Genomic DNA, 132,687 nt, shown 5'->3' on the forward strand with positions numbered 1-132,687 from the left:
TACTGCTAAGACTATAAGGATTATGGCAATGGGCCAATTTGCCAAAATGTTTAACTATCCCTTTAAAGAACAACCCCTCAGTCTGTCATATGTGTATTTATATAATGTTTTCCTATTAAAAGCAGAAGTAAATGGAAAAACCCATGTAAACGTCCCTCAAAACTGTAACTGAGTCAGTGAACGAAGTGACTTTTCACCAGGCTAAAGCTTGTTAAAGAGAAAAACTGTGCAGTGAATAGAGGCAGTAAATAATCCAGCCTGGCGTCAGTGTGTGACTGTGTGTGTGTGTGTGTGAGTGTGTGTGCGTTGTGAAGTGATGCGAGACGCTGGCTGTGAAAGTGAGTAAGCAGCTCCACCCCCACTGAGGCTCGGGGGGTGGGAGGGGGGTGAGGGGGGCAGAGCTCCAACAGGTGGACAAGACAACAATACAACACTGTAGGAAGCAGGGGATGACATCACAGCGGCCTAGGAGACACACACATACACACACAAACACGCGCAAAAAACACACATGTGCATCATCCGCCATCTGAGTCACAACACGCATCATTAGGGATTTCCAAACACAGCGCCACACAAGCTCGTTCCTGAAAAACACTCAGAACTACTCATTACTTCAGTGACCCAGGTTCAAAAGGGAGATAAGAGCGCCGCATGAATGCATCTCGTCTCGTGTGTGCGTGCATGTGTGTGTGTGTCTGTGTGTGTGTGTCGGAGGACAAGGCTTCTGGGAAGTTGTGTCTGGGGGTAATGTTGCAGACAGAGGATGTGGCTGCTTCTTAAATCATGAGCTCGGCAGTTTAAATGTCTTCACGCCTTTCAACATCAGATCCCCTCCTGAGCCCGAGCGAAAATTATTATCATTTTAAATCCCTGAACTATAAAATACAGATAGACAAGATTAGATATCCAGAGTTTGAATTTAAAAGTTGAATAGAGAGAGAGAGACAGAGAGAGAGAAGCTCATAACGTCCTGACTGCTGGGACGGGGTCATCAAGGTCGTTTAACTGACCTGATCTGACCTCAGACCTGGACCTGGGTACCAATATGAACATGTTAGACACCACTAACCACACAGCACTTGACTTTTAATCACTGATAGAGGAACTTGTTTTATCATAATCCAAAGGGCTAAGTCTAAAACATCTGTAAAACCTGATAGAAACTGATGAGATATCTTATCTTTTTTCCACACAACTGGATTTTCTTCCCATTTTCAAACTTGTCGTCTTCATACACAACCAAAACTGACTCAAGTCACATCACTGGAGGTGTGATGTAACTTTTTTTCACACATGCAATATTAGAGCCTTTTAAATCCTGCAACACTGTCATCCTGGGAAAAGCAGCTGCACAAGAACTTTGCTTCAATAATAATCTAAAAGCAGCAGAGTTACAATCTCACCACAGGCTCAGTTTGGTGGTTGTTCTTCTGGCGCTGTTACGCCAATTTATTATATACATATACCGGACAAGCATATTACATAACATAGAGAGAGATATTGATGATCAAGTAAGAGAAAATGGTGAGAGGCAGCGTCCAATTGAAAATCTGGCAAGAAAGATCTGGTGCTGGAAGTCGCTGCGAGCTAAAACGGCCTGATCCCGACCCCGCCTGCCAACTCAGGCCGTCCACAAATGAGACGTCTCTGAGAGCTGGTGAGCTTATTTTTAGGAGGGGGAATAAAGCTCCGCGAGCAGAGCACAGCCCCTGTTTATGTAAGGGATGGTAATGTGTTTCAGATTACAGACGGTTGTATGGAAATTCTTGTGGCGAGACTGGACTTCTCACTGTTGCATCGCCGAGGGAGAGGGAGCAGGAGCAGGGCCCACCAGGCTCCTCTCCAAGAGCCTTTCTATGAATCCGGCAGTTCAGTTTCGTGGGAGACTCTTGACTTTTTTTCTTTTTTCCCTTCATGATTAGCAAAGTAAAAAAAAAAAAAAGTTTAAAAAAAGAAAAACCTCCTGGGAGTGTGAGGCCGAGGCAGCGAAGCAGCAGCAGCATGAGCAGCTTTCATGAAGCTTTTGAACTAATGTAAAACATCAAAAGCTGCACCACACCGCGCTCAGCAACATCCTGCACCTTTAAACTCGTCCTAATTGATTTTGCACTTTGTCTTCTGCTCCCGCCGAGGGCGAGAGAGCTACCGGACAAATGAGCAGGAAGCTTAACAGTCTATCTCAGCATTCATCTATAAATATTTCCCTTCCAGTCACTGACCACCGCTTAGAGGAAAAAAAAAAACTTTAATAAGCGGGTTGGGATTAAATATTCTTAGAGACATCTGCTGCGCACTATCGGCCGTTTTTATCTGCGCTGCAGGCTATGGGACGTGTCGGCGAGGACTGTGTGTTCTGCACATGGACTTTGGTTTTATTGCTTAGGGATGAACAATGGCACGACAAAAGCAAATAAGGAGGATCAGACTGGGGTTGCTTCCTGAACCTTTTACTGAAGAAAAAAGACTTGTTTACTGGAGCGTATGACCCGACCCCCTGAACTTGGGTTTCTTTACTCTACCTGAGCCACATGTGTAACTTTGATCCCTTTGTTTACTCTATACAGTGAAACATGGAAGCCGTGCCTCTCTGCACCTCACCACGTCTCGTCTACCTGCAGCCAGAGCGCTTGCAACATGAGAGCCATTGTTCCTTTTTTAAAAAAGGCATTTGGCAAGTCATTAAATGGTAGATACAGCAGAGATAGAGTCACTGAGTTAACTTTTAAAGGGATAGTTCAACATTTTGGCAAATTGGCCCATTGCCATAATCCCTACAGTTTTAGCAGTAGGTTTGTTACCTTTAATTGTCGGTGCAAGCTATTTTTAGAACAGCAGAGCAGAGTCACGAGCTGCTCAGAGCTACGCTATGGAAGCTAATGGGATTTCTTGGTTTCCCCTCATCAAACTCATAGCTACTCAGCTCGTAGCTCTGCTCCACCGTTCTAAAAATAGCTTGCACCGACAACTAAAGGTAATGAACCTACTGCTAAAACTATAGGGATTATGGCAACGGGCCAATTTGTGAAAATGTTGAACTATCCCTTTAAAGTTGGGACTGTGAGTTATGAGCCCTTGAATCTCAAACATATATGTATATAAACATATATGTGTATGTCTCTTCCCCTGTGAGGTTTGGAAGAGCTGCTCCAGGAAACAATGAAATGTGAGCAGCAAAGGCAGAGGGGGGAAATGCCAGCTTTCCTGCTCTGCTCTCCTGCCTCATATTATTGGAGACTTCCTGTTCAAAGTTTCTTTTAAACTTTCCTCGACGATGGGGTTCAAAGGTCAAAACGCTCGGAGCGGTGGTTCATACAGTCAAACAAACACACGGGAGCTTTTTCGGAAACTCTGCACAGCAACAAAGACGTCACATTCTCTAGAATTTATAAATCCTGAAAATGATTATCCAGAAAACCGCTGTGTAAACACGAGGAATGCTCGGGCCTCTGGTTGTTTGGAGGCAGATAGTGGTGTTTGCCACAGTCTGTGTCGTGCACTGCAGCCTAGGAGGCTCAAACCGTGCACATGTTTAGGAGATGACTGTGTTTAACCATCAGATCCGAGTCCGACCCCTCACACGTCATGAGTTCCAGGGAAATTAAAACACACGGACAAACAAACAACGCCGACCTTGTCATCGTCATGTTGCTCTTCTTGACCCATTTTTCATTCATTCTGCAGAGTCAGTCGGTTTACATGGTGCGGTGGTGGTGGTGGCTTGTTAGTTTAGTGATGTGGAATATAAGACGCCCATTGGGAGGAGGAATTTTTTAAATCCTTCTGTAATTATTTGGGAAACACACGGCAGTTCTGCAGGAATGTTTTCTTTTTCCCCCTGGATTCCTAGGGACAGACAAAACAATGCTGCCTTATAAAGACATCGAGCAGCAGGAAAACTGTGCCAGGCTGGAGGGATACGTTATGTACGATAGTTTAAAGCCACAGTATGAAGAGATCCCTTATTTAGACAGGTTAACCTCCTCTGTGGCATCAATTAAACAACAATTTATAGTGGAATCAGTCTTTAAAAAGAATCTATTCTGGAGCTATAATTCCCTTCCCAGCTGTAATCCGCTGTATTTTCCCGTCATGAGTCATTTTTTTAATCACATATCAGGCGATTTTCTCATACATAAACACATGTTGGTCCAGTGGGCTGCTGCCGCGCAGTTTCTCACTGCATTGAGCCTTAGTCTTATCTGCTGAGTGGTCAATTCAGCCCAAAAAAAATTCCCAAGACCCTGCAGGAATTTGGCTCGAGCGTTTATCCTGCCAGACATCTCTTCTCCACAGAGAGAGAGGGGAGAGAGACTGCATGGGCATCTGCTTGGACTCTGCTATTTAGAGACTGGGAGGCTTCTCTGGAACAGGACACACAGTTCAACCTCAAGTCAAACAAAGTGAACGTCGACTCGAAACAACTGCATGTGGCCACACCGACGGGAAGGAGGAAGGAAGGAGCGATCTTTTTCCACACAACAGAGTGGCTGGGTGCCCTGATTACCTGCTCGCCACCACAGCAGGCGTTCAGACAGAAATCCCTTGTAATTCAGTGGGTTGTGGAGCCAAACTCGGGCACTGAGGGAATCGACTAAATGAAGGTTGGCCCGGCACCAACGCTCGGCTTCAAATGAAAAATATTTGGGGATTTTCACAAGTTCTGGAAGAGTGAACAATGTGCGTTTCTCTCAAAGAGCAGAGGGAACTTGTAAAGACTTTCAAATGAATTAATTAAGTGGCTCTAGGGCTGAGCTTTGGTGCACACACACACACAGGGAGCCTTTTAAATAATCCCAGAGAGGCTCAGGTCTCGTACACAACTACACACCGAGGAGAGGTGTGCAGATGTGCTAATACACCGGGACAACTAGATGCCTCGTGCCCTTCTGCATCATGCAGCCTCAGACCAAGGGGAAAAGGAGCAAAAACAAAAAAAAGGAAGCACTCCTGAGTCCTAGCTGGCCACACCCTTTACAAATAACAATCTGCACACGCCATCTCCGGACCGAGATGTCTAGCTGGAGGGAAAACAAACAGACAGAAAATGGGACACGGGAACGTTGGGGAACGAGGCCCCGGTGCTGTCTGGGTGCGTTCAGGTCCTCCGGCCGCGCTGCCACGGCTACTGTTCACACCACAGTTTATTTAATTGAAAAGGAATGGCTGTAAAAACACTGTTAACTACAACTGCCTTGTTCTCTCTGAGACATGTATGTCTGTGCACCTGGCTCTCTGGACTATACCCCAGACGTTTCAGCTTCACTATTACACGATTTAGAGCTGAATCTACAACTTAATTTCATTATATTTCAAATAAAATCGATTAATCGGTCTATAAAACCTCAGAAAACAGTGAATAGAGGAAGGTGAGACAATCAAATGCCTTGTTAGAAGCAGATCTTATGATGGAAATGAAATGATTGAACACGTGTCCACCGCCAAACCAAGTCACGGAGGGCTGGGTATCAAACTTGTATCCTCTGTTGCCATGGTATCACATATCAAAAATGTTCACGCAGCAGTGTCTGAACACGTCCGACCGTGTTTACATATTTGTTTATCTGATATTTTCAGGAAATTCTTGGGTGTGTCAGCTTTTGCTATCATCATGACACTGAACAACAATGTGTGTTTTATATTTGTTTAAGTAAACAGAGTCCAGTGTTAGATTTGCCTGCTGCTGCTGATCACTGTGAAACTCATGCATGAGCGAGACAATGCAAACCAACTAATTTCCATAGTAACAGTAGAAAACTGGAGTAAAGCCTGTTTAGCTGAGCAAAGAACATGAAGGATATCTTGTTCATTTTTGACTTGAGAAACAAAACAACATCATCATTAGGTTCATTTTCCACCTGTTTAAGTGACATCCCCTAATTATAATACACGTTTTCAATCAGTTTCTATTCACAGCTACAAGAACATGACAAATAAAGCTATTTATATTATATTGAACTCTTTAAAATGTCTATACAGCCAGTCCAATACCTGACTTTACACTTTAAAGCACGAAAAGTTCATGAAAGTGACTCTGTGGCGGAGGAGGCAGAGGATCAGCTGATTAGCGTCGCAGGGATTTGTTTCAAGCAGCTCTTAAAATCGCCCTTCCACTTGATTTAACAAGGGGATATAAACACAAACTGTCTTCATTTAGAGAAAGGAATCAGTCATTTCAATGTTGAGGAGGACTCTCCTTTTAAGAACTCTAAATAATCTCTAGTAGTTCTCCACGTTTGGCCATAGAAGGGAAACCACGCAGCCCCGGCAAGGAGAAGCCTCTCCACCAATCTGCATCCTTAAAATCCCCCAAATATTTATTCTACAAGTCATTACTGGCAGAGTGTTTAAAATACAGCACAGGAACTGGCTTGAAAACTTGAATTTATCAACCACTACTGCTGCAGGAGCGCCGTGCTGAGAAATCATGTTTAAAATAAATAAAAAAACAGTGACATGATTATGATGAAAGTTTACAACCACAGTAGGTCCAGCAGCAGCCTGCACATTAAATTACTACAAACCAGATCCAACGCAAATAATCTAAAAACAAAGAAAACCAGTGCACATCAATCAGGGTTTCAAACTGTCATCCCGCCAACACAACTGGACCCTTCACTTCTCTTCATATCTGCACAGCTTCCTGTAAGGGTTGTAATGTAAAAAGCTTTTAATATCAAATAACTACTTCTCTAACTTTATTATAACGTTTTTCTATGCTTCATTCCTCTACAGACTGTTTCTTGTAGAGATGTAAACTCTCAGAAGATCAATTTTATTTTATCTTCAATCAAGCATCAGTAACTTCCAACTTGTAAAAAACACAGAAGACTAGGATATTTGAGGGTTTCTTGAAGCCATTTTCAGTATTAAGCCATGAATGGCATTCAGTTTACACAAATCAAAGCTGCTAAGCTCCTCCTGTTGTTTTGAATCTGCCAACATTAATAGATCTAAGACTGGTGACAGGTGCTATTTGCTATTTCTACTTCTAGATAACATGTATTATATGGTTAAGGCAGACAAATCTGGTTTCTTTTTCTATACGTCCTTAAATTTAGATGTGAAAGGATGTTTTCAGACCATTTTCCCTCAAACTTGCTGTCATGGTTACAACATCACTGCTCTCCACTCTTATCATCATAATAATGGCATGCAGGTAAATGATTACACTGCACCTAGAGTCTCTCCTGACACCTGGACAAAAGTGTCTCCAACAACCACTGAGTCCTGCTGGCTAAAAAAAAAAAAGAATAAGAAAGTCCTAAAAGTCCCATCATCAGGGATCAGTTTGCACTTTCATCCCAGATGGCAGAGGTGAAGAGAGGAGGAGGAGGAGGAGGAAACTGATTCCAAGCCACAGCCCCAAATTTGAAACATAACGCCAACCCCCTCCACACACACACAGACACACACTCTCTCTCCTCTTCATTCACAAAGCATGCTTGACATCATTGCTTGACACCAGGCCACTGACAACACAGCTGACAGGAACCGGTCTGCAAGTCTGTGTGTGTGTATGGTTAGGAATTGGGGTGGTGTCTCTGCATATTTCACCGGGTTTCACCGGGTAACACCGACCGGTTGGATCGAAAGGAGGCACCGGTAGGAATGTGCTCCATCAACACAACAGTGTGGCTCATTGTGACAGCAGCGTTGAATACAGACGGGTTATTGTTGCACTTTAAACACACGTGGGAGCTGAAGCTGATTGAAACACACAGGTGTAGTGACAACATCCGCATCAAATATTAAAAAATACAAAACAAAACAAAACAAAATAGCAGTCTGAGTAGGCTACTACCAGTGTTAACCTGAGGGACACAATAGCTACAACACCGTAGCACCTGTTGAATGACAACCAACCACTGGCTAAAAAAAAATGAAGTCATACATTAGGTAAATGTGACCTCAGAGCCGGTGAACACACACACACACACAGACACAGCTCCCTCCTGAGCACCGGGCCTTATTAATTCCCCCCCTGTGGATTTACAAAGGTGAACGACCGCTTACCTGAGTTTAAGGTTGCCCATGAATTCCTCCATAGACACGGTGTCCAGCAGAACAAAGTCTGCTTTTCCAAACTCCAGGCTCTCGTGTTCTGCCATGTTTCCTCCCCCACCGGTCGTAGCTTTAACGTTACGTTGGAAATAATACAAAAAAGGGGGAAAAAGAAGAGAAAAGTGTCGATTCAAAAGGTCGCTTTGAAGTGCCGACAGTAGGTGACCATTGGCGGGCTTCACCGAGCACCTCCTCTCCCTCAGTGGACAGCTGTGCGCATTTCCATCCGTCCGGTTGAAAAAAGTCAAACTGTAATTTCACTCATGTTTAATTAAAGTCGAAAAACGGTCATTAAAAAAAAAGAAAAGAAAAGAAAGAAAAACAGTGGAAGTTGAAGCTCCTGAACGCAGTTTTTCCCGCTTAGAAATCCTGGTTTTCTGTTAGAAAAAAGTGAATTATCCCCAAAAAATCCTCATGTCCATACAAAGTTTGCTTCCTCGGTCCCGTTGCATCGTGCGCCAGCCAGCCAGCTCCGTCCTCCGTTTTCCTGGAGTTTCTCCCCCGGTGTACTCCACACACACACACACACACACACACCGACCGTCCGCCAATGGGATTGCACGCTGCCTCGCTAAGCCCCGCCCACACGCCCCTCAGCCCCGCCCCACCCCGCGGAGTTGAGAGGTGTTGGTCAGACTGGGCCCTGTCTGTCTGTGTGTGTGTGTAAGTTGAAAAGCATTACTGGTATTTCTGAAGACCACTGCTCCACTGTTTCTGATACATATTTCCGCGATGACGAAGCCACCTCTTAAGTTGTAAAACACTCGGAGGGGAAACCATAATGTTTTGGCCCGACTTTAATGATGCCCTCTGTTACCATAAAAGGAAAAATGAGGGCTGTCAGATTTTTAAAAAAACAGAGGGATATGAATAATAATAATAATAAAAAGTAGTTACAGTTCTGACACAAGTTGTTTTATTCTTCAATCCATCCACACCGACCTTGAACTGTTATCATGAGTAAACACATCCCCTCCTTTTGATCTGGAGGAGTCAGGGTGAGGCCTCCTGTTTGAAGGCTCCTGTTCTGCACCAGGAGCAGTTATCCCTCAGGCCTATACTGGTATCAGTGCGCCACCTAGTGGAAAACACAGGCAAATACCTTCTCCATATATAGTACATCCATCCTACATTAAAGTTACAGTAACACAAGTTTGTTTTTTTAAAGAGAAATTTATCCCCAAAAAATGTGGTTCCCTCACATTACATTTAATGATATTTTAGTTCTTAAAACATTTTTGATCTATTAATGGAAGCAAAACTTCATGTACACTTTGAAAAATGACATAATCCTGATATGATACCTGCACAAGTAGGTGAGTGGATGCCATATTGGTTTTTATGGACACACCTCATGCATCAGCACTCACTGCCTGAGCTGTGTGGGGGGCGAAAAGTTAGGACGAATCAGTATTAAATTATAATGTGCTATCTTTTCATGGGGCCCTAAATCCCTGATCAAGTTCAAGTTGACTTTATTGCCACATATAATTATAAGTAATTACAGTGAAATTCTTATGTACCTTTGGTCATTTGCATACATAAATAAAGATACAAGACAATGAAAGAAGAGAAGAAAGATATTTAAAACCAAAGAGGTTGGTAGTACATTTAAAAATATGGCAATCAATATTTAAAAAAGAGGAAGAGAAAGAAGAATGTGCAGTGCATATTTTTGTATGTATACAGGTATTTTTATACTATTAAAATCAAGTCTGATTGCAGTACCAGCATTTGATTAAAAGATAACTGTAATAATCAGTGCTATCATTGCAAGAAAATGCATTTATACAGGAAATCCAGTCACATCTTTAACCTGTGTTGGTGTCATTGTTCGGTCTGGTCCAGAAGGGGTCACTCTATCTCCCTGAGTCCTTCTGCTCATCATTTGTACCACAAGTGAGGACGTTTGTCCCTGGACAACAAGAGACATTTTACACTAGTTTACATTTAGTGACATTTTCTCCACGATTACAGAGCCCGGCCGGCATCTTGCAGCACTTTAAGAATTAGGAATGAATGAGTCATTCAGCTTTATGTAAAGAATGTTTTTTTTCTCTCTTACTGACCTACTTACATGATGTGAGCGTTCTCCTCAGAGCTCTGTGAATGAAAAAGTGACACATTCAGGAGCTGTCGCGCAGTATGGAGCTGCGTGGAGGGAGAACTATATGGAGACGACCTGAGTCAGAGCTTCCTGCTGCTGCTGCTACTGCTGCTCAAGTGTTGTTTGTTCACACCTCACACTCTCCAGCTCCAGCTCCTGCAACACACACACACACACACACACACACACAGACACACACACACAGCACAGTGAGCGTTCCTAGCCGAGACTGACATGATGTAGAAGAAATGATGCACCTTGAAATTCAGCATGCAGTACTTTATTTTGCACGTTATATTACAGATAGAGCTTAACAGCCAATTTATAGTTTATCATCAGCTCACCTGTTGATTATTATCTGTTATTTTCAAGCATTTTATTTACCAAATACCCATCACAAGTCATGATGTCATCAAATGTCACTTGTTATCTAACAAAACACAAACTTAGTACATTTCCTAATAAAGAAAAGCAAGACAGAAACCCTTATTTACCTGAGAAATGACATGTGGGGTCCAGTATCTTCCCCAAGGACGCCACCAACCCTCTCTCACACATGAAGGACTCACTGAACCACAGCCGCCTGCCCCCTCCTCCAAAAAAAAAACTGAATTCCCAAACAAAACTTGAGTTTGTCATCCAACTTTGTGAGTAATTGGTTTTAATGTGATGTAATGTCCTATTCCCTTTATATGAGTGTGACAGAAGCTCAGCACAGATCTGTCTGCACTAAACAACATCTGGGAGAAAAAAAAAATTGTCGTTGCATAATGTATGAATTTTTACGTTCCATCTGCCTCGTAGCTTTGAAAACATCAGCGAACAAAGCTCACAGTCACAGAATCTGTGTTTCCCTGGGCAGCCGACAGCACAAGACGACAACAGCCGCAGCTAAGATCCATCTGGGAACAACAACAGTTATGTAAAACGACAATTATATGGCTTCTCACTCACTCATTGTGTAATCAAACAGAATGACTTTATTAATTCAAAATCATTTATTTTCTTTGTTTTATTTAGTTTTTTGGTTGGTTTGTTTCTGGCTTCTTGTTTTGAGAGAAAGAACATTTATACCCAGGAAGTATGATTTTTTAAATGGTTCAGACATGGACGTAAATATGTCACATGCAGCAAATTCGGTTAATCTTTATCTGCACACACTTCTTACATGTAGTACATGCACTAATCCACCAGTAGGGAAGTGGATGTCTCTACCAAACTGACCACTAGAGGGTAGTGTTGTGGTCAAGACCACTTAACCTGAGAATGTGTCAACACCAAGACCAAGGGGGGATGAGACCAAGTCCAAGTCCGAGATCAAACCAATGCAAGACCATTACTGTGATCATAATAATCATGTGGCTTTGTTCCTCAGCTGAAAAGAAAAGATGATTTCATATTAAATCTATACCATATTCAATTGAAACAAATTTTGGATTTAACAGAAGAACACTGCACACAACCTGTCTCTAAACGTCTCCCACGTTTGACACTGGTGCAACCAAGTTTTGCAGATGGTTACACAAGCAGATACTTTTGTAGAACAATTTTAATTATATTAAAGGGATAGTTCAACATTTTGGCAAATTGACCCATTGCCATAATCCCTATAGTCATAGCAGTAGGTTTGTTACCTTTTATTTTTAGAACGGCAGAGCAGAGCCGCCAGCTGCTCAGAGCTACGCTACGGAGGCTAATGGGATTTCTTGGTTTCCCGCAAACTCATCAAATACACAATCCAACAACTCCAAAATGCTCTGGTGGACAAGTTGTGACCTGCACATTCACCATGCTATGAGATAATAACAGAACAGAGCAGCTTGCGGCTCTGCTGCGCCGTTCTAAAAATAGCTTGCACCGACAATTAAAGGTAACAAACCTACTGCTATGACTATAGGGATTATGGCAATGGGCCAATTTGCCAAAATGTTGAACTATCCCTTTAAAGTTGTTGAATTACATAATATAAACCAAACTGAGTGAGTGACAGAGAGACATTTGCGATCAAAAAATAGTAATAAAAAAGATGTCACTGCAGCTGTGGACTTGAGAAAAAATCCAGTCCAGCTCAACGAAATGTAGTCCATACCAAGACAAGACCAAGACCTTGAAAACGTGGTCTCAAGACTCGGCCGTTCTCATGGAAAGTGACAACGGTACCACACAGGCTTGATCACAGTTCTGCTGACGTCAAACAACCAACATGGCCGCTCCATGTTGGCAGCTCCATGGTGTTGACAGGCCGCTTTCACACACTCACACAGGCTGAGGAGATGTTTGGCAGCTGTGATGTTGTGATGCTGTGATGCTCTGTACGTGTGTGTGTGTGTGTGGTGAGGGGGGCATCAGGCCACAGGTCACTGGGAGGTTTGACGGAGCTGAGCCAGGTTGTTTGTCCTGGTACAGCAGAGTACGTGCGTTCTTTTGTTGAGCTATATCAAGTCAACAACATCATCCATCCATCCACCCATCATTACTACAATAGCTGGTGTTACAGCTGACTCACACCTCGTGTACAAATAAGTTTGAATCACTGCACACGCTTTTGCAGATATTGAACATAGTGTTTGTGTCGCCGTGCTGTCGCCTCTCCTGTTGCTATGGAGAGTTTATCAGCCTTTTGTTTGTGTGAGATAGATAGATAGAGAGAGAGAGTGTGTGTGTGTGTGTGTGCATGTGTGTGTGGGGGGGCACTGCTGGATTCTTTCCACTCCTCGATGTAGCTGTGGCGGCCGGGCGGTAAACACCCCGGCTCAGTGGCCATATTTGGATCAGCTGCTGCTGCTGTTGCCGTCGCCCTGTTTGCTCACATAAGCACAGCACTGACTGTTAGAAATGCTCCACTTGACAGCTGCCACCCGCAGGACATTACGTTCATCAATGTAAACACATCGGCATCCCGGGATAAAAAAAAACATAGAGCCAGATTACATGTACTGCATCATGTGCACTTAAAGCATATCAGCTAACAGTGCACATGACGTGGAGGAAGTTAGAGAGGAAAACATAGCAAGCTATTTTAAATACTGTAAACAAAGTTGCATTTGAACGATTTTAAACAGTTTTAGCAGTAAAAGGTGAAACAGCTCTGATCTCCTCAGGAAACTGATCCGACTAGAGGAGGATTTTCCAGTTTGTTGGAAGTGGTCTCCTGACTGTGATCAATACAGTCATCAGAAGTTGTTTTATGGCTGCTGGTTCACACAGTCCAGACTCTGAAGAGCCCCAAAAAACTGCAACCTCAGCTTCAGGTTTATTGGATTTAACCCCTCCCCACTTCAGAGGAGTGATTTCAAACCTTTGGGTTTTGAACCTTAAAGGGATAGTTCAACATTTTGGCAAAATAGCCCATTTCCATAATCCCTATAGTCATAGCAGTAGGTTTGTTACCTTTAATTGTCGGTGCAAGCTATTTTTAGAACGGCGGAGCAGAGCCGTGAGCTGCTCAGAGCTACGCTACGGAGGCTAATGGGATTTCTTGGTTTCCCTCATCAAACTCATCAAATACACAATCCAACAACTCCAAAACGCTCTGGTGGACAAGTTGTGACCTGCACATTCACCACGCTATGAGATAACAAACTTCCTCCTAAAACTCTAGGGATTATGGCAATGGGCCAATTTGCCAAAATGTTGAACTATCCCTTTAAAAGCAGCAAACACACGTTTACTTCTGACCTTCTCTCACAAGCTGCAAAAGCCATGTTCTTGTTTCACAATAATGAGCAACATTTAGATTAAAGTCAGATTTTTGCTACAGGAATGTTTTTGTGTCACCTGAGAATCATATAATCAATACAGACGGAGCGCCCCCTACTGCTTTACATCTGTCATACTACTACAGTGAAATTATAGGTAAATAGTGAAAAAAAACAATTAATACACCTAAAAAACCAACATACCAGTAACAAATACCTAACAACCAATCAAAAAACTGCTGAAAACCAACAACAACAAAATCAGAATAAATCAGAATGTGCCAAGCCGGAGCACACGTAAAACTGAACCAAAATAAGGCTCCAAACTGTCACTGTGATCTTTGACCTTTCACCTTTGGCCGCTGAAACTGGATCACTCTCATTCTTGAGCTCAAGTGAATATTTCTGACAAATTTTTCAAGAAGAAGAAATTCCCTCTCTGCCCTACAGAGACATCACACGCATGAGAATGAGATGGACGGACACACACACAACCCGCCAAAAAACATAAAAAGTCATCAAGGCATAACAAAAAAAAAACATGACACATGAAGCCAGAAGAGTTTAGAGTTTATTATTAGAGCTCCGTATGAGTCTCACATCATGCCCCTGATCTAAAAGACTGCAGGACCGTGACTGACTGGCTGCTTCCCGGTGCCGACCTCTGTCTGACTGGGCTCTGGACCAAAGTACAGCAAGTTTCTGAAGACAGTGTGATCAAGCTCGTCATTTACTGGCAGCAGCAGCAGCAGCAGAACTCTTTGTACCCACCAGTGGAGTGGAAACCCCTCCCGACATCCATCTTCCTGTGTCCAGTTACGCAGCTGTACGTGGTTTAGTCATGCCTGAGAGTGCGGCGCGGTGCTGAGTTGGCTGCAGGGTCGAGCTGCCTGAACATGATCTCATCCACCTTGACAACAGATCCTGTGACAGCGAGATGAAAACTCTCCACCTCTGACTCATATAATCCCCCCCCCCATCTGTACCCTGTTGACTGCTGGTCTCTAATCCCACACCGAGGGCATCAAATGACACACACACACACACACACACACACACACACACACACACACAATAACAACAAGGAGCGTTCTGTGATTAAATTTGTTCTTTTTTTTATTTATTTATTCATTATTATTCGTCTTGTATTTACAGTATATACAATCATTTCTGTCACAAAAGTGTCGCTATAAAAATCAACCTTTTACATACATACTGTGATGATTAAGATAAATATAATACAAAAGAAAACACGTATGGACCCAGGGCATTTTTGTCCTTATATGGCACAGCGTCATTAACGATCCCAGACTGACCTCAGACTGGTACACAACTCAAACATGACATTGAACTGCCTTCTGGGGGTTTTAATAATAACATTGGCCTCCATTGAAATCTGCAAAAAAAAAAAAAAAGGCTAGAGGTCTTCATGGGTGCACCCGAACTCTAAGGCCCTATATCTGACCCAGGGTCTGCTGCTGCACAGTTCCTGGTCAGTTCCCATTATTATTTATTACAGCTGGTCTTGGGTCTGTTTAACATGATGTGTTCTACCCAGTGATTGTGTGTATATTATTTCAACGTTGTCATAACGTTAGCATGAGAGAGCCGAGATGCTCCGTTAAATATTAGTTGAGTGATGTCATTGGCAGATAGAGATACAGTTAGATCCAGATTTCACTGGTTTGGTTCAGTTCTGGGTTTGGGTGCAAATCTATGGACCCATTAAGACCTCTACTTCTGTGAAATGTGTTATATCAGAGAGAACTTCGGCCCCACAGAGCTGCAGTTCCTACTGTATCATATAATACTCTTTATCTCTGTAATTAATGATAATTAATGCACAGAGGAGTGGATTACATTCAGCCTGGTCCAAAGGAAATGGATGTTAAGATAACACTGTATCTTATCAGACAAGAGTGAAATGTTGCACAAAAAAAAAGCCGCCGTCACCACCGCTGCTGCAAATATCCACGCAGAAAGCACAAAACTCACTCAACTTCAAAAAGTCAAACGTTTGTTCAAACCTACAGACTCCACATTATTACAGTACTTTAAATTTAACAAGGTGCAACTGGAGTATTAGTTTAAATAGTTCAAGTACTTTCAATGAAACACGCCTTTGGGTGAAGTTGCTACTGTAAGGCTCGGGTGACACGCCATCTTGGTTGATGTTGACACCCATCACCACCACCACCACCACTCCGCCCGCCCGACTGCCCGCCCCTCGGAGATGTTTGAGACAAGTGTTCTCTGTTAGTAGCTGTTTTTCTATTTGTCTACTTTCTCATGGATGACCCAGAAGGACAGGAGGGACTGGAAACAGCATGAACATGCTACTGCTAAGTCCAGACTGTACCCATCTGCCTTGGAAGATGAAGACATGGGAGCATGAAGACAGTTACTCTGGAAGCTTTGTGGGGTGAAGGCACCAGAGCCGCACGACTGCTGTTGTGTTTTTTTCTTTTCTTCTTTCACTTGGCTACCTTATAGTTGCTCAGATCCAGTGGCTCTTTACTGGGTATGCACCAGTCGTCGGCCTCCTGGCACATTTTGTAGTTCTTCAGAGCGGTTTTGTTGTAGACTGGCAGCCTCTCGACGGAGTCTGTGGACAGCGCCTGGAGGAAGGAGAAGATAAGATGTCAATGGCCCGTCTCACCTGAGGAAGCTGCACAGAGTTTGGTTCGTGTTTCACAAAGACATGTCACAAGCCAACTGTCTCTCTCTCTCTGCTATGTGCAGCGGACTTTCAAACTCTTGGCATCTTGTCACAGTTTCATGCACGGACCGCCACGTCGGGCGTACCTTCAAGTAGATGACAGCATCTGTGCCGTGGCCCTCCATGGAGTAGAGCTGCAGATCCCCCTGGAAGTACTTGGCGTAGAGACGAGAGATGGGCAGACCGTAGCCGAAGCCAGCCTGTGCGCGACGACAGACAGAGGAGATGAAGGGTTTAAGAAGGATTTGTTCTGTGTCACACTGCAAGCAGCAGCGCTTTCCATGGAACAGACAGGTCTTTTGTCAAGTTTGCTTTGTGCATTGGAGATCATTCATTTTTTGAGGGAAAGAATGATGCCAGGATTTTAAACTTTAAACAGCGGAGCTTGAATACGAGGCTAAATGAGCGTTTCGACGCCCGTGGGCTGCACAACAGTTTATCCAAATGGCAAATGGTGCAATTTACAATTTTGTTACAAAGTGCGAAATGCATTAATAAGTGAAACGTCTTCTTACCAGCGGAGGCCGTGTGTGGTCTCCTATCTGTGGAGCAGGAGCGGTGGAGTACATGTAGCTGAACAGGTTCTCGATCCTACGAAACGGGACACCGCCGCCCGTGTCGCTCACCTACAGGCAGGGACAGAAATAGAGGTGTAAGACACAGACGGAGAGAGGGTATACGTGCATGAAAAAAGGTGGAGGTGATGCCAGCAGACTAGTGCTTATCTTTCACCAACACTTGGCCTCAACTCAAGGATGGGAAACTAAGTAGCTTCGTGTTTGTTTACACCACATGATGTCAAGGTTGGGGCCTGTGTGTCAAAGGTTGCTGGTGGAAACAGTGTAGGCCCGGGAGAAAATGTAATATCTCAAGCTAAAATATCGCAATATATAATAATATCGTGGGGAACTGGGGGTTTTATTTGCAGTAAAATCAGTAAATCACAATACTCTGCATTATCAAATATCACCTCAAACATCTGATGGTACCATACCAACAGGAAAATGTTGGAAAGAGATTAAAACTGAGATAAAACATTTAACTTGTGAGCAGTAAAACCAAAACAATGAGCTGAAAGACATTAAAACTAAAGGGAACCAAGTCTAATCCTTACTAATCCACCTTTAAAAGAAAAAAACATATTACTAATTATTTACTCTTTTATAAAACTCTGTGCCGCAGCATTTTTTGTGTGTATTGTCTGGCACTTTCACTTGTTGCCAGATGTCTGGGTGACAAAACGTCTTAGTAACACACTGGCATTAAAACAAGGTTTTAAAGGCTCTATGAATCTGAAGGCGCACAGCCCATGTAGCTAATCTAATCAGAGCTTAATAGCTTAGTTTGCCAGTGGGCGATGAGTTTAATTGAGGGTGAAAAACGCATTACATAACAGATTTACAGAAAGATTTGGGTGGCGACTACAGAAGTAAAAAAAAAGTGAGACTTTTAGCTTAAAAAAATCAAAGGCACTGTTATTAGTCCACTTATGCAATAACATTATTTTTTCTAATCTTTACTGACGTCATTAAACCTGCTAAATGTGTCCTGGTTCACACTCAGCTTAAACTCATAAAGACACACCCACATTCCCATTCTCTCCTGCAGACAGTATTGAATTTCTGAACCACCTGCTTTCAGTATGTGAACATTATGGGAGGAAACTGGTGGAGGCGCCTGCACAAACACACACACCTACACAAAACAAAGTCCACACCATAAAGACTGAAGGGAGGAGCCGAACACGGACTCTGCTGCTGTTTTTCTGCGGCTCTATAGATAGGACAGTGTTGTACGCTGTGGACAGTTTGATCAGCGCTATCTTTATGTCCCAAAATAACCAGCGTACATTATTCATCTGTCTTGAGCAGCTGTAACTCACCTTGATTGACATGTCCTCTCCTCCCAGAGACACCATCACTTTAATGGGTGGGAGGTTGTTGCTGTTCTCATGAGTCTCAATTGTGGCCCTCATAGCGTTCTGCAAAAAAAGGTGAAAAGAAGAAAGGGCAATGAAATAAAACTCAATTTAAAGTTGTTGTTAGAATAATTTTATTCTTTTATTTTTATTTGAGTGTGATATCATACCTTAAAGAGCTCAAACAGCATGTGATAAAGATGAGAGGGCACGTACACAATGCTTATTGAGTGGCTCTTCTTCTTATCTGCATAAGAAAGGGGGGAAAAAAAGTCTCTTAATTTCATTCACTTCATTTAAAGGGGTTAGCTACGAGTTTAATTCCTCCCGGCCAGTGAGTGTCGCACTCACACTTGCTGGCTCTCGCTCCAACCTACTGGTTGCCAGGTAAGCCTAAAGGGAGCGGCTAGTAGCTAAAGCTAAGCTAACGCTAACCATATTTAACGAGCAGCAGCGGACTGGAAACACATCTGAATCATTTCACGCTTACTCACACACAGGTGAACCCAACAAACCCGCAGCATCACGCCTGCACTGGGAACTTAACAGTACTGATAGACTGACCGTTAGTTAGCATTAGCATTAGCATTATCATGATGCCATTTTCTCCACAGAGCTATCACGATCTGGCAACCCCTGAGCTCCGCGGCCTCCGCCTCACGTGACATCACAGTACTAATGCTGTTCGTCGACGTTGCCAACGTAACCAGATGTAAATATTTATATATTTTGGGCCCGTCAAAATTTATAAAACACTATACTTTTTTTCCAGTAAAATGAATACTTTTATTCTGCACCCCTGGATGTAACATTTTGAAAAATTAACCTGATGAAAAAGTTGTAGCTATAACCTTTAAAATGCATGCTCAATCAGTGGTAGTTATTGTGCTCTGCTGTAGCTGTACAGTTTTGTGTGGATGGAGAGAAGAAGGTCTGCCATGTGTCAATATTGTCTGATGCAGTCAGCCGGGGCCCACTGAGCCATTACTTCAGCCTCGCTGCTATAATTAGAGCCCCATCAGGTCCATCTGGCTGAATGATAATTTACATACGATGGCTTGTACTGTATGTATATACACACACACACGCAGAAGGCTTGGCTGTGTTTGCTCTTCATTTAAATCTCTTCAACAGGATTATGAGGATGCTTCACCACCCCCTGGGGTTGTGTCGGCATGACGAGTAAAAACAAAAAGTGGGTTTGTGTTTAACCTGCCAGATTAAATCAAAGTAAACTTACTGTTCATCTCCTGCAGTATCAGGTCAGGTGAGCGGAGATAGTACTGGTCACACAGCATCTTGGCGCTGTGGAAGGCATCTGAGAAAAAAGCATGAGGTAATAATGTCACACTACAGTCACAGTAAACAACACAATAACAACTAAGGGTGAGAAATTTCCCTCTAAAATTACAAAGCAAATCATTTTAACACATCAAAACTTAAAACTTAAACTGTTATTGGTGCTTCCATATTTACCCTGGACTACATCTATGACTTCACAGTGGGGGTCGATGCTGCCGATGGTGTTGGGGTGGACAGGGTTGGTTGTACCGTCGAAAATAAGAGCTGCAGAGAACAAGGAACAAAAAAAAAAACATTAAGTTAAGTATTTAAGTGTAGAAGAGTGTGTTGCTGGACTCAATGGAAACGAAAAATATCTGTTTATTATCTGTTATGCAACCTATGAGGTGTCAGTTACAATATATATACTGTATAAGCAGTGTTAGTAGCATTTTCTCACTGTATAACAATATAATTTGCTTTTAATGATTTTCCAGGGTAGATTTTCTTTCCCCTGTGTGTGTCGAGCAAAAGATTGAGCATAATAATACAGCAAGGCCTCATCGGACGATATCAATTTCATGAGGAAAAGAACAAAAACAAAACTCTAAACAAGGTTTGTTTAGTCTGAACACAATCATTTTGCACATAAACTGCAGTAAATTGATCAGAGCGTCCCTGAGGCGACTCACTGTGCTGGTTGATGAGCATGCGGATTGAGATGCGGCTCATGTAGAAGCGGTCCAGAAAATACTGGATGTTCTGGTTGGTTACTGGGTCATGGGGGAAGGCCTCTTTGTACTCGATGATGCCCTGGGCCATGGTTGGCACTACATCGTTGTGCCTGTTTCTGATGGTGACTAAGGCGTCCACGAACCTGCAGAGGACGGGACATGGAGGATCGTAAAGGATCCAATATGATCAGACAAATTACACCAAATGTGCACCACTGGGCTGCTGTGTCTCATTAATATTCGACACTTACTCATCCAGGACTCTGTGGTCATCGGGGTTTGCGTCAAGGAATTCAAGGATCTCCATTAAACTCTGGATGTACCTGGTGAAATGAGAGATAAAACACACATAAACACGTCGTCCAATGCAGAGCACAACCTCACAGGGATCTGACTGGGGAAGTATTTTTGGTCTTGGTGCATTCCTTCCTCGCATATAGGAAAGCAGCAGAAGCAGAGCATGGTGAAAACAAGGTCACGTGACTGTGTGACGTGAAACTAGGGGAGAGTTCACAGCCGAGCTCCCGCGCCCCAACCCCCCCACCTCCACACACACCCAGCCAGTTGGAAGGAGTACAACTTGGTCAAAGGCTGCTTTTGTAATCCTGAGCATGACGTTGACACACTGGGAATATACACCGTCCCAATGAACGGCAGTAAACAAGCCAGCACATACATGGATGAGACTTGGCTGGCGTCACATTTCAGGTTTTTAATGGATTATCATAGAGGGTTAGATACAAGTCTGAACTTCTCACTCCCCCCTTTTTTTCTCTAAGGAGGTTCCTGTTTCATAAGAACACCATGAGCAGAGTACAGATGTTACATAACTCGGTCCACACAACAACAACACGCAGGCCACATCTGGTTCTTTCCAGGTTGGACTCACCAGCTCTGCACCATTTGCACAGACCGGGTAGTGAGCAGTCTGTCGGGCAGGAGGTTGATCTCCTTCATAATGTTTGAAAGTCTGACAGGAAGCTCCTGTCTCAGAAACACAAACGATGTCTTCTCGCAGGCGTTGATGGAACCTGAACACAACACAGAGACAATATTGATCAGAGCTGAAGCCCTTCATTGATAAGCTGATTTGCAAGAAATTGATCGGTTACTCATTTTTCAAGTGAGATATGGCAGAGACACTGTTGACAGCTTCTTTTTTGATAGTAAATGTAATTTATTGAAGTTTTTGCACTCTTTGTTGAACTTTAACCAACAGTTCAGATTTTGAAAAACAATTTTCTGACATTTTACAGACTGAAATGATAATAAGATCATTCAAAAATGGACCAGAATGCTGATCAAGTCGTAGCAGCCTTGTATTACACTTTAGTATTTCAGGTTTTATACTGTTAAAGTTTGCAGACTTGAAAGATATTCAGAGAAACTGATGGACATTTTGTTCAAACACTGATTGGATTAACATAAACCCAAATAACATGAAACAAAAGTGTAAACAGTGATATTACTCAATTCAAGCAATGACTAATGTAAACTCTACATGAATTCCACTGCATTATCTGTATGATACGTGATTTATAAGACTTCAGTGATACTAAATAATCAATAGGAGCAGTGAGTGTATGTCAGTGTGTTTCTATCACAGGGCCCCACACGGTGCAGCCTGAGCTGTCCTCAGATCTGATGCAACTCTGGTGCTGTGTGTGAGCAGCAGCATGCACACTGCACACCCACCCATAGACTGCACACCCAGACCCAGAGCCATGAAGCAGCCACCGCCGCTGCAGCTCGGCCTGCTCACGGCAGATGTTCACGATTTTACGTTGTCACGATGTTCACACACAATCGTGCTGTTGTGCATTAGTGAATCAGACCGAAGCAGCTCCCACCGTCCACCACCACAACATAGCCAGCTGCTGCACCAGAAAACACCAGTCAATCGCTGATCAATTACTCACCGAAGTCGATGAATTGCTTCATGGAGAGCGGCGAGGGGGAGAACTTGGAGAAATGCTCGATGTGTTTGGGCACGCTGGCCAAGGCGGCGTTTTTCATTATAAAGCGAACGAACTTCATTATTGCTTGTTCAGTGGTGGAGGGTCCTCTCGGCGACCACGACGTCCAGTCTGACTCTGGCCGATCCTGTTATCATGCAGTCGAATGAAAACAAGGGAGGTATCCGCTGCAAACACAAACCCCCTCCTCCACTGAGCTCCCAGCCAATCAGAGGGCAGGATCTCTGTTATTTACCTCCCAGATTGGCCAATAGAAATCATCGGAGGGGGCGGGTCTAGTGAAGTTTTGGGTGCTCCCAGACAGGAATCTCCCTCAGGAGGTTATTTGTCCTTTTTGGTTTGGATGGTTGTGTAAAAGGTGATGTAGGGACAAACAGCCATGACCTCGTACATCCATGACCTCGTGTTTGATACAGACACTAATGTTTACAGCCATTTATTTCATTCACAGCATGTCCTTAAGTAAGTGGGTTTAAAAATGTTAATTTCATGAGAGAAAAATAACAAAATATATCTTAATTTATCTTTTAAATTTAAAAAAAAATGAATGGATTTTATTTATAACATAGACATGTTAGTAAAACTTAAACATCTACTTTGTTTTTTATTATCTAAGTCTGCAGGATGCTTTTCAAAATAAATGTTGCATCTACGTATTTGCTGATCAGACATATTATCAACTATCATAATATCAGTAATCTGGTCGACCTGTGTTTCCAGTTGCAGGTGCAGATGTGCCATCAGCAGCAGGTGTGATTTCACCTGCTCACACACACACACACACAGACAGGGGTGTGTGTATGAGTGTGTGTTGGTGTGTGGGGTGTCCCATCCACACCACAAACCACAAACCACAAACCAGCTGGGGTATATGTGTTTTTTTTGTGTGAATGTGTTGTGTCTCCAGAGGGGACACAACACATCATGTGAAAACAACCGGGCTTGTGTTTTATCGCCTAAATCTGTGTCAGAGAGATTTACAATCTTTACAGCATAAAACGGCCTTTTGTCCTCAGACCCCTTGTTAACTCTCTCTAGCTCTCTATCTGTGACCACAGGGCCGCAGGCAGCTGCCGTCGTCATAAAACCTGCTTTAATGTGGCTTATGTGGCTTATTTCACCATCGTAAAATGAGGATTTTCAGGAATTAGGCTCCTCTTTTTGCTTTTAAAGTTAAGAAACAGTACAGTATTTATGCTTTTTTAAGTTGAATGGCAACAGAAAAGTGAAAGCTAACAGCTAATTGATGAATATAGGTGAGGTCAGAGGAGGCGGTAGCCAGCAGGTAACCAGGCTACGTGCGTTATTAGATAGAACATGACCTTAACTTTTAGCCTCATTATTATATCATAATAACATGTTGTCCACCTACATCCACATCTGGGTGATAACGCCTCTGCTCCTTGTTTATGTCCTCCTGTCCTGATGGACTGAAGTTCACCCTCTGTGAATGATTCCCCCCGGAAGCTTGACACCAATGAGTTTGAATAGAAAATGCCTTTGTCAGGGAACACAGTGTCCTGGTCAAATCTCCCATTACATAACTGTCGGCTGTGTCAGTACAGTTGGGATTGTCGTTATAAAGCCGAGGCCGTGCAGCAGAGGCTTGCCTCACCATCAAAACATCAGTTTACACATTTTGTAGTTGAATGGGGGAAGCAAAAGAAAGAGAGAGAGAAAAAAACGTAGAGTATTATTGCAGCAAAATGTCAGAAATCAGCTCCGCGAAATGTCACGGCTCATTTCAGCTTCGCCAGCTCCCAGCAGATAATCAGCTGGTCCCTGCTTCACCAAATCAAAACAAGTATTAGTCATATTGTTTTCAAATGACATTTGTTTGCTCTTTTACTCCTTGTTGTACTACATCATCTTACATCCGTGCTCTAACAGGATTCAATCTTGATCCATCTGGAGCGTTAGTTTATCAGTTTTTTTTTATATATAGGCCGCCCGCCGTCCACCCAAAATGCCAGCATGTGTTTTTTTTTTTTGAATGTTTTGCTTGCAGTGTGGTCTGGACTGGTTTAAAATACTTATGAGCCCACAAAAGAACTTGTCACTTGTCACTGCAACACATTTTAAATCTGCCAGTCACGGTAAAAATATGTTGTCCTTCAGGCGGATGTGTCCTTAGCAGAAGCCAAAAATGAATCAGGAACTCCTGCTAGGAGAGAGAAAGCTTCGGTTTCTTACCCACAGAGACTCATTTATGTTTGACCACAGGAGACTGAATGCAGGCCAGGGGGAAAAAAATGTATTAAGTTATTAATTAACGGTAGAGTAGGAGATGCTGAACAAACTGTTTGAGCAGGCTACATTTTGAAAATACAAAATTCAAAAGTCTTCTTTCCAGAGCACATGAACTTTTTTCTGTCATAACGTTTCTGCAACTGTCTCATTAAATTAACTGGAACTGGTGTCGTCTTTTTCCGTATCGTTAATCGTTAAAGAATAAGCTTGTACGTGATTAGTGTGCGCACAGAAGGGGGAGGCAGGGGCAGATAGCAGTTTGACTGACGGTTCACGGTCCAATGAATTAGTTTGTGGCGTTCAAAATGATTGGATGGTGTTTTTACAGGATTGTCCATTCCACAGGTGTTTGATATTTTTCATTTTTTGTATTAAAAAAAAGAAATTTCATTCAAAGAAAAAAAGCATTTCATTATCGGAGTGTGAAGTGGATTTCAAGCATTCCAGTTTAAAAAAAAATGCTCTAGAAAAAGATCTCCTTCCCTACCTTTAATGTTTGCCTATACAGCCTGCTACCTCATGTGAAAAGTAAAGATTCGCATGTGCATGTGATGTTAAACATCCTCATACTGAGCATGAAATGCAGTGTTTTCCATTTTTAAACACATTTATGGTTCAGTTAGTCATTTTACTTCACACAGAGGTGAGTCCAGTGTGTGAAACATGGATTTTAAATGTGCAAAAAAAGAAGAGAGAAAGAGAAAGAGAGAGGAATCAGTATCGGATCAATACCCAGGATCAGTGGGTTTTGGTGCCTGAATAGACTTTGGGAGGGAAACAGTCAGATCACACATCCCTGAATAACAATTACTCTTGAGTACTTTCACTTGTGAATCACTGAGGTGCAACTGCAGGTAGTTGTTTTTGAATGAATGGCCCTGGAGACAGTGGAGGGTGCTTCACTGGTCAGTGGTGGGGTGGGGTGGGGTGCACGGGGGTTTGTGGTGGGGGCTTGCTGTTGGCTCCCCCCAGTACTTTTCCGCTCTCCACCCGGCTTACATTCCTGCCAGCAGTCAGCTCCTATTGCCCACTGTCAACAACAACGGGGGCATAACGGGCATAAATGGTCGTGCATTCACTCAGTGCCATATCAGCTGGAGAGCGAGAGCCAATGGCCAACAACAACTCCAGTGGAAATTTCCTCTGTCTGTGTCGGGGCCTGAGGGGAGGGGAGGGGGAGGAGGGGGGGGCCGCCGGGGGGAGCTGTCGAAAGGCCCAATGGGCTGATCTGGGGTCAGGTCAGCGAGAGACACAGACTCTTAAATGCCGCCGACTCACTGACACACACAAAATACGACGAAGGATGAATGTTAAAATCAAATCCACTTCTTACTGGAACTCCAAGTCTTTGTTATTACATCAAAACATCAAATAATTAATCAAACCTATTCTAAACCTGACCTGTGTAATCATTACAACATTCACAGTGTGTGAAGTTTCCCATTCATGCATGATGGTGGTGGAGTTAACGTGAATACAGATTAGAGAAGACGTTCTGCTAATCAAGCACATGAATGGAGCTTTAAATGGTCATTATAATCACTCTGAGAGGAGCTGCTGGATGAACAATGGAAAAAAAACTTACAAGAGGAGGAATAATGAGAGACAGGAAACTTAAGAGTGAACAATCTTTCAAAGGTCACGTTGAAGAAAACTCTTGTCTGCGTACACGCCAGTGATGTCTGTGGTGTTCACAAGTTCTTCTGTAACTTCGTTAAAAGGTGTTCGATACTCAAAATAAAAAGAAATCAAAGCACATGCAAGCAGATAGAAACAAGTGCATTTCATGTTTCTGCAACTTTTGTGACTTCAAGTTCGGCTCATGATACTTCCTGGATATGGACGAGCAGGTGAGTCCAAATCTCGCGTGATTTGCGCCGGCGTCAGTGCGGTTACGGCGAATCACGCGAGATTTGGACGGACCAGGAAGAGGAGCTTTGAGAAGCTTCCGCTACAAACAAGCTTAAAATATAGACTTATTTAATTTTTTTCGGGACAATTACGCAATTTGGGGCTTCAGCACAAGACGGACATTACATACGAGCAGCATGGAGGTATTTGGATGTTTTTTTGTGTGTGTTTTTTTACGAAGAGCTCTGGTGTCCCTTTACAACCGTTATATGGACATGCACTGCTACACCAAGACCCCCTGTAACTCAGAGAAGGGACGGAGGACTCTGAAACTTCTTCCAGCCCTTAGTCCACATGAGGGTGAGTAGATAATGAGCGAAATATCATTCTAGGGTGAACTATCCCTTTAAGATGAAGGTTTTGCAGTTTTGCAGCACTGATCACAGGTAAACCAATTTTATTATAACCTTTATTTAGACTTGGTAATATACTGAGGTAGCAATCTCATTTACAATATAGTCGAGACAAAGAAGTATAATTCAAAATACACAATCAACCTATCAGGTATACAGTATTAGAGGAAAGTAAAAGTAAACAGAAGATCACATAACAAATAAATTGATAGTCAGTGACATGAGTCAATTAAAAACAGGAGCAGTTGGTGGTAAAATAAGATAAGATTGGGGTTTTAAATTGCACTAATGATAAAAAGGAGGTAACTATTTATGACAGGTGTGTTACTTTGGGACCTATATTCTATCCAACCTGTTTGTTTTAAACCAAACATAAGATTACATTGTCAACCCATCAGCTGAGAAGCTGTGTTATGAATTAATAGCTGTACTATTCTCGTAATATGAATTTACTTGCTACTAATTTGCTTATTTGATATTAAAAAATGTTTTAAGAGAAAATCAAACTTTGAATTTAATCCATTTTTCATACTGATTTATGTATCCTCCTGCATGTTATTTATTTACTGAAGTATAACTGTGTGGAGAGTGGGTGATGGTTGTGCACTCTGCCCCCTGATGGAAAATCCCTATAACACCCCTGCATCAGTCACATACTGGACTCACTGGACTGACAGGTTCAGCCCAGTAACAACCGACCAAGTCTTTGGTTCAAAACACTAGAAGTTTCCAGTAAAACATGTTTTTAATACAGATAAGAGCGTCCTCAATTAAAATTCAGTGTGTGAGTCACTTCCGTTAATATGAACACACAACTATCCCCTCAGTGCTGCACACGAAACAACATGAGGCTGCCGAACACAGAGACAGTTTAACAACCACTTCATTGATTAATAGCTATAGCTGACCCCCTATATAACCTATTCCACAGGAAACACACAGACACATATAGAAACACATCCCTGCCTTTTTGCCTGCCTGCTTGTGTGCCTTCATCCACATCACTGAGCTGTCGTCTGCATGCTTTCATAAGATAAGACTTTATTGATCCCTGAGGGGAAGTTGACATGTAACAGCAGCACCGAGACAAGCCGGGGTTTAAGAAGACAGATGATTAACTCTTTGGGTAAAAAAAGAGAAAGAATTATACAAGAAACTACAGCAGTGATTTATGATACAATTAGACTTTATAAATGAATTATGCAAGAAAATGTATGCACGAAGTCCAAGTATGCAACTCCAGCGGGTTTTATGTGTGAATAATACATATATATTCTAAAAGTGCAGAGGTTTGAATAACAAATGTAATACACATCATAATATAATGAGGTTTACACACACTATAATCTGTAGTAAACTATAAAATACAAATAAATGAAAGCAAATAGAACAGCATCAAATCCACTCCTCTCCTCTCGTTTCCTTAAGCCTTGTAATAATTGTGTCATCAAATTCTCCGATGATGCAGCTGTCTTGGGCTTATTACACAGGAATAGCACCCCATTAGTGCACGGGCAGAGTTGTGAAACGGTGTGATAAGAGCCATCTCACACTGACGATGGAGGAAACTAGAGTTGGACTCCCAGGGGCCCTCTGAGTCTCTGTGGTTATAAAATCCATCATGAATCCATCACTCACACCCAGGAAGCCTGACACCGACAGTGCACCTACAGTATACTATCTGAAGATGCTGCACAGGAGCAGCTCAGCCCTGAAGTGCATCATCAGATCCAGTGTCTCAGACGAGGGTTGGCGACTTTTCCTGCGCAGCTAAACGCCTTCACGCACTCAGTCTTGGAAAGATCATAGGGGTTAAGTAACATCTTGCATGAGTAGGCTGCTTCACTGACATATACAGATAAAACCGTCTATGTTCTGCACCTCTAGAAAAACACCTCCTTCCATCAGGCTCCAGAGTCTATGCCTCCATCAGTCAGAAATGTCACATTTGATGATGCAACATGTGAAAGCGGAGCTGCTGTAGATCACTGTGCAGTTTGAAGTATAACCACATATGTGTTCCAGCTGCAGTGGACTGAATCTAATGTGTAAGACGTGATTATTTATACAGTTTTGATACAGCTTGAGGGTGAAACTCTTCAAAAAGCGCATGTGAAATATTGATGACATATGTCTTGTCCATATGTGCATATCATATGTCCAAATGCCCCCATTATATGCAAAATTATTCTGTTTTATGAAGTGTTATCACTCCACTCGTCCTGCATCTCCACAACCTCTACGGTTATATAACCCATCTGACCTTTGACCTCTCTTTACCTCCATACCTTTGCAGGAAAAAAAACACCGGTGAGTGGACTGACCCTACATCCTTTGTTTATTGATTTGAATTGCGTACATGTCATTTGAATGTTATTACACAGTATTGATTTCTGACCTTAGAGCCTGTGTGGATGCATTAATTAAGTTTAAGTTCAAGTAACCTCATTCAGTATGGCTTGTTCAATGTTGAGATGGGTAATGTTTTTTTTTTTCATTGACCATCCACTACTTAGTTCACCTCCACCGTTCATGTTCCTATCTGCAGTGTTGCAGTGTTTTAATGTGCACACCAGAGCCAGCACCCCCACCACCAAATGCAATATAGTTTTTTCATATTAAGTGTGTTCATTTTATGTGAATTTAATATTTAATCTACAGGAAAAAGTGTCTAAAGTGTGACTAAGTCATGTGTATATACTGTATATATATTATTGTTGAATGTCTTAAGTGGTTTCATGAGCTGTGTCCTTGATTATGTATGTATGCATCATATAGTATCTACAATACAGTTATGAAAAGCAGGTGCATTTCTGTTTGTGGCGTGAAGTTATGGAATGCATTACCTGAAGAACTAAAATACAGTAAGAATGTGCCAATATTTACATGATGATAGATAAATACAGACTTGCTCTTGGGTAAACAAACAATGGAGAGCATTGAGTAATACAATTATCATTACTTATGAAAAGATAGATGTATGTATGTTTGTATCTATGTATGTGAATGTATATACCTACGCATGTATGTGTGTGTATAATGTGATACATATGTTTATACATAGGTATGTATATGCGTCTTGTTTTTATTGATATGTAAGAAGAGGGGGGGCTATATGCTGAGGCTTCCGTCCCTTTGGTTGTGACAAGAGTTTATTCTGTGACCAATTCAAATTCCATTCATTCATTCATTCATTCATTCATCTATCTGTTACAATATGTACATTCTAAATAAAAAAACAAACGTTTTTCTCATAGAAATGAGCAGAAAATGATTCATGCAAGCAAACTCAACAGAGTTGCAAGTGTGCAACATGTGGACACTTTGACTAGGCTGTGTAAATAACACACCTTTGAGATTCAAACAGTGAAATTAAAAGCATGCATCATTTATTTACTGTTTAAAAGTCATTTACAGATCAACAAGAGTTTCCAGTTATGTGCAGAACACAAGTGGATCACTGAGCAGAATCATTCACATCAGGGTCAAAGATGGAGTCAGATATTGACCTGGATCCATCATGGTGTTCCCTCCTCTCTCTGACTCTGTCTCCAGTGACACAGACATCTTTCTTCACGGTCTGGAAAACAGAATGTGTGAAGAGTTTCCTCCTCCTCCTCCTCCTCTCCTCCTCTTTAGGCTGCAGCCACTGGTTGAGCCATGTGTCTTTAAATGGAAGCTGTTGAACTGTTTGCATGCATTTTGTTTGCATGCACGAGCTATAAATACGCGTCACTCTGCTTACTTGCAGCTTTCCCCCTCATTCCCTGTCCTCCTTAGAAACTCTATAATTTTGGGTCAAATGTTTCAGTGAGAAGATTTTTTTTATATTTTTTTATGCATGAATCTTTGTGTTTTTCCTCTTCAAGTCGCTATAGGAGCTGTGTTTCCTTGGCTCCCCCTCTTGAAATGAATGCAGGGTGACTCAGGCAGGAGACATAGATGTTCTCGTTTAAAAGGAGAGACTGACGCTCCTATTCCCGCGACATCATCATCCCACACTAGTGGAGCTCCACGGTGCGCGGAGTGATGCTCAGTCCTGCACAGTAGCGGCTACAGGAGGCGTGCTCGTCCGTGCATCAGGAGCTCAGGAGGAGGAGGAAGCGGCCAGCAGCCTTTCACCGGCCACAGGACACCACCGTCAACCACAGCGGCTCTCTGCCTCTCTCTGCCTCTCTCCCCCTCTCTCTCGCTCCTCTTTTTTTTTTAAACAAGCTTTTTGGGGGGTGCTGTGTGCCCCCGCCTCCCAACCCTCCCGAGCGATGGCATCCATGGATCGATCAACGGGAGCGTGTGAGTTATTATTTCTCTTTCTATCCTACGATCCGTGCAAAGGGGGGGTGCTTTCATGTGTCGGATGGCTACAACGAGCGCTGGGGGATACGGAGCAAACTGGATATCTGACAGCGTAGCGCATCACAGCCATGTTTTAATCATCGGGGCACAACCTCGTTTCGACACGGGGGCCAAACAGCACGAGGGTGTAAGATTTAACAGCAATACAAATAAAAAAAAAGAAAACACATCATCTGTTGTGTTTATTTATTGTACGGGGCTACGCGTATTTTATTTGCACAGCTGATGCAAACATCTCCTTAAAGGAGACGCGTGTGCGCGGAGGTTTGGCAACATCAGCATCACCACTCAGCATCACACACAGCTACGCACACATAGACATACATGCACACACGCACGCAGAGCGATGCCCTGGCCGCAGGCAACCTTCAACTTCAGCTCCGTGTTGCTGATGGAAAGCGGTCAGCAGCACGAGTGTATAGCCTATATCTGTCGGCTAGTTGTTCTCTGGCCTGCTTTCATCACTGCATGCTGAGTTTCCACAGAGAGAGAGAGAGAGCAAGAGCTGCCTCCTGCACACACACACACACACACACACCAAGGCTCAACTCGGAATATCAGCTGGATGGATGGAGGTTATAGGTTGTAGCAACAGTAGTAGTAGACACAAACAGGGGGAAAAAACACACTTTTCTGCACAGATGAACTTAATCTACTGGAGGAATATTGTGGAATTGTATGCAAATAGTGGCATTTGTGTGTAAATACATGTGTTATCAGTGTGAGCTCTATACCCTGGGCTGTTGGACACGCTGCACATCAGGATACTGTAGATAAATACGCAAAAGATGGGGAGGACTGCTGCCCTTTTCTGCTTAGAAGAGACAAACTTGATTGTGGACGTATCAGCGCTGAATGTGTGCTCGATGTTTGAGACTAAAATGGTAGAAGTCACAGGAAAACAGACTCACAGCTGAGCCCCCCCCCCCCCCCCCCCCCGGACATGTGAGAAGATGTTATTATGGGAGTCTGTGCGTTACGCTCAGCATGCTAAGAATAATAAATCTAAGATGATGATGTGGAATAATGAAGTGGAATAATGAAGTATTTTCATCTTCATCCTCTGAGGACCATGAACATCTGTATGAATCTGCTGAGTTTGACCTGCTGGTGGCGCTAGAACAAAGTCAGAGAGTGATGGATTGGAGGCTGCAGGATTCATCCTCTGGGGGATGGGAATATTTGGTCCACATGTATGTGTGTTATTTCTGTATGTACACCGCCGTTAGCTTGTTAGCTTGGCTAAAAACATAAACAAAGTAGAGGAATGGGCTGTTGGAACATTTTGTGGGACATCATCATCTCTGTCTGTCTTACAAATACAAACACTGCACTTTGGGCCGAGTACAGATTGCTACGAGAGCAGAAGAGGAAGAGAGCGCTTCGCCTTCTGAGAAACTTGCATGGTTTCTCGCCGTGCTGAATATTATGTTACAGATGTTTCAGATTAGAGCGGCGTACAGTTCTCTCTAGTGCTGCTGCCTTGATAACAAACACACAGGGTGTTTGTATGAAGCCAGCTGCTCTGAGGGAGTCTGTGACCGTCCTCAAAGGGAAAGTCTGAGTGGATTAGAAGGAGTGGACAGCGACGCGGTGCTGAAACGCAGCCGGGCTCATCATCATCCTCGCTGGGCTCACACAGGCAGAGGGAAATGAAAAAAGAAATGAAAAAAAAAAACTACAGTTACTCATGCTATTGGCCCTCAGATCTCTGATCCAAGTCATTACTTCACATGCTCAGACAGGCCCGATAATTAGCTCCATGCCAAAGTCCGTCAGTCACTGTCAGGGCCTCTGCAGCAGCCTATCGGGGGGGGGGTCACTGGGTTACATTAAGAGCTCCTTAGTTTTCCATTTGAAGAGGCCCCTCCGATCTTACTGGTCTGGTCTTCAGACTTGAAGCTGATTACCACCACTTCATTTAAACTCCTCAGCTCACCCCTGCCAGTCTGCTGCTCCCAGTGGGGTTTTGTCTGACGCTGCTAATTTAAGGACGTGAATCATGGCAGCGGTCTACCTGCTAATCACCAATCACACAGCCACTACACCGCTGTTCAGCCTCCCATGAGTCCGCACTTGTTTTGCTGTTTTTCTGCCCTCAATAATCTTTTTTATCCCCCCCCTCCACCCACTCAACACTTTTGAATGGACCTACTTTGAGCTCCATCATGCTTGAAGCTGTTGTGTAATGTACTGTACTGTTGATGAAAGCTGTTGATGCTGTTTCCCCCTTAAATATGAGCAGTCGGTGATTTGTCTCTCATGAGGAAATGACCTCTTGGTCTGGTTTTATTTTGAAAAAATGATTTAGATAATTAAAGCTCCATCCAAATCTAATACATGACATGTTATATCAGGTTTAGGCATCAAAACACTTTACAGCAGTGTGTGTGTGTGTGTGTCCAACAGGTCGGGTTTAGCTCGGTCATTGTGACTCATAATTAGAGACACACCCCTCGAGTGTGTTTGTTTCATTTGTGGAGTTAATTGGAGTGTTGTTTGGAGCTGCGCTGCGCCCGGCTGACCTTGCGGAGGTTGCTCTTGAGCAACTTTGGCGGAGGGTGTGTGTTTGTGTCTATGTGTGTGTGTGTGTTGGAGGTGACTGACGCAATCAGACTGAGAACACTGGCGCTTTTGAGTGAACAGAGGAAGTGCCATTTCGCTGTTAGCGCGACTTGCTACTCACCTCAATGCTATATTGACCTGGCTAATCACACCAAAACACACACACACGTCATCTTTAAAAGAACAAAACTGCACTGCTGCTGCATTATATCATATTATTACATCACTCACATTAAAATAATCAAAATCAGCTGAACAGGAAGCATTTGCAAATTGTTGCCTTGGTGCTGCAGCGTCAAGTGAAGCAGCACATTATTATTATCATTATCATTATCGTTACTAAGTCTATTACTAGCACATTTTCAACCCCAAGAATCTATTCTCCAAATTGCACATTAAAATTCTGACAGGCCTGTGAAATATAAATCAGTTTTTCAGTTTATTATCATTATCAGTGTTGAATTAAACTCCCACCGAATGCAAAGCTCAGGATTTTGTTATTTTCATTGTGGCCATTATCACATGTCATGCAGCTTTAAAACACTTCACTTTACAACCTCTGTGCAGCCGTGGGTCCAACAGGAAGCTCCAGACTCAACGACAGTATCATATATTCTGAGTCACTGCTCTTTGAAACCATTAGAAACTATTGTCAAATTAAAAAGACTGAGTCAGTGGAGTTTTATTTTAAAGTCATGTAGAGACTGTGTGGAAGCCACCAGCCCCTGACAGAGCAGAGCCGAGCTAGAGCCAGTCACACGCGGAGCCCTTGTCATTAGGAGTAAATGTACTGTGTGTATACTAATAGTAGTTTGAATGTCATTTCTGTTGTGAGCAGGAACATTGGCCCCGGTCGTGCACTCTAGTGTTTGTTCCCTCCCTGAACCTGACCGAGCGTCAGAGCTGTCGACACACAGAGAGCGACAACACGTAACAGCACGGAACAGAACACGCTGTTCTTCTTACACAAAGTACCACTGTCTTTATCTTACTTAGAAAACGAGGTCTTTGTAGATGCAGTTTTGACATGATGATGATGATGACGATGATGATGATGATAATAATAATAATAAACAAAACATTCAAGTCAGTCAACGCAACAAAAGAAAGACTGGACACAATACCAATCGAAAAAGAAGCAGAGCTGTTGGATTCTTCTCTTGGCCTTGGCTTTTCAGCTCTGAGAGTGAAGTCTTTGTGTGGTTTTTTTGTGTGTTTTTTTTTTCTTTTTCAGAGCAGCTTCTCGCAGCAGGACTGAAAAGCTGAAATATGGCAGATCCTGTGCGTTGTACTTCCTGTCTCGGTTTACTGTACATCAGCTGCACAGACAGCGAGTGCTCGTCTCACATGCCTTGATCACGATGTTTGGACCAGATGTTATTCTGGCACTGGTGGTGTTAGCGATCGCTCGCTTGCTCTCTCTCTCTCTCTCGCTCTCACCTGTGTCACGAGGAGACGAGTTTAGCATAAATGAATAATAACCTCTGATGAATCAGTATTGAATTAAGAGTCGAGTGAAATAATTACACAAAATGGATCTAAATGGGGATTTGAGGAGCTCAGAGAGTCGGACGGTGAGAGAAGAAACAGTTTATGATCAAACCGAACACTTAAAGAGTCACTGTGGTTATTTCCAATCTTAGCTTTTGCTGCCACATCAGTTGTATCTAATTAAAAAAACTGTCATTTGATCCTTTATTTATATAAAAACATGGATTAGTGCAGATTAAAACCATCCTATTCTGCACAGTCTGTTTCATATACTCTGCATCTGTTCAAAACTCATTCAGTCATAGTGGAAGAGTTCTTATCGGTGACCTTGGACGTTTTTCTCTAGCGCCACCAGGAGTTTGACATTTGCGGTTTTCAGTGAATAACTATTGGGTGCGGGGGGCGACCGCCATTCCGAAGGACCGCCATTCCGACGGTCTGCCAGTCCGAAAATTCCCGAAGGTCCGTCATTTCGAACTTCCCGAGGGGCCGCCGTTCCGAATGTGTTTTATTTTGAAAATTGACCGGATTCTCTCGTGGTTTGACTTCCTGCCCGGCTTGACACGACGCGCCGCGGGGACAGCGCCCGACCGGCCCCTCCCCCTCCCCCTCCCCCTCCAAAGTTTCACCCAGGTGCGAGTCTGATGCATTACATCCATGGTCTGATGGGGGACAGCTCTCCATTCCGACACCCCTCCACTTCGACACCCCGCTGTTCCGAAATACCCCCACTTCGAAACACCGCTACTCCGACACCCCCTCCTCCCCCCCGCAGCTGTCCAAGGTGCTGAACCGCGTGACGTTGTTTACATTCTGCTTTGTGGCTTGTCTGTGAAACGTGCGCTGCTCAGGGACTAGGCAGATCTGTCCCACTTGCTTTCTCCCCGACTCCGTTGTTGGAGATTTCCACACAGTAATAGAAATACACTTTTTTTCTTTTTCTCCCCCCCTGCTCCGCTCGAGCACGGCTGAAGCCGGCTTGAGCTCACAGGGGCGCGAGGCTGCAGCCGCCGCTCGGGCTGACAGCTGACTGAGGGAGATGCTTTGGTTGGGCTTAGGCAATGAAGAAAGGAGTTGGTTAAGTTTAGTAAAAAGACCAGGTAGAGGCTAGACAGGCTGGAAGCATAATGAACATTATGTCATTAATATTAAGTATTTGCTTGTTTTGCAGTTAATTATGCACATGATCCGTTTGACCCCAAAAAGGAAAAAAGGATCAATGCGCACTGCACAGCCTCTGGTTCCTTTCTGATTAGGTCCGTCTGTCCGTTCGGAGTGGGGGGTTTTCCCCCAATAGCCTTTTCGGAGTAGCGGGGTCTTTAGAAAAAATAGAAAACCCCGCTATTACGATGAATGGAAGTCTATTGTCGGAAAGGCGGGGCTTCGGAAAGGCGGGGTGTAACCGGTCTGATGCAGCCGCGGCACTCCTGCTGAAAATAAATGTCCTTGCTCTGTGCTTTGGTTAGGTTTAGGCAATGTAGAAAGGAGTTGGTTAAGTTTAGTAAAAAGGTTAGGTAGAGGCCAATAAAATCTCAGTTAATATGTATCTCCCCCGGGAGTCGAACCCTGATCCACCATGTCAAGTGCAGATGCTCTGACCACTACGCTACCACCGCAATTAGGCTTATTTACTCCGTGCCGTAAACCATTCAAGATTTTTTCAGGTTCGGAATGGCACCCTTTCTTTCAGGTTCGTAATGGCACCCTTTTCCCATAAATAATTAAGGGTCGGCATTCCGACAAATTAAAGTAAACGTTCGGAGTGGCGGCCCTTCGGAATGGCACCCTGGAACCATTGGGTGCACTGCCATGAAATTAAATTGTGATATTCTTCAGCTGCAGTGACCTGGGTTATAGTGTCCAGCCTCGTTCCCTGTGCTAGATATCGTTCTCTCTTTCTGTGTCTCCAGTAGTTTGTATGTCTCGCTCTGCTGTCGCCATAGTTTTGCAAACTCCTGCTAAAGATGCTAAAATAAGATGGTGGGCATGCTACATTATACAGGCTAAATATTAGTATGCTAGCAGCACCATTGTGTCTTTGTCTCTCAGTCTTTCTTAGCACATATCCCCAGGATTCAGCCTGGTGCTGTTAGCATTTAGTATCCGTTTCTCCAGCAGGCTGCTGTTTATTTTGTGGTAATACGATTTACTCTGGAAAAGGAGTTTAGGCTACTTCTGCTGTAAAAAAAAAAAAAAAAAGAAAGATAGAAAAAAGTTGGACTTCAGCATCACAACCTAACGCTTTTTACAGTAATTTCTACTGTAATTGGTGCTCCCAAGGCCCTGATGGTGATGATGATGATGATGCTGTAGTTTCCAGCGAGCACATGAGTGCAGAGCTCAGACATGAGGATATGAGGTCATTTATCTCACTCTGTAGTATCATCACCACCGGTGGGGCAGCACACATTACATCAAACACACACTCTCGTATATACACACACACACACACACACACACTAGAGAAGTGTCCTGCCTGGAAACAGCGCTAATAGCTAATAGCTAATTTATGCTAAACCTATTCCATTTCCCCTCCAATGTCTTTGCCACTTTTTCAGACTCATTCTCCATGTTTCCCGCCTCTGGGTCTGCTCTCTGTGTGAATCTACACACTTGTGCTATGATTATGTTCATATACATAAAAATGGAGGTTTATGTAAGCTACTTACGGACTGAATCACTAAATGAAGAGCGAGAGCAGAGGCTCTGTCGGCTGATGGAATATTCATAGGAGGCTTTTAAGGGGCACGAGGGGTGAAGGAAAAAAGGGGGAGACAGACAGACAGAGAGGAGAGGGAGAGAGAGAGAGAGGGAGGGAGTGATACAGCGCCGTGTGCTCCCAACTTTGAAACACATTGTTCATCACACTTTTCCATTTAGGACCTGGTTCTTGAATAAGTCAAAAGACAGCAGTGCTACATTGTGAGCGTGTGCGTGTGACATCTGTGAAATTAAAATTTAGCAAACAATCATCACTCAGTAGATAATGGCCATTTCCAAAAGATGCTAAACAGATTCAGACTGTTGACTGGTGGTAATTATTTTCAATTCCTAAATCCAATTAGCCATAATACTGTGTAGCCTATGTCCTGCAGCCTGACCGGCTCTGGAAACAGAGATGAGAGGCTCGTTTTGAACCATGGTTCATTAACATGTCTGACTGTGAAACAAAGTCGCCTATGTCCAGGCTGTGACAAACAGACAGACAGACAGACAGACAGACAGACAGACAGACAGAGAGCTCCAGCGAGCCTGGAGCTCCTGTCCAGCCATCACCAGCCAGATTTCACTTATCAGGTTTGTAGCGGGTGCAGAATGCTGCAGGGCCGTTTCCACCTGGAGGACCAGTCTGTGCCAAATCAAAGCTTTGATAATTTCAGGAGACAAAGCCTCTGAGGGCTCCTCCTCCATTACCTGCAGGAGATAACAAGGTTTGGACACACACACACACACACATACACGAAGCACATGCCACATCCTCTCCGTTGCTCCCACTATGTCCAGGACTCTTTGATGTTGCTGCCATTCAGCGTGAATCCTGCAGCTCGGGTGTAAGTTAAAGGGAAGTGTCCTACATCCTCGGCCTCTTACGTTCGCTATAGGACTCATCCAACTCTGAGTAAGAAAAGAAACAAGTACGTAAGAAAGTGCCTAGCTTTTATTTCTCAACACCGTCCCACAGGAGTAAATAAAAATTTTATGACTCGGGGAAACAGATCAAAAGTAATTGCACAGTAAAAAAAAGTTTCAATCACCCCTGTTTGGTGTCATTTAGTTTCTCAACCTGTATATTTTATTCTTTTTTTTATGTAACTGTGGCGTAATAGCTATCTGTGGGCCCATGCAGGCAGTGACCACAGCTTCTCTCTTCTCTCTGACCGAGCCTCGGTTCGGCCCACCTGCACCAAGCCTCTCGTCTCCATCAGAGGTTTTTTGGCTCTAGATGAGTCACTTATAGCCGAATACTCTTTCAGGGAAGAAAGCCTCACCTCTTTTCGAACTCTTGCTTTAACTGCTCTGAAAAGCAAAACAACAAACTCACACCTCCCACTCCCCATGTTCAAGAGCAAACCCCACTGACTGACTGCACCAAAAACACCACGGCGTCTTCTTCACACAACGGTACGGAGGCCGATCGCAATGATGAGAAATGAAATATCTTTTCTTTTTTTTTCGGTCTGTTTGCCACGGAGCCTTGAACACAGTGTGACAACCGCAGGGTGACATAACAGGGTTGTAGTTGTGTAGCTTTTGTTGTTAGAGGACACCTGGTTGCTTAGGAGACTGAAGGAATGTGATGTAACTGCAGTGTAATGTGACCACTCGCTCTCTCCGCCCAGTCAAGGCACTGTGCCGACTGTGGAGGCATAATGTAGTAGAGTAATAATATGCACCGGGTGTCTACAGTACGTCGTCGTGTGTGTGTCTGTCTGTGTGAGCAGCTAAAACGAGAGGGGCCGTAGAGAAACAACAGGGAGTTATAGTAAAAAAAAAAAGAAGAGAGAAAGGACCCCGTGAGTGACATCCTGCTTCGAGAACGAGGTAGAAAGTCCACTTCAGGCCTGCAGTCCTCCGGCTCTCTGGGGATTCACATGATTCTTTTTGTGTCTCAGAGAAACCAGGTTACCCACTTGCTTGCCACTCGTTGCTGGACTGCCTTAACTCCCTCTGCTGCGCCTAAAAATAAATACACACTCACACTGCGAGAATGCCCCGGCAGTGCTTTGTAAGAGAACGTCTCATTGTTGACACCTCGGGAAAAAAAAAAAAATAGTTTGCTGTTTTAATTCTGCTGCCGTTGCAACGCTGCCGCTCCTCTGCTGCTGATGTTACATGAAATGCATGAACGATGAATGAGAGGAGGGAACAGAGGTCGGGTGGTGGGGGTGGGAGGTGCATTGAAGGCCTAGCTGCCTCTGTCTGGAGTCAGATGCAACTAACAAACTGTCATCAGATTGACTCCTCGTATACAAAGAATAATTTGAGCTGTGAGATAATCTTTGTGTTTGCAGCTCTGTGCATAGATTTCCAATAAATATGTAGCTGAAATACAGTGAGAGATTGAGAGACAGAGAGATAGAGATAGAGAGAGAAGGTACTCAGATTTGTTTGTGTTCAATCTGCTGCATCATTTTACTTTTGCAGAGAAGATTGAAGGTGGGTTTGATGTGGGTCTCCTCCTCCTCCTCCTCCTCCTCCTCCTCCTCCTCCTCCTCCTCCTCCTCCTCCTCCTCCTCCTCCTCCTCCTCCTCCTCCTCAGTGAGTCTGTAAGAGACGAGCAGCTGCTTTGGATTAACAACTTCTTACTTTCTGACAGTGTTGTTTTTTTGGGTGGTGATGGTGGTGTTGGGGTAACCACAAAGGACATGCAAGAGCTGCTTGTTGCCAGTGGACATGCAGCTGGAAGACTGCTTGTTAGCAGGTTTATCTTTGATCCACTGTGAAGTATTTGACAGCAACGAGTGGACAAGTGTTAAGCTTGCATCTCGTTCCTTTTGGACAAAAATGAGGACGTGTGTGTGTTTGTGGTTGTGTGTGCACTGTGCATGAACATGTAGCTCATATGACAAACAGTCCAGCTGTTTGTAGTGGGCTATAATCAAATCATGTGGCGTCTGACACAAATCAACTCCACAGGACACGGAGCTGTGTGTAAATGTTTCACAAATCTACTGTGCAAATTCATGTTTCATGAAGGAGGAATAAATTCATTTGACACATTTGAAGGACAGAGTGTGTTTTCATGAGACTCTTTTAAAATTCTGGTTCATGTAGGCTACTTAACATTCGTCCTGATATTTGTAACGATGAACTGACAGAAATAAAAATGGCTGACATGCCCCTAGTGTAGCTTTAAAGTAGCATTATCGCAAATACAGCAGTAATAGCAATAAAAAAACTGAAATATACAATGAATAGGTCCAGGGGAGCTATAACTATATGTACACAAAATACAGCCAATGGTGTAGTGCCTGTGGAGCAAATGCAGAATTCCTTATGAGACAAGCCGGCCCGGCGCTTAGTCCCACCTTCTGAACAGCACGCTATGTAGAGAGAATGAGGATGAATATCTGATACGCTGCACCACTGGCCGCATCCAGTGGCCGAACAAAGAATTGGAATTTACGATAGTGCTACTTTAAAGGGGACATATTATAGAAATATCACTTTTTGAAGGCTCTTTAACATATATTTAGATGTTTGTCTCGTCTTCCGGCCCCCAAAATGTGAGAATTGACAAAAAAAATCTGTAATTTTCAGGCTCCCGAGGTTGAAATCCATGTGGTTTTATGAGCTGTTCCCTCAGTTGTCTGACAATGATGTAATTAGTTTTTGAATTTGCATAATCCCACCCCTACCTGTGAGTACCGGTATGGGTAGAAGGGGGTGGGGCAAACAGTGGTTCATTTGCATTTAAAGGGACAGGCACTGAAACCAGACGTTCTGAACAGGGCTGTTTTGAGAGGATGAAAAGAGCTGTGATGTTTGATCCTTGGGGGATTTTGACCGAAGCATGTCACAGACATATCTTTAAGACACCTGGGAACTATTTTAATTTGTGGTAAAGGGGAATAATATATCTCCTTTAAGTTAGCTTCTAATTTTATTCAGTCAACAGAGCCGAGACTGTGGTGACAGGTCTGTCTGAAATCATATAAAAACGTAGCTGTTGTTTGTTTGTGATAGATTAAAATGGTGTTAACACAAACACAAATATAAACATGCTAACATGCTAACATATTAATGTGTTGTCCTCACTTTGGATTACTAACATCCTTTGATACTGGCAGTTTTCACATGCCGTCCTCTTTATCACGTTAATGCTTCCTTCATAATCTCTCCAAGGAAAGACAGTTGAAATTTAGCCACTTCGCTAACACTGGCACATCTACAGCAATTTCATTGTTACCACTTTTCATCTGCCCTAAAAACCAGACAGACCCAGGCCTGTTAGAAGATTAAAAGTCTGACCAAGCGTCCAGGAAGATGTCATGAAAAATGTCTTTTTAAATCAACCCGATTTCAGCAGCTCGGTCCGTGCATCCACCAGGCCCAGAGATGTTTCTGTCTGGCTGCAACAACATCACATCTCTTCAGGGTCCAAGAATGTGTTTGAGCACAGCACACTGTGTTTCCTGCAGGAGAAACCTCGGCGGTGCTGTTGTGTTGTGTTGTGTGCGTGGGCTGCTGCTGTCCGTGGTGCTGAAAGCCAATATCCAGCTGAACTGTACGCCAAGGGCAGAGACAATGAATTCATGGTTCCTGCTGCGAATCAATACGATCATATCGATAATTTAAGATGATGTATCTTCAGTAACACAATGTTTTCTGGCCTTTTTTTTTTTTTTTTTGCCAGAGCCCACATCTGGCAGGGTTGAGCTGAACCCCTCTCGCCCCTCCCGTTACTGAAGGAAACAGATCCCACAGATTCACAATTCATGTTAAGAACAATGCCCCTGCTCCCGTGTATCACCTTGTTTATTAATAATGCAGACAAAGATCTTTTCTCTTTTATTTCTCGAGCCAGACGATAAAAGACAAGAGAGAGAGGGCGTTTGCGTGTGTTGCAGGAGCTTGTTTTATGGTTGGAGGCAGGCGAGTGAAGAGTGTGGCTGAATAGTGTTTCTGAGCTTAATGATCTCTATGCTCTATGTGTGAAGAGTGTGGAGACACGTGAACTGGAACGCTGGGGTTCAGCGCCCTAACAAGTGCGTTGTTGTGCTGCTGTTTGTGTGAAATAATTGGCAGTTCCCACACCTGCAGCCCAGTCTGCAAAACTGCTTCACCTGCTCCTCTTTCTTTCTTTCTTTCTTTCTTTCTTTCTTTCTTTCTTTCTTTCTTTCTTTCTTTCTTTCTTTCTTTCTTTCTTTCTGCCCCTCGTTCTTCCCTCCTCTCCTGTTCTATCTTCGCTCCTCCTGTCAGCTGTGCCGTAATCTGCTGTGGTTGTTTGCTTTATCCTCCACAAGTGTTGCATGTCCCCAACTCCCCCAGGTCACTTGGTTACAGTGCAACAGTGCATTTCCTTCTTCTGTCATTCTTCTATCTGTTTTTTTATTTTTATTTTTTATTTTTTTTATTTCTCTCCCTTCCTGTCACTCACCCACCTGAAAGTGTGGGTGCTGCTGACTGCTGGTGCATGCGTTACGAACCTCCTTCATTAACCACTGTATATGTGTGTGTGTGTGTGTGTCAAAGTGAGTGACAGAGAATGAGACGCTCCATTTGAAACCATTTCATTCATCGGGCACATACATAGATGATGATATAGACCCGGGCCCGACTGCCTAACCTGCAGGAGGGATAAAATATCTCTAATGAGGTCTTGGCTTTTAATCAGAAGGTAATTTCCTTTTAGGTTTGATGCTCATCCATACTGTCAGCGCTCTGTGGAGTGAGTTCACTGCTCAGGAAGAAAGTCTCTGAACCTCTGAGGTTCATTTTTAGCTAAAAGGAAAAAAAAAAGTTTAGCTGTCTGGCTACAGAAGAGAGAGGAAGCTTTTGCAGAGTTGAGACTTAGTTGTCTTTGTTTTTGAAAGTCCCAAGGAAGAGCCAAGTCCAAGTCTGAGTCCTTTTGTTTTGTTTTTTAACCCACTTGACTGTTCACAACAGGAAAAGGCTGAAAAGGAAACGTCATATTGACATCATGGTGAGCAGATGTTGCTGTGCATTGGGCAGAAAATTCAAATTAGCTGAACTTTGATCCAAGCTGCTCCGACCTTTGTAGCTGAGGCAGTATCTTTTAGGTGGAGATAAGGTGGAGCGTTACAGTTACCAAGCTTCACTTAAAGGGATACTTCACCCAAAAACAATAATTCACCAATCATCTACTCACCGTCATGCCAAGGAAGGGTTCAGAGAACTTTCAGAGTCATCAAAACGCTTTTGGAGTTCCGGGGGGGTCCGGCTGGCGACGGGTTTTCATATAATGGTGGCGGATAGAGTTCACTTTTGAATCGTCCAAAACACACACTATGAAACATCCAGATACCTCCATACTGCTCGTCTGTACTGACCCAAGTGTCCTGAAGCCGTCACATGAAAAAGTTGTTCAGAAAAAAATAATTTGATCTCTGTTTTTAGCCTTGTTGTAGTAGTAGCTCCCAGTGGCTCTGCGGGATTTGCTGTGAGATGTTCGTTCATCGTTGTAAACCATTGGATGTATGATGTAAACACGGAAGAACATCTCGCAGCAAATCTTGTGCAGAAAATTGGTGAATTATTGATTTTGGGTGAAGTATCCCTTTAATGAAACTTTATGCAATTAAATGCATCGTGATCCGAGGTTTGTGGTCGTGTGTGTGTGTGTGTGTGTGTGTGTGTGTGTGTGTGTGTGTGTGTGTGTGTGTGTGTGTGTGTGTGAGCTCTCACACTTTGCCAATGTGACATTCAGATTTATCCCGGGATCAGACTCCTCCCCCTCTCTCAGATGCTCCAGCACATTTCCCATGCCCCCCCCCCCCCTCCTCTACCCCCTCACTGTCTTTTGATTGCCCCTCCACACACATAAACTCACATGCACACACGCACACACACGCTCTTCCCTTCATCCCTTTAACACTCCGGTCTCTGTGTGAAGATGAGCATCACAGAGCAGCAGAGGGTGGTGGGTGTAATGTGTATGTTTGTGTGTTTGTGTGAGTGTGTGTGTATGTGTGTGTGTGTGTGTGAGAGAGAGAAAGAGAGGTCGTTATTGGCTGAGCAGTTATGTCCTTTACCAAGGACAGTGACTTTTCAATAAAGTATCGCCTTGACAAAGAGGCACATGTGCAACTGGAGCGCACACACACACACACACACACACACACACACACACACACACACATACCTCAGAGTCTACACATGTGCTCACGTGCTCTGTATTGTTTTTTAATGACACCTGGATGAGCAGAGGTGTGTATCCATTGTGTATAGATGACGTCACACATGTGCGCACATCATGAGTACACTGCTCCCATGATGCACTGCTCCCACAATGCACTGCTCCGTGTTTATCATATATTCTTTCTGATCCAGGCCGGCGCTCGCTCTTTCTCTCTCTCTCTCCCTCTCTGCTTCTCCCTCACACATCTTCTTCTCTCTGGACTGGTCCGATGAGCAGCAGCAGCAGCAGCAGCAGCAGCAGCAGCAGCAGCAGCAGCAGCAGCAGCAGCTCTATTAATTAATCAACAGCCACAGATTGTCTATCAGCAGCGAGAGCCAATTAAACACTTGGTTATATTCTCTGTCTTTAGCAGGTTCTCATAGATCTTTATTTCTTCAAATAATAATGGAGGCCAGAGTTGGAATTAACGTGGTTATTATGCAGCTCCATTTGCAGTTTGCAAGAGTTTGGGTAATTTCTATCAAGACTTGATTGGATTTGAATTAGTTATATAATTTAGATGTGGAATAAAGACTTTTTTTTCTCAATGTAATGACAGGGACTCTCTTAAAATAAGCTTTTGTGTGCATGAAACCACCGTGTTGCACTCTGCTGACGATGATGCATCTGTGTGGGTTAAAGTCTGTTACGTGCTGCTTTTGTCTCGTGCATTTTCCATGCATTTGACGTCTCTGCATCTGATGCAGCTTAGTCTCTTCATGCGCAAGAGCAGTTAATTTGACTTCAATGGGGCAGAAATTGAAATCTAAAAATAAATAAATACACAATTAATGTGTTTTTAGGGGCGCAGCCGTGTTTCGAGATGCTCGATTTGAATAATTTTTCATTTCATGCATCTTTGGTATGGCAACACTTTCCGTATTTACTTCGTTTTATTTATTTATTTATTTATTTTAAAGCATATTTGTGTGTGTGTGCTAAACCGTGCATGTGTGTGTGTCTGTGTGTCTTCTGATCAGTCTGTCTTTTAGTCAGTGCATGACAGCAGAACAGACACACTGGAGGAGGATGTGATGTTCTGTGAAGCACACAAGCCTTTAGATGCCGGGGGAACAAGACAAAAGTGAAAGCCAAGTACGAGTCAGGGCCACTGGCGCTGGAATGATTCGAGCTGCTCCAGCTGTCAAGGTCTCTGGCTGGCATTAATGTATGAATTTACCGTGAGGCGGAGGAAGCTCACTGAGAGGTGTGTGTGTGTGTGTGACTCTGTGTGTGTGTGTGATGGCATCAGAATGATACTGCTTTCCACTTCAAGGCTGTGTGGAGTCATATCACGCTGCACCGCTTTGCATCACAATGTCTCCCTCACCTCCTGATCCTCCCTTGCAGCAGGTCATGAAAACACAAAACGACAACTGCAGCAGCATGAGTAACACAATGCGACCAGAACCCGTGCCGCGCCGCGCCGCCTCCGCCACGTAACCAGTGCTTTAAGTGGGCCGGTACTCACCGGTACGGAGTACCGGCACTTCTAGATTTTAACCCCCGGCGTACCGGGACTTTTTACGGCGCACCGGGGAGTACCGGGAGTCTGGACATACTCTGTCCTGTTCTCATTCTCTCTGACCGATTTGTGATAGTGATGCCTCTTTCACCCTGAGCGCCACGGTTCTGTTGCCCTGTTCTCCGCTGCTCCTCTGTCTCTCACTGAGGGGCGGGGCTGCCGCGCTGTGCGCTCTCTCATCCATGACTCTCTCACATGCACGTACGGAGCGCACGCCGCTGCCTCGTCATAGTAGGCTATAACTCAATGTGTCCAGACGAGATGTGAATGTGGAGCGACTAAAACCTTCGTGAGTTACAGTGTAAAGCCATTTACATGACTTTCCAGTGGTAGCCTACCAATAAGTAGCCTTCCACTTACTGTATTCAACATGCTTAAATGTGAGTCATATTTCCCAAAATGCTTAACACTACTTGTTAACAAGAGCAGAGTAAAATGAAAGCTCTTACTGAGAAACACTGTGAAACTGTTGCTGTCAGCTTGTTAGAACAATGACAGCTGTCTGTGGAGGCTGTTTATTTGGCCACAAATCACAAAAACTTCTTGATTTTAGTGAAAATTTTAATTTGGCAATAATTTAGGACAGCAATTAGGGAAGGATAGAGATACTTTATGAAGTGGGTAAACTTAAAATAACAAATACTGATTCATTTGTCGTCATACATTATTCACAGATGGATTTTAACAAGAAAATACTTTTTAAAAATCTTTCTGGAAAGTTCAATTGAACGTTTTTCTTTTTTTAATCAACATCATATTTGAATGTAAAGTAGCCTGTCACTTAATGATGTGCTGGTATCGACCGCCCACCGCCTAATTTACCAGCCAACAGCTGAAAAGGGGAGTACCGGCACTTATTTTTTCCCACTTAAAGCACTGCACGTAACCATTACAAACCGTTAATAAATAAACCATAAGAGCAAGAGCCACCTCAGAGGACGGACGCTCCCGCTGAGCTGCAGCTGTCATATGAGCTGAGATGTTTCTATTGTTTCCAGATGAAGAAAAATCCATTTTCTAGTTAATAAAAATGTAAAGTTATTCACTGCAAAACATCAACGCAAAGCAAGAAAACCACCGAAACTGGAACTGGTTTGATATTTCATGCCTGATAAATGATTTAATGAGATTATATAACTTGTTAAAGACGTCATGTTCAATCACGTTCTGTCTCTGACAAAAGTTCAATTCATAAGTGAAAAATAAAAAACCCATCATGTTGTTGAGCCGAGGTCGGGTGTTATGGAAACACCACAGAGCCAGTAACGACCACGACCTCATCATTAGGAGACGGAAGCCATTTTTAATTTTAAATATTTCTTTTAGTTACCGGTAAGACTTTTTACTTTACGAATGGCCAACTACACAACAAGTCATCAGTTTGTCTTCCCTCCCACATCTTGTCATGCTGAAGATGACATCGTGATAGCCACATTTGTCGTCGCCATAGCAATAAGACCACATAACTCTACCTTCACTTGTGTGTAAACGATTCTTCTCCACTCAAGCTCCTCTTGTGTTTCAGCATCGATTTCTGCTAATCAGCAAAGGTCATACAATCTCATATTAAACGACTCATTAACAATCCAACTGTCAATCAACCGGACACTTAATTGCCTAATGAGAAAAGCCCTTTTTATTCTGGGGTGAGGATTTAAAGCTGCAGCGATAACTCTGTGTGTGCGACACCTTCCCCCATCACACTCAGTCATCTGAGCCTTTGTTATTAGAAAACGCGTTGATTAGCGCGGCTCTAAATCTTCTCTCCCTCCTTCCCTCCGACCCCCTGCACGGCCGACTGCTCGCTCTCATTCCTCCTCTCACCACCACCACATCGTGCGTCTCATCTCTCCTGAGCGGCCATGTTTCACTCCGTCCTGCTGGTGAGCCAACTGTGCACGGAGAGAGAGAGAGGAAGCATCACACTGTCTTTCTTAATGTGCTCTGTAACAGCTGAGACCAAATTACCATCTTTATTTCACTGGGAAACACACGAGTCCAACTCAGTCTCACCATGTCAGTATGTACTGTATGTGTATGTGTGTGTTTGCTGCTATGTGCAAGGCCACATGTGTCAGTGTGTGTGTGTGTAGGGATGTCATGATTACTTGTTTTCACAATTAATCGCAGTATTAAACGCCACAATTAATTAACCTTAAAGGGACAACGAGGAGTTTCTAATCGGTTATAAAAAAGTCTCACGTTAATGTGGATGAATCTCCGCTACCCACACTTGTTAATGGGCCCATTTTCGATAAATATGTCGTTTTGTCTCTATCGTTATTTTGTTACTATTAGTGGTGGCGGAGATGCTGATCGAGCCGACCAGCGTTTCTTTACTTTCAGTTTCGCAACGAGTCATGAGAATAACGTAGCTGAATCGCCGTTTATGGTCGGAACTACTACGGTAACTGAACCTCTTTGAACCTCTGACTTTAATTATTGATGAATGAAAACATGAGTCCGTCTTGCGCCGGTCAAAAGAATTTTACGGTGTGCGCGGAGGCTCATAAATGTAGTATGAAAACGCTTCGCTTTTCCAAAACTCCTCGTTGTCCCTTTAAAGATTCATAAATACCGTGACTTTCCAAAAATAATTATGTTGGAACCATATCGACAGTAAAGGTAAATGCACAGATACCGGTCCATTTACCTAACGTAACATTGAATTGGTAGGAAATTAAATGTTAGTGTGTCATTTGTAATAAAAAAAAACGATTAAAATAAAGTAAAGAATTTACTTACTTAAATTTGGTATAGATGACAATTAATGACTTGAATATTTCAAACACTTCCCCTTGGCGATTAATAATTGGTCCTATATTAAAGGTATATTGTGTAGGAATTAATTACTCCCATCTAGCGTTGCGGTTGTATATCGCAAGCAACTCAATCGTATTTTTCATGCTGCATTCACGTGAAATTGGACAGACGGCAGACGGACGACAGCCACCTCGACCTGAGCCGACAGCTCCGGTGTCTCTGGTGCGTTTCCACGGTTTCCTACCGTCACGCTGCCACTGAACGTAAAAACATGGCGACACGACATGGCAGCCAGCCCCGAGCTTACCCGCTCCATGTAGATATGAATGATATGAACGGCAAATTCAGAGCTTACCGGAAAACACTTCAGTTTGTTGATGGGGGGGTGGGGGGGGTTACTGAGTAATGAAAAACAGACTTTTGAGCGAAATAATCGATTTTCGTGAATAGATAACAGGAGAAGTTACACAATGTCCCTTTAATAGGTACTTCAATATTTTGTGTAAATATTTTTGACTAAATTTGATTTTACATATTCATTGTGTTGTGAAATTAACTGCATAATAATCGTAATACCGTGATTATTTCTCAACAATAATCGTACCAAGAAAATCTATAATCGTGACATCCCTATGTGTGTGTTGCTATGTGCAAGGCCACACGTGTCAGTGTCTGTGTGTGTGTGTGTGTGGCCGTGGATAAGTTGGTAGAACGAGGGTGGGCTTTAATTGCAACCAGAGGAGAAAAGAAAAACTAGAAAAGCAGAGAAAGTCATTCCTATCTGTCGCTCTCCATCTTCCTCTCTCTGGTCGTTGCTTCCGGCTGCAGCTTTAGCTCGACTTTGACTCCGGGAATCCACGTATTGGATTGGTCGCCGTAGTAATAATGAGGAGATTAATGTCTTTTGTGGGGGAAAGTTCTCATTCAAAGTCAAAACAGACTTTTTTGTCTCGACACTCAGGGGGGCTGTGATGAACTTTGCTGCTGAATACCAAGATGGATGGATGACAGAGCAAGAGAGAGAGAGAAGGAGAGGGAATGGGAGAGAGGGGGAGGAGGAGGAGGAGAAGAGAGAGAGCTAGGGGGAGAAAAAAAAAGAAGTGGAGGAATTGACGGTTCGCTTTGGCTGCGGGTGGAAAGAAAGAAAGATGAGGGGAGCTGTGGAGAAACAGAAAGCGGAGAGAAAAAAAATACAGCAACACAGCTCATTGTCTCCATCCTGCTCCTGCCATCAATCTCCCGAATGGCAGCTGCCTTACTCACACACATACACACACATATATACACACATATACACATGCACACACACGACACTCTGCCCGCCTGCCTACACGGCTGATTCCCCGAGTGATGAATCATGGCGCGGTATGGCACGGCACAGCACGGCATTTGTTAGAGGTGGTGTTTTTCTCTTGTACTGACAGTCTGTAGAAGTGCTTTGTGTTGTGTATGTGTTGTGTGTGTCTGTGTGTGTATGTACATATGAGTGTGGGTGTGTATATTGTGACTGTGGACAGTAGTGGCAGGTGGTGTGGGCCTGCTGCTGCTGCTGCTGTGTGTATGTGTGTGTGAGTGTGAACAGCATACATGTGTTTTAAGAGTACATAGAGCTCTGGAGCCATGTGTCTGCTAGGTAACCAAGTGTGAACGCCACACAGCAACCACGTCGTTATTACACACACACACACACACACACACACACACACACACACACACACACACACACACACACCCAGAGCAGCTGCTGTGGGTAAGAAAACAGTCGTGTGTTTCGCAGGACGAAGAAAATTACTATTGTGTTTTTGAATGATTTTAGTTGATTACATCCTGTCACCAGATGTTGGTGAAATAACACACATTTATTTGATGTAAAATCACCTTAACAAAACAAACAGGTGTCACTCCTTTAGACCAGTAAGAATCCAATAAGCATCATTAATATGAGAGTAGAGAGAGTATCAGTGCTGAGGTCATGGGTCACTTGGTTCTGGATCTGTTTGTACTGATGATACTTAAACATAGTAAAGGTCAGGTATTTATATCAGAGCCTGTGCAATACTTTACTTGAAGCCTGGGCTGTCACAACATCTGACTCTCTCCGGCCTGTGTGATAAGAATTCACGATAACAATATTATCATTATATCTATAAAGGATGAATACATATATGATAATGTAAAAGACTGATATATAAAAATCCACAAGGCCCAACATTTACCCTCACCATATTATCATGTTACTTTACTATTCTAATATAGTACCTACATTTGATTCTTATAAGATCATATCATAAGATTATCATCAATGTCTGCATTTCACAACACCACTATAGGGTATGTAAACATTATAAAACACTGTTTTTCTTTTAATTGAATGTAACCCGATGCCTCAATGCCTCTATGTAACTCTATTAAAAACTAGTAGCACCAACTTTTGTTACGTAACGAGTTGCCGCTGCAGACACAGTTTACCAGAGTTTGATTCCTGGGAATGTGAACAAGGCTTTCAAACAACATTTATTTTCGCAATGTTGGACAATTAGATCTTAATAAAACTGTAACTCTTGGTTCAAAACTCTAACTGAAATTAATCTGCACTGATTGTCAAAAAATACATCCCCATCTGTCTGTGTGGACGGAGCATTTGGAGACACAATCAGTAATCTGTATTAATCCAAACAGAGTCAACTACATCACATGTTTCACCACCACACACACACACTTGCAGCTGCCTGCTCTCCACATTGATTAAATAATGACACTCATTTGCACAAATCTAACCTGCAGGTGCTCGGGAACTAATTCAGGCATTCGGAGGAGGTTACTCCTTTCTACTTGACACATGCAGGCAGGTGAGAGCGACGATCTCTGGAGGTACCTGACTCACACAGTATTTGTTAACATGTCTTGGCTTCGGTTTGAACCAGTCTGGAGCACCAGATGGTTGGGTTTCATCGCGTCAGCCTGGAGTTAAAGTTATTAGGCCTTTTACCAAAGCTGGTAATACGGTTCACAAATCGTTTCTCTCGCACAATATCATTGACAAAAAAATGACCTGCTTCATTTGAGCTTTCTTCTCTGTGACTCTAAACACTGGTGTTAAACTGAAACGTCCTTTTACTATTTGGCACGAGCCATAACTTTGGGTTGTAGTCTCGTTCCCTTAACTCCCTTTTCCTGCAGCTCCATGTTTTTGCAACTTTGCATTTAAACGAAAACTAATTTTTGTCAACATTATTTCAGAAGCAGCCTTTGACATAATGTGTGTTTTGTGTTTTATACTGATTTTTGAGTGTTTTATACTGTTTTATTGCTGTTTTTAATCTGAATTCCACTCTGACTTTGCTCTATTTTATGATTTTTTAAATGTAAAGTGTCTTTGAGCATCTGTTAAAGTGCTTACAAATAAAATTTATTATTATTATTATTATTATTATTATTATTATTATTATTATTATTATTATATAATGGACAATACCAAACGCAGGCTGTTGCAAGTTGGAGCTAATACCAGTTGATCACTACACATGTATGTATGTATGTGATATTTTGCACATTGAAAGCAACATAACAATACGTCCATAGGTAGGATTGCACAATGCTATTGGTAAAACTAATTAGACTAAGTGGCTGATAATCAATGTGACATGCAGCCTTTGCATACCGTTGATGCACAGAGCAGCCATCTTGGATTATGAGCCCATAGGGTTATCGAAGCTCCTCTGAGTTCCTGAGTTTGAATTTTGACTGGAAACTCTGGAAAAAATCAGACTTTCGAATTGTAATTGAACGCATCGTGAGCTGGTCCACCATCCCCATCTTGTCATGAGAGGGAACATGAGGCTGAAATTAGACATCAACATCTTCCTGCATGCTGCACAGACTCAGGTCAGTTTTAATGATGTTTGTCTCAAAGCTCCAAACACTTTGTTTTTTATTAGTTGTGTCTTTGATAAATCACTGAGGCCAAGAAACTGTATTTGATGTGGATCAAACGTGTCTGGTCGACCTAGTTAATAATGGGCACGGCATCAATATGGATCCAGTACATTGGATTAGTGCATCAATAGCTACAACCTGTCTCTGTCCCACACACTCACACACACACACAGAGAAATGTTCCTGCTGTGTAGCTGCTGCTTTGTCCTTGTACTGACACACACTATCTTCGCACTGACTCATTTCCACACTAAGCCACGTGCACACACACACACACATACACACAGTGACAATCAAACCCTACCTGCCGACATGTTAATAGCTTCTCAGTGTGTTGCTGTAGCGTCCGGCTCTGGCCTTGTTCGCCATTTAAAAAGGAGACTTTTTTAGCCGAGGAAACAGGTGCAGCGGAGCGAAGCAAGGCATTATGGGAGCTATTTGGCGGATGAAGCGCGATGCAGAAAGGCACACCACCTCTCACCCGCCCTGGACTCTTCATTCACAAACATACTGTGTGAGTCAGAGGTGCCAAACGTCCCCGCCTGTGGGGATCACAGGGTGGCACTGAGAAGAGCTGGACTGGTTCATGCCAGACAGAGAGAGAGAGAGGAGGTGGAGAAAGGAGGGAGGAGAGAGAATGGGTGAAGCAGAGAGAGGGAAACATTGCCAGCTGTGAGGGAGGAAGAGGAGGAGATGTAGAAGGAAAGTGGTTGCATCTTCCTATAAGATCCGACATTAAAAATCCTGCTCTGCTGGGACTCAATCCCCCAGTTTCCCCTTTGATCCGTCTTCTGTTATCGCTGGAAAACCCAGCCTTGACCCAGCTGGCACGGCTTCTCCACCGCTCTCATATATTTACGCCCTGGGATACAAACGGAGGCACAGAAATACACAGACAGAACCTTGTATATATGCACGCATGCACAGGCTTTATGGAGCAGAAAATAATAGCTCATGTTTACATGCCGCCGTTTCATTTTCTCCAGCGGAGAAGAAAGACAGAAAAGAGTCAAGCTGCATGAACAAGAATAGACGAATGGAATTTATCATCAGCATTAACATCTGTAAGAAGAGATTTGTCCCATTATGGTCTGCTACTGCGATCCACCATTAGCTGACAGGCAGACACAAACAGATCTCCCGTTGAGAGGACAATCATCTGTTGCTTCAATCCTCACAGGATCCCCCAAAAATATGATTTGCAGTATTTACACAAGGCGGCAGCTCTGGGATTTGATGGGGTTATGAATATTTGTAAACGGATGAAGCTTGTTCTTTTTTTTTTTTAATGCATGGTAGGGAAACCCAGCTGAGACTGTAGATAAAATAACTGCAGCTCTTGTATCTCATCTCATATCAAAGATAGACAACAGCGAGTGAGTTCAATATTACACTTTAATAAGATTGCACAACACAAGTGAAGGTAAACAAATGGACGATGGAAATCAAATTCTCCTTTTTGCAAATGCAGTTTGTCATGTTGCCAATAATTCACAGTGCAGGTTCAATTGTTTTCGTAGGAGGAGAAAGTTTTTCAGGAGTTTTACTAAAGCACATGTGAATTATTGTTTTGTTTTGTTTTTTTGACTCTGCAGCTTAAGGTGGTATTTTCATGAAATATGGGACATCAACATTGTGACTGTGCCAAAACTCCTTATTTACTACCACGAGGGAAACAGAAGAAAAAAAGAAAAGAGAAGAGAGATGCAGATGAATAAAAGGAGCCGCTGCTATGAATCTAATCCTGCTGCACTCAAAGTAAATTGCCTTTAATTAATGGCTTTTTTTTCTTATTCAAGCATACAATAGGTCTGCTACTTAAATGGTTTATAATGGCTCCATCAAACAAATTGTTATGAATGGAGCTGCGATGTTAAAATGAATTATTGAATCCATGACGGGAGCTATGGTGCCATGTTGAAAAACAATGACATGGAGAAAGGAAGTCTTCACATGGGCTGCATCAGCTTGTGATTTTTTTTTAACTGATCCAGATCCTCAATAATGTTAACGGCCCTGTGTTATATCAAGGTAAATTTAGTGTGGGTGTGTATTTTTTATTATAGAGAAGCTCTAGGTACTGTGAAAGCATCAAAGACTCAGTCCACAGAGAAATGTACACAGCCTGTATTCAGAAACTGAGCCTTAAAACCAGCCGTCAGGACTTCCTGTGACTTTGTGATGTCACAACGAAGTGGTGAGGGCACCATCCAGTCTTATTGCTGCGTTCAAGACAACTCGGAAGTCGGAAAAAAACAAGCTCAGAGCTGTAAAAAATGAATTGAACGGCGTCAAACTCAGAAATTACAGGTCGAAAACTAGGGTATCATATCAGAGCTCCGACTTTCCGACTTGACGTCACAACAACATCAAAACATGGCAGCCCTCGTCTTAAACGGTTAGAATTTAACATTTTTAGTTGTTTGTTGAGGTTTGAATGCATATTTTTGTGTATTATTGCAGTAGCTTATATGAAATACGTTTATATTAAGCTGTGATTGTTGTATTGTGTGAAATTGCGGTCCTCGTATGTGACGGAAATAACGTTTAACTGTTATCAAGGCTATAACATTATATGTGCACTCATCTGCGGCGTCTCCTCTCCTCCCAAATAAACATAATTTACTGCTGCTTGTATTCAGCTATGAGCCACAATACGCCAAACTTCCTTCAGGTATCCATGTCTTTTTTCTTCCGTGTTCCTGCAGCGTGAACGCAATGATGTCGGAAGTCGGAAATTTCCGAGTTGCGAATTCCGACCTCCGAGTTGTTATGAACGCAGCATTAGTCTCAGTAACCTGTTGTTACCATCCACAGAGAGAGAAGATGCAAAACTATGCAGAGATGGTTCCTGATATCAGAACTAACTTCTCATGGATCAACACTTCAGATAAAAGCCAGGAAAAGTGCAAACTATGAGATCTTTATAAGGTGCTATTCCATCACAAAGGAAATGCTGTAGGATCATTGTTCAGATATCTCATTTAGATGAAAACCTGTGGAGTGATCTGACCTGAGGAGAAACCTCTGAAAATGTAATAAAAAAAAAAATCTGCACAGTTCAGCTTCTTCTTTGTGTGTATTGTAAGACACAACACAACACAACCCTCTGAGCAGGCCAGAAGATGATGACGCACACCAGCTCTTTGTCTCCGTGTCTTTATTCAGCCGCCTCGTGCCGTGCCGCCGCTGTAGATGCTAATGTGACAGGCATCTGATTCAGACCTGATCTGTGAGAAAATGTCAGCAGGTCGGACCTTGTCAGATCGTTGTTGTGACTTTTTACAGACCGTGGCTCTGGGAGCTTATTCAAACACGGGGCTGACGTGTAAAAAAACTGCCTCCACATGTAGGTAATGAACACGATGACATAGAGAGAGGGAGGGTGATGGTGGTGCTTTAGTCCCCAGAGAGGAGGAAAAAGGGGCAGAGGAGGAAGAGGATGAGGGTGAGGATGAGGAGAGAGGGGGTCTCAGAGGAGCGGCGGTGCCACGTGGGCCGCAGGTAATGAACGACTTGTGGAGGTAATCGCTGTAATGAAGCAGGGAGCCGGTCGTGGAGCGAAGTGGCCGCCTTCACTTCTACGGTCCTGTGGGGCCCAGAGAGCCTCGGCAAATGAGCCCTGAGGTCCGGAAGATAGAGAGGATTGTGTGGAAGAGGGGAATGAGGAGGTGGAGGAGGCGGTGGATGAGGAGGAGGAGGAGGCGGAGGCGGAGGAGGGGATTGGATGAAGCTGGATGAGGGATATTTTGGGTAGAGAGAGCAGAGAGCAAAGGAAGGGAAGCTTAGTGGGAGCTGTGTGGAGTGTGTGTGTGTGTGTATGTGTGTGATAAATGCCTCTATTCTGTGCGGCCAATGAGAAGAGCTCAGACAAAATGGATGTTCTCGTGCCCCCTGTCCTTTATTTTACCCCGTCTGAAGCCACCATCTATCAGACAGTGACCAGTGGAGCATGTGAGCTGCTGCACAGCAGAGACGTAGGTGTTTTCTATACATCACTGATGCTGCATACATATATACATACAGCACAGTCAGTGTATTTCTTGCATATTTACTGTACCACACTGACTACTGAATCATAAAATCCACTTGATGTTATCAGATTTCTGGTCTACGGATAATTGTGTCCTGAAGCCTGCATGTAGGCGGACGGTGTGAGCTGTTTCCATAGGATTTTTTTATGTAAATAAGGTCAGTGCACACACACACACACACACACACACACACACACACACACACACACACACACACACACACACACACACACACACACACACACACACACAGGGTGAATGATTACTCCTTTACATCCTTTTCTTCTTCTATAGGCTACAGTATGTACATCCCCAAAGCCACAGTGGCAGTGTTAACACACATCTTCAGCCCTCTGTTTTGGAGGTCGTTTTAAGATCACATGTGAAACCTGAACATAATTAAATGAGCTGCAGCAAGGACGCGTCGTCACCAAGCTTTAAGCCAGAGAAGGCTTTTTCAAGTCCACATCCCACCTGAGTGCCTTTTCACCTCGTCTAACAACAACAAGCCCGAGTTACAAATAACCTGAGTGGTTGTTTGGCAGTAGCTTCAAAAGTGACCAAAAAAAAATCACTGCTGGTCAAGTTTAGAGCTGCTTTTCTTTTCTTATGTGTATTTCATACAGTTTTTTTTGTTTTTTGGGGGGCGACTTAGGGCATTTTGAACATATAATCAACCTATGCTGTTAATGTGAATATGTAAATACAATTTAAAGTCGTATACTAAACTATACTAAACTATACTATACTATACTATACAACAGGCATCACCAAATGGCGGACCTCGGTCCGGACCCGGACCGAGTGATGGTTCGATCCGGACCCGAGACCAATCTCTAATAATAACATTTTTTTCCGACGGGACAGCGGGCTCAGCTATAGGTCAATACGGCAGCTTCACTCAATTGAGCCAATCAGATCGTTTGTTTACCCGGTGCGGCCAGTGCGTCTGAGAGGGAAAGAGAAAGGAGACGGAGTGATGACAGCCTTGCTCCAAAATAAAAAAAAGTTGATGCTGAAGTCAAAGGCGAGCCGCTGGGCGTTTGTGGCCGCCGCCGCCTTGGTTAAGCGTGTGTGCGCCGCGTGGGGGCCGTTCAGATGTGGGTCTCTTGCGCGCACAAGCCCATTACTTTAATGTGCGCTCACAACGCCGTAGCGGTGCGACGTGCTTGTTTCCTGCTTCTCCGCCGGTGTTGTGTTGACCCCCGGTTCTCCCTCGGTCTGTAAACCTCTTCACGCGGAGCTCTGCCCCGTTTGGAAGGAGCAGGAAGCTCGTATGCGGGAAGACGTCGCTTCAGAGGTGTAGAATGTGTGTTAGAGAAACACCTATTTCAGGACTACTGACTTGTATCACCAGAACAGAACAGACATATCCTGTGATTTTCAGCCTTCCTCCATATTTAATGGAGGAGGACAATACAATGACAGTGCAGCTATCAAGATGCTTTTGACACCTTGGCCTCAAAAAAAGAAAGGAAGAAAGAAAAAAGCACCAAACAAACAAACAAACAAACAGGGAAACCCCCTTATTTATTCGGTCTTGTTCTCTTTAATTGAAATACAGGCCTTAAAGCTTCAGTTGGTAACAATTATTCAGTCATATTTGCTGGAATTGTCACTATATTCTGATGGTCAGACATTAAATGAGTAATTTAGGACAAAATCCAACTCCTCTGGCTCCACCTACAGCCTGTAATCGTATTTGCCAAAATCCACCGTGGCTCCACCTACAGCCTGTAATCGTATTTGCCAAAATCCACCGCGCCCGACGATTCTCCACCAGTCAGGTAGAGGGAGCAGGAGGAGCAGCCAATCGCCGCTCCTACACGTCGTGCTATGGATACGGTACATCTTTTTTTTTTTTTTTTTTTTTCTCTGTGGGTGCGTTCATGGCTACTTTGTGTGTGTCTGTGTGTGTGTGGGGCGCTTGGCAGAGGTTCATAAAGGGACCTGACGGAGTATTGTCTTGAAATTTCCGACCAAGTCGCGGAGTTTACTTTCACTTTCGTCAACTTACCAACTGGAGCTTTAAATTAATTTGCCTGGGAGCTACTTTTATTCATGGTAAAAAAAAAAATTAAAAAAAAAAGCTAGTTGTTTACTATAAAAGTGCACTATGTTAAATGTTTCCTGTGTTGAAAATTGACAATAGATATGAAAATGCACTTCGTTGGGGTAGGCTATAGCTTATATATAAGACACCATTTGGACTTTATAAGGTTCGGACCTTTCACTTGGATGAAAGTTTAGTAACTGGACCTCAATGAATTTTAATTGAATACCCCTGCTATACAAAGATCGGTGTACCTACCCTCGTCACCATGGTTACTGTAACGGTCACGGCTCTCTTGTCATGGTTACGATATATAAACTCTCACCGCTCCACTGCGTCCCTGTTCCTGTAGTAGGCTATATCTATCCACCGTAGTCGATTTCATCACACTTTGCTCCTGTCATAACTACTGTGACCACTAGGTGTCGCCTAGCAACAAAATGTACTGTAACTGCTGCACAGACGGCCTATGGGCTGTTTGTTGCTGTGTAGAGTTGGTTTAATAAACAGTGGTGGTGTGCAGGCAGCTTGTGGCCGACACTGCCCACCTGACAGCGTGTGTGTGCATGTGTGTGTGTGTGTGTGCACATGTGTGTTTGTCGTCTACTTGACCAAACAGGATTTTTTCTTTTTTCTCCTTCTCTCTCTCTTTCCACACGTGTATTTTTTCCTCTTCTTCTCCGTGCGACCGTTCCTCTGTGGTGTTTTGGGCTGCATGTGCACAGACAGTGTGTGTGTGTGTGTGTGTGTGTGTGTGTGTGTGTGTGTATGTGTGCGCATGTGGGAGGGAGTGCTGTTGGATCATCCTGTTAGACCAGCGAGGAAAAGAGCCGTAGATTGGCTGAGGCTTTATTCCCCCCTCACACTCTCTCGCTCTCTCTTTCCCTTTCTCTTTCTCTCTTTCTCTCTCTCTCTATCGCTTGAAACACAAGGAAAATAGCACCGTGGAGGAAGGGAGCAGATGAAAATAGCTCAGTAGGCAATCGCTGACTCACAAGGCAACGCTGGGAGTCAGGAAGGCATCCATTCCAGTACACATCAAATCAACTGGCTGTTGTGTAACTCTCTCAGCAGCGCCCGTAAATCAAAGTGTTCTTGGTGTGCCCAGCTCCGTCTAGAGCGACTTTTGTTGCACGTCCCCTCTGTGGCTGCATATAAACAGGGCTGTGACATCACAGGTGCCATTTATCACTTCTGACAGCGCTGCCTGGAGTCTTCGGGGGGCGTGGGGTTGGGGTTGGGGTGAGGGGAGAGGAGGGGAGGGCTAAGGCCGGTTGGCTGTTATTATGCAGCCATGGTCAGCTAACCCACCCAGCTCATTCATCATGCCACTCAAGGAGCGTGGGCTTGTCAAAGCTCATGTTTTTTTAAGTAACTCTGAAAATGGAGCGAGAGCAGGAACTATAGGCTCATATGTAAACCAGGGTGTGATTAACATATCAGCTCCAGTAGGCTATATGGACCGCTGGTGGTTACTCATGCATCGCTCATCAGAAATGTCTCCGTCGGCGATGAAAAAAGGAGCAAAAAAAGGCTTTGAACTTCTTAAGGCTGAGGCGTGTATCTGCCACAGGAAATTAATGTTTACATCCTTTCCCTTGGTTTATCTTCTGGAGTTTGGAGAACGCTGGTTCTGTGTTTGCACGTGTGAACCTGCTCTCCTGGCTCCGATCCAAACTTTATCTCTGGTTTCTCTCACATGCACATGCACAGGTGCCACGCAACTTCTCTACAGAGATGAAAATAACACAATCAGCACATTTCCTTTGGTCGCTTTGTGTCTCTTTGTTGGTCCTTTTGTCTCTCTTTGTAATTACTCTGTGTCTCCTTGATGTTGCTTTACATCTCTTTGTTGCTGTTTTTGCAGCCCTCTGTATTTTGCTTCACTTTAGAGTCAACAGCCACTTTAAATAATGAGAAGGGGAAGGTCTGACACGTTGTTGCATATTACAGTATGTCTTCACTTACTGAGAATTAGCTGCAGAAGCTAAAACCATAGAGAAATGGTAAATAAAGCCGCTGTCTCCAGGGCGACCAGTTCATCATCATCATCATCACATGTTGAAGTCGCTGCACCACTGCAGATGTTCAGGAACCTGAATATTCAGACACCTGGATGATCTTGAGGTGTTTTTTTTTTTTTAGGCTCGATGCAAATTGTCACTTTGCATTAATCATGCAAATTTGACCTCTAGATCATCTGGGTGAGTGTGCTGCAAGGTTTTTTTAATTTAATTGAAACTTTTCATTATAATAGAGATTCACAACATACAAAAAAAAAGGCAGCACTTACTTTATTCTCACCAGCTGATCGTCAGGTGGAAGTGATGAAACATTTGATTCTTTAACTGAGAGCAATGTGCTGTGAGAAATGACCTGGACTGAGGACAACAAACTAAATATTCAGTAAAAACAGAGCGAGCGAGCTCCTCGAAATGTATGCATCAAGTCTGTGCCGGTGTGTGTGCGAGGAGAATGGCTGCACCGGTGTGTATGTGTGTGTGTGTGAGACAGCTTAAGCCCTTGACTGATGTCAAAACTTAACAGGTTTCCAGCTCTTTGTTTTTCTCCTCCAGGGCTTCGTCCTTTTGTTTCTCCTGCACTTTCGTGACTCAAAGTATAAAGACTCAGGTTGATGGTGGATTCTCATTTGCATCTGTCCACTGAGTTTGTTTTTTCTCTCTTTTTTTCCCCTCTAACGCCGCCTGTAAAGTCTGAACTAACCCACAGTCTCATGACACACATCAGGTTTCTCCTTGTCGACTGTAAATGTCACATCTCAAACAGCAGAAACTCACTGTGACTTAACGGGATAATTGAGTGGAGACCTGAAGTGAAGTGCTGCTGGGTCATCCTGAAGTTTCACGTGGAGTCACAGCGTCCCCCCCTCCTCCGTGTCTGTCTGTACCCACTTTGCTGTTGAATATTTTACACGGTGTGAGCCAGCAAATCTGACTGCTCTCAGTTCAAAACTGCTTTGTTCTTTTTTGTTTGTTGCGAGTTGCTCCCCGCTTGATGTTTTTTAGGACCGACGCTCAACCCCTGCCTAAATTATATAATGGTGTTATTTTCGGGAGGTACGTGTAATTGAATGGAAACAATCTGGTGATTTAATAATGAATAAGCAAATCTCTGTCTGCGTCTGTCCTCAGGTTGAGGCTCTGAGTGATGCAGTCTCTGTTCGGCGGAGGGGAGCTGGGGCTGCTGGGAGGAGGCGGCGATGCGGGAGGCCTGAAGGAGGATGGCTGTGGCAGCGTGGCGTGGCGCTCCTCACCCCTGCCCCCCGACGACGTCTACTCGGCCTCCCACTTTGCCCTCATCACGGCCTATCAGGACATCAAGACGAGGCTGGCCTGCCTGGAGCGGGAGAACACCAGCATCAAGAGGAAGCTGAAGATCTACGAGATCAAGGTGAAGGTTTCACTTCAAAGTCAAATATTAAGGCGTTCTTTTTTATATATATATAAAAAAAACTAATCATCCGAGTTGTTTTTTTGTCCTTGTTGGTATCAGACGGAAGGTCTCAGCTTCTGACAGCGATAAGGCTGCTTTTGTTTTTGATTTATTGGAAGTCTCTCCGAGGTGGAGAGAGAGAGAGAGCTGTCCGCTCACCCTTAGCACTTTCCATTTTTATTGAGGCTGTGCAATTGTACACAAAGATAAAAAGCAGAGGGAGCGTTGGTGGGCTTTGATCCTGCAGCAGCAGCAGCAGCAGCAGCAGTGGGGGAACAAAGTTGACTCCAAAAAGGGAAGGAATCATTTTTCTATATATAGAGGGGCAGAGGGCTGCTCAAGTTTTAACTCCTGTCCAAATAAATAAATAAATAATGTGGCCCATTTGTAAGAAGTGAAAGCAGCCACAGGAGCAAATACAGACGAGTAAGATATCCGCTTAACATAACAAAAGATCCTTTTTTACACCTGGTAATGAATATATATATAATATATACAGGAGGTACGTACTGTAGTTTAAGATACGTCACATAAGTAGTGTCAGTGTCGGTATTCAAGCTGCAATTTATTATTCATCTACACATCATTTTGTTCAGTTATCATTTCATTGCTTTTTCTATAGAAAGTCAGAAAATAGAGAACACGTATGTTTTCAATTTGTATTTAAATACTAAATTTGGAGATTTTTACAATTTCTGATGATTAAAATAATGAACGAGTCATTAAACCAGTGGTTGCAGCTGTGGTCGATTTAAATCGATGGCTGTGGATAATCGAAACATAATGATTTGAAATAAGCAAATGCACTCTAAAACTCACTTTGTCCCATTTTCATTGACGTGATTATTTCGGTTTAAACCAACTGACGCAGACAAATTTGGCAATACATTTTAAAGCGTGGTGGTGAAATCGACTGGGAGCCAGCTGGGAAATTACTACAGTACACAAGCGATGGCGATGTCAAAAGGCTGCAGATAAAGGTCACCAGAGGTCGTTCATAAGTGTCACCAGAGTTCAGGTGTTGGAAAAGGGCAAAACGGCATAATCGTTTCCTTCTTACTGCACATCTTCAATAAAAAAAACTATATATATAGTCGCTCAATGTGTGTGAAAGGATTTCAGAAATATTAAAAGGACCTTTAATATGAACTGTGAATATCCACTGAGCTTCTTGGCTTAAAGTCAGTGACACCTTAAATATTTCTGCACGGCCGGGCCCTGGAGCTTTAGACGGTAGAAATCAGACGAGTTTCCAGTCGGGTTGAGGGAACAGCTGAAGCAGAAATCCACCTCCCAGCAGTAGTCGGACCAGCAGACACAGGCGTGGGAGGACAGCAAGAGAGGGAAAAGAGGAAAAATGAGTAGAAAGACGGAGTTAAATGAGTGGAAGGAAGGAAGCAAGCGGAGAAGGGCGCGGAAAAAGGAAGAGAAATGAGGGAGTTAAAGGAGATAATGATGTAAAGAGCAGGGCAGAGAGAAACTGGTGAAATTAAGAACAACGGAGGATTAAAGAAAAAAATGTCACTCCTGGAAGTTCTTCTTCCTCTTTTTCTTCTTCTTATCATTAGTCTGTGCTGTTCTACTTACTCTAGGAATTATGTGGCGACGAAGCTGTAACGTACCCACTTTCCTCTCAGCTTATGTCGCCCACTTTTACAGGAGTTACATGAGGACGGTGAACGAGCTGTACTGTTTACACTGTAAGAGAATCAATAGCTTTGCACTTAAAAAAAAAAAGAGTAGAGAGAAAGAAATGTTTCAAATGACACAAAAAAGTTATTATTAGTTATTGAGATCTTCTTGTACTTGAAACTCCAGCAAGATGCAAGCTGTTGGTGCATTATGGTCCATGAGAGATAATGATGGAATGGAAACTGAAACAAACTGTGGCGATGCAGAACTCAAACTTGTCCTGTTTGATTCTCATCAAAGTAACTGGGACTTTATTAAAGCTCCATACAGTATAAAGGGAGATGTTTGTGTTAAAGCTCCATTAAGTATAAAGGGAGATGTTTGTGTTAAAGCTCCATACAGTATAAAGGGAGATGTTTGTGTTAAAGCTCCATACAGTATAAAGGGAGATGTTTGTGTTAAAGCTCCATACAGTATAAAGGGAGATGTTTGTGTTAAAGCTCCATTAAGTATAAAGGGAGATGTTTGTGTTAAAGCTCCATACAGTATAAAGGTAGATGTTTGTGTTAAAGCTCCATACAGTATAAAGGTAGATGTTTGTGTTAAAGCTCCATACAGTATAACGGTAGACGTCCATGTGTAGTGTGATTATAAAGCAGCTCTAGGTTCTATATTAACACTGTGAAAGTATCAAAGCCTCAGTCCACAGAGAAATGCACACAGCCTGTATTCAGAAACTGAGCCTTGAAACCAGCCGTCAGGACTTCCTGTCACTTTGTGATGTCACAACTAAGCAGTCACCCAAAGCCCCGCCCACCTGCATCCACCATCCAACACTTGCAGGATTTGGTTTCTTTGCTTCTTTATTTGTACTCAATCACTTGGAAAACAGCCAGCCAATCAGAAGAGAGACTCAGAGCCCCTGGTTCTTAAAACCACTAATAGATCTCCTCATGGATCAATACTACAGATAAACACAAGGGAGAACTGATGAATGACTTCCTCCCATCCCCTCGATGGAGGTGCAGTCTGACTCTGGCTCTCCTCTCCTGACCTCTCCTGTATCAGTGCAGAAACCCTGCATCCCCTGTAGTGAGCAGCTGCTGGTGAAGGCTGCAGGCTGGAGCTGCACTGTTGACTTACTCACAAGTGGCAGTTTGTTCAGGGCCCATTCCCACAGAGACAGGTGTTGATTTGTGGAAAAAATAAAAAATAAACAGGTGCAGATGTTGGCTGGTTGGAATGGGAGTTGTCACACCTGTGTCTCTGTAAATACGGCAACTCTGATTTAGATAATCGATCCAGACAATAAAGGCAGTCAAAATATTGACTCCTGAAATGTGTAAAAAATCCTCGCGTGTACAATAAATACCAATATTCTAGCACTGGCAGCCATTTTTTCTGCAGGCGTCCCTGAACGCAGCTGCTGTAGCGATGCAGCTGGAAGTGCTTCCTGCTGCTTTGAACACGGGTTGAAGTGAAGCTGCTCTCCGGCTCTGAGCTCCCAACGCTCGGCGCTGTGAGGATTTCTTGTTGTGGGCCCTCCCCCGGGGGGGTTTGTGCCCATGTTGCGAACATTTACTGTTAAACTGAGCACACAGAGTGGTGTTCTGCTAAATGGAAAAGGGTTGTTTGCTCCTCAAATAGACATTGCATCATCAGCGGCAGTGACTTCACACAGAAAATGAAAGGCTTTCCGTGCTCATGGTTGGCACTCTAAATGTAAATGTGTTCATTTAGGTTGAACCACACGCAGTTATATAACCCGACCTGACTTGCGTGTTTCTAACAGAGGGACTCTGCAAAACAAACAAACAGTTTAACACTGTAACTAGACACAAATTGCTTAGCTCGCAAGTGGAACGTGGTGGCGCACATTAATGCATCGTCCACAAAGTCAGTCAGGATTACATCATGGGCCGTATCGCCATGATGATCGCAGCTGCATGTGATGCAATTATTTCTGCATATTGTAAATGTTTTCAGGCTTGTAAATGTGCAGTAAGATGGAAATATGTCTTTATTTTCCTGTCAACAAGTGACCCGATACATCTTGTTCCTCTGAGCCGCGGAGCTCCAGTGTCCAGAAACTATTAAAAACACATCAGTGAGCCAACAAAGACGCACTGGGTGACACACTCTTTCATCTCCATGAATACACACTCTGTTTGTTTTGACTCAGACCCAACACACAACAATATCCTGCAGGCTGGAAATACTCACTGGACTAGAGAGCACCAAATGTGTATTCATCCAAGTCCCTGGAGATCTGATGCAATCTGAGGCCGATTTGATTGAGATATCGTGACTGCAGCCACCCTCGGACAATAATTTAAATTAAATTAAATTTTGTCAATAAATATGAACAGAAGGACAGAAAGTAGCTACGTGATGGACTGGCAAACAGCTGAGTCACGGTCCCTCTCCCAGATGTCATTGTGTGGGACGAAATTAGAAAGTCTGATTAAAACAACTCGGTATGTAAATTCAGTGATTAGTGCAGAAAAATAAAAAATCTAGTTCATGTGAGAGAAAAAATACATGACATTAGTGAAAACAACCTGATTCTCTGAGTGATATCTGGGCCAAACAGAAGCTGCAGTTGACGCCTGATGAATCTTTAATGATCCCAGAAGTGAAATCATCCAAAAAAAAAAAAAAAAATTGCAGAATACAGCAGGAAAATAAGGAGTAGCCGAAGCAAAAACAAACAAACAACAATTATAAACAAGCAAAAAGGGTTCACTCATCGTATCATTTACTAGATCTTGTCCTCTCTACATGTCCCTGAATATTTCATGTCCAATTTCATGATTTTTTAAAAATGTCTTTTTTTTTTTTATTCCTCGTGTCGTCTCTGCAGTTCCCGATGATCAGCGAGTTTGGCGAGGACACCAACTCCTACTGCTCCTTCGAGAGCAAGGAGACGGCGCTGCTGCACTCGGAAAATGGCAACCTGCAGCAGAGAGTCAACGTCCTGACCCATGAGGTGAGAGGAGGAGGAGGAGGAGGAGGAGTGGGGAGAAACAAGGGGGAGAGAGAGAGATAGCCTACTGTTTGAGGGAGGCGCAGTGGGATGATGGGAAAATAATCCACTCTGCTGTATAGATTCATTTTGTTCTAGAGAGCAGAGGAAACCGTTATCGCACCAGAGCCGGGGTTCTGCAGAAATCCCCTCCCTGTGTGTGAATTAATTGAATTAAAAAAGCGAATTGAGGCCAACCCTGGTGGACATATGATGAATGACGTCCAGAACTAATTAAGCGTTAAAGCTGCTGTCCAAGCAAAATTACTTAGATGGGGTGTTTTTTTTGTTTTTTTTTAAAGAAAGCGTCCGGGCTGCAGTGTGACATGGGATTTTCACACTGGCGTTCTATTTTATTTTATTTTTTAAAAACACAGCCTAATTGGGACTAAACCTGACCAAGATTTTTTTTGCTGAACGTGTAAACGCCTCAAGGAGGAAGGAAAATAAGAGACAATGTGTCTTTTCATGTGTGCATAGGAGTTATAGCACTCTGTGTCACTCCCATGTACTGTAAAGTGGAGTGAGTCTCGCCACTCCCTCCCCTCTGTTTCTGTGACTGTGGGAACGAGAGAGCATGGAGGAGAAAACAACTGACACAGGAAGGCAGCGGTGAGACTGGCGGCGGCGGCGATGGCGGCGGTGGTGAGAGAGAGAGAATGAGAGAAAGAGAGAGGAAGGAAATGGTTTATGGGAGCAGCAGAAACGATTAGCGCGGGACGCACAAGGTCACACGGCTCTGACACCGGCCATTCACAGTGATGAAATGTGCCACGGCTCACTGAGCATGCTCTACTGGGACAGGACCTCCCACCTTGCCCCTCCCCTCTGTCACACACACACACACAAACAAACAGCATGCACACGCACACTCCTCCCGTTCCTATAAAGGAGGTGACTCTCAGTTATCAAGGAGCGGAAGAGAGGAGTGACATCTTTTCTGTTATTGGTTTTCATATAAAATGCAGATGAAGTGCAGCTGCTCCTCAGGCCAGAGCCAGGCCTCCAGCCCAGTGTCATAATCTGGGTCAAATATTGTTTGGGAATATTCATAATATATAATATATAATAAATATTTTAGCAAAATGAATCCATGCACTCAACCCCAACATACAGCTAAAGTGTTGAATCCTCCACAGCAACACTCAACGTGCAGCTCCAGCTCGATGTCAGCCGACACACACACACACACACACACAATGCCATGTCCCTGAGTCAAACTCTTGTTAAATCCCCAAATTAATGTGTTTATTTAAATCATAAACAGAGCAAATCTGGGATTAAAAAGATCAGAAAATTGTAAACTGTGCAGAGGGAGCGTCAAACGCAGGGTTAACGGGGCCCGGCAGCTCCTCGGAGCCCCCGAGGGCCCCCCAGCACGTTAATCCAACAGTGACTCCTTTCTGTCTTTCAACGTTTACTTGCAATTAACTTGGTGACACAACACGCAAACAGCAAACGGCAACACTTACAGAGGCAGCTGCAGCTGTTGCCCTGGTAAACTGTGGTATAGTGCACATGAAATGTACAGTACAGAGGACAAACTGGATAATATTGATATATTAAAGGAGACTCATCATGCCCCCTTTCCACAAATTAAAATAGGTCTGTGACATGCTTTGGTCAAAATACCCCAAGGATCAAACATCACAGCTCTTTTCATCCTCTCAAAACAGCCCTGTTCAGAACGGCTGGTTTCAGTGCCTGTCCCTTTAAATGCAAATGAACCACTGCTTGCCCCGCCCCTTCTACTGGTACCAGGTAGGGGTGGTATTATGCAAATTCAAATCCTAGTTACATCACTGGAAGATAACTGAGGAAACAGCTTGTAAAAAGCTTTTTGTCAATTCTCATGTTTTGGGGTCCGGAAGGCAAGACAAGCACCAAAATATATGTTAAAGGGCCTTAAAAAAGTGACATTTCCATAATATGTCCCCTTTAAAACCCTTATTCCTGAATTATGGAGGGATCGGATCTGGGAACTAGAGGTATTCTGGTCAAATCCACTCCACAGCTCATCTGAACTGGACCTGAAGACAATTAGACCTGATCCTAATTACTGAGAGAAACATCCACATCGTCTCTCTCCATCTTCCTTTAAAAAACAATTGTTCTCCTGCAAGATTTAAAGTCCCAGCTTCACTGATCAGCTGATAGAGTCTGTCAACAGTAGAGTAAACGTAGTGACACACACAAACAAACACACATGCTTGCAGCAACAGAATGGGACTGTACCTGACCCCAGTTTGACTAAATATAATATGAACCAGTTTGAGGTTGTGAGTCAGGTTTTGTTTACTAGGAGCTGATGATGATTAATGGATAACGATGCATCTGCAGCAGCAAATTCCCCGTCTGTCGAACTGATCAAGGCTTCGTTTTATTGCTCATGAATTCAACTTTTTCATTCGATCTCTCGGTGAACTGCTATTTCTCCAATTTTTATCTTTTAAACAAACCTGCAGATTTTTGACGTTACCATTGAAATGCGTTCACACTGAGGAAACAGACACAGCGAATCAGGAGAATCAGACCCAGACATGTTTATTACCTTCACTTTTTCAATCATTTTAGGTTTGGCCAGTGCTTATTTAATTTTGTTGCTCTTTCTTTCTCTGCAATCCATTTAGCACCAGCACTTAACAGTGCAGAAAAGTGCATTCATTTGCATTTTATTTGCATATTTGCTGCAAATGTGGCTGAAATTTGCACTAGATTTGATTTGATATCTGACAGCTCAGTTGTAATAGTTCTAATAAACCAAAATTATTCTTAAAATGACACAATTTAAGTGACATTTCCCAACTTTTGCCTTGTCCCATGTGGATTTAAACCCGAGGCAGCGTTGACATTGACACAACTGGAAAAGCCACATTCAACACTGTAATCATATCAAGTGTTTTATACCTCTGCCTGTTGTAAAAGACCAATTAGACTAAAAATACCAAAGAAAAAAGAAACAGCTCTGAACCTAAAAGCCATCCGACACAATAAAGCAGCTTCTAGACTAAAGTGAAAATTTAAAAGGTGATAATGAGCCCGTCTTTAGAAATTAGGATTGTTTCTGTGTAAGTGTATGTGTATATGTGTGTGTGTGTGTGTGTGTGCGCTCTCCTCAGTCACGATGCTGCTGACGATCCGTCCTCACCCTTGCTGCCAGTTTCCTGCAGCATATGTTACGACAGACACAGTGAATAGGCCTCGGCGCTCCCACTCGCTCTGTCTGCGTCGAAGTGACCGCGCTCGTCCATTTAAGAGAATAAAAACACATCTCACCCCCAGTCCCCCCTCCCCCCTCTGCCCTCCCCACCCCCACCCCTCCCCCCTCCCCCTCCTGGCTGCATCCTCCTCATCTCCTCATGTCACTGCCCTCAGATGTGTCAGATGTGTCAGACGGTGTGTGATTATGGCGTCCAGTGAAATTCACCCTCTCATTATGTCACAGTATGAGGAGGGAAAAAAATCAGCACGACATCAAGAAAGTCTTTTTTTTCCTTCTTCTTTTTCTTCTCATTCTTGTACTTGGATTCATGATGTATCCATTTGTCAAGATGAGGGAGGCGGCGCTGCTCATGCTGACGTGTCAGGATCTCAGTGTCCTAAATTTGCTTGGTTACACAACCGGCTTCTTAAGAGACAACGTTTGATGACTCTGACAATGGGAAGTTTTTAAGTGTGCTTTTTTTTTCTTTTTTCTTCCTCTTCGTCTTCTTCTTATCTCCATCTTTGTGAGGAAGTTTGAAAACCGTCAAAGAAGGGAGGGGAGGCAAAGAAAAAGATAAGTGAATATGTGTCAAGCTGAAGCGTCTCTTTCTCTGCAGCTCCAGAAGAGAAAGGAGAGAGAGGAGCAGCTGGAGGATGTGATCCAGGCCTACGAGAAGATCCACATGGAGAAGAGCAACCTCCAGAGGGATCTGGACAAGATGGTCAGAGACATTATTCAGTTCACTGCTCTGTGCATTTGTGTCTTTTTTTCCTCCTTCTTCTTCGCCTTCTCCTTTTTTTTCAACAGGCGCTTTACGCAGGAGCCATATGGTCCATTAATTAATTCTTACAGTTTCACACTCTGATGATGATGAGGGATGAATATAAAATTAGCTGTTTATAGTTAATTCACCAAATCAGTAGACGGCCAAAAGTATGTGGACAACCCGGGTCTGTGCAGTTAAAGGGGAATATATGAGATATTCTGAAAAATAGGCACACTTAATGTCAACAGCTAAATAAAGAAACTCTTTGTTTTTGTTTTTCAGTTAAAGGTCCTAAATAGAGTTAAAAAAAATGTAGATGTCCACATACATAGTGTGATTGTAAGCAGTTCAGTCCACAGTCCTCAGAGAAAGGCACACAGCCTGTATTCAGAAACTGAGCCTTAACAAACAGCCGTAAGGACTTCCTGTGACTTTGTGATGTCACAACAAAGCAGTCTCAAAGCCCCGCCCACCTGGACCCTCCAACCTAGCTAGATTTACTTTCTCTGAAATCTGGAGAGGGTCGTCACAGAGACCAGACCTGACAATCTGTTCAGAACAAAAGCAGAAGTCAGGTGGATTAAGAAGAGAAGATAAAAACAGCTCCTACATTTCCCATAATGCAACACAATAGAATCTGTTACTTTCTCCTTTATTCAAACAAAAACTTCATTTAAAACCTTAATGTGTAAAGTTAAACTTTCTCTTTAACACACGTGGGGACAAATGAGACGTTCAGGCCTGTGGGTTTCATAGAGTTCATATTTGTCAACATCCATCACATTAATGATTCTGCGTGGCCCTCGGGTTATAGCGTGTTTCCATTACACACACACACATTTACATACACACACATTCACATCACCTGTGCCCTTGTTGGTGAAGCAGCAGTGAATGCTAATTACATCTCCACCTGTTTTTCTGACATTGTTTGTCCTCTGAAGAACAAAGTCCTCCTCTCCACAGGCCGGTCAGAGGTCGTCAAGCTGCTGGGGCTTCAGACGCACTTGAACACACGCTCAGCATTTTAAAGGGCCATTTCACTATTATTATTTTTTTTAACACACTACAGTAAGCTCAGTTTACTCGTTTTATGAGATGCACTACTCAGCCTGTAAAACACTTATATAAAGCTCCGCTACAACAGTTAATGCCATAAACCGATCAGTCTGTGCAACACAGTCTAATAACTCCAGCAGCCACTATAAATGGTGAATAAGAGTAACAGTCGTCTATAAGAGTGTAAATGTGATTTAAAACCATGTGTGTGTTGCTCTGTTGCTCCTGATGCTACTTCAACATTTATCACTCTGATAGTAAAAACAGGGAAACAGACACTGCATCACTTTGAGTGCTTGTAACTGCCTCTGAGAAAACGGCGTCCATTACTTAAAAACAGAGAAGAGCTGACATAAAGTCACACAAAGTGCAGATCTAATGTGTTTTTATGGTGTGATGTAAGTAAAACATTAACAAATTTCAATAGTTTTTGTGTAAAAACCAACTAAAATTAGCTTATAGCTGTTCTCTGTAAGTGACGTCCTCGGTTGATTTCATACTGCGAGCTTTATTATTTTGCGAACACATAACTGTAACTGGTTACAAATCAAAGTCGATCCAGCACCAGGCAGAAGCTTCCAACTGAACAGATTGGCTGGCTGGTCTTCCCCAGATCCCCTCTGTGATAATAAACCGTCTCATATGAGAGTGAAGTCCGCCGAGCGGCCTCATGCCGAGCAGCCTCAGCAGTTTTCATGTGGTCCGGGGTGATTAAGCGATCGAGGTGCGCCAGCTTTGTTGGAAGTGCCACCTGCCGAGGGACCGACCCGAGTGTCAGCGTCGCCCCAAAAGCTGTGGCTGCGATTGTTAGGATGCCTCGTCGATCTTTGACCCTGCAGCAGTTTACTCACTGATATTTTTATATACCGTATGTGATTGTGTTTGCGTGTTTGTGCATGTTCCACTGAGACTTTATACAAAAACTACTGAAATGATTTGCACCACACTTGGAGGAAGGGTGGATCATAGACTGGAGGAGATCTCATTTAATTTCTAGGAAGATCTGGATGATTTACTATAAATTACTTTCATTTTCTCTAAAGTCTGGTGTACAGTATGTTGTTGACACTGGACCTGGATGTATTTCTGTGTCCTTAACAGAAACAGAAAAAATAAATGCAAATCAAATGGACATTTAGCAGCATTCAACAATCTGGTTTTCAGCGGGCTACAAAGAAGCAAAGTTCATGTCCATCTCAGCTGTAACTGCTTCTGTGGTGCAGGCAGAAGAACAGAGACAAGTCTGTGCACAGGCAATGTTAACTGTCAGCTTCTGATGAGGTATCGAACGCCGCGTGACCATGACCATGTGTGTGCGTTTACAGACGAGCCTGGTGGAGAAACACGTGGAGCGAATCCTGAACCTGGAGTCGGTTCTGCGGCAGAGAGACAACTCCCTGCAGAAACTCAACCTGCAGCTGCACAGCAAAGACATGCAGTACCTGCAGCTGCACGCCGGCCCCGACGCACACAGTGAGTTACCTACCCAGCATGCATCAGTTTATATATAGTATCTATATATAAAGATGCATTGAACAAATGAACGACTGGATGTTAAGTAAAAGTGAAACTCAGGCAGAGACCAGTTTCAGTTACTGGGACAAAAAAAAAACCCCAAAAACATTGTATTTACCAAATTTATCCCCATCAAATCAATTACAAAGACGATACAGAATTAAAGAATTAAAGGGCTTATGTGTCAACAAGACTGAGACTTGCCCATGTTTACCTGTTCCTGTGTGGTTTGTACAGCTCCTAACAGTTCAAGGCCAAAACACATAACGGCTCCACTGCTACATTATTAACTGTTCAGACGTCTCAGTTTGCAGCAAATCTCTGGAACAAACTTTACTGCACCAGATTTTCTAATCTCCAGTCGTCCTCTATGTCACTTTTTAAATCTTACTTATTTGTCTTTTTAATCTGTTTTGTGTTTATTTTACTTGTCTCATACAGAAATACAGATTTCAGGGAGCTGCCTGACTCAGTGTTTAGGTTTGTGTAATATTTAACTGATAATCAATGTGTCAATGGTTTCATTTTGATAATTACAGCAAGATAAGACGTTTATATATCGACTGCAAGTTTGTTTAAAAAAAAAGAAGAAAAAAAGCCCAGACACCTGTTATCTCTGTTCATCACTGCTCGTCTCCTCTCTGTTACTCAACCTTTAAACACATCCAACAATCTGGCCGCAGAGCGTTTTTTAATTGAGGTCGGGTTAAACCTCGACCGGCTTGGACGCGTTGTTCCAACTCCCCCAGTCTCAGCCTCAGAAAGCGAGAGGACCTGTGATCCACGCAGGGCGCTCGTGACTGAAACTGAACCCTTCTGGCTTCAGGAGCGTTTTGAGTGGAGCGACTGGTCCTGAAGAGGATTTGAGGATTTGTCTGCATCACTCAGCCTGTTGCCTCCATCTGCACTGCTGAGTGATGTCCATTGTGACTGGTCTGTTTTACCAAATGCTTCAAAACCTGTGAGATGAATTTGACTGATTACGATTGCAAATTAATTCCTGCATGGGAAAAAAAAGAAAGTTTGATGTCGTTTCAGACACGCAGGGTCGCTCCACTGTTTTTTCATGCACTGATCAATTTTGAGATTTTGGGCTATTTTTCTTCCGTAATTGTATTCTTTCTGAAAAGTTGAAAGAAATGGTAGAAAATCCACATAAAGGTGGTTATTTTCCTAATTTTGTCTTTTATTGTCAGTAGATTTCTCCTAAATTCACCATTGTAAAGCTCTCTCTCTCCTGAACAATTATGTAGGCTCCAAAAATTGTCATTTCCTCCGTATCCACAACCAATCATAAAAGTACGATTTACATTAACAATCTATGGAATTTTACAGTACAAGTCTTTAAAGGCCATTTTCTCAAAATGAGTTTTTCCTCAGACTCTGAGCTAGAAATCTCCACTTCAGCAGCACTTACAGACACCAAACCCTCCAGTTTTATTCCTGTCTATATTCTGAAGGTTTTTACAGAGGGGATTGTTGATATATCATTCACAGCCTGATTTATACAACATTTTATTACTAAAAACAGGGTGAACTTTTTTTTTAGGGCTGGTGACAGGTATTTTCTCATTTACAGAGTAAAAACTTCAGACTATAAAATGTCAACAAATAAAACAAGTAGCTTTATCCATTGTTCAGATTTCGGTTCTGGAAATGTATGCAAATTAGCACATATTTAATTTGATATTGCCTCATTTACATATTTAAACATAAAATTTGACAAAACTTGTAATACAAAAAATATTTGTCTTAATGTAAGTGATAAACTTGGGAAGTTTGATGGTGATATCTGTTAGATAAAATCTTTACCCTATTCACCTGTGGTGTCTCCCCCCCTGAAGGCCTTTTTGGGATTTCGAAGCCAAACGCAGCAGGTTCCCTCATGTTCAGGCTGCAGCACTGACTTCAAAATAAAAAAAACAGGTGGTCCACTGCCGCTGTAGAAATATTCTGTTCAATTTCAGCTGCTCTGGAGTCGACAGATGCTAAACTTTTCCTCTCTTTCACGATGGATGTGGGTGGATGATGGAAACATGGGAGGAATGTGACTCTGCCACCTCAACAGATGCCTGAGCTGATGACTGCACAGCATCAAACTCAAAGAGAGAATAGCGTCAGAGCTTTTTCTCGCTTAAAAGGAGTTTTCAAGGTAGTAAATGTGCATTATGAACAGCCGTGTGTGTGTGCATGAATGAGGACAGTATGTGTGTGTGCAACATGAGTGTGTGCTGCTGGCGAGGAGGCAGGAGGAGCTGGATATATAAAAGATGATACTGCTGCGCTGTTACATTGTCTTCTGGCTCAAGGACTGAGTCTGTGTGAGCGGAGCTGAATCACTAACATGCCCACGCAGATCACATCACCCAGGTATACACACTGAGAGAGAGAAGCCGCCCTTGGAAGAAGTCAGCTCTCTTTTTTGCTCTTTCACACTCATGTTTGTGTGTTGTACAACAATAGACTGTATAGAATGCAGAGAGGAGAAGCAGTGAAAACGTGGCCTCGGCTTTTGTGTTTCACGTCTTCGTTCTCTCTCTATCTATCTCTCTCTCCTCCGCCCAGTGCTGGACTGTCCCGCTCTGACCCTGCAGAGCTCACGCAGCCTCGACGCGCTGTCCGACCTGAAGCTGCAGCGGCTGGAGGCGGAGCTGGAGGGGGCGCGGCACGAGGCCCAGGGGGCGTGTCAGCGGGAGGAGGAGCTGAAGACCGAGGTGGAGAGGCTGAAGGAGGAGATGAGGCAGCTGCAGAACAGCCAGAGGGAGAGGGTCAGTGTCGCTTTGTTTTCGTCGTCCGCTGGCGGTGCCAGACGGGTGGAGTTTACTTCACTCACTGCACCACAAGCCTGTCAGTGATGTCACGGTCTTAGCAACAGCAAACAACCCCAGTGTTTCCTTATGATGCATTCACTGAATTATTCAAAATCATCTTTTGACCAAATGTAAATCAGATTTATCGCCAGACAGGAAATTGATGTTGGACAATTTGCAGAAATACAACATTTAAAGGAGACATATTACGCCCCCTTTCCACAAATTAAAATAGTTCCCAGGTGTCTTAAAGACATGTCTGTGACATGCTTCGGTCAAAATACCCCAAGGATCAAACATCACAGCTCTTTTCATCCTCTCAAAACAGCCCTGTTCAGAACGGCTGGTTTCAGTGCCTGTCCCTTTAAATGCAAATTAACCACTGCTTGCCCCGCCCCCTCTACTGGTACCAGGTAGGGGTGGGGTTATGCAAATTAAAATCCTAGTTACATCACTGGAAGACAACTGAGGGAACAGCTCATAAAACCACATGGATTTCAACCTAGGGAGCCTGAAAATTACAGATTTTTTGTCAATTCTCACATTTTGGGGCCGGAAGGCAAGACAAACAACTAAATATATGTTAAAGAGAGCCTTCAAAAAAGTGATAGTTCCATAATATGTCCCCTTTAAGGTGCAACCACATCATTAGTGCCAATATACAGTGCTGCTTGAAAGTTTGTGAACCCTCCAAACATGGTGCCCATCATGTGATTGTGGCCAAATAATTTAATTTTGACGTCCACGAGGCCTCCGGTTTGTCCAAGTGGCAAAGTTTAAACAGGAAACTTTGTTCTTTATTGAGAGCAGAGGCTTCCTTCTTCTCATTTTCGAGCGGGTCCTTATTAACAACAAAATTATTAGTATTTTTATTATTTATTGACCTTTTTTGATCTTACAAAACCTTTCCTAAGGATGTCTCATTTGATTGGTCGACTTAATTAATTACTTGAGCACCAACATGTGTTTCACCTGAGTCTATTACAGTACTTGACTTTGCCAATTGCACATACTGTGATTCCATGTTTCACATAGTCAGCTGGCTACACACACAGTTCCCTCTAAACAAGTAAATGATAAACATAAACCTGACATTTCATATATAAAAACTGGCGATGATAAAATGAGAGAATCATGATAAAAAATAAACTGAAAAGTCTAAACTACTCGAGGGGGTTCACAAACTTTCAAGCAGCACCGTATCTGACCTTTCTGCTAAAAAACAAACTCACCAAGTCGTTATTATGACTTTATGTTGACATGGACACGATGTCTGAGAGATCAGGAGAGATCCTAATTAACATGAAGGCCACATAAAGGGCACCGCTTCCTGTGATGGCACTGAGTGTTGGCTTTGGACATAAATCATGGGGCGCTCAATCGTCCAACGTTTATTCCTCATCGTTTCTGGGCTGATAAAGGCATATTTACTGTGGTGGCCGTCACTGCCAGGAATCACATCCAAGAGGAAGGACAGTGTTATTCAAAGAGCTTTGCGGCTCAACAGTGGGGGCTGGGTGTCTGACAAACTGTCCAGACTCCAGGGCTGATTTTTTTTTCTCCCCACCCCCCCTTCTCCCTCCCTCCTCTTCAATGCCACATCCCAGCATCTTAAAGTGCACCGAGTCCCAGATAATCAATTCATAGATGGACCACCCCAGTCGCCTTTTCTCTGACAATGCTAACCTCAAACATGTTGTCTCGACAGGCTCTCGCCGTCAGATTTTGTCCAATATTCCTCCAGCACCTGCATGCTAATCTAATTTCATGCTCTACTTCGGCAGGAAATGACTTCTCCGTGCAAGCAGTGCGATGTGGAGTGGATAAAGAAGGTGGGAGACGAGCAGTAAGTGACCACAGACCGATCTCTGGGTGGAGGGAGGGAGGGAGGGAAGGGGAGGAGGGGGAGTAAAGGCAGGAGAGATGCAGCATCTATGGCAGCAGATCAGAGCAGACACAGGATCTGTATTTACTCTCCTGCTGTGATGTGCACAGTCTGACCTCCAGGGGCCTCATTAGGAAGTGGTTGAGCTCTCCATCGCTGGCTAACGGGGTTCAAACGCAGCTTTAATACAACAAAAAATGTTTTAAAAAGGAGTATTATTATTGTTAGGACACAAAAAACTATAAACTATAAACTGTATATGTGCATTCGACTGAGGCTTTGGCAGGAGATGAGTGTGAGCAGCAGGGGGCAGTGTAGGCACAGAGCAGGACACCCTCCTGTCCACTTCCTCCTGTCTGAGCGTTTGTTGGACACTTTTTCGCTTTTTCTTTTTCACCCCCCGTCCAAACACACACATATACACACACACACACACACACACACACACACACACACACACCAGAAAAAGCAACAGAGCAAGTGTTGAAGCGCCTTTCATTACAACAAGGGAAACGTCTGTAACTCGCTTGTGAGAGAACAACGAAAGCAGCAGCAGCAGCTTGTTTTATTTTTATTTTTACCCTGGTGAAATTGCCTCAGGCTTCTTTTTTTTCTTTTTTTTTTTGCTGCATGACTTTGCTTACAAGGTGTTGCAGGTTAACAAAAAAAAGCAGAAGAAGAAGTTTAAAAAAAAAAAATAATAATAATAATAAAAAAAACACCACAAGTTGGGCAGCCGACTCCCACACAATGAAACCCCGCAAGTGTTTCGATGGGGAGCAAACAGAAAGCAAAGAGGCAGCGCTCTGCGAGTGAGTGTGCGGTGGGGGCCGACTGTTTTTTTTCCAGACTTTGGTCACCCTTTTGGTTTTTACTCAACAATATCACTCACTCCCACTGTCGAAAAACCTATGATGCCTACAACTCTGTTTCCTGGAGCTTTTTCTTGTAATTGGGCCCATTTAGTGTAAATTGCACAGATTGATATAGGAAGGCTTGGTGTATAGGAGCTAGTAGAAGGGGGGGCACTTGAACATATCACCTTTTGCCCCCCCATATTATCAGCTGCAGTGTTCAGCTAAAGCCTCGGTGTTTATCAACAACATCTGGGCAAACTGATGAACATCTGTAAATACAAAACTGGATATAGGCATCGTTCATTTCCTTGTTTTACGTTTTCGCTGCCATGTCTAGATTTCCATCTTCTTCACTCATGGCGTGCGTAAAACAAGCCCCTCTCTCCGACCACAAGCCACAAGGCTGGCAGCCACCAGGAACTGTGCCCACCCCTCCTCACACGTACACACACACACACACACACACACACACACGTACACACACACATATACACACACACACACTTATATTCTCCTGTGCAGAGAACTGACTAATCGCTCTGCAGCTTTCAGAAAGTGCGAGCCATTTACAATAAATCACAACATGTTAATTTGAAGTTTGAGGTGAAATTCCCAGTTCTTGTTGGAAACTTAGAGAGAAAAATAACGCCACCACTGTTATTGAAAAACCAAAACACCCAACCTGCTTCAGAGCAGCTTCTATGAACATGCTTTATTGTTAATGGGCCTGTTAAAGACACAATGAAATGAGATGTGCTGCGTTCAAGTCAAGTGACGGCAGCATGACTTGTGGCTTGGACTGTTTGACACCTTTTTGTGTTCTGCAAAAAAAAAAAAAAAAAGTGTCTCATGCACAGAAGCAGAAGCAGAAGCAGGGTGTGACAGAGTGTGAAAAGCCCCCACCGTGGTCTCATGGTCGTGTAGCACATGTACTCCATGAGGCCAAACAAACGCCCCCCCCCCCCGTGCGTCATGGATGCCCTCCTCCTTCCAGAAAAGACACCCGACGATGTTTTACGAGAATACCGCAGACCGGTCTGAGTTCAGGTGCCGGTTGGCTTTTCTTTTTTTTTTCTTTTTACCCAGGAGGCCGTGTCCTTAACGTGCGTTATACGAAAAAATAAAAATAAAAAAAGGAACATTTATTATTATTATTATTATTATTTCTCTGAGCGTTGAGCTGCAAAGAGGAGCTCAGATCTCACAGGCAGCTGCAGCGACGGCTCTTTCTTTGAAACGTCCGATCAGACCAGAGGTCAGATTTCAGCCCACACTCTCTCTCCCACACACACACACACACACACACACACACTGTATATGCACACTTTTGTACCTGATCAATTCTCTCACACAACCTTTTCATCAATGTTGCACTAGCATTATCACACCCCTCCTACACACTGTAATGCACATCGTACAGTGTGTGTGAGTGCAGCTACGCATGTACAAGAGAGAGAGAGAGAGGAAGCAAATGAAAATAAATGCAAAAGAACAGACTCGCGCTGGCAAACGTTCAAAGTATTTATAGACGAACATAAAAAGACCAAAACACAACAGCTTTTTCGCAGATTTTTGTCGGAAACAGGCAGCAGCTCACGAGCCCGTGTGTGTGTGTACGTTTTGTCGGTCCCCCAGCGTGCAACTCGTGCACAGGTGGTCACACCATCAGTGTTACTACATGGGGACCACGAGAGAAGTGTTGGCAGTCCAACCCTGGGCCTCTGACACTGATTGTCAAAACACACTCAAAAGCGAGACAGTACAAGTGTGAAAAGGAAGAGCAGCGTGAATCTAAAGTGTCACATGCACCTGCTTGTTTAACACAGAGACAAAGAGAGATGTTACTGTAGCCGAGCGTCCTCACACAAGCAGCGATGCTTAGAGAAGTGGATCAATTACACTGTATAGAGGCTCCTCTGTGATAACAAATATCAAACTGCACACTCCACCCACCATGCCAGTAAGTAACCAGTCATTATTTATTTCCTACCGCTGCGCTGAATATGTCTGTTTGTGTGTAAAGGAAGAAGGTTGATTTTTTTTTTAAAGGGGGGGGCGATGCACTGATGACCCTGAATCATCTCAGTGCTGCTGGTACCAGCCACCACAGAGAGGGTAGTTGTCTGTCATGTGTCTGTGCATGGGGGTGATAGGGGGGCTCAATGCCCCACTCTGTATGAGTCATAGCGGAGGTCGGTTGGAAAACAAGGTGGGCCATCAGACGACTAACCAGGGGAAGTTATGACTTAGCTTCCACAGGATCATTTATGATATTTTGTCGGATTTAAAAGTGTGATTTTTTTTGCAAAATGTAAAAAAAAAAAAAGAAAAAAGATGGTGCATCAAAAGAAGCAAAAGAGAAACTGCTGTTATTAGCACAAGAGATGTGTAGAACTCCTCTGGTAGATACCCAAGCAGCAGGCGCACACACACACACACACACACACACACACACACACACACATACACACAGATATACACACATGACTCAATTAAGTTAGTGCGCGGGGGTGACAGGGAACATATTTCTAATTTGACACTGTTTGTTTGCTGTGTAGGCAGGATACATAAGTGTTTTTCTTTTTCTATTTTTTAATTTCTATTGTATCTTTGTATATTTGTTTGTTTGTTTTCTCTGTGCCCGTGTTGCCGTTTGTTTCTATTTTTACATATACAGCAGAAATCCCCTGGAGATGCATGAATGTGTAATTCCTGTGTCTACGCTAGTGGCTCTTTAAAAAAAACAGGGTCCTTCAGGGGCTTCCCAGCAAAATATGGACATCTTTTTTTAATTTGATTTTATAAATACGTCAATGAGTACCACAGTGAAGGTGTGTGATTCCTTTGGTCATGGGTTTCGAACACATTTGCAGGAATGTCTTGACGTAACGGATGATCAGACCGGGGATCTATGGTCAAAGGTGTCGCAGTGAGAACAATGTCTCACAGATTCTGGCGGTGGAAAAAAAAAAAGGTCAAAGGTCACCTCAGAGGTTCGCCATCAGGTTAAAGGTCTTGCAATGATCAATGATTTTTTTTTTTTTTTTTTACACAACACCAACGCTCTTTTCATCTATAGATGAAGAATTCATAAAAACAAGTCACATTTATTTTCAGTGCACGTCTTGGTAGGAGAAATTACTCAGGCTGGCAGCGTAAAACCGATTATCTAAACAGATTCCAAACTAGATTTCAAGGTGTGACATCTGTCATCCTGTAAACAGGCCTCTGATCTAAACCACCGACTCGCCTGCTATGAGTCAATTTCAGATCAAGACTGAGGAGTTTATAAAAATTGGTTAGACATTTGAGATAAGATGTCCATTATCAGATTTGAGGGCAGCTGACTTACTTCTTCCACGAACTTAAAGCAGCCTACACACACACACACACACACACACACACACACGCGCTCTGACTGAACAGCAGCGACCAAAGAGAGAACAGACTCTCACAGCTTATAGTCCCTCCGTCTCCTTGGTTCACATTAATTTATACTGTTGGATTCAGATCAGTTTCAAGCTAAAGAGTCGAGACTCAGCGAGTGCGTTGCCATGGTTAAAAAAGACACCGAGCCCTTTGCGAGCCAACCAGCTTTCTTGTTTACGGCGCCTGAAATAGATTTGCTCCGTCAGTGTGCGGCCCCTGAGAGAGTCATGACACATTTTTTTTGCACGAAATGGTGTGGTGTTTTATTCACTTCAATTACGCTCTGCGACTTTGTGACTCTAAAAATATAAAGCCCATAAGCCTCTCAATTAGCCGGCCCGGTTTGAGCTCATCCACTTTAAAGTGGCAGGGATGTGGATCAGTGGATCTGTGATGCAGGTCACTCAGCAGCAGCAGCAGCAGCAGCAGTGTGCACATCAAGGATTAAACTGAGATTACACTGTTTGTATAATCAGTTGTAATAGAATAACAACATTATAATATTCTGTAATGGTAATGATTATGATAATTACATAATTGCCTCCCCCTTCCCCCCTCCTCCTCCTCCTCTTTCAGGGTGAATCTGGCTCTGGCCTACACAGAGTTAACGGAGGAGCTGGGGCGCCTCCAAGCGCTGAGCTCCAAGCAGACGGAGATCCTGAGGAAAGCCTCACAGGAGCAGGCCAGTCCAGGTGAGCGTCCACAGACTCTCTGTGTGTGTGGGTGCAAATAATATGGGGTAAAAAAAAAACTAAAAACTGGGTCACAACCTCCCGGTCCGTCACGCTGCAGGAAGCAGCAGGTTCACTTCCTTTATTTGAGCTAATGCAGCACGTCAGTGTCAAAAAACCAACAGTGCGTAATTTAACACGTTTCTACACTTATCAACCACTTTCAGAATTTGACACTTGAAGTTACATTCATACAGGAGGTTTTCTTTTCACTCACACACACGAGCAATGAAACCTGATCAATTACAAGCCCTGCATTGCATTCATAATGCTACTTGAAGAAACTTCCATTTTAATCATTTCAGATTCTCTTGAAGGGTTTAACAGGTAGAAACTTTTCAAATAAGGATTTACCGATGTGTGAAGTAACCTCAGCTGATATTTATTTGATTTTACCAAAAGGTCCCATTGAGATTAAAGATAAATATTTCACAAGAGAGACCTGAGATGCATTGAGATATCACACACACATGACATGACATCACTTTGAACTTCACTTCACATCCTGTGCGGTGGACAGTAAATATTCAATGGGTTTTGCAGATAAATCCATATCCAATGTGCGTAATGCAGAACAAACAGTGGATTAAAAGGCCTCTGAAGTGCAGCTAAGAGAGGAAAAGGAACTATAAAGCAGCCTAAAATTGAAATACTAACTGAACCCAGTTGGAATAGGATGATTACATGAAGATCTCAATCAAATGTGATTAATGCATCACTGCAGGCCTCTGCACGTTCGCCTCCGTCGGTGTAATGACTCGAAGATAGAGCTGATGGTTGTGATTTGTTGCCACGGTTTTCTCACTCTCATCTGAAAGTGGAAAAAGTTCGGCAGCTGCTGTGACAACATGTTGTAGAGAAAGAGTCGATTGACTTTTCAAACGCACAAGTGTACAGTATAGCAACACCTTTTCTCTTCCTGCACACACACACACATAGCTAATGTCTCACAACTGTGCATCTACAACCTACCACAAACCAGAACGTACCACATGTTTATGCTCATTTTACACTCACTGTGGAAAACTTGTGCTGCGTAAACCAGTGAATAATAAGTGCTTTTTTTTTTTTTCTTTGCTGCAAACGGTGGGAAAAACTCAGAAAACCCCAAAACTCCGCCTGACTCTTCCCTGAGGTCGCGTTGTGTCATATTAATTTAGAAAATGCGACTTGAGTGGCGCTTCCTGCTTTAATTAGTTGCAGGATTGTTGAAGTGATATGATTGCCTCTCGGCTATCTTAAACAACGAAACAAATACTTTTTTTTTTTTCTCTTCGTCAATCATTGAAATAAGCAGGGAAATGGGAATTTTTGCGTGGAGCCTGTAACAGCTCTCCTGGGTGTTGTTGTGCAGAGTAAAGCGTGAACTGAATAGTCCCATTTTGAGTGTTTCCTCCTCATCTGGAGGCTCTGAGAGCTCTTCAGAGCGCAAACACCCCCTCCCTTTTAACACCTCTACCAACCGGCCAGAAATGATGTTTCCTCTTTGATATGGGAAGTGCAGCTGAAGTGGTGTCTACCGAGTTGACTGACTCATCACCATATCTTGTAATTACAGGAAACACTACAACTGTACTTGTGCAGATCTCAATCGTATTTTATGAAAACACATGAGGAACATGGTGTGCAATTCTGTTTTCAGGAAAGGGTTCTTCTCTCGCTGCAAAATGTCTCCTGATCAGCATTTTCGGCGGCAAACATCGACAGGAGAGCTGGTATACCGGAGGGAGCAGAATGTCAGATTTGAGCCGAGCATGATAATAATAATAACAAAAAAAAGAAAAAGAAAAAAAAAAGTGGTGACATTTTCCTCTGCTTGTACTGGAAATGTCGCCAGCCAGATTTACAGTGGTGGAAGTAAGCTTTCAACATGTCAATACGGCTCCAATGCAGCAATTCATATGAGTGGTTGTGACCAGACGTTGGTACGAACCCCAGAAATGTACACAGATAAATAAATCATAGCATTGCAATCCATAAATAAAGTTCTGTTCTTGAAGCAGAACGACATTCGATGCTTTCGTTTGTGACGGCAGCTTCAAAGATATTTATGAAACCCATCGATCACAGAGCTCAGGCAGGATTCTGGTCTTTAAATCCAAAAAGTTTCAGCAGGGCCTTCATGTGGATCTTGAACTTCTTCAGCTCCTTCGACACATGACTGGGGTATTTTTCTCTTCTTGTGGAGCCAGTTAAGTGATCTCAACCTCCACAGGACAGATTCATCTCAAGAACATCCTGCTACATGACTCCGTGCATCCGTCCTTCGATAATATGGTTTCTGTTTCCTTCACCTCCAGACACCAGCCACTGTTGGTTGGGTTGCTTAGGGTCACACTGTATGCTGAGTGTTAGAATAAGAGATATCTTATGAGGAGCTCGATGGTGCCTTCAAAAACATTCAGGAGTTGCAATATCTGTGGGTAAAAGGTGCATTTGTTAAGTAGTGCATCAGTCATGTGGTGTGATTGACTTTGAAACCAGTGACTTCACGATCCCTGCATTCAGAGGTTGTTTCTAAACCGTTAACCTAGATGGTTCTTAGTGTTGAAACTTTTTCCTGTTTCATTTCTCTTTATCTAATATTAAATCAACGTTATGGATTATGGTTATGTAATGTTTTCTGCATCAGTATTTCTGCAGTTTGTACCAATCTTTGCTCAAACCGTCATGTGAATTGCTGCATTGAAACTGCTTTTTACGATCTTTATCTCCCAACTGTTTCTTCATGAACTCAACTTTCTGTTCAGGGGTTATTGGAGGGTTGAAACTGGTTGATTCCCAAACTGCTGCCATGTTTATAATATAATACAATGAACAGAATCATATGCAGCATTAAAGGGATAGTAGCATTTTTTTAAAAGTGGGGTTGTATGATCTACAAATAGCCCCTAAGTACAGTTGCAGTAGAAGAAAACGCAGTTTTTATTTGGACCTAACTAACTCACGTATCCCTCCGCCCAGGGTTAGCGCCCCCCGATCAGCAGTTGGTTAGGTCCAAATAAAAACTGCATTTTCCTGCACTTTGAAGGGCTGGAAAAAATTATATTATAGCGAACAATGGAACTGTGTATTTTTTTTTCAGGTAAAACCTCTTTTAGGCCGCGAAAATAGGCCGTTTCTTTGGGTCTGTTCACAACACTGTATGTTGTAAATCTCTGGGCAGGGCTATTATGGGCTGGCGTTGCTAACGGGAGGAGTGCAGAGAGTCTTCTACTGCAATTAAAGTACTTAGGGGCTATTTGTAGATCATACAACCCCACTTTAAAAAAATGATACTATCCCTTTAAGATCAAATTTAATTTAGTTCCCGCACAAACCGTGAAGAACAGACTCAGCTCAAAGGTCAACAACATTTATCCAGAGCTGCTTTTACATGTTTGTTTCTCTTGTGTCCCCCTCAGTCCAGCTCCACTCTCCCATCCACCACCAGCGCCACTCTCCGGTATCGCAGCGCCACTCGCCCATCTCTCAGCGCCACTCCCCCGTCCCTCCTCCGCCCCACCACTCCCCGATCCAACAGAGACGCTCCCCGGTGCTGCAGCGCCTCTCGCCGGACATGCACCGCCGCTCGCCGCTGCTGGACGTCAACGACGGCCCGGCCTCTTACTCCTGCCGGCCGCCCAGCCAGCACCTGAGGGCCAGCTTCCAGGGCCGCCGCAGCTACTCCGAGGTGGCCGACCCCTCCGCTTACCAGTGCCCGCCGCGCTTCTCTCTGGACCCCGTCTCCACCCTGCCTAAGCCGCGGCCGTACGTCGAGGGCTACTCGAAACAACAGTCCCAACACGTGGGTTCTCCTCACGGCGGACTGCAGCACCGGAGCTCCCCGTCCCCGCACCAAGGCGGCGTAGGAGGAGGAGGCGACGGCGGCGGCCACGTGGGGGAGAGCTCCATGCGCCACTCCAGAGAGATGCCGTTCCCGCTGTCCGAGGTGGCCCACCTTCATTTTGAGCCCCCTCCTCCTTCCACGCCCGCCCCCCAGCCCCCGCAGTCCTCCGAGGACGAGGAGGAGTGGACCTGCCCGCACCCCATCAGCCCTCCGCGGACGCTGGGAGCGATTTCCTCGGCGGTGCCGAGCGGCGTCATGAGAGGCCCGGCGTCCTGCTCGGCCTTCCCCATCCCCCAGCGGCCCAACACGCTCAGCTGCCACCCGCAGTCAGGGTACATGTCTGCGGACCACGCCCAGTCCTGGCCTTCAATCAACGTGAGTATCAGTAAAGAATTAAAGGGATAGGTCAACATTTTGGCAAATTGGCCCATTGCCATAATCGCTGTAGTCATAGCAGTAGGTTCGTTACCTTTAATTGTCGGTGCAAGCTGTTTTTAGAACGGCGGAGCAGAGCCGCGAGCTGCTCAGAGCTACGCTACGGAGGCTCATAGGATTTCTTGGATTCCCTCATCAAACTCATCAAATACACAATCCAACAACTCCAAAACGCTGTCGTGGACAAGTTGCACATTCACCACGCTATGAGATAATAATAGAACATTACCAGACAGAGTTGTTTTAGAGGTAAATTCATGCAAAACCACTGATGCGCGTTGCCTTCAGGGACAGTTTTTCAGCAAGCAGTCTCTGCATTCACCTCTAAAACAACTGGTCACAACTGGTCACAGGTCACAACTTGTCCACCAGAGCATTTTGGAGTTTTTGGATTGTGTATTTCATTAGTTTGATGAGGGCCCAAACTGAAGAAAGAGACCTCTGCACACTGCAGATCTATGCAATCTCACTTTATTTCTATTAGTTCTTATTAGTTTGATGAGGAAAACCAAGAAATCCCATGAGCCTCCGTAGCGTAGCTCTGAGCAGCTCGCAGCTCCGCCGTTCTACTCCTAAATCTATAGCGATTATGGCAATGGGCCAATTTGCCAAAATGTTGAACTCTCCCTTTAAAAGTTATGAAGAGAATTTGACACCATGAAGCTGCAGAATCACTTTGTCACAACTGTGGTTGATGATTAGCCCTTTACGGAAAGTAACGTGCGAGTTTAACCCTAAAACTCCTTCCACTCTGTGCGTCTTTTTCACACTTGCATGTCACAATCATCTCGCAGCATCTGTCTTCACCCATGTCTCTTCCTGGTTCCAAGTTCCTTTAAAATTTTCCGTTAACTTGAGAAATTCATTTAACCTGGCCTTTTTTTTTTTCTGAGAGTGAGATAAGAAGTCTGATACTGATCTTGTGACTGTGCACTAAAAGCAAAAGGGCCAAGGTCAAGACGTGTTGAGCCTAGCTTAGCGTAAAAGGGAAACAGCTTCTCTGGCATGTGTCCACCAGATAAAAGATGCTTTAACAGCTCTGTTTTAAGCAAAATAACTGCAACACTGTACCTCAAAGCTTCATTGATTTGTCCTTTTTATTAATTGCAAGGGCGTATTGCAAGGTATTGGGGGGGTCCAAATGACAAATAAGATCCAGTGTTTCACACAGGATTTTACGAGACTGTGACTTGGCGCATTTAGCGTTTATTGGCAGCCCAGCACGACATAACACTGACAGAGATGAGAGATGGTGAAACGCAACAATAATATAGTATAATAATATTCTTTTTTTTTTTTTTCTCAGAATCTGTGGCGGACCCAAACGAGTTACTTAAAGGGGAATTGCAGTTTTTTACAATCTGGACCTTATGTCTAGCATAAAATACGATAATTTACTCACCCAGATAACTTTGGTGTCATTACAAGTCGTTCCGACAAAATTAGGTCCAGCCGAGAGCTGCGTATATCCATATAATGCAAGTTAAAGTAGAGTTAAATGGAAAATAAGAGAGTGGTGCTTTAACAGGTGGGGTTCTTAAAAGGAGAATGTATGTCACATATTTTTATATATTATTAGGGGGGACAGATTGGTGTTCCCCTAATATTGGGTGGGGGCATGTCCCCCCCCCAAAGAATGCGTGGTTACGCCCATGCTTAATTGTGAACTGCGAGAATTGTCAGTCACCACTGTTCACTGGCAGCGGGGTAAGGCTGAAGAAGGCGTTCGGGTTCATGAAGGAGGGATGGGTCGAAGGAGCACGGTGCTTTGCTTCCTTTCCTGTTTCCTACCAACTCTTGACGGTTTCGTTTCACTGTGATGATCAAAGTTCCCTTTTGAGGGGAACTCCACTGATTTTACACATCAAAGTCGTCTTTTTTTTTGTTATTTAAAAAAAAAAAAAAACAGGTGTTGTCTTCTAGCCTACTGTACATGCACACCCAAAAAAAGGACAGTGTGCGTCATATAGATCAGAAGTGCATGTACATAAAAGTTTGCTGCAGGAAAGACAAAAAAAAAAGCAATTTAATTTAAGATCAGAAAACGCTTTATTTCCAAAGACACCGACAAAGGCCGTTCTTCCAGTAAGTTCATCAGATCAGATAAACCACACATAGATATATATCTATATCAACCCACAGCTCAGCGTATCCTAGGAGATCACAGCTGCTCTTATAGCAACTCATGGAAAACATTTTATCTGTTAGTTTTACACCGCTTTAATGTGTGAGAATAGATAACACATAATAAGACTGGACATATGCTGCTGAGTATATTCTCTCTCTATAATAACTATTGTTATTATTATTATTATTATTATTATTATTAATGTATTTACAGTTGCAGCCAGGCTGATCTTCAGAAGTGCTTCGTTTCACCGAGCATCTCTGTATTCATTTATAGCCTATTATCAGTTTGTGATGACTGATTTACATTTCCTTTCTGGGTTGTTCACTCATTCAGGAACTAACTGTCTGTGTCAATGTGAAGATATGGAGAAGAAGAATAAATGGCATAAATGTGAAGTTAATTCTCTTAAAAATGAAGAAAACAAGGAGAAATCAATGTTTCTAGAGCTCCACACACCAGTCTCTTTCTCATCTCACTCAGAAATAAAGCAGATAAACTCATTTCCCAAAATAATTCCTATGTAAATGACCTCTTTGAACTGAATTGGATTAAAACGTGGACCGCAGTTTCCACCTGGATGTTTCATGGCAACGACCCGAGCGGTCCCTGTTGTGTAGGTCTGAAGTGATCAGTCAACGAGTAGTGATGTAATCGTGTTGCTGCCCACAGAGTGACTAATACAACCCAGTGGAGTGAGTAAGTCGAGCACCAACTGTGGTTCACCGTGGGGTCTGACTCTTTACTCTTTGTGTGTGTGTGTGTGTGTGTGTGTGTTGCTCTGCAGCTCTGGATGGAGACCGAGGAGAGCGACATGCGGAGCTGCCCTCTCTGCCAGCTGATATTCCCCGTTGGTTACCCTGACGATGCCCTCATCAAGCACATCGACTCCCACCTGGAGAACAGCAAGATCTGATTGCCATGGCAACCAGCCCTCACACTCACACACACACTAAAAAACACATGCACTTACAGTACACACACACATAAACACAAACACAAGACACACACATCTGCTGCGTTCTCTCCTCTTATAGATTTACGTAGGAGAACCGGCAGACGATCGGCGCGATCCGTTCAGAGCTACAGGTGGGGACGCAAAAATGGCACAGGGGCCCCCCGTTTTAATTTAGGGAGCCCCCCTTTAACCCCCCCTCTAACCCCCCTCCGACACCCCCCACATCCCGAGACTCCAGGGTCCGTCTTGGATCCGTGAGTGCAGGAGCGAGTCCCTGCCTGTATCATCACTGGCTCTGGTTTGCTGCCGTTTTGTTTTGAGTCTTGTTGTGTGGTTTCAGACAGTTTCAGGTGTCGTGCTGTTGTTCCGCTTCACAGTGTTGCACATACACACACATACACACACACACACACATGCATTGCACACACACATGCACACACACACACACACACACACACATGCACATTTGGTACACTTAAGGAAAGTACAGCTGGTGATGAGCTACGACAGGCAGTTCAGGAGTAAACGATCAGGGAGATGTGAGGCGTCCTTTATTTTTTTGTCCACAGACTATTCTTAGCTTTAAATACTCTTCACCTGCTTGGAAATTTTCTATCTCACACACAAACACACAAAAACACACAGACACACACACACACTACAGTATATTTTACAGAGGACTCTGTGCAGTAAAAGTGCCACGGACAGTTAGAAGCTGAATCTATAATTGAAGTCTCATGAAGTTTTTTTGGTTTTGGTGACACTGTGAAGGAATGGTGACCGATCAGGGGTTTGATGCCAGTTCACTTTCACTTTTCTAGAAAAAAAAACTAATCAAAAAGACGTTTGTTGTTTCCACGGTATAAAACATTCCAGTCTCGCACCTCATTAACTGATAAAAATCTGGAGAACACGAATGTGAAAGTGCAGTTTGGATCAGCCTGGAGGCGGTTTCACCCAAACGGAGTTGAGGTGATGCCCTGCAGGGCGGGGCAACTGATATTGGGGCGTCCGTCATCTCTAGGGGAAGTTTTAGTCGGAATATACCTTTATGCTTGCAGCCTGTTCAAAACAAAACAAAAAAAAAATTCTAAGTATCTTAGCACTTTAAGTTAGCATAGCCTATACAATGTATCTGTTTTCAGTCCCCATATATATTTTCCATGTATAATTTACTATTTATATTGTCAAATCTGTAAGGCAAAAAAATATGAAGATATATTTTTGCAAATGTTGATGCACCGTGTCTCATGATGACGCTGGTGACATGTTTCTCCCACACACACACACACACACACACACACACACACACACACTGCTGTACATATAAAAACGGACTTGGAAGGTCAGGATCCCACTGCATGGGACGCTTCTCTGTAAAATAAAACGATCACATGGGATTCTCCTCGGTCTTCCTTTAAGATCTGACCTTCACAGAAGAACAGTTTGATGTCACCACGACTGCCCAGACCGCCCAACAAAAACACAGCCGGCTGCATGAGAGCAAGACTTGATGTGATGTGATGGGTTTTTAAAGAAGTACTGTATTTCTATCTCGGAGATCTGACACTGGAAACACCGTCTCCGACCAACAACGTTATCTCTGCAGGGTTCAAGCAACAGACATTATACTCTTCTTCTTTTGATACGTGGGTTTCATTTTTAAAAATCACAAAGTGGATTCTTGTCTGGAGATCTGCTTGTGGAACTTGAACTTCTTTTTTCTTTTTCTTTTTCTTTTTGGAAAAAAATGGCAAAAACAAACACAAAAAAAAAACAGAGTTACACTGATGTCAGCTAATCTGAGGCTTTTCAGTTACATGTGCAGTTTCTAATGTAGGGGATGTCCCCGCCACGCCCACCCCCCCCACACCCCCCACACCCCACCCCCCCGCCCCCATGCATTAAAGCTGGGTTGATATGAAGTGCAGTAGATTAGAGCGCATAGTCGAGTGACTGTGGCGGCAGGACGATGTAGGACGCAAAGTTTCGGGTCTCTGCATCAGCAAAAATTCAACCTCGCTGAAGTTCTCTCGAAAACACCGAAACCCTTCAAGCTCTGGAGGCCTCGCTTCAGGTTTAAAAAAAAAAAGTTTTCTAACGGGGTTTAAAGGATATCACATTAAAGGATAATTCCGGTTTATGCAGACCTGGTTGCTCATACAGTATCATTGTGTTGAAGGGAGGTAGACGGATCGGTCATTTGCTCAGCTCACACGCTAACGAGCTAAGCTAATGCTACAGTTTCTCTCTCCTGTTCAGTTTCATTTTGTCTATTTAATACAAAGTTATAAAAAAACAGGAAGAATGCATGTCTCTCAGCCCGTTAGCTCATTATCAAACTAGTTGTACCATCGACTCCTGTGTTGTTCCTCCTGTGTGGGGCGTTTTAATACCCCGACAGTAAAAGTGAAAGCTGCAACACGACTAACACGATGCTTCCTCCACTTTGATTTCTCTCTTCCCTGAGAGCTCGGTACTGTAACGAGAGATTTCTGATGGTAAATATAAAAAAGAAAGAAAGTGGGTTAAAGTTCATACAAGTTGAAATCGAGTCAAATCGACTCTGAGTGAATCAGTCAACCATGATTCCTCTATAGTGTTTCATTTAGGCTACTGTTATTATAGTGTGTGGGGGCTGAAAGTAAATTCATTTTTCATAAATACCAATAAAATATTTTAAACTAAAAGGCACCACTGTCACTAAACTGATCATGCGGATGCATTAGAGTCTGATCGATTCAGCTTCAGGTGACACTGATTTATTGATCACATGTTACATGAACACTGCAGCAACAAGAAGAACAGAATAAAAAAAATCTAATTAAACCTCTCAGTGAGTCACAGTGAGGTCATGGCGTATCTGAGGAAACTCTAAAACTGCACTGCCGGTCCCACACACACACACAAACACACACACACTTTTATTTCACCTGTCAGATTTATGGTTTAACAGTGAACATCTGGATCGTCACCTCTGGCTCTGTGTGTTTTCTTGTTTGTATCATTGACCGATTAAAAAAAAAGTCAAAGTTCAGGAAGCACCCACCTCCTCCACTTAACCAGTTTCCTGGGGAAAACCCTGAAACCTGCTCAGAATTTCACAAGAAAAGTGTCGAGCTTCAAAGAAATCTCAAAAATAAACACAACTAGTGTATATGTAGTAGATTTCTGCTTTATTTCCCTACACCACTATCATCACCTCCTCCACCACCACCACCACCGCCGCCGCCGCCGAAGCTCCTGCTGGCCGCACTATTGGCTCCTTTACAATCTGTCTCATCGTCCCACTGCTTTGTGTCTTTGCCAGGTGATGCAACCAAACTGGAAATAAACTGGAATTATCCTTTAAAGCCATCACCACATCACCACCACCACTCCATAACATGCTGAGGTGTACAATACAATACAATACAAACTTCCTGAAGCAGAGATACTTGAGCATTAAAATCGAAGAGGGCTTTAATGACTCCCAGTTATTCTACACTGTATGTATGTTCCTATATCACTCTGTGTAAAAAAAAAAAATATTTAAAGCTGTGTACAGACAGATATTTTGCAAGTGTGTACGATGAATGCAACATGTACTCTTTTATTCAACAACTTCAAATTGGAGTGTCTGTAAATCAGTATATATATATATAAAATATAATCCACCACCACCACCACTACCACACTAAATATGAATTATACGCGACTTGTATTCAAAGTACTACCCGACACCGTGTCCTCTCAGTCGACCAGTTCAGTCCAGTTCAAACTGGGGGGTTTTTTTGTTTGTTTTTTTGATGCTGCGTTCAAAAAGAAAACTGACGAATGAATGTTTGAAGGTTTCAGTTGATGTGTGTATTTGTCGGCTCTGATTTCTTCAAAGAGAGGAAGAAGAAGCACAATGATGGAGACGTGCAGAGAGCAGCTGACGACGACGATGCATTTGGACACTTTAAGTTATAGCTTAGTGATTTATTTGAACTTGAAGTCCAACAGAGAGTTTTTTTTCTTTCTTCTTCATAGAGGAAATGTGCAGCGGTTACACACAACATGTACCTTCTCCCCCCCCCCCACCCAATCAGGGGGCCTATACCCTGGCTCATAGCGAGCAACAACAACAATTTATTTCCTGTATTGTGCAAAAACAGAAAACCTTTAGCTCAATGGGTTTTTAAAGTGTCAAGAAAAAGGGGAGAAAAGAAAAAAGAAAGACATGCAATGTGGTTATTGATGCTGATGGGATGTTCACCCACCCACCACAACCTGTTGGCCAACACAACCAGCAGCAGCAGCAGAGTGACCACACCCCACCTCAGCTCGAAGTCTGATCCACACCAGGTTGTTTTCTTTTTTTTTTTTAAACACGTCTGCACGCTCACCGATGTTCTTACCGAGGTCCATCACATCGAAGTTTTTAGGATTTTCTGTTCAGAATCTAAAGAAATCATCACATCTGGATTTATTTTGTTGTTACTACTTCTGTGTCTGGCTCATTGGTTTATACATCAACATCTGTCAGGATTAGAAAATTAGAAATGATGTGAAATTTCCTAAAAAAAAAAAAAAAAGAAAGAAAGAAAATTCAGTTGGTCCGGTTTCCAGCTCAGTAAAAACCATGTGAGCTCCGTCCTCCTGGGTAAACACTGAGACCTCAGCACTAATGAACTCTCCACAACACTAATGAGAAGTCGTGTCTACTCTGCAGCATGTTGTGTGTGGTGGAGCAACACTGCTGCTGGCATCCAACTACCTTACAAATGTGATTATTGAAAAAACACACACACATACACACAAAAACAACAGAGACCCACAAAGAGTCACTTTTACTTCCTCTCTCTCTCTCTCTCTGTCTGTAAATACTCCAATAAATAAACAGGAACTTGCACTGAAACGCGTCTCCAACTCGCTTCTTTATACACGACGACGAGTGATGTCATGTGCACATGGCTGCTTTTCACACTCTGGTATTAAATTTCAGAGCTTGAAACCTGAAACTGTTGAAACTGTTTGAGTTTGTGTCGAGGGAATTTTAGGGTTGAAAGGACTTGATTTCAGAAACATAAGTCATAAATCACTATAATTAAGTGAAATTCCCTCAAACTTCTATTAAATCAATATGATTATTATTGATTCAAGTCTGTTATTCATTTATTTTAGTTCGAGAATTACATTATGTGACGTTATTATGTGAGTTTCTGTAACATATAGCATAGTGTGTGTGTGTGGTAATCATGTTGTCTGTTGCTGCTGACAGAGATAAATTCACGCGCCCCACACACACACACACACACACACACACACACACCTTGCCCATCTGTGTGATCACCTATGAAAAGTTGCTGGTCCACATCTGGAGTGAGAGACTTCAACATCTGGATCAACAACTATGTAGTAACTAATGGCTCATAGATAAGAAGTTGTAGCATCATCATGTTGTTTTAGCTCGATTCATGGATTATATTAAAAACCTTCAGGGTCAAAGTTCAGTTACCATATGAGTTATAAAATAATTAATTCATTTTTGACAAAATTGACTGATTTACTGTTTTATTAATGGATTATTACTTTATATATATTATTCATTTCATTACTTTTCTTACAAACCTTTGGTGAGTTAAACATGAACAGATGTATTTAATCTTTGAAAAGAGCTGTGAGTGATGATTTTTTTTTTTTCAACAATTATTATCCAGCAGTGCACATCTGGCTGTCAGTTATTATTTAAAATGAAAATCAAAGCACTTTTGTAACAAAAAAGAAAGTGGAAAATTATTTTTATGATATTAAGCTTTGATGCCTATTTGCGTAATAATAATTAAAGACGAAGGGCATTTTGTTTGAGTCAAATGATGGCCGCCCCTTTCTTCAGCCACCACGCTATAGTTTCCTACATCTTTAGCTCTGTGCCGCTAACCTCAATACATAGCCTACCTCAGGAAAAAGAAAAACGCATCCACCCATCCGGGCCACAAAACCACAAACTCTGCTAAGCTCATGTGAGAAGCTACAGGCAGCAGAAACCTGCAGGGAGACTAAACCACACGCACTCAGTCAATAGATGATGAAAAGCAGCACTTACTATCGACAACCTGTCTGAACACAACACAACACAGCACACGCTAACACACAGGTAGGTAAACACACACACACACACATATACCAGCATGCATGCAACACACACATAATTCTTAGAAAACAAGGCTTTTTTGTCACTTCTGGAGTTCCACTAATCCACCACATCACTTCTTTCCTGTAAAAGTTTTTGCTTTTCAATCAAAATAACTGAAATCAAAGTGTTTTTTTTTTCTTTAGAAAACAAGTGTATAAAACATTTTATTTGTGTTACCCTATCCTATCAATATCATTTTTGCACATGAGGAACAATATTTAAACATTATTTCTTCCTCATACTGTAATTGACTGATAGCAACACACTAAACATCTGCATGGAATTTAAACACCATTCAATGTCTTTTTTCCAGTAATTATAAATGAAAACTCTTTCATCATAATCAATATTATTTTATTCTTATGTGATTCTTATTTGCAATAAGGATGAAATATATATATGTACCGATCTACACATCATGCATGTGTTTTCACTCTGTGTTCCTGTCCATCAACTGTTATATAATGTTGTCGGCGGTAAACACACACACCATAGCACGCTCTGCACGTTTTCTATCAGCTGCTTTGTCAACTCTGTTTTGTTGCAACAGTTTTCCTGACTCACAACAGACACACACACACTGTGTAGAACAGAGGGACATCAGAGGAGTGGACGGTGCTGACCGGTCCGAGCCCAGTCCAGTCCAAAGTGAAGTTGAAAGGTTGCAGTTGCCCTCAACAAGTGTCTGTGAGTTTCAGAGTGAGCATAGTTACCCCTCCGTGCACTGAGGAATGACACATTGTGGTTTGGTTTGGTTCGACACACACACATACACGCACACACACACACACACAAGGAACAAACACAAACACAAAAACACAATGCAACACCGAGCAAACCTGTGATCATTTCTCATTTCTCACATCTTCCCTCGCGAAACAGAAAGTAGAGATAAATCATCCATGAGTTACACTACTGAAAGGGTCAGAGAGGGGTTGGAGTGGGGGGGGGGGGGGGGGTGAAGGTGTGTGAGAGGGGGGGGGGGTGGGAGGTGTGAAACAATTGCTTTCCAAAACTGAACTTCTCATGCAGATGTTGAGAAGCTGACGGCCACTGAAGAACTCTCTGGTGTTTCTTCATCACACTGTCATTTTAAATATGTAAATGTTAATAATACTGATTGTTTACATTGACTTTAGTGATATATCTTTTATCCCATCCTCTATCAGGCTTCTGAAGAGGATTGTTATGAGTAGGTGGGTTAGTTTGGTTCTTTTCTCCTTTTTATTTTTACTTGCCTAAGTGTGTGCGTGTAGGGGCACACCATATCTTTGGCTTATTTCCCCTGGCTTTAAAATGTTGAATGTCAATTTGAATGTGTTGCTGAGACTCTTTTTATGTCATGCTGGTTGTTGTATTGTCCATTGTCTATTTATGTAAAAAAAAATAATAATAATCTAAATATGTATTGATTTCTGACTTTTCAGTTTGATGATGATGAAATTCTTCATTCAGTTACATCATAAGCTACAAACATTATCAACAATGTAGTGACTGAAAAGGCACGGGCAGAAGAATAATGATTATATTAATACCTGTCCACCAAATTAAGCTATGCAGCATTCTTACAATATGAAAAACAAACAAACATACATAAAAGCAAAACTAAACCAGAAAAAGACCGGAACAAATAACACAAAGAGAAGATGACTCTTTTTAAATCTCCTCTTATGGTGACTCTTCATCATCATCTCTTCAGAAACCTGCTCTTTAAAAAAAAAAGAAAAAGAAAAAACCCTCCCTCACCTACAAGTATTGAGACAAACATTTTCCACCCTTTGTTGAGTTTCCATGTAGGAAGTGTGTGAGCAGAGAGCAGCCCACTAGATGGCCACATAAACCACATAAACCACAGAACTTCAGCCTGTGTCACTTCTCTTCACACCTGATTCTGCTCGAGTCACGTTCAGAGTTTGTTTGTAGTCTTCTCATTTGTTAAAAAAACAACAAAAAAAGGAACAAGCTCAAAGAAAGAGGACAGAGGTGATGTGGACACAGGAGGACGTTGTTAAAGATTTAATAAGAAAGAAAAATGAAAGAAGAGAAGGAGAGTGGTGGCTCAGAGTTTCCTAACTCGTGCCTACGACGTCCAAAAACTTCCTCATGCTCCAGATGTTTTTAAAAAGAAAAAAAAAACTGTTGTTAATTTGGAAAAACACGTACTCGCTTTACAAAATGACTTCCAACAACATCATCAATCAGTAATACAAGCCCGTTCTCACTGTCCAAACATGTCCTCACTCACGCCCTGCCGCTCCAAAAGTGTCCACGCTTGTGAAACGGTGTCTTCGCTTTTGATTTCTTCACCGTCCAAGTGTTGGCATTTCCAGAAAAAAAAAAGGAAAAGAAAAACTGTCCATGAACGTCCTCCCTGTCCAAGACTGTCCTCATTTTCCAAGCATCTCTACTTACTCTCACATATGTCCTCACTGTCTATAAATGTCCTCATTTTCCATAATGTAGACATAATGTTTCAGCAAGCTCGCAGTCCTAAAGACATGTTTCACTGTCCCAAGTGTCCTCACATTCAAAAATGTCCATACTATTCACAAGTAACCTGAAGAAGGCAAGGCAAGGCAATTTTTTGTATAGCCCGTTTTACAAACAGTTTGTCTCAAAGGGCTTTACATGGCATCATAACAGCATCCTCTGCCCTTAGACCCTCACATCCACTGAGGAAAAACTCCATAGAAGAAGCAACTCTCCACTTTTTAACGCTGTTTTTTTGTATTTATTCTCTAAACAATGTCTAAAAGTGACCTGATGTTCAAAATTCAAGAAGTATAATAGATTTTCTTCTTAGATTTTCTTTCTTTTTTCCTCTGTGTCCACACTGAGGTGTCTCCAGAGCATCCATCACCATCTCTAAATGAAGCCGTCAACTTATCAATCCGTGATTTTCTTATTGTGATCATGGAAAAGAAAACATGGGGATAGAAACAAACCAAACAGTGAGTTCATCTGCTTCGGTGATTAAAGACTTCCTGTGCACAGAGACAGAGACAGAGAATTGATTGAAAGGCCAAGCGGTGTGTGACTACAACCACACTATTGATTGTTGTTGCCATGACATTTATTTTCTGTGCTGGGATAAATACAGCGATAAAGCTGAAGCAGACACCAGATTCACCACCTGCTGTTCTTGTAGGACGAGTGTCCCACATGATGTCCCACATGATGTCCCACTGACAACATGTTGGTGATGATGATGATGTCGTTGTCTGGGCCGCAGATCGAAGCCCAGCGAGTAAACAACATGCAAAAAGAAATGCAGCTTACACTCAGCTACATCTGCATGCACATCTGTCCTGTCCTCTCTCACACACACACACACACACACACACACACTTACACGCTCTAACGCTCCACATACACAGACACACATATTCGCATCATCTGCACAGCTAGTGTCGGCGTAAAGCGGTGAACTGCGTTTGAACCGGTGACCTCTGTAACTCACCCATATTGATGGCAGCCACCGCACTCGCTCACAACACAGCGCTTCAGCAAGCATAGCATGGCCCCGGGGACTGTAGGCGTCAGGGTGGAGGGAAGAGGGGGGGGTGAAGGGAGGAGGAGGGGTGAGGGATGGATGGATGGATGGATGGATGGACGACAGATGAGTGAAAAATATTGCCAGTCAAGTTTATTTAGTCAAGGTGTCACGGTGGAAAAACAGAGAGAGACGGAGGAGGAGGGAGGACAAGGTGTGACACATTCACTTACAGTAGGTTTAATGAGTGTTTATCTACCTGTATGTAGACACCCAATTATAACTCCTATTGAATATGTCAAACTTGTGTCTTCATGTTCGTTTTTCCAGTTGTAGGTTGTGAAAAAAGCCAAATTTCCATGTTTTTTCCCCCCTACGTCATGTGACTTCTCCTGCGGCAGGGATTGGTTCCCGTCCTGAGCACCAGGGGTGACACAGAGGTGAACCATGCCGCCTCCATGAATCATTCATTTTCATGTCTAATTGTCTAATTTTGCATTAGCGACATCCTCTAGAATCTTATATGAAACATTAAGTGTGGCGTCGACGTCTCACTACAGCTCACACACTCATGTTTGCATGTTCTTATCCGTAACACGTCATCCATTATGGATGTCAGGAGGAAACCGGCGGTCAGTATTAAAGGACAGAGCTGTTCGAAGAGGAACTGGGTTTTTTTTTTTTTTTTACTGTCAGCTCTGCCTCCTGCGTTAATATTTGATCGAGAGCAGGCAGCCGCTGACGTACCGCAGGGGTCTTCAGCAGGGTATCCAACCTCGGAGAAATGGCTCCGAGTCGCACAGTGAGTTCATCGTTGTCCCACTGACATGGAAGAAATGACCTTTGTAGAAGCAGACAGGGTTCATAACGTACCTGCAGGGATCTGTGGCTGGAAGAGGTGACGTCTCAGCAGCGCCCGGTGGAAATTATAGCAAAGGTTGACAAAGAGACATGAAAATTAAGGTGTTACTATACAACATGTGGTGTGTGTGGACACCCAAAAAGGACTGTTGATGTCCTAAATCAATGCTATTAATCTCCTGTTCTACTCTACTCTCTCCACCAGACTGAGGATGGAGCCATCCTCAAAAAGGAAAGGAAAGGAAATGCACATCACTCAGCTTCTGTGCCAGATCTCCTGCTGCTTCTCCAAACTGATCTGAATCTCCTGCAGCTGATTCACCAATCACCTTAAACTATGACTTTGTGAAGAGTTATTACAGCATGAATTGGAATTATTTGACAAAGTCTGCACGATTAAAGATGCAAGCACTTTGTGCATACATGTAATGGTCAAGGGAGAAAGAACAGGGATCCTTAGCACCTTGTTTTGAGGAGGTGGGGTCACAGACTCACAGGGGTCGAGTCCCAATCTGACTGGTTGAGAAACCTTCAATCAGCTGAGTGAATTACAAGCAGGAACAAGAAGATTTATAAATAAGTCTTTTTGATTTAAGCCTCCCTGAGCTTCACTGGAGAGGTTTCCTGTTCATCTCAGAGGTGTTGGATGAAGCCGAGGTCCAGACGAGTCAAGTTCCACCTCATCAAAACAGTTTTTTTTAAAATATATATATATTAAATAAGAATCTGGCTTCACCAAGCTGCTGCCACAAAAGCTGGATGTGATCATGCCTGCAAGAACTCACACTGACACTTCATCCAAACGAGTCACGTGCAGCCGCCATCCTTATAAATTTGGCTATTTAGTGTATTAAAACATCCAGACGGAGCTTCACAGGGTCCTAAAGGCCTGAAATAATACAGCGTGTAGGCCATTTCATTTTGCTCCAAGTATCCTGGCAGCTAAATGCGCCAAGCCTCCAAAAATAGTGCCGCTTTAGTCTCACTGGCAGTGTTTTAATACCACTCTGAGCTATTCAGATGTGACTATATTTTCCACGCGGTGTTCGCCTCTGATGATTATCAATTATAGAAACTCGTAGAACAATCTGAGAAAAGGTTTGTAAACTGAACTGGGATCAGTCGGTACAGCGGTACAAACTGTTCCAAATCATCTGTGAGGCAAACAAATGGAGGCAGGTGCTGGAGAATCTGCCAAATCAACCATATGGCCCCTAAGGTGGAAGTAACAGGGAGCGAGTGCACAGAAGCTCTCATTTCCTCTCCACAGTGAAGCGTTCAGCTCAGCAGACTTCCATCCAAGCTGCGCTGCACTGCGCTGCGCTCGGTTCTGCATGGGAGCAGATGTGACAAAGGTGTTGTAGCCCCCGGAGCAGCCCACTTGACCTCGGCCGCTTTGGGTGAGAACGTTGGACGTTTTCCTTCAGAGAGAGGGAGAGAGAGAAAAAAAAAGAAAAAAAAAGTGTTGATCCCCCATTTTAACACTCAGCAGCTTTATTGTCAGTTACAATATGGAGTTGAGCATCACTCAGCTGAGGAGCGAGGCAGCACCGAGATGGAGATTCGTCTGTCCGTCTGCAAACGCATCGGCTCGCTGATTGGTGGGCACGTTGCTCCTCTCGACTCCACTCGGGGAGGGGTTCATCATTAGGCTGCACTGCATGGCAAACGGGTGCTGGTGGTGGTGGTGGTTTTTTTTCCTTCTTCCTTACAGGCGGCAGTATCACAGCTCTGATCTGTCACCCTTCGCTTGCCTTAATGTGTGAAAGCAAGACGTGTTGCGCCTATTAGCACTTCTTGGCAAGGCTGGCATGCTGATCCCTCGTCCCCGGGGAGCCCAGCAATATGGTGCCACGTGGTGACCGCCCGCCAGCCCTGGCTCCCGCTGTCACAACACATCACACATCCTCCTCCCAACCCCCCAACCCCTCCTCCGCCTCCACCCGCCCCAACAAGCACCATCACCACCGCCTCCTCTCCCACCACACCTCCATCACTGAGTGACAGGAATGCCAAACAACCAGAGCCGAGGGCTGGGTAAAAACAAAAAACTTTTTGCAGCTCAAGTGAATAAGGTTTTTCGATTGCAAGCTGTGTGGGTCAACGAAGAGAGGGGCTTGGGTGAGATATTGCAGGTCTTACTCCGCCCCTGGAGTGTAACGAGATGGTTTGGAAGCTCAACTTTGACCCAATTTGTCACTCTGCCAATGAGAGCGAGCAGACGGCGAAGTGTCACCAATCGGATGTTGGCACTTTTACAGCTCACAAACATGGCAGCTGAATGAGCCAAGTGGAGAAGAAGCATTTCAACCATATTCTCCTTCTCGGTTTCTTTTTTGCAGCTGATATAGATCACCTGCAACTATGACTTTATGAAGAGTTATTACAGCATGAATTATTAGTCATTATGGTCCTACTCTTTGGAATTCCCTACCTCACGAACTCAGGTCTGCTACAACAGTATCTTCTTTTAAAAGCAGACTAAAAACATTTCTTTTTTCACAAGCTTTTAGTTTTTAATTGTTTTTCTTAATTTGCAATATTTCCCTCTATCCTAACGAGTTTTTTAGTTTAATTTTTTTTTTTTAAATTTGCAACATTTTCTTCTTATTGTAATGTTGTGCTTTGTTTTGTTTTTGTGAAAGCACATTGAGTTTGCGCTTGTCGCATGAAATGTGCTATATAAATAAAATTGCTGTTGTTGAATTGGAATTATTTGACAAATCTGCATGATTAAAGATGCAAGCACTTTGAGCACATGTAATGGTCAAGGGACAAAGAACAGGGATCTTTAGAGGTCGACTACAACAGCTTGTTTTGAGGAGGTGGGGTCGCAGACTGACACAGGTCATGTCCCAATCTGACTGGTTGAGAAACCGTCAATCAGCTGAGTGAATTACAAGCAGGAACAAGAAGATTTATTAATAAGTCTTTTTGGAAAAGAAGCATTTCAACCATATTCTCCTTCTCAGTTTTTTTTTGCTGCACACCAGGAAGGCCCTCTGATAATACTGATCGTCTAGTCTGATTGTGCAAGTTTCTATCAGATCTTCTGTCTAGAGAATCTCCACTCATTACAACAAATGGATAGTGTGTGCAGTGTATGTTTTTAAATGTCTTCATAACTGTGTATCACCCCTGTTTTTTGCACTGATAAAAAGACACTGGAGCTCAAGCCAAGTTAACACATGAGCCTCCTACAATGGTGACTGCATTGTTCCCAAGTGTAGGCTACAACATCATTTGGACAGTCTGCCTTCTCAATTTCAGGGGTTAACCTATAGCACACTTTACCCACTCACCTGAAACTGATACAACTGATACAAACTTTAATAGAGGACTAAAAACATGGTTAAAAGCAAAACAACAATGCTCACACTTTCTCATTGTTACTAATACTACTACGATCATGAATTCTGTTTGCTTCATCTCCTCTCGCTGATCTTGTGCTCTTTAGATTAGCATATTACTGTTGCTTTTATACCTTTTACTGATCATATGCTCTGTATTTCCAGAATATCACTGTTGTGATCATGCACTTTGTTTTATCTCATACTGTTGATAATATGCTCTGTGTTTTTAGAATAGCCGCCTATGGACCGGTGTTGAAAATTAGCACGTGTGGCGTGCTAAACACACCCAAGCAAAGCATCTGGTCTGTCCACTGGAACAGTCTCAATGTATTTGTGATGTCCATATCCATACAAACATTCAGAAGATTATAAAGTTAGAAATCAGTTCAAACTGTCCCTGTGTCTGTGGTCTGCTGACGTGTTGCAGCCACTTTTGCTTATAAAAGTTGATTTCTGAGGGATTCTGCAATATTTGGTGGTAGGAAATGTCAGGAGGCCTTAGACTGAAACAGCAGCCACATGAGCAACGCGCTAAACACCCAGACTGTTAAACCAACATCATTCGGTCAAGCTGTCTTCTTTTGGGAAATGAAAAGAAGAAGAAAAAATGTAAATAAGTTAAAATAAAAGATTATAAAGCTTCTCTTTTCTGATAACAGTTCTGCTGTTGTGGCAGGTTAGTGGAAGTTTAGATTCAGATCTACAAATGGTAGCTGTTTGTCTAGCATGACTGGCACTAATGTGGTTAATATACACCCACTGTGCAACTCATATGAGTCATGCATCTCCCACCATGCGTTCTCCATTTAGACTTTTTGGTAAGAATTTCGAGCACGGCCTGAGAGGAGGCCTGCTGCTGGTAGACTTAAAAACATATAATCACTGGTGCATTGATCCAGCTGCAGTGAAATTAATGATTATTTATAGCAAAATAAACAACCCAGAGAGGTGGACGGGATATTATTGACAAGTTTCCACAGAGGCTCTGCTGTGCTGTCCGGATGTGGATCTGATGAGGATGATGTTGTTGATGATGATGATGATGATGATGATGATGATGATGAGTGGTCTCTGCTCATCACGTCAACCCGGTGACTCACATGGGCTTCCACTGACTAAGTTAAAGTTTCACGGACCGCTAACACACATATCAGCCACTGTGTGAGTCTGTGTGTGTTTGTGTGTGTGTGTGGGGGGCTCCTCCTACATCCTCTTTGTGTTTGAGTGGGACAGTTTACAGTAAAAGGAGATTAGGTTTTTTAATCCTGTTGGTTTTTGTGTCGATAAATTTTAGCAGATATCGACTTTGTTTTGCATTTTCATCATTTGCGTTGTGCATGCATGCAAAGTTTTGCAAACGGGAACTAGAGTGTTGATTGTGTGGCTTTAATTGCCTTTTTTTTTTTTTGTTAGATCCCCATCACTACAAGATTTACAGATTTAAAAAAAAAAAAAAAAATCAAGTATAACTTGAGCGGGTCTGAAACTCAGCCCACGGTGGTGTTTTTGAAGCTTTCACCTGCTGATCACAAGATCTTTGACTTTCTCGGTGCCATATTTAGACCAGTGCAGCAGACACTATCGACAAAATCTCTTATCATGGCAGAATCTGAGGTCTGCATCTGCATCTGCACTGACTTTCAAGCATGTTCTCATCTCAGCATCTCACGCTGCTCTGTATCACCTCAGCCACAAAGCCACACGTTTACTGAGTATACGTGGCGCTCTGCACACAGCTGTATAATGACAAGGTCAGCTTAATGGAGGAGGGGGGCGGGAGGTTTGCTACACGCTACGACGGCATCGTCAACAACACACCTCACAACACCACACCACACCACATCTATACCCATCATATATGAGCTGCTGTAATAGTTCATGCCACAGGTTAAAGCTGCAGAGCATCTCTGACACTCATGGCTCTCAGCCATTGAGTGTGTGACGCCTGTTGTTGCACACAGCCATCAGCGCTGATCCTCTGTGCCACCGCGGCTCTGCCCACCGGGCTCACCGCAGCGCCGTGATGCAGCAGTGATGGACAGGTTCTGACCTGAAATTAAATAAAAACCTCCATATGCCAGAGGAGACGCCCGGACTGTAAAGGATTTTAATCTGTGTGCTGGAAGCAGGAGGGGGAGGAGGAGAGGGGGGTTAGACTATAGGAGGAAATAGGGTGAGAGGAGGTGGGGTGGGGTGAGGTGGGGTCTGCTGATCTGTCACAGCTCCACGCCTGGCTGGCCCTGCTCACATTAACACTGACGAGACAAAGAGGTGACACATCCCGGCCTGCAGGGGCCCGGCTCCATGGACACGTTCATGCACATCCAGGCATTTACTAACACACACACACACACACATACACACACACATCTGCACCATGTACTTACAGTATATGTAACAAAATCTTTTAAAGGGATAGTTCAACATTTTGGCAAATTGGCCCATTGCCATAATCCCTATAGTCATATAGCAGTAGATTCGTTACCTTTATTTGTCGGTGCAAGCTGTTTTTAGAACAGCCAAGCCGAGCAGCGAGCTGCTCAGAGCTACGCTACGGAGGCTAATGGGATTTCTTGACTTTCCTCATTAAACTCATCAAATACACAATCCAACAACTCCAAAACGCTCTGGTGGACAAGTTGTGACCTGCACATTCACCACGCTATGAGATAATAACAGAACGTTATGAGACGGAGTTGTTTTCGAGGTAAATGCGGGAAAAAAATGACCCCACTTTCACCACGGATTTACTCGAAAACAGAATTTTGCACAAAGTTTGGGCTACATCGTCTGATAGATGAGTGATTACACTGATGTTAAGACCCATAGTGGGCTCAAAATCTATTTTCTTTTCTGAATACCTTTAATGACATTAATCACATTTACAGCATCTGCATTACTAAACAAAAACATGCATTATTATAAAAGTACAAACACCTTTAAAGAGCCACACAAGCCGGTCCAGATCACACGTGAAGCAGCAGCAGCAGCAGAGGGACACGTTATGGTTCACAAACGGTTTGGCTGACAGATGAGTGGTGGCAGAAAACGATGCCAAAGCAGATTGAACTCTGGGACATCTCTGCTTTGGACAGCTTCAACAAGCACAGGGCACACGGCGGTCACCGGGGGCAACGCTCCGGTCAATGGGGGGCTGGCACAACATCCCGAGGAGGGTGTCGGGGCAGAAGAGAGGAGGGGAGGGGAGGTGAGGATGTGATGGTGGTGGTGGTAGGGAGAGGGAGGGAGGGGTGGGGGTGGGGTGCACGAGGCGTTGTGGTGTCACCGTAATGTCAGCTCGTGTCAAGTGCAATCATCGTTAGCTGTAATTTTCTGAGCAATTAGAGAGCTTATATTGAGAACGCTCGCCAGCTGACAAACACCAGGACTGGCTGAAGGAATTCCTCACAGCTACGCTGGACACACACACACACACACACACACACACACACACACACATACACACACAGTCTAAAAGGCCACATACACACACACACACAGAGACAGACATTGAACTACAGCCAACAATCAACACTCTTCCTCACTTTAGTTGACATCTGCCTCATTTCTTCTTGTTACTTTGCATTTATTATCAAATCACATCAAACTAAATATTAATTTAAAACGTTATTTTATATATTATATATTTCAAATTTTGCATTTCACTGTTAACCATTTATCATGTTGATTTGGTTTTTGCCACAACACATCTGCTGCTTATAATTAACTAAAATTAAATCATGAAAAGCATGATTAGCAGGTAACACTTTATAATAGTACACAATAATAAGCATTAGTTAAGCATTAAATGCTGAGTTCATCATTTATAACACATGAATACTCATTAGTATGTAGTTTATAAACAGTTTAAATGTTTTACTCATCATTGATAAGCACTAACTATGAGTATTCATGCGTTTTAAATGAAGAATTCGGTATTTATTAATGCTTAACTAATTGTGTTACCTGATTAGCAAAGTTATTTGGTCTTAAACTGCATCATGTCTGTGCAAAAAGTGATGAAGAAAAAAAATACAAATAAATATATAAATAAATGAATAAAAATGGACGTGTGCTGTGTGCAGTGACGGGGACGTGATTTGGAGAGCTCACCTCGATATGACACGGTGAGAATAGGGGCATGTGGTCCCAGTCCTCTCACTCTCAAACTGGGTGATGACTGACTGACCACCCCCACCGTCATGTCAACCACACACACACATGCATGCACACATGCAGCTTACATCAGCCTTCTACAAGTGACAGATGCACACACACACTGAAGCAGGAGCAGAATCTGCACATTCAGACATATTTGAAGGATAAACATGTGCACGAAATAAACAGTTAATACTCTACTGCTTCAAGAATGTGAGATTGCAGGCTTTCAGTTTGGTAAAATTACATTTAAAATTCACTGAACCACAAGATTTGCTTTTTTTCCACACACTGAAATGTTGGGCCAGAACATTTAGTTTGGAGTAGCCGAAGTATGTCAGGAACACACTTTATCTGTAGGGTCATACGTTATATTCAAAAACAAAGGCCCTGCTCAGGACTAATTATGCTGTATGTGGCTGGTTCTTGACTGGAGCAGGGTTTAGACCAATGTTAGAGATGCTGTCGTGCCTGAATCTTAAATCTGAAGACGCCTGTGTCGTCATTTCATCCATCAAACTCAAAGCACCACTTTTCTCCAGTTTGCCATGTTTTATTCTTCCTGTTTTTAGAGGTCGAGTTTTGGGGAACTGCAGCCTGGCACCTGAGGTGGGCCTTCACAAGTCACAGTTAAATTAAATGTGTTTGTGACCCGACCCTGACTATAAACAACACTGACCTCTCAGAGCTAAACTGAACGGTGCTATAGTGAAGGCTGGTGCACGCAAAGAGACCACAGGAGAGGAAGAACAATAAAGTGAAACAAAAAAATTGCAAAGATGAACACTTTGATAACCACTGAACTGTGTGAACTTATATTTATATCTTTAGCACAATGCGCTACTCTGCAAGTGCATGTGCACGTCGTGCATGCATCTCCCTGCAGTGACCTGCCAGAGAGACAGACTCTGTGGATTTAAATAAAAAACAACATTTCAGTCTCACTCTCTCTCTCTCTCTCCGTCTCACGCACTCTGCCTCTCTGTCTCTCTCTCTCTCCTTCTAATACTTTCAGAAAGCTTTAACATCTCCCATGTCGCCCACTGTTTTCACCGACACGCGTCTATCTGGGACGAAACGCTGCCCACATCCTGTCTGCTCATGTTGGCTGGTGCCCCGTCACCAGCAGGCGCCCGAGCACCAGCATCTGTCTCCCCCGACCCCCGGATAGTGAGCTGATCAGGATATGACACCAGCCTGAAACCCGGGGCAGACGGGCGGGCAGGCGGGCAGGCACAGCAGAGCCACCAGCTCTCGCATCTGCATCAAAGAGTGAGGTGTAAGTGTGATGCAGCTGTAGAGAGGTGGGCACAGGGCCAAGCAGCACAGCAACTACAGACATGGAGGGGTCAAACATGAGAATGTGCAGGGAGCAGTGTCATTGCACGGTGCCAAATTTGAAGAATTTCTGTTTATTTTGTCCAATTTTTAAAAGGTTTCTGCAGAAAAAAGAAACAATTCAACACTAAAAACAACATTTTCAGAGGCATCCTCAAGTATTGCATCAGCTCTCACATTAAAAAACTGTCAAACCAAAACCAGCTTTGTGTTTAGCACCTCCAAAAAAATCTGAGCGACAAAATGAATGAGTCCAACCGTGAGATTTGAGTTACTCGCTTCACCATTCAGTCACGTCAGTGCCACAGTGTAAAAGTAAATGGAAATCAAGACTAAAATGTGTGAAAACCATCAACCGGTGTTAATGATGACAGGTTGGTTTGACTTCTGCTGAACAGCGGCCACTGTGGCCAGACGTGGGAACTACATGGACGGTGAACTTCACCTTCACCTCCTCAGTCAGGTGCTTTAAAAAATGTTTTTGTTTTAATACAAACACTGGAATGACTTCATAAGAGTCTGAAAGATGCTATTATTGCTCACTGTGCTTCAAATATCTTCCCTTTCTCTCTGCTGAACCTGTGCGTCTGTGGGTTTGTGAGGATTTGCTGGTTGTTTAATCTGTGTTGTGTGTGCGACTGTGCGTGTGTGCGTCCTCGTCTGATCCCGTGCGTCTTGTTTTATTGTGACACTCGGGGTGAGAACGGGCGAAAAAGGAGGCAGAAAGAGACAAGATGGAGAGACGTGCCGGACGAAGACAGAGGAAGATAAACAGAGGGAGGAAGAGGATGTACAACAAACACAAAGAGAGGGAGAGGGAGAGGGATCCAGGGCTGCTCCTCTCCTCTCCTTTCTATACTCCTCTCTTATCCTTTCCTCTCCTATCCTCCTCTCCTCTCTTCTCCTCTCTTATCCTTTCTATCCTCCTCTCCTCTCCTCTCCTCTCCCTTATCCTTTCTATCCTCCTCTCCTCTCTTCTCTTCTATCCTCCTCTCTTATCCTTTCTATCCTCCTCTCCTCTCTTCTCCTCTTCTATCCTCCTCTCTTATCCTTTCTATCCTCCTCTCCTCTCTTCTCCTCTTCTATCCTCCTCTCTTATCCTTTCTATCCTCCTCTCCTCTCCTCTCTTCTCCTCTTCTATTCTCCTCTCTTATCCTTTCTATCCTCCTCTCTTCTCCTCTCCTCTTCTATCCTCCTCTCCTCTCCTCTCCTCTCCTCCTCTCTTATCCTTTCTATCCTCCTCTCCTCTCCTCTCTTCTCCTCTTCTATCCTCCTCTCTTATCCTTTCTATCCTCCTCTCCTATCCACCTCTCGTCTTCTATCCTCATCTCCTCCCATCTCCTCTCCTCATCATGTTTAGGTGTATAAATACCCCATTTCCCCTCGGGGCCGGCTCAGCCCAGCAGGACCCCTCTTTGCCCCCTCCGCCCCACCTCTCCTCCTTGTCCAGCTCCCTCTTACCCCCTCCACTCACCTCCCTCTTACATTGTCTAATTAGGATCTTGGGCCTCGTTAGGGCCGGCAGCCCCCGGGGGCCCCGCTGATACAAAAGCTGATTCCATCTGACGTAACAAGTCAATGCCAAGGGGACAGATGCTAATTTTAATTAATTAAATGGAAGGGTCAGCTCGTGACAAACAAGGGCCAGAGGGAGGGTCGGTCGCCGGTGTGTGTGTGTGTGTGTGTGTGTGTGTGTGTGTGTGTGTGTGTGTGTGTGTGCGCTCGGACCAGCCAGACCCCCCTGTTCCTCTGGAGGGGAGGATCAGCCCTGGTTGTTGTTATTCCTGCTGTTGTTCATCTCACGATGCTCGAGCCCCCCACGTTCCCAGATGAGAACTTTACAGGCAAGTCATGGCTGGTAGGCAGGAGGTGATTGGAGGGGAAGAGAAAGAACTTGGCATTCCTGCTTGTTAGCGCAAATTACAACGTGCAGGACGCGCGTTCAGGGTTAAAGTTTTCGTATAGGAAACGACGCTTTCCCCTCACCGCCATCTCCCCTGTTAATTTTCATTAAAATGACAATAACGGGCAATTATATTTCTCCTTTTTCACGCTCCAGAAGCCAAAAGAAACCTCAGTAATCACCACACAAACAGGAACTGTGTCTATTTTGGCTGAATTTATATTTTCTGTATTGATTATTTTTTCAAAAATACTTCATATTTTGTCACAAATATGCAAAACATTTCCTGTTTTGTTTGTTTTGCCTCATATCAACTAAAACATACCCACTTTTATTATGTTTATGCACTCACACCTCCAGGAAGGAGTCCTGGTTCAATAATGTAAAAGTCAGCGGTGGCATGAGACGAGATGGGATGTTTTCACTTCATTAACATTTAATCCAAACCACAATCTTCCCCTCACCTTAAAAAAAGAGAAACTGCTTCAGCTGCCTCAACCTGAACATACGTAGGACTGAGGATCTGAACTGTGGTTTCTGTCCTGAACTCTCAACGCCCACCAGCCTCCACCTGCATAGAAAATCATACGCATCAGCTCCCTCGCTGGAAAAAAAAAACATACAAGACACGCTTTTGATGCTAATTTTGATTGTTTGGAACAAATTTCAAAAGGGTTTCAAAAACTATTAAAGCTTCTATACCCGGTCGGTCACATTCTCCTCTTGTTTTCTGATCTTTAACCGTCCACTTTTGTTTTGCACCGTGCAACTTCAACATCCTGCAAAAAAAAAAACACTTCACACTAAATCTAAATTTAAATTGCAGCTCAGTATCAGTTGCAATTTTTTTTTTTTTTTGCAAGTGTGTGGAGAGCTGCTGCGGTATCAACCACAGGTGCGTTCTCAACAGTATACGGACGACCAAACCATCACTGACAACGAAACCACAAGTCTCTCACTGTCTCCTACTGGCTACTGACTTCTCATATCTGATGATGACGATGATGATGAAGATGATGATGACAACCGTCTGCTTTGTTCCTTTTGCAGAAATGCTAGAAAATGGTCTGCTCTATTGACAATTCTTTTGCTAAATATTAAGGACCCCGCCCCGCCCCTCCTGGACTTCCCCTCCCCTCCTTGCCCCTCCTTGCCTCTCTCTTCCTCTCTTCCCCCTGACCTAGTTTTGGCATTTGATCCTGACTGGAAGATCAACCCCTAGAGGGTGCACGGGTGTCAGCCTTGTACCATGTCAATTCCCACACAAAGGGCACGCTTTGTCACTTCATATTTTCAAGGCTCCAAAACCCTGGCTTTTTTTCCATTGTTGTTTCATGTGGCAGGGGTCACTTCCTGGTGGTGGCCATGCCTCCCTGTTGTTCTTCCCGATGGTGCACCTGCTGCCATTGTTGACCATCACACGACAGGGAACCAAATGTCTCCGTTCACAGATCATAGCTCTGACCTTATTCCAACATACCTAAACAGTGCCGTTGAGATAATCTGTCATTTAACCACGACGTGTTAATTCCATTTAAAATCAGAGACGAGGGAGACACAAGGCTTATTCAGCCACTTTGCACAGATATGTTACAGTTTATTATGAGGTTGTTTAAAAAAAAAAAAAAAAAAGAGCAGTCGGACAATCAAACAGGTTGTTAAGCAAGCCGGCGAGTTAACCAGAAAAACGTTATCTATCAGATAAGATCAAAGCTGCACCAGGATCTGGTAGTTACCCTGTCGTGCATGTTTCCAAGAGATCAGCTTGTCAAATCTGTGTGATCTGTGACTGTTTCCTGTTTATTCGGGTTTCTTTTCAACAACTTTGCTGCAAGCCCAGATCTCAGATATTAACCCTGTGCAGAAACCGATAGGATCCACGGATAGAGCGACAGAAATCAGACAAAAAAATCTCTAATAAGCTGCCACCATCTACTGTATGAGTGGAGAAAGTTTTTGTTCAAACTACTTTTTCCCCAACGACACTCCCTCCATCTCATCTCCTCCACCGTCTATGACTCAGAGACATGGGGCATTTTCACAGGGTGTCCTTGATGAAGGCCCAGCACAAATTACCCAAAGTGCCATCTTTGCCATCGCCACTTACTATTTGACAGCAGGAGAGTGAGGGCTGCTCCTGGCAGGAAGTGAGCCCAGAACCTGGCGTTATTGGTGGCCGGCCCCAGACCGAGCGACCGAGCGGCCGACCGTCACGGCCAAACGCTCCGCCGGGGGTCAGCAACCATCACGCACGGCAGCCTAATGCTGCTGATGAGAGAGAGCCCGCCTCACAGGCCTGCACACCCCCGAGGTGTGGCCACTCAGCGTCAGGTTAACCTGAGCTGACAGACTGTCCACCACGCTGCACTCACACGGGCGTGCACGCACTCACACATGCACTGATTCATAAAAATACACACATGCAAGGATGCACAAATGAACACACACACAAATTTATATATATATAAAAAAAACAATACCCATAGCCACAAAAGCTCCTTTCACACACACACGCAATCAGTCCAATAATAAAGCAGTGCACACTTTATCATGAATCCTAGTTTTCAGAGAAACACAAATATGGACACAAAGACATAATAACAAAGCCAGTTCTGCTCTGAGCTACATGTTCACTCATGCATGTCAATGCTAACCAGCAGGTATAATGTTCATCCATCTAAGTTTAGCCTGTTAGCATGCTAACATTTTTTCTCACGGCACAGACCAGGAAGTGAAGAGCTCACCAAAGTCATTTTGATATATTCTGAGGAGAATGTAAATAGCAATTGAGACATTTCGATCCAAACCACAAATGTCAACCAGACAGTCATGATATAGAGGGGGGGGGGGAAGGTCAAGAGATCAACAGAGTGATAAGGATTCAACATCTGGAAACCATGGATGCCTTTAAAAACAAACTGAGCCAATCCATGCAGGACATATTGAGCTATTCCTTTAAATACATAGAAACTGTAACCTGTAGATGATGCTAAAGAAAAAGATTCATTCTCTCATCCTGTTTAACACCAGTGCATCTGTCAACAAACAGCTGGAATGACTGAAAACTTCTAAACTGATACAAACATATCAAATAAAGATAAAATGCTTTTGCTTTCACCTGTTGTGTTGCATCAGACACTGATAGTAAATGCATTACACATTCACACAAATAAAAAAAAGGGACAAAGGTTACAGGAGTGGGGGGAGTGTATGTGTACCTATGTGTAGCCTATGTGTGTGTCTGTATTTGATCGTTTTGACACCACGTGTGCTCTCATCTGAGCTTCTTAGTGTGGTTAGAGACCAGATTAGAAACATAGTGTGGAAACAGTTGTAGGTCAAATGTCTCTGTAGTGAAGAGAGCTGTAGTTTTTTTAATCAGAGAATTTACTACAACCTTTCAAGGAGCAGATCACAAGAGGATGATTCACTGCAGATATGGTCCTTGTTTTGTTTTTTTTGTTTCACATCATCGATTTAGATGATCAAATTTGAGTGTAGGAAACAAAAACACAGCCTCCTTCTGAAGACACACCAGACATCATCTTCCTTCCTATATATCTCCCGCGCTTTGCTCAAGGGCACCTGCAGGCGGTGATGGATGGAAGGCCAAGATGTAACACCAGCCGCATGGAGCATAATGTTCCCTGAAGTTTAAAATGTCACTTCGAAATGTCACTTCAGATCTCGGCATCTGAGTCATTAGCGAGCGCTGATGTTCCACATCAAAAAAATGGAAGAGAAATTTTCGACAGCAACATCATCATCATCATCATCATCGGCGACAGCATCGTTTCTAGCATTTCGCATTAGTGCTATTGAGAGTTTGTGTCATTGCAGCCATCCAGCTTTAAGTATCTTATAGTTTACAATAGATGATGATGATGCTCACATAACAGTGTTTGTGCTCTGATGATGACGACACACAACACACTCACTCCCCACAAGCAAACATGCAAGCTCAGCATGTTGGAACAAACCACAGTGGATGCAGACGTGTAAAATCTACAGCAGCAGCAGCAGCAGCAGCAGCAGGAGGTGGTGGTGGTGGTGAAAGAACCTCCAACTTTCACAGGGAATAAACTCTACAACACACCTGAGCTGAAGTAAAACACATAAAACACACACACAGCAGCAGCAGCAGGTAATTAGTTCATAGGCACCAGGACATGAATGTGTTGATGAGGAGCTGTGTTGTTAATTCGTGTTAAACAGCAGCCTATTGAAGAGCTGCAACTAGGCTGCACATACACACTCAGATCTCAAAACACAGCATGCAAAAGCAGTTCAGCCCATGAACATTCACAACTTCTCATAGATGCATCCAGATCCAGCAGCAGCAGCAAAATGAAATCAAAGCCCGCAGCCATTCACAACAAACAGATTTACACTCAGCAGCACCATTCATGCAAATCTATCAAATCACCGCAGCAGAACTGAAGCAGAGGAAACATGCAAATATTTACATAGAGGAAGTGAAGAGTCTCCATGGTCCCAAACAGTCGACAGCAGCAGGACAGGGAGGCAGCTCCATCTTCAGGCCTCAGGTGTGTGTTTGTGTGTGTGAGGCCTACAGCAACAGGTCTGCTAACTCCATTTCCTCCATCCAGCTGTCCATAGCAACACATTAAGGGTCTTTTGTGTTGCTCACTGTGTTAATAAAACGTTGCACAGGCTCCAGCTGCAGCAGCAGGTGTTGGTTGAAGCAAAGACGGTTTAGAGTATCTTTGGTTGAAGCACAGTTAGCATGTTAGCAGAGCAGCATTGAAGCTAGCTAGAGGGTGAGCAGGGCCTGGGCAGCTTTGTGACAAAGGGTGCGTTTCATTTGAGCTACAGAGAGGACAGAAATGTATGTTAGAAGTGACTCTTTGAGTTGTCTGGTAGCTTCACACTAATCAGACAGGCCTGCACTGCACCGTCACAGCTTTTATTCTTCTTTGGTGTTTTGCAGCAGTTTGCATCCAAAATGTTGCATGTTGCCACCTACAGTTTAGTTAGGATGAGACACTTCTCACCTGTTTTTCCTGTCTGGTCGTCTTTCGTGAAAACATTTTTGATCAACTTTTAACCTCATCCTCGGCTCGCTCTATTTGCGGTTGTTGTGTTCCTACAAACTTCCTGTTATGTGTGATATGAAGATATTCATAGTCTCAACCTCATGGCAATCACCACCAAAATAAAAGACACATTATTCTTAATGTGACTTCACCACTTTTCAATATGCCAGAGCCTTTTCAAGTGATTCTTTTCTTTCCTCTGTAAACATTGTTTAAAAAGATAAATGTGCAGGTGCTCTGTGTCCATTCAGATCAACCACATTTTTGGACCTGGTTTAGCCTATTTAAACCACGTCTGACTGTGCTCAGATTAGGATCTGTGAGGTTTTAATGGAAAAAATCAGACAGTATATTGAACACAGGAAGAATGCATTTTATAGTATTCATCGTTTAAAAAAAGAAATAACGTCATTTATTGTCTGGAAAATGAAATATCCTCAGGTTAAAGGTCACATTCTCTCTTTCTCTCTCTCAGCAGGGTCTGATGGGTCCTGATCATAGACTGTAAAAAGAATGGACGTAGCACCCGTGACGTCACCCATTGGTTTTGGGGAGTCGTTTTTGTGACTCCAATATGGCGGCCTGAACAGCGCCATGTTGGATTGGCCGGCCGAGAACCCGCCCACTGGCCTCGAAGCAGCTGTCCACGGAGCTGCTCGGACCTGTCACTCAACGTTTCCGCGCCCTAATTGGCCAGAGTTTTAACCTAATAACAGTAAAACGGTAGAGTTAAAAAAAAATTCACCCCCCTCAGAGTGTGTGCGGGGGTAGAAACTATCGATTGAGAAAAAAAAACGTTCTGACACCAGGCTTTTAACATGTTTATTGAGGATGTAAAATCGGCGATTTTAACATGGGGGTCTATGGGGAATGCTCCCTTCTGACACCAGCCCCCAGAGGAAGCCGGGGGGATTGCAGTTTTTTGAACGCGGAAGTGAGCTTCACTTCTCAGACCGACAACTGCCCCCTTGGTCCTGATGTGAGGCGATTTGACATATTGGTTTGGTTTGAACGATTTATTGAAAAAAAAAATTAATTAATAAATAAAAACAGCTCTGGTGGGGTTAGGGTGGGCTACATGGTGGTTGATGTGGGTTTGGGTTGGGGGGGGTGAAAGGAAACACCATGGTGTTGATCTCCTGGAATGCGGCATGCCAGAAAGCTGGCTCGACTGGCACCAGACCAAATGCCTTTGGCCTCCCCTCCTCTCCCCCTTCACCACCACCACCACCACCACCACCACTCGTACTCTTTTCTCTCCCTCTCTACAGCGTCATGACCCCAGTCCTAACTCCCACCCCCCCACCCCTCTCTCTCTCTCCTCATTTCTCTCTCTCCCTCTCTGTCTCTCTCTGTCTTCCACAACCCATGAAACAGGAGGAGAGCTGCCATCTCCGCTTCCTCCGACCGGATCAGCGATCACTCTGCCCAGGCCTCCGGACAGACGGCATTCCTTCCCCCTGCTGCTGTTGCTGGCCGGCTGTCGCAGAGGGCATCCAGAATAGATCTCTGACGTCCGCCTGGTTACTAGAATACGCCGATGTCCCGAGAATCAAAGGAACACAGAGGATAGACGCACACACACACATAGACACATAGACACATAGACACACACACACACACACACATGGCACAGACTTAAAACACCAGCATATGTATTTATACACACTGACACAAAGGTCCAGAAACACTGAGACCTACAGTATGTCGCTGTCAGGACAAAACACAGTTGTCAAGAATCAGACCGTCATGAATACGTCACATGGAGTGGAAGCCTTCAAACAGTCATGTCAGGCATGTAAAGCGAGTGCAGTGGAGGGAGGGTGGGTGTGGTAGTTGGTTTGGTGGTGGGGGCTGTGGTCTAAATAGTGCCCGGATTTTGACCCCATATGTCCATATCAATACTATCAATACAAAAAACACACACACACACACACACAAGGTTGAACCACTAGAGCTGACGTCCTGCACAGCAGATGCATGGATTTGTTTTAATGTCTGATGTGACTCCATCATCATCTGTGTTCTGTTGTTGGACTCTTTTTCTTTTTTAGTTATTCACTCCATCACTTAATTTAAGTTTTCCAGCACCTATCAGATGGACGGACCTTAAATCTGGCAGTGCCCAGGATGATGAACCCCCTGGACAGTGGCGACCTTTGACCTTGCATCTAGTGCAAAATGTTTCACTCATCCAACATCTTCAAAATGGATCACCGCAATTTAAAAAAAATTGAAATAATAAAGACATTCCCATTAAAAAACAAGTTTGAAAGATCATATCAAACTGTTTTTTCGTGAAATATCTCAAAAACTATTGGAAGCTGGCCAATGAGTGAGACTGTATGCACGTACTGGGTATAGTATGATACTTTGTCTTTTGGATTTACTGATCACCCGCGGACCTTGAATATGGGTAATTGTTCAATGTTTTGTATTTGTCTTTTGTTTTACCTTTCTGTACTAAAAGATGAAATAATAAAGAGTTTAAAAAAAACTATTGGAAGGATCATCATGAAATTTGGTGCAGATGTTTATTATCTCCAGAGGATGAACACCGGTGACTTTTAACCTTTTCATTCAGCTGTGTATTTGCAATGGGATACATATCAGCGCATGCAAGTCAATCCAGTTACAGTCGTTCTTATAATCTCTGCAAACTGAGACTCTTGTTCCCTGAGTTTAGCATTGAAAGGAGTGCCCCCTCTTCCTCCTCCCCCTCCTGATATAATTACACCAAGTCAACAAGGAGAAATGCAGCGGACATAATGCTTAATAACGACCTTACACCGGCAGATGCAGGATGTAGCGATGCTCCTGTATAAAAAATACTCTATTACAAGTAAAGGTTGTGCACTGAAATGTGTGAATGCTCCACTGAATTATTTATTACTACCAATGCATTAAAGTGGAAGCAGCTTTTTTTTTTACTGATGTAGTTGTAGTCGGACGAGGTGAAGATACTTTTAATTATTTTATGCACCCTTGGGCAGTGTAGCTGTGCATCATATCTCACCAGGTTGAAGTGAGGTTTTTGTCACAGTAAACTCAGCCGCCAAAAACACCACCACACCACTGTGCGCTAACATAATCATAAACTACGCTAACATAAAGTGCTAAATGTGCTAAACCTTGATCCTAAAGACACTGGAGTAGCTGTGGACTCCTCTGTGTCACGTTTGCATGACTGCCGTTTTCTGCATCCGTTCAATGTGGCACATTGCATTGTGGGATAGAGAATTAAATAGCATGCATGTCATAGAGGATACCTTTTTTTAATTCCACTGTGGGAGTCATCGAGGGCTGTTGTGTTGTGCATATTAAATTAGGTCACTGGAATAAAATGGTGCATGGTGTACTGACAACATCAAGCTGTAAAACAAAAATTGCATCAAAGAAAAACAAGAAGGCGTCTAGTCGTGTCTTTAATGAGGAAACTTTCTAAAAGGCTGGGGAGGAGACGAGGGAGGGGTTTGGCGGCGGGTGACACGGGGTTGTCACTTTTGCCGCGGCGCGTTTGCGTGATTCATGTTGACTGAAGCCCTGCGTTTGTCAGAGGAGGTGTCTGCAGTAAAAGTGCCACAGCCCCTCCAGATTGACACTCATTAGTGAGGGGCTCCGAGGCAGAGGGGGCCCACAGGGGGCAAGAGGGCAGCGAGGAGGGCGAGAGGCCACATCCCACTAAAAATAAATTATTACTAATGATTGATACAGATAGCACTGGACTGGACTGATAGGGCCGGATGAATCAGGGGGCTTAGGTGTTGGTGGTGGCGGGGCGAGACCTCTGGTTGGCAGGCTGTTGTCAGCTCAAACGCCGCTTAGAGCCACCGTGTCCGGCTAAACGAGGCCGAGCTGGATCCCAGAACACGCATATATGCATACACCACCTTACTACCAGTAGCCTACACCTCCCCCTCCTCCTCCTCCTCCTTCACTTGTTGTGTTTGACCACCCCTAGCAGCGCCCCTCTGCCTCCTGCCACTCAAGCCATAGACACAAATATACACACTCGCATTACACACATTGCACACAAATGCCAGCGCTCGCCCAGGAGCAAGTGAAACAAACAGGGGCCACCGGACTCCACTGTCTGCCTGCCACACACACACACACACACACACACACACACTTTAGCCCTCTGTGCTTTAACCCCGCTGCACTTTCCACGTCTTCACATCCCCCGAGAACGACGTGTCCATCACTGTGTTTGTGCATTAAATCCACAGCTCAGGTCATTCATCGCTCATGTCTCAAGCTGCCAATCATTCAATCAATCCCGGCTTCATTACAGTGATTGTAATATCGAGGCCCCCAGCGTCGAGCTCGCAGGATGCAGAGGAGCAAAGGGGGCGAGATTATTTTAATACAAGCGTTCAGATCAGATTTCCTTCAAAAGTAAATTTCTGCTGCACCTTCTCAGGCGGTGTTCTTCAAACACTGAGTTTGAGCAGGAGCATGGGGGGTCAAAAGTTTCAGGAGCAGCATCATCATCAATTTAGGTGTTGATAAAGTTAAAAAAAAAAAAACACTGAAGAAGTTGTCTGTATCTGTTTTCCTAACAATGTGATAACACTGTAGACGCAGTATCTCTGTGTTCTCACCTCTCTCTGCCTCCACAAAGATGCAACTACTGTACATGTTAATTTGGTTTTATATGAAAAATATGGAAGAATGACATTAAAAAATAAAATAATACATTTTGAGAAATATCTTCAGTAGCTATAGATTCACAGTAGCTACTTCAAACCATACACTGTGCAACTCTGAGCTGTCAGGGGTTAAATTTTACAGTTGTTGGACTAATGTTACACCACCACTCGTGTTTATAAACCAGAATATAAATATGAATTTCGGCGTAATTTTAAAGCCTATAGTTGGTTATTTTGTGGTAAAACATGAGCGCCTGAATGCAGACAGATGATATCATCTCTTACATCTGTGTTTTTGTTGTTGTATTTTACCCTATACCTTTCACCTTTCGTAGCACTATCAGACACCATCAGCAAATAACTTAATGCAGTCTGAAACTGACTTTGACCGAGGCTTCTTTGGAAGAAGACAGCCGCTGTGGCACAGTGAGATTTAAAAACAGGAAGCAAACCAAGACAAGAGCAGACAGACAGTTCAAAAAAAAATATATAGTGGTATTTATATATCGTGTGGAAACTAAGAGAGACTGAAGGACAGGTGAGGCTTATTAATGTGTAAATGAACTGTCTGGTTGAGTAATAGTGGATTAGTGAAACCTCACCAGCTCCTCCGAGGTGTCATACCACAGCCGGCTCTGTCAGCAGGGCTGCACCACAACAGTGACCCCGGCCCCTCAGAGCCCCTGAGAGTCACACTCATCTGACAAATTAAGAAGAAAAATGGTTGGAAATGAAAGAGAACACACAATATTTCCAACAACAACTTAATATCCTGTTATAGAGGGAGACAGGGTGGGCAAATGGGTGAAAGTACAGAGAGGTGGCCAAGTGGGTCAATGTGAGCTTAAGGATAGTCAGGTGGCTGCTTCCACGAACTGAAATCAAACCCCAGCTTTTCCACCAAGTTTGCAGAACTATGGCAAAAGTGTGCATTTTATTGACTTCAGGAAATGTGATGCAATCCAACAAACTTTTCACATGGGGAGAGCGATACATCTCGTATTTCTGCAGAACATCCTTCAGATTCCAACAGTTAGGTTTTAGCAATTTAATGGATAATAAAGCCATTTCTCAAGTGTCAGCGTGGGATTAAGAGGGCAGAGCGGACACTAGCAAAGCCAACGGTGCCTACATGCCCCCCGGACCTGCAGGAGGGATCGTTGAATTATCAAATATATAGACCGTGTCTTTGTCTGGATAGGTGACACAGACCCATGGAAATCCCTGTTTGAATTAACAGCACCTAACACCTAATTCAGGAGGATTTATGGCCTGATAATTAGGCGTTAGGACAAGAGCCCATCCTGAGTGGCAGCTGTAGCTACATCAGCTGCCACTCAGGATGAACAAAGACAACAGAGATTGTCACTGATGGAAAAAAAAACTCTCCATGTCCCAAATAACTCAACCAGCATCTCCAAATAAACACAGACTGATAAAATAAGCAAACAGTGGAATTCATATGGTCTTATCAGTCAATCTTTTGTTTTCTGTTGTCAATTTATTTATTTATTTAAACCAGGAACAAGAAATGGTTGAGTGCATGAATGATCCTGGATTGACTCAGTGAGAAATAAAACTTTTTCACCTCAGATGAAAAGATTGATATCAACTCCATTGAGGCAGTTAGCTTAGCTTAGAATAAAGATAGGGGAGGATTAGCCTGACCTTTTTTTTTGGTGATCTTTTTATTATGAAAACTTCAACTTTGCAACCTACTTTCGGACTTTTTGTTAGCAGCTAAAGTAATGCTAGCTGTTCCCTAATATTTCCTCTTTTTGCTAAGCTAGCCATGTTGTAGCTTTAAATGTAGCATATAAACATGTGTTATATCTACTTACAGTAATCCATAACAATTCATTTCTATCTTTCTTACTTAAACAGTTTAGGTCTATTTTATCAAGTAGCTTCCATTCACTTAAGTTCTACCTAAAATCATGACCACATCTGGTCTGGGTCTGGTCTCACCCTCTATTCTCTGTCTTACTCATATGAAAACATACTATATGTACTTGGCAACATGCCAATAGCATAGTCTGGGCCACTGGCCAATAGAAATACAACCGCACACAACCACAACTACTCATTCACAATTTGAGTCACATAGAAAATGTCAAGGTTGGGAAACTCAAGCCTTTAATTCTTAGCAACTCTGCAGGGGTTCACAGTCGTTATCGTGTTTTTTTAATACCCAACCTGCTATAAACCTTTCATTTGGCCTGTCATGAAATCCCGAACAGTAGCTGCAGCCACGCGGCTGACCCTCAACCAACTGACCCTGAGTCAGTATAGCACTTACAGTATAGCAGGGTCAGCTTGGGCCTGACAAGGGTGATGATTTCTTAATGTAGTCAGAGGGTGAGCGGACGACGGCGGCTGAGCTGCATGGGCCGTCTACATATGAGGCAGAGGGGGTGGTGCTGGGAGGTATGGTGCCTGTAAGGGAAGCCTGGCAATGTTTTGAGGGGGTTGGTGGTGGTGGTGGTGGTGGTGGTGGTGCTGGTCGGGTGGGAGGTGGGGGGCATCTGCGTTCATGGAGCAGGCCGGAGGAATGTTTGGAAGTGCACAGCTGCCCTGTTTTGTCATAGCAGTGCACTGTGCTGTCTGCCGGAGTAACATAAAGCTGCCAGTGTTGTGTGTTCATGGAGCAGGACCTCCCATGGATCCGCGGGCCCCAGATGCACAACCCAGCGTGAATGAACCTACATGGGCACCGGCTAATACAGCTAAGGCTACGCTTGAAAGCAACACCAGCCATCAGTCAGATGCTAGTTTATTTTAGTTTGGCTCATCAGTCTGTCAAATCTATTACGTGCTTACAGTGAAACCAGTGTAACCCACATGATGTATCCCCTGCCTGCACGCCTCTATTTCTGGAGATATGCTTTCATTACAGTCACTGCAGTAAATATAATAAATTTTAAACAAGGATTACGTAAAACGTAATTCAGACTTTCCAATATCCAAGAATTTCTAACCCTTATGAAGCCAAATCAGTGGATGGAAAATTAATCCTAATCCATTAAACTTTAACATTAATCTATTGCATATGAGGAAGAAATTTGATTGATTGATTTCAGATCGTAGCTTAATGAAGGTTTTCTGGGAAAACTATGGTGTAATTCTAACATGCCTGAAAATCAAAGTGAAAGTTTTGACAGATGCGATGATTGAAAACCCCAGTGTGTGTGATCAGTGTGTTGCATGAGTCAAAGCCATGCAGCCTCAGATACCGTGGTAGAAAAATTTAGCTGATGCAACTTTAGCACAGTGGCCCACTGAGCATCAGACGCATATTGAGGCTTTGGTGCTGCAATGTCGTTGACTCCACACACAGACAGAAGTAGTATCGGGGCAGAGGAAGTTGAAATTCAACCACACGGCTGCAGCTCACAGTGATGAGGTCTATGGTGTTGACCTTGAAATCTTTGCTAATTGAAAGTTGAGTTTCAGGTGTTTGATATTTTTAAAGCTGAAAGGTCACATAGCCGCCGTGGAGTGTCGGGCCGCTTGCTCGCTGCCTTCGGTTTACACACACCTTCTCTGTGTTTATAGGGGTTAGCGAGGGTCCGTAGGTCAACCAGGGAGTTCACACTGTCCCATTAGTCTCCCTCTACAACTACCACCACCCCCCACCCTCCCCTCCTCCTAAACAAGCTCTTGGAGAAAGTGACAAGTGTCTGTGGGGGAGAGCTCACGCCACAACTTGTGCAAGTGGTGACATCTATGAAGTCCATCGGTGTCCTCTCTGTCAGATTATTGTGAAATGTCGTGAATAGTTTGTTGTGGAAATAAAACTCGCAGAGGGAAAAACTTGAACCTGTTTTCAGACTTCTACATGTGTGCATCCTGTTTCCGTGGAACATTTTCCGAAAGCATGGCTTAATGCTCTTTATGTTGGATTGTCATCTGAGACCGGAGAGAGTACAGCTGCAGGTCGGTCTAGTGTTGCCCCCGCGATGGCTGGGGACGTCTGACAGGACAGAAACCCACCCAGCATTGATTACCAGCTAATTATAGGCTAAGGAAGTGGCAGCTTGTTTGTTTCTGGGTTGCTGAGGAATACATTTGCACTTCACCAAGAGTTCATGAGCTATCAAGTGCGAATTCCGCTGAGCACTAAGTGTTATCGTTCCTATCTCGCTCTATCTGGAGCTCGATGGATCTCTCCGTTCCCTCTTCTTTTTCCTCACTTAATTCCACCACCCTCTGTTTTCACAGCCTCGGTGGGTGGTGCCTCCTGAAGCCCTCTTTCACACCCCGTGCAGAGATTTGAATAAACATATGTTGCGTTAATTATGAACCAGTGCCGTGGTGCGCCTGCGACAGGAAGGCGTTCTTCAGGAGACGGCGCTTTGGAGACGCCGGAGCTCCAGCTAAGACGGTCTAATGAGAAACGTTTACACGGTGATTATGAGGGACGTCCTCACTCCTGCTTCTCGCAGCTCCCAAACACCTGCTCCTCAGCGCTGCCTCTCTCACACACAAACACACACACTCACACACCCACACCCGGGCTTCATCACATTTTTGCCACGGCCTTTAATAAACTCGTCAATGTCTCAGCACTTGTGTGGCAAAGTAACTGCGTCTCATGTGAAGCCTTATAACAGAAAGATGAGTTACAGGTCAATTAATCTGTTGACATAAAAGTACTTATAACTTCCTAATGGTACTTGAAAGAGTAGAGAGGTAGAGAGCATAAGAAATGTGGAAACTTTAACCCTCTCCTCCTCTAAAATTTCCACTTGTACTTCTACTGTACTTATATCTATGTCACTGGTTCCTGGTTCATACAACAAAATTACACAGCGATGTCACCAAATGTTCCTCGAGTATCTGCTGATGTGGTCTCTGCTGATCCAGCCCATATTTTTAATGATTAAAATATCTCTAAATAATGTATTGATGTCATTGAGGCCGAATTTTAAGAGGGGTATAAGAAGTGAAAGGACATTTTTTGGTTTTCTTTTACACCCAGATGTCTACTCCCTACTACTAGGGTTTGTCCGTCTTCCAAGGGAATGGATCCAAGTATAATTTGGAGACTAATTCTGCTTATGTTTTATTTATTTAATGTCTTTATTTTAATTCGACAAAATATGAATGAAAAATTGGGAATTTGGGGGAAAGAAAAACTGCATTTATCTGATGTTTGTGTCTTGGTGCTTTAGTTATCAGATGTCAGTGGTTTTTTTTGTGATATCAGGGCTGATGAGTCACTTTCTGTTGTTAAGTGATAAATCTCTCCTGTGTCTCTGTGTGATGATAATGTCATATTTTTTTAATTAGTCTGCTTGTCACAGGCCCCAAACTGCTGCTGCTGCTGCTGCTCTGAAATGAATGCCACGGCTCAGCATGTACATTTGGTTTGATTTGTGAACTCTGTGTCAGGCGTGTCATGCCCACCCACATCGTCGCAATGTCAAGACACAGATATTTACAGCCTTTGGAGGAGAAGGGGGTTAGGGGGGGTTGCACCCAACAGGCACAGTTGACTTAAAACATGAACTAGGATGGTAAGGGGGAAAAAATGTCACTTCAGAAAACATCATTTTGAAGCTATCGGGAGGTTTCATTGGTGACACTTGTTGAGTTAACAGGAAGTGGATATTAATGGAAAGTATATATGGGTTCGACATGGTGAACGTTGTGGTCGCGAGTCAGAGCAACATGAAGCCTCTTCAGGTTTCAAAATGGGGTGGGGTGGGGTCGATGGGTCTTTTCAGTGCAGATTCAGCGGGAACAAGTTGTAAACTAACTGGTGTCAACCTGAAAACCTTTGACCTCCTTTAAAAAGGTTCAAGCGTGTTTCAGAACAACTCCTGAACCAAAGTTCATCCAGAGAGAGGAGTGAGGAAGCCAGCGTGGATGGATGGATGGATGGATGATGGGGCGGTGTCACGGCTTTGACCTCAACCTCATCGTTTCCTGACGTTAGCACAGTTTAGCTGTAAAAACCTGAATCTGTGTGCAAACGAATGTCGGAAGCTTGCATGAGATGATGAACCGCACAGTGAGGACAACTGCGTGTCAGTGAGAGTGTCGGTTATGTTCACAGAAAGTGGCAGAGGGAGTGTGAAGAGAAAAATCCAACTCCTGCCCTGTGTTTTCTCACCTCAACACACCCGAGAAACTGCACAAAGTTCCTGTGAAATTTGAAAGTTGAGAGTTCGGGGAGGAGGCCGAAGAGTTGGCACAGAGAGACTGAAGGGTAGAGTTTAGGCGCGTTTCCACTGCAGGAACTTCGGGTTAATTTTACGGGGCCGGCCCCATTGGTGCGTGTCTCCACTGCAGGAATCTCCCCCACAGGGCCGTCTACAGGAACTTTTACGGGGCCGAACGGCGTCCCTGCCTAGGGGTAGGTACTCAGATCGGCCCTGAAAATGTCCCGGTGGGGCTTGAGATTTACTCTGTGCTGACTGGTCAGACTCAAAGCAGGAGAAAGCCCTGAAATAAGAGGCATTTTTAAAACCCAACGTTAGTAAAAACACGAGACGGCCAGAAAAAGAGAGAATAACTCAGTAAAAGACGAGAGAGTAGCAGTAGACCTGGTAAAAAAAAAAAGTGTGATAATACACGATCACGGGATTACGTGATGATCGAGACGGCAATTAAAAACCCCATCTTTTATTTTATTTTTTTAGTAAGCATCTATGCTGCCAGAAAACAACAACAACAAGAGCAGTAAAAAAAGCCAGCTGCACAACGACCTTGCGGATTGAAACTGTTGCACGTCGCCATCAGAGCCCGGTGGGTCCTGTCTGCAGTGGAGACACGGCCACTGAGAGGGCTGAGTGAGAGGACGGTTCCTGTAGAAGTCCCTACCCCCTCCTTTTAGCAGGAACTTCTGCAGTGGAAACGCGGCTTTGGTCTATAAAGCTGTTGTAGGCCGAACTGAAATGAGATTGAGATTTGCGTTGTGCATCCAACCAAAAACAACATAAAACTTTTTTCTTCTAATAAAGTCCAGAGTTTTTAAGGTCGCTGGTTTTAACAGTTGTATCGTTACTGTTGAACTGGGCTGAAACATCAAAGATGGCTCCCTCTTGTCCTCTGTAATGTTTGCTTCCATTGCTGCCACGCAATGAATCTTGGGATATGTTGGGTCCACCTTGATCCACCTGTTGGATTCCTCGGATTTGAAGGCTGCATTTGTCGTTCATATTTGAAAGAGCCTCTGAAATGGGATGGCTTTGGTTGCACTGGTGTGACAGCCTCTGAAATGGGACAAACCAACAGTGAAAATCACAGAAAAATAAAATGTTTCCACATTGCAATCGGCATTTCCAATCATTGACAACGCCCTTGTTCAATTCGAGACAGTCCTACCCGGTTTAAATTTGCACCAGTGACTTTTGCAACATGTGCCTAACGCATCCAGTTTGAGACGCAGCACATTTCTATCCCCAACACTTCCTTTGATGCACTGCGCGAGGCCTTTAATGTCAGCCAGGAATCCAGACTGTCATTAACGACACACTGAGTAAAACCAAGCTCATTTTCAGGTTTCACCTTTATTTTCAGCCACTTAACGATTTCACAGTGTAATTCTCACCATCTAAAAAAAATAAATAAAAAAAATCACCGCCGCCTCCTCTTTCCTCGTCCACAAAATATCATCTGTTTTAATGGAGTGGCGCGGCGATACCGTTAATGAAGACATGTTGAGAAAGACATCTGCTGATGTGTCCGTCTAACACGTCTAAATCCGTCGGCCCACAGAAGCCGACCGCACTTGTTTTAACTACATTCTTTTACAACCATCAAGGTTTTATATCCACGTGTATCCAGTTGCAGCTCTACCTCTCACGTCTGCAGGGATGAGGGATGTTATAATTCACTATTTATATCTCCACACTCACCCAGACTGACTTACGTTAGAACACATCCATCCAGAAATCAGAGGAGAAATGTGGATTTGTGCCACCACCATCATCATCATCATCATCATCCCAACTTGACTGGCTGAAAGTAGATGCAAGGTTAAAATCATCTCTAATCTCCTTTGTGAGAGACATTTATTATTTTAAAATCCCTGATTGTCTATATGAACAACTTACACTCAGTGTTGATACACACTCATATCCCACCAGACATGCAATTAGTGGTAAATACTGTGTTCCAAAAGCAAAAACAAACTTCAAACAACAAACAGTGCTCTACAGAGCCATTGTTGAATGGAATTCTCTTCCGGGTCACATCTCTAAAACCCAGAGCAAGGTCAGTTTCAAAAAACAAGGGAAGAAACACCTAATGGCAGCTCACAAAAGGTTGTAGTTTACCCATAAATGATTTATTTCCTGTGTGTGTCGCTGTATCTGAGTGTGTGTTTTGACACTGTATATGTGTGATGATTCCCCACAAAATCACATGTGTCTCTATATCTGATTAGATGTTTAGATTATTGGCTATATGCTGTTACTTTTACATACTGTATGTTGTCTATGTAAATCTCTTGTTATGTTTCGATTGTGTTTTTCTGACTTGTATTTTTATTTTTATCCTATTATTACACTGATCGGACCCCAGGAAGAATAGTTGATGTAAACTACATCAGCTAATGGGGATCCAAATAAAATAAAATCAAACCCTGTGTGCTTTTTTTTTTGCTTTACGCCTCTGTGCATGATGAGAGCCACCTGACCTGCTAGTAACACTTCCAGGAGAAAATGAAAGCTGATTTTGCTTCACAAGGTGATGGCCTGGGGGGTTTAACCGGAAGCAGGGGGAGCAGAGAAGAGGAAGTGGTGACTCGAGGCCCCGGGGATGGGGGGGTTTGGTGGTTGGTGGTGGGGGGCTGGAGTGGAGTGGACACGCCTGGCTGGCCGTTGCGGCCGTAGTGTCGCTCACACTGTGGCCCCTCTCGCCAGCCGTGTCAACACTGATGACTTCAGCGTGTTGCCCTTGTGAGCTCACCTTGCTAGAAGAGACGCAGGAAGTGGGATTAGAGCAGTGACAGTGTCGAGGATGGAGAGGATGGGGGGTGGGGGGGGGGGGTTAACTGTGTCATACCTGCACTGGAGGGGGGGTTTCGTCTATTAACGTGCACACGCAGCTGCTAATACCTCCGGGGTGGTTTATCTCTTTCATCTGTGTTTATGGAGCAGATCCTCTGTCCAGCCCAGTTCAGTTCAGCTCAGCGCTGGCTGACCACAGACCAGTGAAAAAGGTCTCAGAGTGAGATGAGAGTCAAGTCACCAAAATTCACTTTCTCTTTCATTCAGACTCAGAGCTCAGTGATGTGCGATTGGCTCTAACCTGTAAACGTTTGTGAAAGTTCACTTTGCATGTTTGACTGGTAGTGAAACCTTACCTGACGCTTTCTGAGGTGTTTTCTGCTGCCACAAATGCCATCTTCTTCCATCCACAGTGCAGTATGCATCTAATTCATACATAATCTGTTCCTGTTAAAATGCAACATCCAGGACATTTAAACATGTTAATTAACATACTAATACATAACAACATGCAGCGGTTACAACATCTGGGTGGACTGTGGGACTGTGGGACTGCCGGACATTAAACTCTGTTCTCCACAGTTGACAGATTTGGGAAACAGGTCCTGACTTCTCAGAAACAAACAATCCACTTCAACTAAATCAACATGTGCACAACTAAGATAAATACCAGTAAATTACTATTAATGCATATACGTGTTCATAACAAATGAAAGATAATTAACACAGTAACAGGTGAATTTCATAAAGGATTACATTTGAAAATGTATTTTTACAAATCTAATTTTCTGTCCTACAAGTAAAGAAATAAATGCAATGTGTTTTTGCAGCATGAATTTCCATTTGCTGATTTTGCACAACTGAAACAGCAACAACAGAATCACATTAATAATATAATTAAAAAGCATTTAACAGGCAAACTCACCCCCTCACGCACGTTCGTTTTCTGCAGAGGCGTTTTCATAAACGAAAAAAAAAAACTCATTTGAGGTGTTTTTGAGGTGTTTTCAATGAATCAGATGGAAAATGAAAATCAAATCTGGTTGATGATTCAACTCTTCAACTCATTTATGGTAAGAAACAACTATAAAACTGAAAGAAACAATTTGCTTGGCAGAGAATTCAGAGAATTTCAACATGGCGCACTTCACTTATAATAAATCAATTTAGACTCCGCGCGTTTCCTGTCAAATCGGAAGAACTAATGTAATTCATCATAATACTATTTATCTTAACTATTAAAATAAAGTCAAAAGAAGCGGTAAACACGTGTCCCTCACTGAAATAACTTAATTTTCCTGTTTAATTATAAGGTGAATTTAACGGTTGACACAGTGTGAATAACTGGTAGTTATTCTGTGGTATACTGTTTAAATATCTAATAAATTATGTTTTAGTTTTAATTCACCTTATTGCACCCGTCTATAAAAACAACATCA

General features: G+C 43.4%; 3 protein-coding genes across 3 annotated transcripts in view; 1 reads left to right on the forward strand and 2 right to left on the reverse strand.

Annotated features, from left to right (window-relative positions):
- myo1d (myosin 1D) overlaps positions 1-8,587 on the reverse strand; it is a 110,798-nt gene extending 102,211 nt beyond the window's left edge. The window contains exon 1 of the mRNA XM_085761561.1: positions 8,017-8,587. Within this exon, the coding sequence (XP_085617687.1) occupies positions 8,017-8,111 (95 nt within the window). The 5' untranslated portion in view covers positions 8,112-8,587. The remainder of the gene's footprint in view (positions 1-8,016) is intronic.
- A 6,412-nt stretch (positions 8,588-14,999) lies between these two features.
- On the reverse strand, positions 15,000-22,616 carry pdk2a (pyruvate dehydrogenase kinase 2a). Its single transcript, XM_085762283.1, has 11 exons — positions 22,441-22,616; positions 21,411-21,552; positions 20,773-20,844; positions 20,480-20,664; positions 19,983-20,072; positions 19,747-19,824; positions 18,677-18,753; positions 18,471-18,569; positions 17,104-17,214; positions 16,675-16,788; positions 15,000-16,487 (listed from the first exon to the last, which is right to left on the reverse strand). Exons 1-11 carry the CDS (start codon positions 22,556-22,558, stop codon positions 16,344-16,346), a joined length of 1,230 nt encoding a protein of 409 aa, XP_085618409.1. The 5' UTR covers positions 22,559-22,616; the 3' UTR covers positions 15,000-16,343.
- Positions 22,617-31,046: 8,430 nt separating this feature from the next.
- Positions 31,047-92,640, forward strand: tbkbp1 (TBK1 binding protein 1). Its single transcript, XM_085761562.1, has 10 exons — positions 31,047-31,304; positions 62,749-63,007; positions 67,545-67,670; positions 71,528-71,632; positions 74,062-74,209; positions 76,817-77,019; positions 78,846-78,907; positions 83,809-83,924; positions 87,368-88,167; positions 91,143-92,640. Exons 2-10 carry the CDS (start codon positions 62,765-62,767, stop codon positions 91,269-91,271), a joined length of 1,932 nt encoding a protein of 643 aa, XP_085617688.1. The 5' UTR covers positions 31,047-31,304; positions 62,749-62,764; the 3' UTR covers positions 91,272-92,640.
- Positions 92,641-132,687: the final 40,047 nt, after the last annotated feature.

This window comes from Trachurus japonicus, chromosome 19 (assembly GCF_045865225.1).
Source record: "Trachurus japonicus isolate A0001 chromosome 19, Traja_1.0".
Lineage (NCBI taxonomy): Eukaryota > Metazoa > Chordata > Actinopteri > Carangiformes > Carangidae > Trachurus > Trachurus japonicus.

Bases quoted from the DNA above. Each gene is read 5' to 3' on its own strand.
- pdk2a (XM_085762283.1), bottom strand. From the start codon at position 22,558: ATGAAGTTCGTTCGCTTTATAATGAAAAACGCCGCCTTGGCCAGCGTG. The intron at 20,073-20,479 runs GTGAGTCGCCTC...TGTTCTCTGCAG, and splicing joins CATGCTCATCAACCAGCACA to CTCTTATTTTCGACGGTACA. The intron at 17,215-18,470 runs GTGAGTTACAGC...CCCTGCCTGTAG, and splicing joins GAGAGGACATGTCAATCAAG to GTGAGCGACACGGGCGGCGG.
- tbkbp1 (XM_085761562.1), top strand. From the start codon at position 62,765: ATGCAGTCTCTGTTCGGCGGAGGGGAGCTGGGGCTGCTGGGAGGAGGC. The intron at 77,020-78,845 runs GTCAGTGTCGCT...CTACTTCGGCAG, and splicing joins AGAACAGCCAGAGGGAGAGG to GAAATGACTTCTCCGTGCAA. The intron at 78,908-83,808 runs GTAAGTGACCAC...CTCCTCTTTCAG, and splicing joins AAGAAGGTGGGAGACGAGCA to GGTGAATCTGGCTCTGGCCT.